Raw genomic sequence first — 144,179 nt, forward strand, 5'->3', positions numbered from 1 at the left:
ATTGTACAAAGGCAGCATAACAACACAAGGTTTGCCAAGATCTGATCTAAATCCCTGAAGCTGCTCTCCTGGGTCTTCTCTCTTGTCACCACTACAAAATATGTTACATGGAAAACATGCTGGTATGCCTCAGTGTAACTAAGTAAACATGTTGAGGTTTACGTGTCTCTGATACCTGTACTAAAACAATTTATCTTCCTCTCCAAAAATTAGTTGGGCTTTGCATGTGCTCTGAACAGATTTGGGCCACTTTGGACCAAATGGGAAGAAAAATCCAGTCAAAGGCAGCACCCTTCTTTATAAAACCAGGAGAATTTAAGCATATCTACCAATAACAACAAGGAGAAAGATATGCAAGTTATAATCCTTTTAGGCTTATGGGTTAAAACCAATAGCTGAGCTCCACCCAACATAGTCAGTGCAGATCCTGATGCAGTGCTGTAATGTGCACATGGCAAGACGTGCCACATTGCACTGATGTGGAATTTGCAACACATTTGTTGTTTCTGGATATGAGGGACAAGAATATATAAATCAGGTTGCATGATCTTATCCAGACTAATTCATCTCCAGTCAATTTTTCAGTAGGTTCTTTTTTGAGGGATTTGGATAACCAAAGATGTAGTATAGCAGCCACATGGAAGAATAAGAACAGCAGGGGGTATTACCTGGCAATTACAAGTTGGTTTTTGCAAGCAAGATTGTGGCTCTTTAGACCGAGATGCCGTTAGTTGCTTACAACTACATGGAAAAACAATATATGTAACCCGGGTGGTACTCCAAGAGGTACCCCCTTTCCAATTGAAGGGATCAAAGCAGGTGCACAAGCGCTGTGGGAGGTGTAGGAACTCTCCTCCCCTACAGAGTAGAACCAGACCACCAATGGTGACTTAACCATATACCTTTTAATACTGGGAACATAACAGGCATAAATCATATGGTATAGTGGACACCACAATGCCCCAAGGGGGCAGGATTCAACAAAAGTTAGATACTTACAATCATCGACAAAACTGGGTTAACAAAATATAAAACTTAAACAGCAGAACAAACAATATGGGTTGGTGACATACACAAAGGGCACAAAATGCAAAATGTCAAACGACAAGGAAACATAGGTCTTGATACCTGGAGAGGGAGAACACAATGGTCCCCTTCCACTGCAAGAAGATTTGCTTCTTGTTATCTCACTCATCCAAGTCACCTCAGCTGGGACTTGAACCCAGATCTCCCACATGGTAGGCAGGAATGCTGCCACACAGTTACCACTGGTGGTATTGCTCCAGCCTGCTAGGGGTCTTGACCTTCCCGGAGCCCGACCTCACATTGAGCTGCCTGGCCTCCAATTCGAAGAGCTGGAAGCAGAGCTGGGAACCTCTCAGGTCACTGCTCAGATCCTTCCTGGAGCTGGGGAGCCTCTCCTGCTGGCTGCAGCCTCTCCTAGGGGATTCTGGAGCCCAGTAGAGGCCTCTCCTGCCGGCTGCACGCTGCGCTGCTGAGGGTCCCACTGCTGCCTGCAGGTCCTGCTCTTTCAGGTTCTTCTGGGGCACTGCTCCTGCCCCGCTGGCTCAGCTCTTCCAGCTCTGTGAAGCTCCTTCCTTGTTGTTCCTTGCTGGTCTGTCTCCTGAGTCAGCCCAAGCTGACCCCCTCCAGGTGACCCAAGGGGCATGAGTCTCTGGGCCCTGATTGGTGCGGAAAGGGAATCCCAAGTCCTCCAATCATCTTTTGCCCTTTCAAAACCCCTGGGCCAGGTCACTGCTAGCCAGCCCATCACATACACAGTAATTTGGAGCAATAGTTGTTTTTCTAATTTTGACAGATCAAATCCAGAAAAAATATGTGGATTAGGAGATGGTCCCAGGTACAAAGTGCTAATGATCTTCCATCTAGTCCCATGGCTACAGCAACACAGTGTTCACAAAGTGAACATATATAGGCAGTGACAACAATGCCTGTACAATTTTACACATACACACACCACACTCCTTTTCTGTTTGCTATAGATTGAAGAATTGTGTGTGGCTGGTGAACTCAGACTGTGGGGGTGGGTGGAGCGGCATTGGGGGATGGGGAGAGGGATGCAGCCAGCGAGAAGCAGGGTGGGGTTTCCAGCAGCTGGGAGGACCTTCAGCCCTGCCCCACTCCCAGCCAGATACAAACCACACCCAGCTCCCGGCTGGCTGCAATTCCCCACCTCCCCACCCTGCTCCCATGTGTTGCTTCACCCACCCCACCAGTCTGAGTTCACCAGTTGTGGAAGCTACAGTTTAATTGATCTATCTCATAGATGTGTATAATTTACAGAGTATTAAATAGGTGGTATGCCTTTTACAGACAAATGTGAGCATTTGGGGTATAATCCTGTGCAGTCACGGAAGCCAGTGACAAAATTCCCATTGATTTAAATGGGACAGGATTTCACTCATGGTCTTGACTTGAAGGGTTTCTACTTAAGTCTCTTAATGTCACAGTAAACTAATCCTTTAGATGTTTCAAGAGCAGGGATATTCATGCAGCATTAAGCACGATTAAATATTTCATGTTTTTATTTTGGGATAAAATGAGATATAGAAAGGCCAGCTATCTTAAAAGGAGCTTTTAAGGTGTTTGCCACATTAGAAGCGACTCTTCCATGTGTTGCTTTTTAATAAGGTCAAGTGGCTTCTAATTATAGTATAGTTAAAGTGTTGTCTGACTTGTAAAAACTTATAAAATTTCCTTTTGGGAAGTATAATTGCTTTGCTTTCTGATGATTAAAACTCATGATGTGCTTTTTTCAGTAACCTTTCCAAAACATGGCTCTGTTTATCTTCCCTTAATAAAGCTAGGGGTGAAGCTTGGGAGGTACCAATGGGTGGATTTAGGATTTTTAAAAGAGGTAGTCATATCATGTGATGCATCATGACATATAACACAACACAGTTTTATCAAGGTAAAAATAAAACTAGAAGTGGGGGTTATATTATTCAGTTTAAGATCAGAACAAAAACAAAGACAAATGTATTAGAATGGGAAAGGCAAAATACAGCACATGGGCTGGATCTGGTCCACCAGGCCGTTCTCTGTCTCATGGACTCCTAAAAATGTAGAAAATTAATATTTATCTGCCCCTGGCAGCCTGTCAAAGCTGACAGGAGCCAGGGGGAGTAGGACCCAGGGGAAGCCTCAGCAGGACTGAACAGCCCAGCCCCACCCACCCCTGGCCATTTCATTCCCTTCCTGCCCCCACCCTGCTCCAGCACCACATGGCTGCTGGCTGCATTGTCGGACCAGAGAGCATGGGGCCACTCTGGTATGCAGACGGGGCAGGCAGGGACAGTGTGTGTGTGTGGGCTGAGTCCCACATGGACACCCCACCATACACATGCACCCACACACCCCCTTGCACTACCATACATGCAGGCCCCCCACATCCCCTCACGCACCCCAGCCCCTGACAAACCCCATATCCACCCACACCACATATACACACACCCACTTACATGCTCTCTCACCCGATACCTACAGATCCACAGCCCCCCATAAATCTATACCCACCCACCCACCTCATGACCCCCACAATATACAAGAGTAAGCCTTTATTTTAAGCTATTGTGCAATCACCTCTATGTACACTACACAAACGCATGTAAATCAGGACAAAAATATTTTTTGGAATAAACTTAATGTTGTAGATGTTTACTTTTTAGAACATAATTTGGTATTTTTCTGGTTCCAAGATGGTAAAACCCCTTGTTGGAAGGAGTACTTCCAGGGGCAAGGGGAGGGACTTCTGGTGGCAAAGGTCAGAGGTTAGGGAGTGGGACTTCTGGTCAGAAGGTGGCAACCAGGGGGCGGGGCACCTGTCAAGGGGCGGGGCTACCAATGCAGCCCTCAACAGCTTGCCAAAACTCAGTAAGCTGCCCTCCACCTGAAATAATTGCCCACACCTGTATTAGAACATGCATTAATTTACTATATCATATTTTGTATAAAAACACCAAAAAAAAAAAAAATAGTAGAAATATGTTGTTCCACTACTTCTGCAGTCATCAGAATTAAATAGGCACCTCTTTCAAATTCATAAAACAAAATCTAGCTTTCTTGAGCATACTGACAATGCAGCCAATGCTTCTCTGAAAGTTATTTCCATACCTGAGTTAATGTTTTTGGCTACAGTTAAAAACAGCCTGCAGGGCTGTGACATAGGAGCTCTATTACCAGGAGCAGCTAACAGATAAAAGAAAATGCAGACAAAAGGTTAGTTTGTTTAATTGAACATCAACAAATTTAAAAGGAGAGAGGGTCATTAACACTTGTAGAATGAAATTTAGAAAGAATCAGATAGTTCACACTAAGCCATGAAATCAATTGGTTCCATCAGTGCTGCCTGAATAAAAATGCTGCTTCCACTGCAGTTGATTATAAATTTTAAGTGGACCAGGAATCAAAGGGTGGGGGGTGTGCAACTGCACCCTCCCTGGAGGTACCTCTGCTATGCACTATTAATCAGTCTTGCATCACTCACTGCATTAAGTCCTTGGACTATCCCATACCACAACAAAACTCTCACTGACTGAAGCAGGTTTGCCTGAGTACAAACAATAGAATTTAGTCTTAAGTGAACACTAATTCTTAGACTGCTGCAGAGAATAATTACTGAACATCCTAGTAAAACAACTCTGACTTACATTTCAGCCTTACATAAAATAAAGCCAACTCTGACTTACATTTCAGCCTTCAGTGTAGCATTAATTGAAAATCAGCTTAGCTGTTGCCAGTGAATGGACCGATCCTTTAAGAGCCTGACAATTTAACTTAGTTTCTTTCCTCTCTCTATATCCTGACCAGACCCAGATATAACAAATTAAGGCAGACCAGTCACAGAATTTCAACTCAGTAAATTAAGGCCATCTTCAGGTTCTGGAGGGGCAGGTGGCAGAGCTCCAGGCTGAGGTGAGCAGGCTGTGGGGGATTCGGGCGGCAGAGGATTAAATTGATATGTATTTTCGTTCTCTGCAGGGCCAGGAATCCATGGGAGACCCCTGGTACAAAACGTCCAACTAAACAATGGCAGCAGGTTCCTGTCAAATCTGGGGCCAAGGTGGCTCATACTATTGCTGTGCCTCAGACCCTCCCTTGTGAACAGGTATGCAGCCCTGGGCACCCTGAAAGAGAGGGTAGAAGAACATATCCCCAGAGTCACTGAGGCTGCTCCACCTTGAAAGGTGGAGGTTTATTGTACTTACGCTACCGATGGTCGCAGCGTAGGCAGGATAGCTGACTTGTTCAGTTACAGTGCATAAAACAGAACGGTCTAAAGGGGTCTGTTGGTTCATGGGGTTCCTGAGCCGAGCCCTTGCTTTCTAACCCGGAGGCTAGGTGTGGCTGCCCAACTCAATAGTCCCAGAACTGGTCAACAGCTCATGCACAGGGAAAAACTATAATGCACTTTCAATCAGTAAACTTCCGAGAGCTCTTTGACGAGAAGGACAGATGAACCGGTGAGAAACGAATACGCCAAAATGAAGGTCGGTGACAGGAAGATGTCTACAGGTGGCCAATCTGCTGACTGTGTCTCCTTGGTGTGCTCGGAGTTCTCCGCTTAATGGTAGGAATCTGCTCTTAGTTATAGTCAGCAGTGACCAATCACTTCATGCCAATTGTGAATATTTACTGACCGCCAATTACGTTCTTACACAGTGACCTAGATACATATTCATCTGACCTAGATACCTATTCATTTGACCTAGATACATTATTCATCTGGTTGCCCTCAGTGGGTTCAAAAGGTCAACCTTGTGATTGGCACCTGCAATACTTATCATTACAGGCAACAAGCTCCTTAAGTGTGGGGAACAAACTTTTAACAAACTCCAACTGCAATGCTTCTTTTAGCAAAGAAATAAAGGCTACTAGTGCTGAGGGGTCTTTATGGTTTGCGATCCTACTAGATCTTTTGGTTTTTTGCTTTGCTGGCATTGGCACTCTAACCGACAGGTAAAACTCAGACATGACACACCTAAGTCACAGGTGGTGAAGAGGCAGCCCCCAAGGAAGAAGAGACGCAGAGTTCTGGTCATCAGGGACTCCATCCCTAGGGGAACTGATGGCCCAATCTGTCGCTCCGACCCCTTGTCGTGGGAGGCCTGCTGCATACCTGGCGCAAGGATTCAGGATGTCACAGAGACCATCCCAAAGATCATTAAGCCCTTGTACTATTACTCTGTAGTTGTGGTCCATGTGAGGACTAATGATGCATCTAAGGGTAAGACTGACTCCATCATGGAAGACTACAAGGCCGTGGGTCTACTCAAGAAGATGACAGCCCAGGTGGTATTTTCTTCCATCCTCCCAGTAAGTGGACAGAGTAGATGCCACAAGGCCTGTATTGGTATAGTTAACTGGCATCGTCGGAGCTGGTGCTATGAGGTGGGCTTTGGATTTCTGGACAATGACCCATATTTCTGGGCTGAGGGCATGCTGGGGAGGGATGAACTACATCTCTCACTCAAAGATAAGCACATTTTTTCCTCTAGGTTGGCTGATCTCACTCAGTGGGCTTTAAACTAGCTTTGGAGGTGGAAGAGGCCACCTGAAGAGGAAGGGATGTTTCACCAACTAGCAAGGCGACAAGAGAAACAGAAACCCAGGGAAGCAACAATGGGCACAGCAGTCCTGGGAGCAGGGGGGAGGTATGTGCACTCTCAGGAGGCCTCACATGTCTGTACATAAATGCACGTAGTATGGGGGGAAAGCAGGAGGAACTTTGCCTTCTGATAGCAGGGATGAATCCAGACTTAGTGGAGCTCACAGAAACCTGGTGGGATCCTACCTATGACTGGGTGGTGGGCATTCAGGGATAAACACTACATAGACAGGACAGGACTGGGAGGAAAGGTGGGGGGGGTCACCCTCTATGTCAAAGAGCAATTCACATCATCAAGAATTAGCTTTGGGGCAGAGGAAGTTCAGGCAGAGGCACTGTGGGTCAAACTTCAAGGGGGGCAAGGCGAAAGGGATCTTACAGTGGGTGTCTACTATAGACTACCCTGCCAAGGGGTTGAGTTGGACCAAAATTTGTTAGTACAGCTTATGGAGGCAGTTAGGTCTAGGGATGTCATTGGCATGGGGGACCTAAACTACCCAGACATCTGCTGGGAGGAGCAGTCAGCCAGGTCTGACCATTCACATAGGTTTCTAGCTGAAATACAGGACCTCCACCTTATCCAGGAGGTGCACAGCCCCACTAGGGGAGACGCCTTGCTGGACCTGGTCTTGGCCACTGCGGATGACCTGATGAGGGGACTGCAGGTCCTTGACTATCTGGGTGACAGTGATCATCGCCTGCTGAAATTCACCATCCAGCACAGGGTGTTGAGGGCTTATACCAAGACTAAAGCCTCTGACTTCAGAAGGGCCAACTTCAACAAACTTAAGAGATTAGTGGAGGAGGCATTGAGAGCCCAAAAGGGGATATGGGAGTCCATGAGAGATGGTCGTACCTTAAAGGGACGATCCTCCAGGCTCTGAGTGTGACAGTCCTTGAGAGAAAGAAGGGGGTAAGAGTCCTCTGAAACCGCCATGGCTCAGCAAAGGCATTTGAGAATGCCTGAGGGCCAAAAGGGAGGTGTACACCTGGTGGAAGGGAGGGGCTATCACCAAGGAGGAAGACGACTCCTTGGCTCATGAGTGTAGGAGGGCTATCAGGAAGGCCAAGGCGGGGGTGGAGCTCAGTCTAGTGACCAGGATTAAGGACAACAAAAAGTCCTTCTTCAAATACATTGGGAGTAAGAAGATGGCACCGGGTAATGTAGGGCCCCTGCTAGACTCAAATGGTAATCTTGTGGCTACGCTAGACGAGAAAGCCAAAATTTTTAACAAGTTCTTTGCCTCTGTTTTCTTGAACAGGGACCAGGACAGCTCTCCCACCACAGGTAGGGGCATTCTTGGGGATAGCACTGCCAGGCCTCCAGTCTGCGCAGATGTAGTTAGGGATCTTCTGGAAGAGCTGGATTTTTTAAATCTGTGGGCCCTGATGCCCTCCACCCATGTGGCTTGAGAGAGTTGGCAGGGGTCATTGCTGTGCCCTTGGCCCGGCTGTACGAGTGATCATGGTCCACGGGCCAGGTGCCTGGAAATTGGAAACTAACTAATGTGGTCCCTATTTATAAGAAAGGGAGAAAGGAGGACCCAGGAAACTATAGGCCCATAAGCTTCACATTGGTCTTGGGGAAAATCCTTGAAAAAAATTATCAAGGATCACATCTGTTGGGGCCAGCAGGGGACATCATGCCCAGGGGAAATCAACATGGGTTCATCAAAGGCAGGTCCTGCCAGACCAACCTGATGGCCTTTTATAACCAGGTAACTAAATCCCTGGATGATGGTGTCGCCATAGACGTAGTCTTTCTGGACTTTAAGAAGGCCTTTGATACCATCTCTCACCCCATTCTCATTAATAAATTGAGTGACTGTGGCATTGATGCCTACACAGTTGGATGGGTCAAAAATTGGCTGATGGGGCGCACCCAGAGAGTGGTGGTGGATGGGTCGTACTCGACCTGGCGGGATGTGAATAGCGGGGTCCCCCAGGGCTCAGTCCTCAGGCCTACATTGTTCAACATCTTCATCAGCAATTTGGGCGAGGGGGTGGAAAACCCGTTGTCCAAGTTTGCTGATGACACCAAGATGTGGGGAGAGGTAGGCACGCTCAAAGGGAGAGAAAGACTGCAATTAGATTTAGACTACAGAAGTGGGCGGATGGTAAAAGGATGGGGTTCAATGTAGATAAATGCAGGGTGCTGCACCTGGGGAGAAGGAATCCACAGCATACATACAAGCTGGGGAGCTCCCCCTTTGTGAGCACAGAGGCGGAAAGGGATTTTGGAGTCATTATTGACTCCAAGATGAACATGAGCCGCCAATGCGAGACTGCAGCCAGCAAAGCCAACCACACCTTGTCGTGCATCCAAAGATGCATCTCAAGCTGGTCCAGCGAGGTGATACTCCCCCTCTATGCGACATTGGTGAGGCCACAATTGGAGTACTGCATCTAGTTCTGGGCACCGCACTTCAAGAAGGATGTGGCCTGCCTTGAGAAGGGCCACCCACTTGGTTGGAGGGCAACAGGGCAGGCCGTATAAGGAGAGGCTGAGAGACCTGAACCTGTTCAGCCTCAGCAAGCAGAGGCTGAGGGGGTTTTAGTGGCTGCCTACAAACCCATTAGGGGAGATCAGCAGCAAATAGGAAGGGCCCTATTCCCCCCAGCACCACCTGGGGTGACAAGGAACAATGGCCAGAAGCTGCTGGAGAATAGCTTCAGGTTAGAGATTAGGAGGCAATATTTCACTGTTTGGGTGGCTAGGATCTGGAACCAACTTCCTAGGGAAGTGGTCCTTGCTCCTACCTTGGGTAAATTCAAAAAAAGTTTGGACGAACACCTGTCTGGGGCCATGTGATCCCAGCGTGTGCTCCTGCCAGTGGAGGGGGGTCAGACTAGATGATCTGTTCTGGTCCCTTCTGACCCCAAACTACTATGAAACTATGAAGGCCACATCGATCACTGTTCTATAAAAGACAGAGCAGAGCGAGTGCAGGATACCATAAAGAGTGGGATTATCTGGGAAACAAAGCTGGTGAAACTTGTAGGTAGGACAACGTTCTAGGGAACAAGACTCCTTAAAGGCAGGGAGTGTAGATTCTTTCTTCAGAACCACATATGAGAGATTGCTCTTGATAAAGTCTTTCCTCAGTGAGCAACTTCTTAACCCACAGTAGGCCTAGGATAGAAAAATTGCTGCGCGTAGGCAGATTAACGGACAGGCCAGCTGGACCCAGGCTCAAAGGCCACTACCAATTTGGGGACCCCAGGATCCTTATCAGCAGGGAATGAAAGTTGCGGTTTTAAATTTGGCATGGTTTTTGTCTTCTTATTGGGAGACAAAAACAGCGCCAAGTTTAAAACTGCAGCTTTCATATTTACTTCCCTGCAAGCCAGGAGCAGGGCCCCTCCACCAATGGGACTGGAAGGGCATAGCTGGGACCAGGAGCACCTTGCCATGCCATGCCTGGTGGGGAGGGGGTGGCTTGGGCTGAGCCAGGCCAGGAGTGCTGTGCTATACCTCTGTGGGGGGGCAGGGAGTGGCTATGGCCACTCCAAAATTAATCTTAGCCTCCCCTAAGCCACCCCTCCCAGCACCACCACCCGCCCACTGAGGCTCAGCATGGCACTTCTGGCCCAACCCTGTGCATCTGCATGGCCTCACGGGACACAGGCAGGCAGCAGCTCCCTGCAGGTAAATCTATTAGAGGATGGGGCAGGGAGCTGGACGGAGCTGCAGACAGCTCATAGCAGGGGTGGGGGGGCTGCCTCATAGTGATCGTGAGTGGGAGAGGGGTGAGTTCCTGTGAGGGGAAAGTGTGTGTGTGTGTGTGTGTGTGCACGCGTGCGTGCACATGCCTGTCTGTGTTCAAGGCAGGGAGTGCATTTGTCTTTGTATGTCTATGTGCAGAGAGTGAGTGAGAGTAGAGTGTGTGCCCATCTGTGTGCGCCTATATGTGTACATGTGCGTGTGTGTATGTTTGGTCATGGTGGGGGAGAGGGGGAGCAGGGTGCAGGGAGAAAAGGTAAGCATATGCACTCCCCCACCCCCAGCCCAGAGTGGTCCACCCAGGCTCTCCTTGCCAGCACCATGAGGGGAAGGGGCCCTTCTACCCCCCCCTGCAGGCCAGCTCCCATAGCGGGAGGAGGGCTCCAATGTTGGTGTTTGCCTAGGGCCCCAATACACCTTAATCCACCATTGGTGCTGTGGTATATCAAAGCAGAGAGGGGAAAGGCTAATTTTAACAAAGCATATCAAAACTCAAAATCATCCTTTCAGCTGAATCTGGAGAGTTTCAGATTTTGATGAATTCACTTTTAAAAAATCTTGAGACAGCATCTTAATACTTTATGGAATGAGCTGAAGTGTGGCATTATAAGAAAATATTAGGCTGTCAGCTGCAAACAGTTTAACAATTTATTTGTTTTGCTTGATGGTAATTCTGTAAATTCAGGACAGACTGTAAAGTTCACCAGTGATCTGAGAAAGTCCAAGTTAGCACCAAGCAGGGGTTGAATTACAGGACAGCTTGGGGGACTAAGATCCCCTCCCACCTATAAGAGATGAGAGCTCTCCGTAAGATTTGAAAACCTTAACCTGAGAGGGCCTCTGACTCTTGGCCAGGGGGGAGGGAGGGAAGGGGGTTCTGCAAAAAAAAAAAAATTGGGCTGCCCTTCACAATGACCTAATAAAATCAAAGTATTACTCGTATCCTGGTGCCAAGTCAAGTCTCGACAGACTTGAGACCTCTCCAACTCACTTAGCTCCATATGCACACAGTAATATGGAACTTGGCTCCCTCAGGCTTACACATTATATTCCCATACACAGAATGTGGCCAAACCCAGAAAGGAGTCCAAGTGGTATAACTCGCATACTAAGAAGGGGAGTTTGTGCTGAAAACAGACAAGATGAAAATTTTGGGAAAGTGAAGGAAGAAAAAAGACGGGGAAAAAAAATTCTCATTTTATGCAGCCTGTTTAATAAGGCCTCTGGAATCATACGGCTCTGCTTTGCATAGCTAGCAGAGACAGGTCTTGCCCAGACTCCAGCTCAGTCTTTTTGTGGTGTTCCCAAGACTGCTGTGAGAGGGGCCTGTCACCAGGAAGCAGTTCCCTCATTTCTCTATAGAGCCAGACTGGGACAAAGCACTTAACTATATACAAATTTATTGCTATACAAAAATAAAATATGAATATGACATATTAAATATTTACAGTAAAGTGGTATGCAAAACCATATACAATGACCTGCAATCAACATGTTGCACCATTTCAAGGGACTGCAAAACATAGAACAGGTAACTGAGAACTCAGTGCAAGTGATCCATGTGCAGGCAATAATTAACCTCCCTGCACAGATTAATATGAACACCCTGGAACAGGTAAGTCAAGGCATCAACACCACACTGGGCAGCAGGTAGTGCGGGGGAAGCTGCAGCTGGGCAGCTCCTACCCCAGTGCACAGGGCTCCAGTTACAACTCTCAGCTGCTTTCCACCAATTCCCTCTCTGACACCGACCCCACCCCCAACAGTTCCCCCCATACTATATACAAGAGTAAGACTTTATTTTGAGCTATTATGCAATTGCCTCTATATATACACATTACTCAAAAAAACCAAATCAGGACAAAAATATTTTTTACATAAAATGAAAATGTTCTAATAGATGTTTGATTTTTAGTTTATGAGTTGTTTAACTATAATTTGTTAAAATGTTGTTTTCTGAATTTGTGTGCGCGGCCCTTGAAAGTTCACCCAAACTCATTAAGTGGCCCACCAGCCTAAGTAATTGCCCACCCCTGCATTAGAACAACAATAAATGGTCTGCCAGTGCAAGAGTTACTTGGTGAGAATGCTAGCTAGCGCTTTCATCAAGCATCCTGACCCTCCCCGACTTGTCTTCCCCTGCTGCCTGTCCCATGCCTGTGTTCCCCTGCAGTTCTGGATCTAATTCCAGCCCAGGGCACAGAGAACATGCTGGTTCTGGACCCTGCTTGGCTGGGCAGCAGTGGTTGCAGTGGCAGCGCTGACAGCTCTGGCCCTGGCTCTGGAGCAGAGTTGAGGCTGGAGCTCCATGTCTTAGGCCGGAGCCACAAGTCAGGGTAGGCAGCAGGGGCAAGTGCTTAGGGTAGGAGGAAGACAGGAAGTGGGGGTGAGGCAGAGACAGTGCGAGGCAGAGGTGGCTGCAGGGAGGTGGGGGGCAGGTTGACAGCAGACAGGAGGGACAGGGCAGCAGCTAAGGTTCCAATGCCTGAACCAGAGCCACAGCATCTGCCTGACCCCTCCCTCTCCCCTGTACTCAGATCATAGATGAGGGGCTTTCTTGACCTCCCCTCCCTGCAGGTTGAATGGGAGGGGGAAAAAACCCACAAAAAAGGTAGTCTTGGATTCACATAAATATGATATCTGAATGGTCAGGTGGGCAGTAAACAGGCTGGGAAAAGATTAAACGTACTTTTAAGATATTCTAAGAGTGGAAGTCTGGTTAAGAGACCAGTGTGTCAGTATCTGGTCCCAACAAACATCAGAGAAATACCCAGCCTAGTAAAGAGCTGACAAAGCCAACAAGTGCATACTGGTAAGAGAATGTGATGCATGTGCATATTGAGGACACCTAGTGGTTAATGTGCAAAAAATAGAAGTAACTCAGGTGGCAAGAGGCAGAGAGGTTTTCTTTCCTCCTCTGTTCTTGAAAAGCAGCATGTGATAAGAGTTTAATAGTTGTAAGTATTCAGACAGGTAAATGTTTATAAGTTATTAGAGGTTAAGCTTACATATTCCCGATTTTAATGTAAACTTCTAGTGGCTCATTATGGACTCTTTAAATCAATTGTTATGCATGTAAAAAACAAAATATTCTGTCAACTTCTCTTTAAAAAGGAATTTTCTACAAACCGGTGATTTTTTTAAAAATTTCCAATGAAGCAAAATTCAACTGTGCAGGGGGCAGCAAAACTAGGAAAAACATACAGCTTTGAATTCTCAAAAGAAAAAAGGTAATATTCTGGCTATTCTTATGAGTTGCTTGTAACACAAACAGATGAAAGATTTTCAGGTTTATGCTGTTCCTTTAAGAGAGGCTTACATACCTTTCTCAGCATCTGTAGGCTGATTATAGATCCTATTGGAGGGCTAATGTTTTTTTGTTAAGTCTATAGTGCTGCTGGATCTCCTTACCTCTCATCTCACAGCTTCCAGAAACTCCAGTAACTTCAGAGTGGACAGCGAGCATGCCCATGGCTTCCTCCGCCACAAGATCCTCTCCGAGGGGCATTACAGCTATCTTTTCCCTGGAAGCAGGATCTTCAGTGCCATGTGAATTTCTCTCTCGGTTTGGTCTGCTGCCAATTGGCTGGGTAGGTTAGTAGTGTAGTAACTGACCATGTTAAGCTGTTTGTTTGGGTTAGGACTCCAGCTGAAAATATTGAGACATAAAATAGTTTGAAACCTAAAAACCACAAGAAAGGCATCAGGAGAACTTGAAGAGATTCAGTTTCTAAAGCAGACACATTATGAGCGCTTCAGAGAGTGCCAAGGATTTTTAGTTTGTTTAGCAAATGTGAAAAAGTTTAGTGTAACATAGCAAGTTCTTAGAGTGCTGCTTGGTAACGTTACCCGAAATAGCCTGCACTCCTACTGGCTGGTCTTTGTAAGTGGAGAATTAATCCTTCCAGGTGCACGTCTGTATAAAAATCTCTGGAGTGCAGGAGGATGACAGGAAACTTCACACTCACTCAGCTAAAGAAGGTAAATTATGCAGTTGTTCAACTAACAGCGGTTGCGTTTTATTTGAATGCTTTTCTCAACTAACAACATAGTTTTATATTTATCTAATGATTTCTTAAATTTGGAATAGTCTGGGTTATTAGTCAGAGGAATTAAATTTACCCAACTTCTGACAAATGCATCATTGTTTCATGGCTTACTTTTCACTGCATGAATAATCATCGAATGTCATTTTTTCAGCATGCATCTGCATCCCTCCCACCATGCTCTCAAGTACCAACTGGGTGGTTTTCTGAAAGCAAATTTTCCCAAGATTTGAGACTAGGACTTCTCTCTCTCCGAATGTTATTCATTTTAATTTAATGCAAGACAATTTAGTGAAATTACATGGCCTTAAAAAAAAAAATTATTTTAAAAAGGGATACATCAAGGATTGACAACCCCTGGCACACGTGCCAGAGCGTGTCGTGCAAAGGCATTTTGCTAGGCATACGTGCCTCAGGGCGGACAGCAAGGAAACGGCCATGGCTGTGCTGCTACAAAAAGGATCAGGCCCCTCACAGCTCCTCTGATGTCCACCCGGAGGCACACATGCATCCGCTACTAGCAATGAGCCCGGACAAGGCTCCAGAGACCTCGGTGCAGCAGCTTGCAGCCCCCCTGCTGTCTGCTGTGAGCATCCTGGGCTCCTTGGTGGGTGGGTGGGGCCTGTCCAGAGCCTGGGCTGACTATGGCAGGCAACTGGGAGGCTGCAAGCTGCTGAACTGAGGTCTGCGGAGCCCCGGCCCAGCTCGTTGCTGCCAGCAGGTACATGTGCACCTCCAGGCAGATGGCCCGGAAGGGACTCGGGCTGTGCTGCCACAACAAAGATTGGGCCCCTTTCCTCTTCCCCACCCTGCCTGGCATACCAACATTTTCCAAGTTGAGTCTGGGGTGTTTTGGCACTTTGCCAAAAACACTGCCAACCCCATTTTCGAGGAAGACTAAAACAATCAAATTACCAATAAAGCAGATGAAAATGGGTTTTGCTTAATAATGCAAATCAAAGCGTCTGTTGTTAAGCATCTCACATTAAAGTTCAGATAAAAAACAAAAACAAAAACCAGCAGTTGCATTTACAACTAAACACCACGCACAATGTAGTCTTGCTCATTGACTTACATTAACCGCCTATTTTTTTCCCCCTACAGACCTGGATGAGCAGCTTTTTCCCTTCTCATTCAAGCAAACACTGCACTTTGAAAAGATTAAGGGGCAGATTCTATTCCATCTGTTCACCATTAAATTGGATTTAGGTAGCTGAGCACAATTCTGTTCCACCTTGTTCAAGTGCCTAAAAAAATCCATATTTCATTTACATTTAACATATCACCCTTAGGATCAAGTCACAAAAAAGCAGGGAACAGGACAACCATTCACCTTGTATATTAGCAGTTTCTCTCAGGGATTTAAGCAGGAATTTGTACTTAGGCACCTAAGTCCACTTACACACCCAGTATGTAGAACAGAATCTGGCTTTTGGTAACCAAACTATTACTTTAAAAATGTATTCTCCTCAAATATATTCCCTAATAATTACAGTATTTCAGTACTCTGTAATGATTTTGGCCCTAGTTGTGCAAATATTCCCATAATAATTTGATGGACTAGGGGTGTCAAATGTTCTCACAAGCTAGACAACCTGTCACTGCAGGCCACCACCCAGGTTAATGCAACTGCTGATTGCCCTCTCTTACCTGCCACTGAATTTCTGACTGCTGTTTGCAACAGGAAAAGGGGGGCATGAGGGGTACAAATAGTGGCAGTGTTAATCCCCCCCCTCGGTGCTGGTCACACTAAAAACAGCAGGTCCGTCAGCTGCAGAGAAGCCCTGCTGTACAGAACTGAAGGTGGGTTTTCTGGCCTGTGAGAAATCCTGCCGGCCAGATTATCCATGCCTTGGGTTTGGGCTTGGGTTTACCCCTTGGCTGCTGGCAGAGAATGTAGCCTGCCAGCTTGAGTTTAACATCCCTATCATAAAGGGGGGTGTCTATCAACTAATACTGAGCTTGAAACCTCAAGCACTGACATATGATTTTATAAAAGTTTGGTAAAGTTACAAAAGATGTAGTTAAAAGCTTGCTTTGATCACCACAGTTTAAGGTTTTTAATGGATAATTAGAAGGGCCCTTGTAAAATGTTTTAAATACACAGAACATATAAGTTTAAGTAATGATTTTGCTTTTGGATCTCTCTGCAGAAGATGCTTGCATGCATATAGCTGATCCAAAAAAACCCCAAACTGATGGAAGTTTTCTATTGGACAACTTTAATTTGATGCCATTGATGTGTTTTATAGATGCATGTCCATTTCACTGACATTCGACAGGAAATTAGCTTAATATTTTGGCAGCATATTACAGTTAAGAACATAAAAAGTTAAAATGGTGAAGTCAAAGTGTTTCAATAAGGTTGAAATCAAATACTAGCACTTCACAAAAACAGAATTTCAAAATTATATGTTAAATTCCTTTTTAAATGTGGATGGGGAAAATGTACAAGGAAGCTGCATGTGATTAAACATGATCAGTAGAACATTCAAATGAATGTATTATGTGTTTTGCAATTAATTAAGCTAAAAAGCCAAGTCTGCAGTCTCACAGTATAAACATGCAGTCTCACCTGAACATTTAAAAACACTGACTTGCAATTAAATGAACATACTGAAGCCTATTTTGTTCTGTTCTCTTATGCCTTTTATAAAATCCAACAAAAAGACAAGGGAAGTAAATGCAGAAGTGACAGCACAAATGTGATTTTATATGCAAAAAAAAGTTTTAAAATTCAGTTACGCCTTCACAGTAATTGCAATTGATGCATATGGCACATACAGTATAAACAGTAACAGTAGATGCTACACATCTGCAATTGAGCTTTACTACTGGTAATTCCTGCAACTAGGAACTACTTGCGTCTTGTGTTTATAGTCACTGCCACAATTTTGAAATAGTGGCATTAAGTCGAGGCTACTAAAACACTTACAGCTCTCCAAATATAAAAATCGAGTCCTTTGTGTCATTTGTAACTGAAGAAGAATAACTAAACCCATTTTTGGGTTCAGAACATAAATCATACTGAAAGTCATTGGGACTTACAGAGATAGATTTAGTTGTTTGTGGTTTTTAAGACTTTGTAGGAAGGTTCAGGATCAAAAGATTCAACTGATGTTATCATGTTACATGTATTATTGCAGGGCCTAGAAGCCTTCATTATGGAGCAGGTCCCCCATTGTGCAAGGGCCTGTACCAAGACAATAAAAACAAAAAAACAAAACATTATTTCCTGCTCCAAAAGAGTTTATAATCTAAGATGAGAGAACAGATGGAGACAGACAGGGGAGTGCAAGGAAACAGCATTGGTCTGCATAACGGGCATTGGCTCTGTCACACCAGCAGCCTCTCATCATACTATGATGCCTACAAAATGCTTAAGGGTTTTAAAAAGGGAGATGAAGAACAATTAAGTGTCTACGGATCTGTAGAAAGCTCCTCTCAAGCACAAGGTGGCATGGGAGAAAGCATGAAAGTGCTGATTTTACAAGTTAACAAGCAGCTGACAGTCTGTCATCTGGGGCTGACTAGCACTGGCATTTTCTCTCTCCATGGAGAATGTGTTGATAGGCAAGAAGGAACAGGTCTTACCACCTTGACCATAAAACAGCTGGGAATTCGCATTTTGACATCTTACAGTAAATACCTTGCTACACTATCCAAGTGTTTGAGAGCAGATGAGATGGGTAGATGATTATCAAAACTAGTTTCATGAGTACTATATGATTTTCATTGGTTCACATGGTCAAATGGGATTTTTGGCCTGTTGCAGCAAGAATATATTTAGATAATGAAATGAATGCAATAAAGGTAACTTACTAGCAATGCTGCCAAGTTTTACAGCATGTGGCGTCCAGTTCTGGGCACCGCACTTCAGGAAGGATGTGAAGCTTGAGAGTCCGAAGGAGGGCCATGCACATGATTAAAGGTCTGGAGAGCAGGTCATATGAGGAGAGGCTGAAAGACTTGGGACTGTATAGCCTGGAGAAGAGAAGATTTAGAGGGGACTTGGTGGCAGCCTATAAGTATATAAGGGGGGTACATTAGGACCTGGGGGAGCATCTGTTCACCAAGGCACCCCAGGGAAGACAAGAACCAATGGTCACAAACTGCTTGAAGATTGCTTCAGATTGGACATAAGGTGAAACTTCTTTATGATTTGAGTGCCTACGGTCTGAAACAGACTCCCCTCAGAGGTAGTACAATCACCTATCCTTAAGATCTTTAAAAAAAAATGTCTTGACACGCACCTTGCTGCGGTCATCTGACCCCAGCAGTCTTTCCTACTCAAGTGCAGCGGGCTGGGCCCAGTGATCTCGTGAATCCCTTCCAGCCCCTAACATCTATGAAACAGCTATAAATGGAAGTGCATAATTATATTAAATACATTCAGTTCCATATACTGATAGATGTTCTACCACACTTGCTTAGTTTCTGTGCTCTAAAGTGCCTTCTCTTACTACTATAATTTCCATTAAGTTAAATAGTTCAAACTTTCACATAGGAGGGCAGTGAATGCTTATGGTCCCAATCACCACCTTAATGATCAGTATACACCCAAACATGGTTGTCTACATAACTAAAAATGCAATATCCAGAATATGGGAATTTTTCTTCTAACCATAATGCTAGACCTACAAGTAGTGGTCACCAATTTATGCTTATGAGAAATGAAAATTGCACTCCTCCCTCCCTACCTTTGCACAGTGCAAGGGTTAGCACTCTTTCATAGTCCCTTTAACACTTACTTAAGCATAAAAGATGCAATTACTCTTTCAGGAGGGATGAATGCAAATACTATTACTTTCATCATTCTAGTTCTGGATGGGCAGAAAACAATTTTTTGAAAACTTTTTACACTTGTCTGATATATTTTTCTAAAATAGGGACCAGCAGTAGTCTGTCTTTTCTCACTATTGAGAGGCAGGATACTCAGGCACAGGATGCTATGAATGTGCATGCATGCATAGAGGCACACAAGGGAGAGGGATTCTAATCAGCAGCAGTATAATCAGCACATTTGCAATCCTCTCACTTTTGACTTTAAGTAGTGCAAGGCCAGACCCAGTTAGCAGCTGGATGAGGAACTTCTGAGGAAACCTTAGATAAACTATTCCAAATCAGTATAAAACTATTGCCAAAATGTACCACATAGGATGAGTGCTGTTGCCCAAGGGTTTAAACAGAAGCCATGCCTCTGCCCTCTGGCTGAGAACTTTTAGTTTTTCATAGGAAAAAGATGTTAGTTCATCTCTTGGTTTACTGTACTCAGCTGCCTCAATTCTTTCTGTAGTACATTGGAAGAGATTCATCAGTCTGCTGGATTTCAGGGTATAATTCAGCTGCTGGCCAAAAACCAAGAGCCACACAGATAATCTGAAAAGTACTTGGTGAAAGAAGGTGAAGAAGCAGCTGCAGGACTAATGGTAGCCATGGAGAGGTCTGTGTCTATCAGAACTTCTGTCATTTTTTTCCCTTTCCAGGATTCCTGCCATGATTTCTGCACCACACCTGCCACACCTCAATGAAAGGCAAAGAATGGAGTGCCAAAGGGAGGAGGAGCTCTGTGAACACCAGTGTGAACCTGAACATTGCTCAAACTGCTCTGATTGTTTGACAACAGCATCACAGTCCAACTCAGGTTGCTACTTGCATATAAATAAACACACACACACGCACACACAAATACTATGGTATGTTAACAACATGCAGAACACTGAATTATCTCAGATACACAAATGAAAAAAGCAACTCCAAATTTTCTTTTATACTTTTTTGTATTATGCTCCTTTGACATTTTTCTTACAAAACCAGATTTACAGAAAAACTCAGCGTGCTCATTCGAGGCACATTTTCAAAAGACCTCTGCTGTTCATTAGACACAGGGGAGTAGGTCTACACTGCAGTAAATCAGAGATGGGCATATCTGAGTGAATATCAGCTTGACTAGCTCAGGTACCAACAGCAGCATAGCTGCAGCAGCACAAATTTCAGCTGAGGCTATCTGCCCGAGTACACACCATGGCACTCACCCAGACTTGTACAGCATGTATGTAAGTCCCTACTGCTAGAGTTAAACTATGGCTTGTCCCCAAGTTAATTAAATCAAAGCTCAGTTACACCCACAGATGCTGCAGTCATATCTCTGATGACAGAGTAGTCACCACCCTGAACGAAGGGGCTGTATTTTCCACTTAGAATAATGAGAGTGGTCAGGTCTGAGCACCTTTGGAAATCTGACCTACAGCCTAGCACCAGATTGCTCTTTATCCTTTAATCCCACTTCAAAATCTAGATCCAAAGTTCAAACTTCAACATATGACCTGGTGGATGGAAAGCAGGCGCATGTATTTTTCCCTGTTTTATAGTAGTGTTAAATGAAAAACCCTATTGTATGAAGGTCTGGCCAAAATACACAATGAGAGCGCCAAACTCTGGTCAAGACAGTTGCCTTGGATAGAAAGGAACATCCTGCACTCATGTTTTCTATTTTTAACAAGACTAACACAGGTTTAAGTTTCAGACCTTGCTCTTGCTGTCCTTTGCCATTATCAGAGATAAAGAATATCATGTTTAATACTTGGGAAAGGATACCATATAACGGGTAATCTATCTGCCATCTACAGCTATTCTACATCGAGCTAATAGCGCTGTGTGAAGCTTTGGTCACCGATTTGATTTGGCAGAGATTTGACCCAATTTGGTGGCCACACCTCCAAATCCGAATCGAATCAGAGGACCCTTTAATCTCTCCAAATTGAATCAGAACCCTCTGAATTGATGTGGAGAGATTTGGAGATAGAGACAGCTTTAAAAGTTTTTTCTATATCCCTTGAGGTAGCAGGCACGTCTTGTGATTGCTGCAATGCTGGGGTGCATGGAGTGTCCCACAGACGCATGGGGGACTCCCCAGTTCGCTCAGCAGCAGACCTGAGAAGTGGACCAGAAGCAATTCCAGTCCACTTCTGGGTCTGCTAGGGAGCATGCTTCCCCCCTCCCCCCCACCCCAGCTCAGTGACTGGTGCCTCCTGTGTCTGGGTAGGGGGCACCTGGGGTTCCCCCGTGGCCGATTGCCGAGTCGGAGGGGGCACAGGGGGGGCGCGCCCTAGCGTGCTCCCTGGCAGACCCGGAAGTGGACCAGAAGTACTTCCAGTCCACTTCTGGGTTTGCCGCTGAGAGTATGGAGGGCCCGGCCCCCGTGGGATGCTCCATGTGCCCGAGCATCGCAACGATCACAAGCCATGCCTGCTTCGTCAAGGTTTGTAGAAAAAACTTTTAAAGCCATCTCTTTCTCCAAACTGCTGATTCTCTGAATCAGCATTGAATCTTCAGATCTGTATTTGGCCAAATTGAATTGGGGACAGTGATCCAAATCAACAAATTGAATCAATGTTTCTGAATCGGGCTGAATTCGAATTGAATAGGGCCTGCTTCGCACACCCCTATGAGCTACAGTCCTGCTAGATCTCACTAGCCATGCTTCTAATGCCAAGTTTGGACAGGAAAATCCAGGAAGTAAAATTTCAGATTCAGAGGGCAATGCTGTCTTCTACACCCTAACCTGAAGCAGTGTCACAACCTGGTGCAAGGAAATTCCATGCTCCTGGAAGTCTGGATTTCTGGCGAGATACAAAATCTAGGTGCGAACCATCTGTGATTAAATAACCTAAGGATTTTTTTTATGCCTGAACCAATGGTAGCCTGTGATCTTTGCCCAAGATATGCAATCAAATAAGCAACCCAGAAGTCTTGAGGATTTGCAACCCATGTCCTAGGGTACCAAAGTCTCTATAAAGCAATCAATTGTTATTTCAAAAGAGAAGGTCAAATTCCCCACCAAGCAAATTGTCACTCCATGACTGGTGGGAAAGCAGGAGAGAAAGTATTCCACTCTGACACCAGGACTACCCATTCACTTGAGACTACCCGTTTTTACACATGCTCAGGTAGGGGGAGGGAGGGCTGCTTTAATTAGAGCAGCTCTGAGAGCCACTCAAATTAAAGCACCCGGTGTGTCTCATATATGTGTCCCTGCACTTCAAAATGGCAGTGGGGCGCTTTAGCTAGAGCTCATTGAACAAGCCTTAGTTAAAGCACCCATTTTGAAGTGTAGGGGTGCTGATACATGAGATGCGGAGGCTGGCTGGAGCGTGGTAACTTCCAGGTTCCAGCAGACTGGATTAAATGAGTCTGGCGCAAAGTTCTATAATCAGAACATGTCGGAGCAGCCTCCTGGCTCGTGTACGTGCACCTAAAGTCCGGCAACCCAAATTAACTGTGAACTGTGGGTTGCTCTTATTCAGCTTCCACCTGAGACCAAGAACACAAGCATTTTTCCCAGCCAGCCTGCATATCCTGTGACTGCAGGCAAATTTCCTTTCACCATCACAATGTGTTTGTATGCACTTCTGAGCACCAGCTAACACTAATTTGATCTTTTCTCCCACAGATTCGCCAATAACCCTTAAAATACTTCAGAAGTGGGTTCCTACAATATCCCCCTATTTCGATAAAGAGCATTACTGTTACGTAGGCCAGCAGATCACTATTCAAGAATCAATAGACTACTTTGGAGCTATAGTTTGGCCTGGTGTAAGTTTTTACTTTTCTACTATTATAAAGTGTCCAGCTAGTTAAACTTGTTGTAAAATAAAATGCAAGCCACTGTGATGCCAGGAGTGAAGTAGCGTGACAATGTTTTCATGAATGTCACTATCGAGGCTTCCATCCCAGTGCAGAATGGTAGCAGCAAGTAGTGTTTTGGCAAGGAGCACCTCACCCACTTAGCATTTTGTGCCAGGAATGACAAATGAACGAACTGTAAATCCTTTTTAAATCTCTACCCCTCTCCCTGTAGTGACTGCAGAGAATAACTGCTGCCGTCAGTTGACTACAGACATTTCTAGGTGCACATACTTAAACAAAGGAAAAAAAGCAAGCTTGAAAGCAGCATTCAGTCCTCTCATGTCTTCAGGAAGTTCCTGGAGAAATAAGCAATCAGCAAAACAAAGGGAGACTAGAGAAACAAATACATTTTGAAAAATCTAAACATAAAGCATTCATATTTAAAAAAAAAAAACCTTAAAAAAAAAAAAAAAAAAAAGAACAGAATATAGCAACTTAACCTCAAACTGATTTACGGATCTTGCCTCTGAGGCCCTACCCCTTCTCTCCCCCCTCACCCCAGTAATAGCAGCAGGATGATACAGGTGCTCCCAAGTTACTATTTCAAATAGTACCGTTTATGATCCTTGCCTGCAGCGTTTCATCCACCACATTAAGATGTAACTCAGAGTATTTAACTCCTTTACAATTTTACCGGAAGGCAGTGAACTATTGAAAAAAATAACTTTCTACCCTGCGCAGTTCATTTGACAGAAAATCTCCAGGGTTTATTCTATGGCATATTTCCTCTTAGGTACTGCATTTAGGATTGGAAAAACCTGCCACATTCTAAGGAAACTGTGAACAGTTTCTCATACACAGAGGTAGTGGCATCTGTACTTTGTCAGTGAATTTCAGAGGAATTTCTGCAAGAAAGACAACTCTAACTTTTCCTACAGCTACTGCAAGTTGCACTAGTCATGAAGCAAGCACTTACTAAGTTAAGTAAGGGATAAAAGCTTACAGAGGCACAGTGGGAATATAAAATTCAAGCTTGGCTATCTAGGACACCTTTAGGATTCTGCCAACATGGAAGTAAGATGCTAGGAAGGAGTTAGTGCACATATGTGAACTGTATATGAATCTGACACTTGTGTTGATCCTTCAAAGGCATCTTGAGGAAAAAGCAATCTTCGTGGGATACTAGGGCTGGTTCAGTGCTCTAACCATACATTAACAGATATTTTCTTCTGGATCCTGACACATGCCCTGAAGATAAATAATTTAGAACTATAATAGTATCAAAATGAACCCTTAGGAAAAAGAAAACTTTCATTGGTTAGGATTTTCCATTGACCACAGCTGGCCTCTCTTCTGGGATCTGGATACACAATAGTGAGTAGATTCAAATCAACATCAGAATAATAGATCTAACCAAAAACAAATTCCTTAGTCTTTAATAAGTTATGAGAACTTACAATTACCTTTTTGTCTGTTCCTTTTTCAGAACTGTTCTATTACAAATGAGGGCAGAAATGCAGTTCGACTATAGTACAGAAGAAACTCTAACAACAGTCATCCATTTCAGTTTGAAACTAGGAAAACTAGCGATCATAGAATCATAGAAACGGTTTTCCCAATATTTAATCTAAATTTCCCTTGCTGCAACTTGAAACCATTGCTCTGTGTGTTCTGTCGTCTGCCACCACTGAGAACAGTTCTCTTTGAAACCACTCTTCAAGTAGCTGAAGGCTGCTATTAAATCCCCATTTTTTTCCAGACTAAGTAAGCCCAGTTCCCTCAGCACCTCCCCAGAAGGCATGTGCTCCAACCCCCTAACCATTTTTGTTGCCTCCTGCTGGACTCTTCCAATTTGTCCACATCTTTTCTGTAGTGGGGGGCCCAATTGGCCACTGTATTCCAGATGTGGCCTCACCTGTGCCAAATAGAGGGGAACAATCACTTTCCTTGATCTGCTGGCAACTCTTCTACTAATGCTGCCCCATATGCCATTAGCTTTCTCCACAGCCTGGGCACACTGGGCTCATATTCAGCTCACTGTCTCCTGTAATCCTGAGGTCTTTTTGTGCAGAGCTGCCGCTTAGCCAGTCGGTCCCCAGTCTGTACCAGTGCATGGGATTGTTCCATCTTAGCTGCAAGACTTTACACTTATACTTATTGAACCTCATGCAATTTCTTTTGGTCCAATCCTCCAATTTATCAGTGTTTCTGAATCCTAGCCCTACCCTCCAGCATATCTACTACTCCCACCAGCTTGGTGTCATCCACAAACTTGCTGAGGGTGCACACTATGCCATCTTCCAGCTCACTGATGAAAACATTGAACAAAACTTGATACCAGCTGCCAACTAGACATCAAATCACTGACTACAACCTTCCAAGCCCAATGATCCAGACAGTTTTTTATCCACTTCAATCCATTCATTTAACCCATACTTCCTTAGTTTGCTTGTGAGAATGTTGAGGGAGACCATATCAAAAGCCTTGCTAAAGTCAAGGTGTATCATGTTCACTGTTCTCCTGATATCCACAGAGCCAGTCATATCATAGAAAGCAATAAGATTGGTTAATCATGACTTGACCTTGGTGAATTCATTCGGACTGTTCCTAATCACTGTTTTCTCCTCCAAGTGCTTAGAAATGGATTCCTTGAGCACCAGCTCCATGATTTTTTCCAGGGACTGAGACAAAGTTAACCGGTCTTAGTTCCCTGGATCCTCCTTCTACTCTTTCTTAAAGATGGGCACTATGTTTGCCCTTTTCCAATCATCCAGGATCTCTCCCGATTGCCATAAGCTTTCTAAGAAGATGGCCAATAGCTTTGCAAACACACTAGCCAAGTCCTTCAGCACCCTTCCATGCATCCTGTCCCTTCCCATGGACTTGTACACATCTAGTTTTTCTAAATAGTCCCTAACCTGTTCTTTTGCCACTGTTGGCTGCTCACCTACCTCCTCCCCAAATTGTGCTGCCAGGTGCAGTAGTCTGAAAGCTGACCTTGCCTGTCAAGGTCAAGGTGAAAAAGGCACTAAGTACTTTAGCCTTTTCTGTTACTAGGTTGCCACCCCCATTTAATAAAGGACCCACACTCTCCCTGATCCTCTTGTTGCTGACATACTTGTAGAAAAACCCTTGTTACCCTTTATGTCCCTTGTTATCTGCAACTCCAATTGTGCTTTGGCTTTCTTTACTTCCTCCCTGCATGCCCAAGCAATACTCTTATAGTCTCCCCCAATTGTTTGTCCAAATTTCCACTTCTTGTAAGCTTCTTTTTTGTGATTTAGCTTACTGAAGAGATCCCTGCTAAACTAAGCTGTCTTCTGCTGTACTTACTAGTCTTTCTACACATTGGGATGTGCCTCAATAATGTTCCTGTGCCCCCAATAAGGTTTTTTTTTTTTTTTTTTTTTTTAAAGTACAGCTAACACTCCTGGACTCCTCTCAGACTGGCCTCCCAGGGGATCCTGCCCACAAGTTCCCTAAGGGAACTGAAGTCTGCAGCAGCCGCCACGTGCGAGCTCTCCACTGTCCTTCCCATGCCTGGCTGGCCAGGTGGCACTTGTGCTGGCCGCAGAGGGGCACCGCTGCCCTCGCTCCCCGGCCCTGCTCCTGGGAGGCGGTGGTAGTGTGGGGTGGTGGTGGTCCATCGACACTAGGTGGTGGTGGTGGTGGTCCATACCCCCTAGGAGTATGGGTTTCCAAGTACCCCTAAGGGTATGCATACACTTGGTTGACAACTCCTGCACTACTACATGCCCCACCAATTCCTCCCTTGATGGAACTATAGGAAAATCTGCTATGAAAAGAACACTTTTTTGAGGGTATTATCTGCTAATAGACACCTTGGATATATTTCAGTTATTGGAAACTGGGGATGTGATTATTTTTGGGCCTGTATTTTCATTGTTTTCTGTAAGTGAGAGAAAGGTGGTGTTACTTGCCCTCATTTGCTAAATACAAACTGGCTATCCTGTAGAGACTTGATCTTGCTCATTTGATTCTGGGTACCGACTCCTAGGCAATCTCTCTCATCTGAATAGGATAGTGATCTCTGAATCTAAATAAAGAAATTTAAATTTAGCAATTTAAATTAAGAAGTTAATGAAAAATCATCTTTAGATTTCTCTTCAGAACCGAAAGTATGGGAAGAGATGCATAGATTTAGTATTTTTAAAGACTGTACTTGCAGAAGCCTTGCTTGGCCCTTGGCTTCTCTTATGCCAAGATTTTAAAAAGTACAGTGCAACCTCATCATAACAATTCTCCATTAGACTGGGGAAAAGGTGCATTAAAAAGAGGATGTTCACTGCAGCATTAGTCAATTTGCTGCATCAATTACATAAAAACAAATTTCTGCCACTTGGATTGTTTGAAATATGGGCTTATTATAAACAGAGCTCATTAATAATGATAGTACTAGACTTTGGAAAGCAGCCTTCACGAGAGGGGGGAGGTTCAGAACTGATGGAGAAATGATAAACATTTCAAACTCATTTACATAATTTACAGCAAAGATGGACAAGAATTGGCATTCTGTTCAGGAATCTGATCCATCTAGTGATCATAACAGATCACAGGAAGCATCAGGTTTCATTTCAAAACAGTATAAAAAAGGAAAACTATGTGCCTTCAACCTCATGAACTGAACCTTGCTGGATCTTGCAATAAATCAGATATCCACATATGGATGAGAACTCCCAAGAAAATCTAGATGATGTATACATAGCACAGGGGATAATCCTAGTTAGAAAGTTAACGTGGGCCCAGATAGATGATCTAAAAGGTACTGTTTGGTCTTGCAGATCTAAATTTTAGCATCTCCTGAGATTGCTAAGAAAGCAGTTCTTAAATACTGTACTGAAAAGGTGTCATAGGTTACTGCCCTTCCTTCTGTACTGCAACACAAATTACCTAACTAGGTTCATCTCATCTCTGATTGATGAAGGTCAAGTTTAGCTCAGAATCTCTAGAGCAGCCATAGTTTCATAAATGTTCCTCTGCAGCACGTTTGATTGCCAATTAGAACTTTTTTTTGCAACTCAAAGCCTTGCTTTACCTTCAAAACAAAAAACAATTTATCTTCACAAGGTTGCTTTTGTACTTAGAAAGAAAACTCTCCTTGCCCAGACTGAGTGCATTCAGTTCTAAGATTACTTAGAAGTTAAATGAAGGCAAAAAAGACATGTATATTTTAAAGGGAAACAGCTTTCCTTTTGGTGGAGGTTAAGTTTTTTTTAACAAAAATATTTTTACTTGTTTAATGAACTACTAACTTAGTTATTAACTAATTAATGTATTTTATGGGTGTTAACTGTCTTTAGGCATTGGCTTTATCTCAATACCTGGAATCACATCAACACGAGATCAACCTCAGAGACAAAAAAGTTCTTGAAATTGGTGCTGGAACAGGCCTGGTTTCCATTGTGGCCAGTATACTAGGTCAGTAAATTCTGATCAGTTCAATATTTCCCGCGTGAGTTGGTGGCTAAGTTAGTTCTATGATGCTGTAGTTTAAACACTGTCACTGCAAATACTTTTAAGGAAAGTCCTTTAAGGAGTACGTCCCCCATTGTGGGGATTGTGGGGGAGATTGTTAGCTGGGTGACTAATGACCAATTAATGTAAATTAAGGGAAGGTTATAGGGGGTTAAAAACATACGTACACAATCACACATGCACTGAAGATTTTCATATTCTCTTTAGGAGCTTATGTTACAGCTACTGATTTGCCTGAAGTTCTTGAAAATCTCAATTTTAATATTTCAAGAAATACACAAAACTTGAATGTACACAAGCCTGAAGTGAGAAAACTGGTGTGGGGAGAAGACCTCAATGAAGATTTTCCTAGATCAACTTACCATTATGATTTGATTTTGGCAAGTGATGTTGTTTATCACCACGCAGCTCTAGAGCCACTGCTTACAACAATGGTGTATTTTTGTCAGCCAGGGACAGTGTTATTATGGGCAAACAAATTCAGATTCAGCGCTGATTATGAATTTTTGGAAAAGGTTAGCAATATATTTAACGTAAAACTACTAGCAGAATTTCCAGAATCAACCATCAAGCTGTTTAAAGTTACAGCAAGAGAGAATTAGAGAGGAAACAATGAAGGGAATAACTGCATTGATTCAACAGTAGCACTTCAAGGTTTAGAACAATCTTAGCTGTGTATTAATCCTTAAAACTTACAGTTCTGTATTTTGCATTGCAATATATGTAAAAAAGTCAGGTTGTAGAACAAAAGTTATACATGCTGGAACTCAACATCTGATTTCTCATAAATGTATATGCATCATCTACTCAAACAGATTAACTTCATTTTAGCAGTGGGTCGTAACAAACCACAATCAGATATTTACTTTAAAACTTTGTATGAACTATTAGATATAGCTACAGTTTTTAAATGTTTGCATATTTCTATATTGTTTTCAAAGCTGTTCTCTCACAAGTTTCATTTATGTACTCTTGCAGAAACCAAGACAATTTTCAGCGTTGTCATTTTATTTTTATTAATTATAAAAATTCCTTTAAAGCATCAGAGTGCACATGGTGTTTTTTGATCTTCAATTCTGCACATTTATTCTGTTGTGTTTTACATTTTTAACATTATTAAACATATATGTATAGCTTTACAATACCTGATTAAGATTCAACTGTCTGGCACTTTTATACAATTATCAGTCCATCCAGATATTCAACTTAATACGGATTTTTGAAAGTTTGCCTGAAATTACTCCAAGATGAAGATTTACAAGAGCACCTCTGCATCAGCAATTCTGAGATAAACACTGTGACAGTTTGAAAGGTTTTTTTTAAAAAAAAAATCAAATGTAAACTTTTATAAACAATACCAGTTAATGATGTTTCGTTATTTTTATCTAATAAATAAAAATTTAGCTACTCTTGATGTAGCTTTAAGGCCTTCATAAAATGAAAATGAAATTAAGATTAAACATGTTAAAACCCTGTCCACTGTAAAAAATACAGAACTTTTACAGGTTTGCAGTTAAAATTAACCGTTAAGAATTTAACATGCATGCAAAAAAAGCCTTTTCCAATCATTTTCCAAATCCTTGGCGCTGGCACTTCTAGTACACCCATTGCCAGCAATAGGATGCACGCAAAGGAAACTCCCTGATGTCAGAAGTCTGGTTAACAGGTATTAAGCCACACTGGGGTGCCTTTACTGACAGACACACAATTTAATAATCAGCATTCAGTAATGAATGAAAACATGCGTTCTAATAACAAACTCATCTTCCTATATTCTGTCGATATAAAATCATTTCTTATGTTTACAACAATTGGTATTTCAGAACACACAATAATCAGGTGGATACATGACAGGAAGCCAGTTTTCAGTAAAAGATGCACAATGGGTCCATCCAAGTAGCTTCATTAGCTAAAAAAGAAAAAAGCAGAAAAATTAGGATTCTTTCCTCACTTTGTCATTTATTCCCATTTCATTTTTTCCTAATTCAACTCTTTAAACTAGAAAATGGACCAATGGTAACAGTGTCAAAGGGAGCCACTACCAGAAGTGCAAAACTTTTATATCAAGTTCTAGAATCAGTGAAAGGTTGTTGGTTGTAGCCACGCTGATCTAACGACACAGACAGAATCACTGAAATATATAATACAGAATGCTTGTAAAGTCTGTTTTAGATTTGGGGCACAAAACAAATATCAGGTTTACTGCTGTCCAAATGAACTCTGGGTTTAATTTCCTGTTTACAGGAACAGAAATAGAATTGGTATATAACTCCCAAGGACTCCAAAGTTCTTTGAGCATATATTATTTTCTAAGGCCACTGAGATGTTAAAATAATGCCATGATGGAACTGATCCCTGATCCCAACCATTATGCACCCTGCCAAGCCACATATGCATGCTAGGATACATGGCTGTTGAGACTGGGGACTGATCTCATTTGCACTATTATCTGAAAGGGAAGCTTGAAACTCAGTTGGGAGTTAGGAAGGTTCCCACCCAGGTGAGCCTAAGGTACCTCCCCACTCCCTGGGGAGTTTGCTCCCCTCCCCACTACCAAGCCCAGTTGCCCAACTGGGCACAGGCAAGCCTGGCTGGTTGGCTGTCTGACCATGGAAAGCAAGGCACATTCAGATGCCAGGTCACAGTGAACCCCATGGCTCACCCCAACCCAGCACAGTGCTCACTTTGCCTTGCAGCTCTTGAGAGATGCACAGGAGTTGTGGGGCAAGGCACGCACCGCACTGAGTTGCAGGGAGCCCCGTGGCTTGCTACAACTCAGCACCCTTGCCCAGCTGATGCTCAGCATGCTGAAAACAGTGGTGCAATTCCATGCAGGAATGCACCATGTGGCTGTCAGGCTGCTAACATGAGGGAGCCCATCAGCTGATGGGCTCCCAGGGCCAGAGGGCCTACCTGCCCTTGGTACAATTTAAGGAACAATGGGAAGCAGCCACAAAAATGTTCCACATATTAATAGAACATTTGTAGCTGATTTATTTTGTCATGCTAACAACTCCCTGGATGTGTGACAGAATGCATGTATTTATGGCACGATTAACAGGTCTTAAGTGTAATAATCAGGGCCGTAAGTTTTTCAGTGTTAATTATACTGAGTTCACGTGCAGCTTTAAAGAATCATTTTTTAAACCTACATATGAGCTTGCTGCGTTTCTGAATAGCAGTTTATTACAAGCTAATCTACAGATAGTGGGAAATGGCACAAATTGCTTAAAACATGAATGCTCAACCCCTAGCCTGTAGGTCATATTTGGCCAATGGGATTCCCCATAGGTCTGAAAACTGGGGGGCAGGGAAGTGGTGGCATTGCTCCACTGCTGTCAAATTTCTAGGCCTGTGGGGAGCCTGATGAGCTACACTATGTGACCTAGCATGCTGCACTTGGCAAGCAGTGGGGTGCAGGGCCCAATCCAGTCTGCAGATGAGCCCTGCATCTCTTATCTGGCTCATCTGGCTGAGCACCACCGACTTAAAAAACATGAATCCCATTTCTTAAAATTGAGAGAAAAAGTACTGTATGTGCTAGCCATACCTAGGCACAGAAATATTATTTAGGCATTTAAATTCAAAGCTGCCTGACTTCTTAAGACAGTGAACACCTGCAACTCACAATGTATAGCTCTAACAATTTTTGCCTTTAAGATCACTGGCAGACACTCAGTTAAAGGTGTGATGGGATCTCAACCAAAAAATTCACTTCTTGTCATGCCACACATGCCAGGCTGGGCATACAATTTTGGGATCGGGGATTAGATCCCAATCATGATTAACCTGCCAGTGCACAGAGAACCAGCAAGTTGAAAACAGGGTGCCCAACAACTAGCTCACTGTGAAATCTGCGACTTGAGCTGCATACTTGATTTCTACAAGTCTAGAGCATGGCAATCCAAGATTTAGGCTGCCATTCTTCTTCATCGAGTCTCCAATCCAACCTTTCTATATGGTCCCTTTGCAATTTTCTGCACAGGCCACTGCTTGTAGTGTTGGTGTTGCCAGATTTTGTGGGAAGCACTGTGGTGCTACATGTGGTACTAGGCTGCCATAACCTAATCCCAGGCCCCCTGAACACCCAGATGAGGAAAAACTGGGTGTGCAGCTCAGATGGTTCGTGCACATGGTTTAAACAGGTCTCCAGGATCTGGGAACCTCTCCCCAATCCTGTGGCTCCATCACGCTGACTGACACCATTAAAAGCTGGGCTGCACATGTGGTTTTTTGACATCCCTGGTACACCTGAACAGGACAGCTCAGGATTAGGAAGAGATGCCTTGATTTAAGGTTCCCCAGGCAACAGGTGTGTCAGAAAACCATGTGCAAGTCAGCTGGGTTGGGAGGAGGCACAAGGTCCAGGAACTGGTTCTCGCTCAGCCTAGCTGAGCAGTGTCCCAGACCATGGAGCTACCCCAAGCCAGATCCCGACACTGAGTTGAGCACTGGGATCTGCTATGAGGCAACATGCCATGCATTCAATTTAAGACGTGGCATAAATGAGCCACAGAGGTGTTGCACATTATATATGGAATAATTTTGTGGTTCATTTACTTTTATATCACACCATATATTGACTTGAATGCATGACCAGGTTACTATTTAGAGGTATGACTAACAGGATAATAGTGTCTTAAAATATAACATGTCAGGAACCCAGGAGCTTTGCCAAGTAGTGGAATGAAGTCAGACATTCTAATCCCTTTTCCAAGGAGCAACCTGACTCTTAAGGAGGAACTGCATGCTACTGCTAGGAAAACCCTTCTGAAGAGGCAGCAGTGAAATTGTTAACTGCAAGCTCTGTGTCCCCGTCCAAGAACTAACAGAAGGTGATTATTTCAGAATGAGTGAGTGAAGTGAAGACAATTTTCCCCCTTTCAGCACCTGAACGGGAGAACTGAGAGACCGATACAGAAGACCAGAGCTCCCATGAGAAGTCAGAAAGTGTATGCAGGTAAAAATCCTAGCAGATGCCTTCTCAGGACCTCATATATTCTCCCACCCAAATTTCTCTGAGATCTCTGAGATAGTGGATTAATCTACCTGGCTAGTAGGTGGCAAATTAATTCAATAAGCCCAATTAGAATTTGAAATGCAAATTGTATTGAATCCAGGGAAGGATTTCAGATTTGAATACTTTTGGATTAAACATCTATCAGCAGCTACTGGATCCAGAATCTAAATGAATTTTCTCCAACTTAATAGTTTAAAAGCATCAAGAATTCAAGCGTCTTAAGAAGTTTTTTTTTTTCAGAACCATCTATTTAACAAAGAATTACTGAATTTCTCTTACCTGTATGCAGTTTTTCAAATTTTCTTTAGTTGGCTTTTCTTCTGCAAGTTTAGTTGCAAATTTAAGACCTCTCCCATACATTTTATTGACCAATGCATGCTTATATGCAAATGTTAAAACCTACAGTATGCAAGCAAATAAAAGAAAGTTAGAAATCTATGTTACTGCAATATTTAAGTCTTATTAAGGCTTACCATATAATAATAGCACTGTTAAGATGATAAACAATTTGAAAAAGTCAAAATGAAATGTTTGTGTGATTGGCATGCATTCATCTTTCTAACAAACAGATGAATGAAAGCAGTTACTGAACTTGTATTAAAGCTCTAAAATGAAAGCAACTGTTTCTTGACACCATCATGAATACATTTGACTTCAAAACAATTTAGATTCCAAAAATCTCAACTACTTAAACTGTAGCAGCAATCACATGTTCAACTGAACTGCAACTGCACTCCATATGAAAATCACGAACAATCTACATTTTTTATCCCACAGAAACAGAAGTGATATCCGTCTGTGGGACATATATCCCAGTAAATCACAATGTCACTTCACAACAAAACATGAACAAAAAGACAGTGGATGGTATGTACACATACAGTAATGTACATATAAGTTTAACAAGCAATGAAGACAAGTAAGCATGTTTTTGCTTAATTCATTAATCCTGAGAATTTGTTTGTTAATATTTAGAACCACACTTGTTGCTGATTATTAGAGTTAAAATATATTTAGAACGACGAGCTTACAATACCATTAGCCACACTGTGACTAAACTATGCAGATGAGCACATTTCTCTACCCCAGAGATGCCAGTGAAATAAATGTGGTTCCTTAGCAGCCTAACCATGAACCTCTGCTGAAGGTTTTGGAAGGTTCTTTATGCCATTTTAATAGTCACAGCAATTAGTATGAGTGCTAAACTAATACATTTCATCTCTGGTACAGTCCTCTAAAAGCCACAGTTGATATCCTATTTTTTATTTCTTGTGAAAACAAGACACTGGCAAAAAATAGGGGAATATGTCCAAAAGGCTCAAATTATTATTTTTAAAAGGTAATACAAACCCTTGATACTTCAAATTATACTGCAAGTTCTAGCCCCTCTTCCAGAGCAATATTTTTCTTCCCTCTTTGCAATCGCTAATCAAATCGAATTTTCACAACTAAGACAACTTATATGAACGTATGTTTAAGTACAGCTAACAAAAATATCCAAACAATATTTTGCTCCACTATCAGAAATGAATAAAGAATAACCCCCACCCCCCGCAAAAGTCTCTTTGAACACTCATTCTCCCATACCCTTCAAAGATAAGAGCTTGCCTAAGTTGAGCTCCATGCAGAGTCCAAATGAAACAAATGTACACAGGTCTTTGCAGGATTAGCCCTTAAGTGACTGAACTGAAATAACAGCCTGAAAGGCTGAGTAAACAAGAACATAAAGATAAAACTCTAAAGTCTGGAGCACTGTCTTGTAATTCTATTCAGCAAACATTCAAGAGAGTCATTTGGACTATACTTCAATGACCAAATAACTAGTTATTTTTCTGTGGAAGTACTCACTTAAGACATCATAGGCTCTAAATGCTTTAAGTATACACCAATATGCAACAAGGAGCATACAGCACCATTCACAGACAGATTTTCCAAATATTGCCACTGGAAAAAATGTTGTTGTATGCTGCATTTTCAATCCAAGGTTGGATATTTTTCTAAAGCAAAAACACATTAGCAAACACTCCTGAACAACTGTTCGGTTGTTCTGTCATTTGATTAAACTTAAAAAAAAATAATTGTATGATCCCTTTTGGAAAAGATGACAAAACCACAAACAAAAGTATAAAATGGAAGATGTATTTGAGCTCTCAGCAAATATAAACATACTGGAAGCTACCTAGCAATGTCACTGCTCTATTAAGAAAACTCTTACCTGACCCTGCAAGTTTTGAATGGCTATTGAACATCAGTGATTAAGGCAGGAGGAAAGCCACTTGACAGCATTTCTTTCGTAACTGGGCTTCCTAGAGTTTTTGTGGCAAAAAAACAAAGCATTTTACGAAACACCTTCGCTCTGGCCAAATAAAAATGTTGGGACTTCCTAAGAGATTAGGTTAGGTTTTTCCAGTGGATATAAAGTTAAAACGATGTGCCACTCACTATTGGTAGAAGGGAAATGTCTGCCTTGCCTTTGGGAACATTAACAATAGAACAAAGGTTAAATAAAGCTAATAAATCAATAAGCACTTCAGAAACTATTAGAATGTGAAGTACTAGACAAAAGTACAAGCTAAGAAATTTTAGGTTAGCATAAAGAAACCTCATGCTTTAGAATATGCACATGTATGTGTCAAATTAAGTCTTATGGAAAAATTGTAACGTAATAAGCATTTTAATCATGACATGACAGAAGAGTAAAATACTAAACTGTTTTCCAGTATTAACTAACATTAAATTAGAAACTGCATCTGGACTAGGATGCGACAAAGCAGGTTAGCAAACTTAATGGTTTGCTTCAGATTATTATATTATTGAATGATGGGCATGCAGCTGTGATGTTACTGGGTTTTACTTAAGTGTTTTGCATAGCCTCAAAATGTTAATAACAATGTAAAATAACTTGACTTGGATAGCTATAGTAATATAGATTAAGAATTGCCTGAAGAACTTCAAAAAAATATAATAAACAATTATGTAATTAAGGGAGGTAATTCCAGGAGATAGTGTTGTGTCTCATATTCCATAATAGTGAGTGAACGAGAAAACTACAGTTATTGCTACCAAAGAGTTGGAACATATTTTAAAAGCCTGTAAAGTCTATTTCAAAAGTGACAACTGATATCAAGTAAGCCACTTGACATAATACCTTCAGTACTAATTGGTGAACATCCTTAAATCACCAGTCTCAGATAGATAGATTAAATAACACTGAACATGATGACGTGACTTTATGTTTCCTATCAAGAACACTTAAAATATCAGGTTATGGGTTTGTCAATACTGTAGCCTATTAGTGACTTTACTCCACCTACTGGTAGAATAATTTATTGCATACATTTTTATAAATTAATTGCAAGTAGATCTCTATTTCAGACCTGATATTTGAAGCATTCAGAAAGCTTGGATGGTTATTCAAAGTGTATGGGGCCTCTCCCCCTTCTAAAGCAAATCAAGTATTTTTGAATTTAACATCTTTACCTCAAATCAATTTCAGCATAGATATTTCTGCACGGTCCTTCTTTCAGTAAAACTAATTCTCTTTCTTATCTCAAATGCAACCAACTTGCCCAAAACAGCATCTCTACTGGCTATCAGGCTGCCATAATCTTCCAATCCAACTTTGCTATGCTAATGCATACTGTCCTTGTGAACTATTTGTGCCGGCCTCTGACATTACCCAAACCGTTACCAGAGCAAAAAAGGTTTAGATAAAATTCTGATGGACTTTATATTGAACAGATTGGTAGGGAGTTATTGAAAGCATATGGGTTTGGCAGCTGTTTCTGGCAGACCTGGTTAATTCTATCAGATGGAGGGGAGGGGAAGAGGGGGAATTTGACACCATGAACAACATCAGCGCAGACACAAGTTACAGAAGACACTCTGTTTTGAAACATCTTCATCTGACTCCTCATGCAATAAGGGTTCAGATTTTCTTCTGATCAGCCATTTTTAACTGGTCTGCAGCTGTGCACTTGTTTGATCATGGCTATAGGCTTTTTTCTGTGGCTAGATTGAAAATAGCCTGGTATCAGTAGCCACAAAACTCACAATGCACCCACATTTATTATAAGCTTGCATTGTGAATGGCAAAGTTCCCTAGACCTCTACACTAACGCTTCTAAACATTTGCAGAAGTAATTCAGGCTGTAAGAGCTGTGATGCACCTACTCCTAACTGCTGTTAAAGTTCTGTTACATTTGAAACGGTTCCTAGAAAACATGTAAATTCTGAAAGTTCCCTAGAGACGCCTCCATATGTAGGGAGAAAGAAAAAAACTCACACCTCAAAGCTAAAAGGGCCAGGAAGACCTACAAGAAACACAACACACAAACCATTTCTAGAGATGCATACATGGGACAGACATCTTGCTGCTGTCCTATAAAAGGAGCTGCAATTTAAAGCCTGTGAACCATACATAGAAGTTTTACATTAAAATCCTGTTAAATTGTGCCATCATTTATGTTCCATTAAAAAAATCCAAGCATACCATAACCAAGTGCAAGGATACTGGCATAAAAGCTCTTAAATACAACTGCAGTCTGCCGTAATTCTCCTTCAAGTGTTAAATCTGAAATAATCTTTCAGGGACAAAGGTTTATTATCCCAGTGATTTTCAACATATTCAGACTCAAGGCACTCCTCAATAGATTCAAGTACCTCTTTTTAGACTCAGGACATCTCTTGGAACATTCTAGTTCAGAGGTGGGCAATTATTTGGGCGGAGGGCCGCTTACCCAGTTTTGGCAGGTTGTTGAGGGCCACATGGGTAGCCCCACCCCTTGACAGGTGCCCTGCCCCTTGGTCACCATCTTGGGACCAATGTCTTAATGTCTTGGGACCAATGGCCCAAGGCCAGCACCAGTGGGGCCCAGAGCAGGGCACAGGGTGGCAGGGTCTGCGGAGCCAGGCTGGGCTGCACCAGCAGGGAAGGGGGAGCTCATGGACTGGATCTGGCCCGCAGGCTGTATTTTGCCCACCCTGTTCTAGTGCTTAGTTTTCGCTTGTATTCTTTGACTACATAAAATAAAGCAGTTCTTGTGTTGCAAAGAACACCAAAAGATGACAACAAGCCAGAACTTTTTAATACTATGATTTCCTATTTGAAACTCCTGAGTTTATTTTGCAAATCATGTTTGCACACATAACGATGCTAATATGGCACCATGCAGCGCCCTTGAAGGATCTCAAGACATCCTGTGGCACACTAGTTGAGAATCAATGGTTGAACTAGAAGATCTGAAATACTACTGAAGATGTCTACTACCTTGGTCAACACATACCACTCCAGATAATGCTACAACAGATGATGGCAATGAGTGATGCTTCAATGGAACATGGACTCAAATATGTTCTACAGCAACAGAGATGTTGCAAAAGCAATAGAGGGGTGACAAACAATGGTAAACCCAATTTAGTAACGTATTTAGAAACTGATTCACATAAAAGAGAAAAAATAGTGTAGTTCATTGATCCATCGCTACACACACTGCTCTGGAAAACTGAGAACCCAAAACATGCTTGGTTCTGGTTTAAAAGAAAGAAAAATCTAGGCTTCATTAATAATGGCTGACACTCTAAACCTATTTTGAGAAGCTACAGTACCTTAAAGAGTTAAAAAATAAATACATATTAGCTAAGCAACTCTCCAAGCCTATATACATATTTGGTATGTATTCAATACATCTTTAAAAATAAAATCTAAACACTTACTGCTTTCAGCACAGTATCTGCAAGCCAAGACCTTTATAGTATGCTCACATATAAATGCACATATACATTCTCTTTAGTTTGAAAAAGAGAAAGCTGAAAGGTAATATGATAGGAGGTCTCTAAAATCATGAAGGATGTGGACAAACTGAACAGGGAACTGTTATTCCCCAAGTCCCAGAATAGTATAACTAGTGAGCATCTAATGAAATTGATGAAAATGAAACTGTCTAGCATACTGGGCTACATGGACTACTGGTCTAACCCAGTATGGCACTTCTTAGGGTCCTCTGTTGCATTACAGTTGCTCTGAACTACTCAAGCAATGCAAACCCACCCTGCAGAATTCTTAGATATCGTATCTGTTGGGAACACTCCTATTCCTCCTGCTTCCTAAATGCAGGGAAGATGTCCTAAGTAAGGACATATGGCCATTTGCTTTGGCTTTTCCCAACTGCCAGAAAATGCCACTGGAGTCAGAGATCTAGGCCACTGCTGATCAAACTCCAGGGTCCTAGCATCAAAGTTTTCTTTCATACCATGCTGAGCTTATGTGGAGCATGGCGCTCAGCTGGACTCAAAGGGCACACTGTTCTCCCTCCCATCGTCTCAGTAAAAAGGCACAAATACTAAGTAACACACATTTTGTTTTGTAAAATAATCCTAAAAGCTTTACACAAATCAAGCTAAGGTTATGTCTTAAGTAAACATATTTTCTTTTTAAAACAACATGGTCAGTAGGGATTTTTTAAATGTTCAAACCTTCAGCCGTTTCTCTTTCAAAGGCATTTTCTTAATGTGTTTGTATGGTGCAGTACAAAGGCTTTACATGTTTTTAAAAGAAAAAAAAGTAAGAAAAAACGGTTTTGAAAAACACCACAACGATCATGCATGCATTTCCAAAGGGATAGATGTTGATATTATTTCTGAAAAGCTAGACAACTGAACTTGTTTCATGGAACTTTTCAAGGCTGACTTGGCCACATCACGGTGAGTGCATTTAATGTATTTTCTTGTTTGTCTGCCCATAAAGATGAACATAAACAACTTCTACCTTAAGAGTTTTCTTGTCAGTCTGTTCCTAAAAGTACAGCAATGATCATTTATAGGGACCTACTTAAACTGTGGCTAGACAGAGTTTTTTGTGATGTGCAGAGTTGATTTCATAGGCATTTCACAGAGGCCCTGTCCCTTGCTGTTGGCTGGCCAAGCCGCAAAAAAATCAGGCCCCCTACCATGCCCCTTCCTTCCCCCCACACCAGACTTACCAGCCTAACACTGATCTCTCCAAGCTGCTCAGCTGCATACCAGAATTGGATGGTTATCGGCCGATACGGCTGCTTCCTTAAAAGTCAGCCACTGGTATCAGCCCAACAAGTATCTATCGGTGCACCCTATTAGAAATACTAAATAATGCTAACCTTGATAAAAAGTATTCATGTTAGTTGTTAAATGCAGCATTCAGCAGCATTACAGTTGACAACCTCTGTCTCCGCAGTGTTAACACCTATCTGTACACAGAGATCACATGTTTTGCACCCACTGAACTAACTGGAATTGTACAGCAGCATTTTGCCAAGTTGTAGAGACGTGGAAACCAATCAGAAACAGAAGCCTGCGAAATCACAAAGGCATCTGGTACTCTTTGACAAAGTTCACATAAGGAGCATGTTCATTATCATGCTCTTTCTGCCATCCACATGTTGATTTCAGTAGCTGAGGGTCAAAACTCAGAAAAGGCAACTCATTTGGGTCAAAAAATGGGAACAGCCCTAAAAGAGGCAGCTGGTTGTTTAAACCAAAGTGGTAATAACCAATCATACTTGTAGTACTGATTCAACTGATTCGCCGATGACACCAAACTTTGGGGCAAAGCATCCATGCCAGAGGACAGGGGGGTGATCCAAGCTGACCTGGACAAGCTCAGCAAATGGGCAGACGAGAACCTGATGGTGTTCAACACCGAAAAATGCAAGGTTCTCCACCTTGGGAGGAAAAACCTGCAGCACCCTTATAGGCTTGGCAGTGCTACGTTGGTTAGCACTACAGAAGAAAGAGACTTGGGGGTCATCATTGACCACAAGATGAACATGAGCCTGCAACGCGATGCTGCGGCTAGTAAAGCGACCAAAACGCTGGCTTGCATCCATAGATGCTTCTCGAGCAAATCCCGGGACATCATTCTCCCCTTGTACTCGGCCTTGCTGAGGCCGCAGCTGGAGTACTGCGTCCAGTTTTGGGCTCCACAATTCAAAAAGGATGTGGAGAAGCTTGAGAGAGTCCAGAGGAGAGCCACGTGCATGATCAGAGGTCAGGAAAACAGATCTTACGATGACAGGCTGAGAGCCATGGGACTCTTTAGCCTGGAAAAGCGTAGGCTCAGGGGTGATCTGATAGCCACCTATAAATTTATCAAGGGTGACCACCAGGATCTGGGAGAACATTAGTTCACCAGAGCGCCCCAAGGGATGATGAGGTCGAATGGTCACAAACTCCTGCAAGACCGTTTCAGGCTGGGCATAAGGAAGAATTTCTTTACTGTCCGAGCCCCCAAGGTCTGGAACAGTCTGCCAGCGGAGGTGGTTCAAGCACTTACACTGAACACCTTCAAGAGCAAATTGGATGCTTATCTTGCTGGGATCCTATGACCCCAGCTGACTTCTTGCCCTTTGGGCAGGGGGCTGGACTCGATGGTCTCCCGAGGTCCCTTCCAGCCCTAATGTCTATGAAATCTATGAAACTTCACAGCTATGGTCTAGAACAGTTCTCACAGTGACAGTTTGAAAGTTGTTGTGATGCCAGGTCTTTGATCCAATTTAACAAATCCATCAACTTGTTGTGCGAATCAAAGCCTGTTGACTTTCAAACTATGTTAGAAGCTCCATGAATCAGATGGCATTTTCAGCCACACACTTAGCCTGATCTTCAGTGTCACCCTTTCTTAAGAGATTGTGTAGTTTAAGTGTACGCTGGGTTCCCAGTGTGATTTCAATCTCATCAAGCATGAATTTTTGGAAGTATTTACCATTATTTGCATGGTAACAAACTATATTATACAAAGAATTTCACCTTGTAAGCACTGGTTCTGGTGGAAGTGACAGTTGCATTTAGATCCCCGTTTTGATTGGTGATGGACTCCAAATCAAAGCTAACGGCTTGGGCAATGTTTGAATGCTTTCCTAAAAGAGGAAATCAGTCTAATCACATCAGGAAAACATGTGCACCAGATGCAACTCACTAAAGAAGGCATCTATGTATTGCTGGTAGCATGAATTACATTGGGCATCATTCCATGGCACACACTATAGATTTCATAGACACTAGGGGCTGGAAGGGACCTCACAACATTGAGTCCAACCCCCTGTCATAGGCAGGAAGTCTGCTGGGGCCAAATGATCCCAGCAAGATATGCATCCAAATGCCTTTTGAATGAGTCCAGAGAAAGTGCTTGCACCACCTCTGGGGGGAGTCTGTTCCAGACCCAGGACACTGACTGTAAAGGAGTTTTTCCCCTTTGTCCAGTCTAAATCAGTATTCCAGAAGTTTGTGGCCATTAGATCTTGTTATCCCACGGGGAGCCCTGGTGAACAACTGTTCTCCCAGATTTTGGTACACTCCCTTATATACTTATAGGCTGCCACTAGGAGCTCCCCCAACCAAAGGAAGCTTTGCATACATTGCATTATCAGACAGAAATGTTAAAATTATGTTAAATTCTAAGCCACAGTTTACAACAGCCCTCATTACAGCTTGTGCTACAGTTGAAAAATAAAACAGAGCTGGTTCAACTCATATTTATAAGAAAAACAGGTAGGTCACAGTCTGTCCAGCTCAAGTACAAATACAAGTTATGCTGGGCATCTGTTGCTTTGTCTGCTACGCTCAAAATGGATTCGCATTCCGCCAATGAAGATTTTGTAGACTGAACATGCGAAGCAATTACCTCTGGCAGATAATCCTGGCAAGCTTGTTTGCACAAGGCAAACTGCAAGCATTTGGCCTGTGCTTCTTCAAGCAGTCCCTTGATTTTAGGTTATCAATTTTCTCCAAGGGTATGTTGACAGCCATGAATGCCTCCACTAATGCAAGTGTAGCTTCTCTTCTTGTTAGACTGCTTTCAGTAGAAGCCTTTCATTTTGTATGCAATTCAGACTCTAAAATGCTGATCAGTGCTGTTTTTTCTCAACATGTGCAGAGTCATGTTACAAGGTGAACAAAACAATTTACTGCCATCTGAACATGGAACTGTGTTACACAATTCTTAACTGAAAAGTATTTTGCTTTTTTGGATTTCTTTTCACTCATCTTCAGACTGTACCACTGCATTTAGTTTCTTAAATGATGGTGCTAAAACACTTTTGCTTTCCTGATTGGTACCTTCACTTAATCTATGTCACTAGCTCAGCCTCTCAGCAGCTCTCACTCAAATCATGTACTCTATGGCTGCAGCAATTGCCACAATTTCTTTGTATTCCAGTTAGCATTTTTAGGGGGTTGATTTGCAGGAAATCGTAGCTAACACCATTTTCCGCAGCAGTCGCTATTTCTTGCAGTTGAAAAAAGAAAAAAAAAATCACTAAACCATGATTTAAGTAGGCCCCTAATCATTTAACTTACACTACTTGTCAGGAATTGCTACTGGGAATAGCAGGGGATACATAACTTAACATGACAGCCAGTGTTATACTCAAATACAAAAGTTACAATACTTGAAAAATAGATTAAATCTAAGAACCAGTTAACATAAAAGAAACACCTTGTACTTTTATACATCTTGGTTTAGAAAAGAGTTGCAAGCAACAAAGTTTTTATATAAATGTTCACACTACAAAACAACTTGTGGTTTAAAGGCAAACGTATATGGAAAGGCCATTTGAAGTTTATACCCATTATAATGGAACTGAGACAACAGACTAACGAGATCACTGGTTATACATTTATACTCAATGGTTATGTATTTCCTTTAACAAAAGGAAATCATGGCTATAGTAATTAAATTCCAACTGATCTTCAGCACTACCCATCACAAGGTCTAAGAACAACATACCCAACAACAACTTCACTTCAGAACTGAAAAAGAAAATGCTGATAATCAAAACTGAGGATTTAAAAATATAACTATGAGCTGAAACAAAGTACTAAAAAAATTCTGGACAAATGTGAAATTTGGTACCAATAGCAGACATACAAACACCATGCCCATCCCATGTTATGCCTAGTAGTACATATCTAGGAAGGCATTTGTTAGAATACCTTCAACTCCTAGCCCTTCCTTCTCTAAACTCACCAACGGGGGAACTCAACTACATACAATAGCATTATTATTTTACTAAAAACCAAGATGCTGCCCCAGTGAGAAACCAAGGAGAAGTGAAATGGGAGACAGCTAAGTGGCTTCAGTCTACTGTGACAAGTTTGCCACCTACCTTGCAAGGGGGAAGCAAAAAAACCTGTATTCAACACAGCTTACAAGTTCACTACTTTTGCTGTAGTCAGAGTTGTGGGTTGAGGAATCAGTCTTTGTCCTGTTTGTAGGGACTGTTTTAAATCACTACCCACTGCATCCACTGATGCAAAGGATATGCCTATATGGGGGAAAAGGGGATGAGGATAACCAGTTGAACTGAACCCTTGTCTGTCCTTGCTTGTTAAAGCGAACTGGGGGACACTGGGGTTACTGTTGACAAAGGGCATCACATGCTTGCCTTCAAGAGGGCAGGGTGCCAGATGTTAAGAGTCTCTGGCCCCTACTCAAGAAACCATCACTTGATGCTAACTCTCCATCTGGTTATTGCCCTATCTGCAGTCTCCCTGTTTTGGGGAAGGTTACTGAAGTAGCAGTTACCCAACAGCTTTAGCCATAGCTGGATGCCATTGGTTTCCAGGACCCTTTTCTCCTAGATAACACAAATAACATGTTCAGAGTCTTGACAGATGATGTTTGCCTGGAGACTGAGTGGAGACTGTGCCCTCTTAATCTTTTAACAACCTTTGAAACAGTTGACCATGAGGTGCTGATAAAGGGTTTACATGACCTGGTGGGTATTCTTGGAATTGTAACTGGTTGTACTCTTTCCTACCAGAGAGGTCCCAGAGTGGCGAGGGGCAAGTGCTCATCATCCCTTCAGGTCCCCAGGGCTTCATCTCATCACCTCTCTTGTCCAGTGCATGTATAAGGCTACTAGGTAAGATTGTGTGGAGACCTGGAGTAAGGTGCTGTATGCTTATGACAGCCAACTCCGCCTCTGTCTCATCTGACCCAAGCCCTGCAATCTCACCAGGCCTATCTGTAGTCAGGCACTGGATATGGGTGAAACAACTGAAACTCAATGCACACAAGACAAATGTGGTTGTGGTGGGCAGGTTTAGCTGCAACTCCAGCTACTGCCGACAATGAAGGAATAGAGGCTTTCTCTTAGTAAATCCATAATCAGAACAAAGGAACGCAGAACATCCCGGGTGAAAAGCTAGAACAGTGCTGTGCAAATTGTAGCGTTCCTTTGAAAAGAATGGTAAGAAGCAATGCAAAAGCAAGCAATTAAAAAAACCCACACAAACAAACTAGAACAGTCTGAGATGTTTCCTTTGGCATTCTAAACCAATGATAGTGGATTCTGGGGTGGGGTGGGGTGGGGTGCAGCGTATGCGCAGGGGGTTGATCACTCCAGATATACCTGGTTCAATACTCTCCCTCTAAAGCATTTACTTCTACCACTGTTGGGGATGGGATACTGGGCTAGATGGACCAGTCTGAGCCCATATGGCACTTCCTATATTCTTAAAAACTGAAATCTGAACTGGAACTTTTATCATCCTTGATATGCATGCACTTTGTGTGCCACAGGTTTAAAAGATTTGGAATGGTCTCACTTGCCAAGAAAAATTATGAGGGAGATGGGCACAATACTAAAGGGGACCACTAAGGAGAGGTGTTGAGCTCAGACAAAAGATGATATGCAACTGCACATCAAGAGACTAGGAGGAAAAAATAATGCAAAAATAAATCTGCTTTTTTCTTTTACCTTAGTGTCGAAAAGATCAGTCCATTTTGTTGTTTCCCAGAAAGTCTCTGACAGAGCATCCAAACAGCTGTCATGCTCATCATCTTTAGCTTCTGTCTCACTTGAAACAGCCCCATCTTGGGCTTGTAGATGCAAGAGTTGATCTGCCAGTGCACTTCCCTTTCGGCAAAGGGCATCTACTAAGGTAGATTTCTGTTTTTCCATTTCACTATATTAAAAAAACCCGAATAAATACAAGGAACATATTGGGGTTCTATAAATAAAATAAATCAAAGGATTCTTAAAAAGCTCAAAAACGTTGCGAGTAAACCTGAACTGTTTCTGGTATCCAAACAGAACTACAACTCAAATACTTAAGATTTCAGGAGAAGTCAGGATCTTGAAATATATTTTAATAGTTCTTTGTAGCAGGAATAGAGATGGACAAATCCTTTACTAGAGTAAGCTACAACTCTGCTGACTTCAAAGGAATTGCACTCACTTAAACCAACAATTTATTTGGTTTCATTTGTAAGTATTAGCTTCAACCATGAGGAATTATGCTGAGAACTAACGCAACTGAATTAAAAAAAGGGCAAGCCAGCAATGTAAGGACGCCATACAGAATACTTCAAAACAATAGCCTAATTATAGCATTCATTATGGGAAATTATCTTAAATGACTTGTATATTCTTCCCACTTTCAGGTCCCATAATTTTAGATCTGTTTTTCTCATTTGTGAATGGAATAGCACAATAAAACAAGCTTCTGAAATTAGGAAGTCTTATCCTTCCAGAAGTACTGTCCTTCTACTGAAAACACTGGTATTTGAATATTTTAATACCTAAAAACTTCTGATAAGAATTGAGAAGAGAACTACCACTTTCTTCCTCAACTTAGTGTATATACATAATGTACATATGCACTTCATACTGGCTTTTTCAAATGTGCTTCAACTAACCAACATTTTGGAAGCACCTTAATACTGAGTTTGAATGTTTCACACCGTCAAGCAAAACCCTACAGTCCTTTTCCCAAGAGCTTTTTCCTTTACAAATAGCAGTAGTATGGTTATTATGACATCTTAAACTCAAATTTATAAACAAACACAAGCTTTCCTTTATAGATTTGCTCATGTACCTGAATTTTGACCTAAAAGCCATTCTTAATTGGACTTTTCTCCTGAGCAGAAGTAATTCTAAGTTTCAGAGTTTTTCTGTATTCTAGAAAAGTATATGGAACCCTAACTGTACACATCCCAAAGCCCTTTTCCACCTATAAGCAATTCTGATTCCAAGTTTCAAAACATTATCTGTTTTAAAAAAAACCTAATTAGAATACACATATGCAGAGTAGGTAACTATGTCTACAGACTACAGAAATAGGATGGATGCAAGAAAAAAAATATTTACTGGGTAGGTACTTTTTTATAGTAGTTGCATCAGGTCTGGGATCAGTCTTCATGGCAAAATACACTGCCAAGGCTGTTTGATCAATGTGAGAAATAACAATATTTGCAGCTTCAACAATTTCATCAAGTCTTTTCATTCGCTCCTAGATAATAATTATAAAAAAAAAAACAGTTTAGTAAAACAAAGTCACCCCTACTTAATACAGGACTTTATTAATATGAATGCGGTAACAAGGAGATTGCAACATTATCATTAGTTTATTGAACTGGTTATTTTTGTTAACATTTCAATAAACAAATAATAAAGGCCCTATTAAGCTAATATGGTTCATACATGCCAAGATGAAGATGCTACTTCATGAGGCCTTCAATCTAAGTGGACAGGACCAATAATGCAAGTATTAATTCTCATTTTACATGCAAAGTGTCTCAAAAGGTCATACAGTCTGGGGACCAGTTCAACATACCCCAAATAGTAGCCTAACCAGAAGCCAAATATGAAAAGTGGGGGATACTGACAATACACGACACAGTCATGATTTAAGATGAGCCAGATCTTGCTATAAATTCAGAGATCATGTTTAGAGAAGTGACCTACAAGAAAAAGATGGGCACCCCAAATATGAGCCTTGAATCATGCATTAAAAATCTGTGCAATCCGAAAAAAATAAGAAAACAACAGCCTGGCAAGGCATAGGGATGGAATGTTAGCACCACACATACCTTGGTTAAGATAACAGATTAGAAAGGAGTTGGTGCAACAGTAGTGTGACCATATGTCCCAGTTTGGCTGGGACAGTCCTGGATTTCGTACGCCTGTCATACTGGATGCAAAACACTCTTCTCTCAGTAATATTTTTTACAAATACTAAAAAGCAACCAATGATAAGCAATCAAGCTGTTTCTCTTCTGAGCTAGGAACAACCCTTGCTACCCCCCAAAAAAGAAAAACAACTAACTACAGTAGTCTGGTATGTATACTCATTTAGAAAAACTGGTACAGAAACATGCATCTCTACAATAGTGTAAACTTTATTATTAAGTCTCGACCCTACACAGTTTACTGCAGGCAGAGCAGCCATTTAAAGATAAAGCATCTGTGAAGAACGGTGAAGGAGGAACCTCCAGATTTGATCCATTATGCCAACTAGGTAGTTAAAAACCTTAAAATTAAAAAAAAATAAACCAAACCATATTTATTTGAATCCAGCACTACACCCCACACACACACACACCCCTTCAACATGGGGGTGAGGGGATAAAAAGAGTCTTTGTCTGTCTTGGATACAAGTCTTGGATTAGAATACACAGTCGATATGGCTCTGGTTCCAGCTCTGGCCCCAAAAGGGGTCCAGGGCTGGAGCTGTGACCTGCAACACACCAGGGTAGGAGCTGCTGCTGCCTCCTGGAGTCAGCTGCAGCATGTCTGGGTCTGAGTTTGGGGCCAGCAGCACAGGTTGGAGATGAGGCAGTAGTGCAGGTTGAGGATCAGGCAGGCCAGGTCTGGTGCCCAAACCCAGGCCCCTGCAGAGGGTAAAAAGGCAGTGTGCAGGGGAGAAGGGGAAGGTGGTAGGGTGGAAGGCCAAGGGAGAGGGTTGCAAGGAGGGGCAGTGGGGAGGGCAAGAGGCTGAGGCATTCGGGCCAGGCTTCCCGCCCCTCCCTACTGCTCCCCTCTCCACTCTTCCCCTTGCCTTCCCACCACCGCTTTCCCTGCTGCAGCAGTGCAGGAGACTAAATTAAGATGCCCCTCCAATACTTAGATACTATACAAAAGTTATAAATGTATTTTTAAATGTATAGAATCTATTACTGAAGGGCTGTCTTAAAATTGAAGTCATCTTATATTCAGATGAATACCGTAGAACTCACCTTTTCAGAATCCAGCTGGTGAAGTCTTGCAACATACAATGGAAGATGGTTAGGGAAGGCTTCTTTCAGTTCATTGTACATGTCAGGGGTATCCAGCCTAGCCAAAAAGAAAAAAAAAAGAGAGGTAATGAAAATATGTCTGCATTTTCTAGTCAAGAGGCAGTATTAGCAGTGATTAGACACTGCTTCTTCAATGTCACAAATGCAATTATAACCTAGCATTACATTTTCATTTGTTCTATAAAATTTGTGATTAACAATATAAAATTTAAAAAGCAATATGAACAAGGACATACTTGGTCATCCATTGTATCTTCAGGTCTCTTAAAGCTTCAGCAAATTCTTCCTTTACATCTTTTTCTTTTTCTGGTTCCCTTTCTTTCTCCTTGTTGCCGTTCTTAGTTTTTGCTGGTGACGGTATCAGATGATAATGAACAGTCAGTATGTCCTAGGAGTGGGGAAAAAAAAATAACAACCCTCTGTGCTTTTTTCCACTAAAAAACATCGCTAGTGATCTAACTTACAAAGAACTAAATGAAAGTGAACAGCTACACTGAGCTAAAATATGCTTTTGATGAAAACAGATCCTGAGAGCAAAGCATTAATGTTAAGAAACTTAACATTAATTTTCAAACATTAATTTTCAAACTTAATTTTCTTCAAAATGCATATTTAAAATGTGTATGTTTTTCCTAGTCTCTCTCAATTTACAGGTTAGGATCTGTACGGTGTTTAGATTATAAATCTAAACATTATATGGGCTTATGTGCTTTGTAGGTTTCTTTAGAGGTGACTAAAATTAGTATTTTAGTCACAAAAAGTAGAGTTATAGATATGGCTCAAGAAAGTAGACAAATTAGGAAAATAAAAGGATCAGGTGGAGATCCCATCTTCTAAAACGTAGGAACAACATGCAAGAATGAAAGAAATACTCAGGTATGTTAAGAAAATCCATTAAGATAAAACATCAATAAACCCATAATATACAAAAGTGTTCCCCTCCAGGGCCTTTGCAGTACTCATCAAGCACATGATTGGTTAAACCTTGGATGAACTAGCTATCTAAGCTGCTGCTACCAAGATTTTCAGCACTGCTTATACTGATTTACACTCAGATACTACAACCCAAACAGCAGTAAATCTTTCAAGAGAATTTTTGAAATTTAGATAACTAAAATAATGTGCTTTCATAGGCCTGCATCAGAAGTCCCATATCCAAACCAGTTTATGTAGTCAAAAGATGAAAATAATCTAAATTGTTCAAGAAGCAATTATTCCTTAAACACATTTTTATATAATTTAAAAGTTAGCTCTGCTAATAAAAACAGTAAAACAGCTTTCAAACCATGCCTAATAACTGTTAGTACCATTCTAATTTTTCCTTTAACAACGTTGCTGTTATTCATTTCAACCAGGCTGCAAAAAGGAACAAATCTGAGTGTACAGCCCAAATACATTTCACTATGTAAAGGTTGTGTAGTAAAGATCACTTGGAGTACAGAATCTTTAACCTCAAAGTTTATTTATGGTATTCTGTGAACTATGTTGTCCATTTATTTTTAGTTTTGAAAACTAAACATTTACATAAATAGAAATAAAGAATATTTTCACAGAAATAAATTCCCTAATCACACAACCACATGTTGCAGGACCAGGGGAAGAACAGTTTTGTGACTGAAGCCAGAAAACATTAAGCCCTCAAAACAGGGACAAACTTCACACCTTGTGAGTAAAAAGATAACTACTGGAAACTGCTAAACATGCTACAGGTCTTTTACACCAATTCAAATGAATCACTTGCTAAAAGTCCTTTAGTATCAATGATATAGCAGCTCGACACTGGACTTTCAACACAGCTTGCTAGATCAGTGTAACAAGACAGAACCCACTGAAGTGGATCAGCTGTGCTAGAATGTCAACACAGCTGATCCACTTCACTGGGCGAAATATTTACCTATTGTCCTGCAAAATCAATGGGTGATGTGTCCCCTGCTTACACAGACACACCAAGGAGATTGCAGAGGGTGTGCCTCTGGAAGCAGGGAAAGCCAGACAGGTGTGAGAGGTCTGATCCTGAACAGGATATCCTGGGGCAAACAGGATTGGGCCCCTCAAACCCAGGGAATCGCTGCCTGGTAGGAGAGCACAGGCAGTTCCAGTTAGGCATCCATAACTTCTGTTGCGTCACAAACTAGACTTGACAAAAAGGTATTAATTGTGCTGTTTTATTGTGGCAGATGTCTGTTTATGTTATAGCAGAAGAAGATGGGTATCTGCTGTTGCCACTGTCAAAACTTTTACAGCAGCATGAAGGCAATGTCCGTTTCTACTCAGAGTCCCTTGTAGTTCCATACTGATGTGAAACAGTATGGAACTACAACATTGAGCTATGGAGACATGCAATACCAAAGAATGATACTTATTACTGCTGAAAATAAAACTAAAATTCATTTAGGAATATAAATATAGGATGAACCTTTTGCAACACCTAGCCAGAGTATGATGAATGAACAAACCCATGGAAGAACAGATACAGTAACTGGGACACTGGTACAAGGTTTAGCAAGATGCCATATTTACTCAAATATAAGACTACCCCAAGTACAATTAGATTCTATATGCAGAAAATTTATAAATTAGTTATAATTTTCCAGGTATGCTATCTAATTATTGGAGGTTTAACTTGATTTTGTCCCCCTCCTACTGCTGTAGTAGAAAAAATAAATCTGCCGGCGGGGGGGGGGAGGGGGAAGGGAAGGTAGGTTAGAAAACCCTCTTCCCTTTGCTCCTTCGCCTTCCCCTCCAGCTTCTTCCCCTTGCAGCCCCCTCCCCGCTCATTAGGACCCTTAGTTCATCCAGAATTAAATATTTTACCTTTTTTGAAACTGCTGCAAGTTTTAGCACAGGTATTCCATAAACACACTTTTAAGCAGTACTTTTGTAGCATCTTACACAGGGTACAAAGCATGCATGATATTAGTCCAAAGCCAAAAGGCTCATTATTTACTCTATAGTTTACTGGGCTGGGCCCAGTAAAGCCAACAGTGTTTTAAGCCATGATGACCCCACAGCTCAGCACTACTCAGTATGCGCATGTACTCCAGATACCATCTACCTGTCCCCGCACCAAGGATCTCTGCTAATCAGCCCCCCACTCATGGCTGGAACCGCATGTTCTTGGATGTTCCAAAAATGTATATGCAGATGATGTGCAGGGCAACCTGGTCTGGCACCACCTTGCAGAGGGTGGGGCCACATTAATCATATGCAACAAGCTGAGAGAGGGGGCAATAGAGATTCTGGGTGAGCTGTTTGGGGACCTGTTTGGTGCCGTTTAAGGCCAGTGAAGAAACAGGACTCACTGGAAGTTGGAAAGAAAGGCACAGCTCAGCTATGGGAGTAAAGAGGAAGTTAAAATGTACTCAGTGTAGTGCCTCCTCATGAGCAGAGTTGGTGCTGAGGGGAACTGTGTGCAATGAGCACTACTATGCATCGTACTGAGATGGGCTACACTAATCCATCCTTGTGGTAGGTTCCCATGACTTTGTTTGCCCAATATGGGCCACATGTTTTATGGTCATGCTCAGTGTTGACTGCAATTAATCAACTTCACAGTTGGCTTCCATTACTGAGCACATGCTGCTTTTGGCAGCAGTTTAATGGTAGACAATGTATTTAATGAGGTCTCCTTGTATGCAAGTGTAAGGCAAGGGGCCCCCACCATGCTGACAGGGGGGGAGTGGGGAGGAACCTCATCTTGTACTCAAGTAAATACGGTAATTGGAGTCAAATGAGCACAAAAAAAAGAAACAAAACAACCAATTTAAAAAAAAAAGTCTGAAAAAAGAGAGTATGAAAACACTTTAAATAAGTCAAATAAAAACAAAAAACAGATTTTTATGCCTTCCTGAAAAAAATAAAACTATCCTTTTTTCTATACAGTTTTATTCATGTTTCTGGACAGTTTTGTTCGAAGTCCTCTCAGGTCTTGCTTGGTAATGTCCACAGGACTCCCTATGTTTAGGGTTTAAGAAGTCTGAATGGCTCGTCTACATCAGAAGGTTGTATCAATATGAACATCGCAAGTAGGGATCTACTTAATTCCTGCTGAGGCGAGGGAAAAAAAGGGTCATGGGCTGCTTGTTGCATATGGTGCCATTTTTGCAGTCTTTTCATGCTGGCCTGCCCAAGTGGTCTGCCAATGAGCAGCCCTGCCCCTTGCCAATTGGCAGAGAGGAGAGAGGCCACACAACAGGCAGCCCTCTCAGCCAGATCAGCAGTGAGGGGCAGGGAAGTTCGGCTCACCTTTTATGTTGGCAGCTCCCCCTGCCCCCAGCAGGCTGCAAGGCTGGGCCACAAGTGGCCCTGAGGACCACTGGCATTTAGTGGGGAGCCAACATTTTATTTTCAGTAAGTTCTACCCCCTGCTCCACCCAGCAATTCCATGCCAAAATTGTGGGGGAAAAAAATCGCCATTTTCATGAGGTTCATGGAAACTGCTTTCATTCATAAGTTTCCACAAATTTTCTTTGGATTTGTCTACATCATAGCAACTGAACTGCATACAATTGAGAAATTAATACGTTGCTTTCCACAGGAAAAAATGACGACAGACAGACAGACAGACCAACCTTCTGTAGTACCTGCTCTCAGACCTAAACATTACAGCTACCCTCTATTTATTCTTTAACAAGCTAAGCTCTAATACAACACATGAAATGATTTATGTTTCACAAAACATCCTATTTTTATAGAACTACAAACTAAATATGTGGAAGATCACTTAATTTGCCACAAAAATTAAACCAGTTTCAGGAATTTAACCATCAATTACTTATTTCCATGTGTAATTCCACCTTTTGTATCTGAAGGGTATTTAGTAAAGTTAAAAAAAAAAAATGCTCTGAAGAGTCAAGAGAAACAAAATGTTAAAGCATTTTTCTATAATTATAGTATAGCACAGGGGTATCAAAAATGCAACCAGCAGGCTGGATCAGGCCCATGGAGTCCTATCATCTGGCCTCTGGGTCTTAAGAGTGAACCCACATATAGTGCCCCTCCAGTTGGTCCAGATGCCATGGGTTCCAGACTGGCCGAAGCAGGCACCCTGCTTCTAGGACCTTCCTGGGAGAGTAATGTGTCCATGTCCCAGACTGAACACTTCATACACTGGATCCTATATGGGGGTGGGCGGAGGGCAAAAGGTGCATGGGGGCCTAATCTAGCCCTAGGACCTGGCTCACAACACTCACCTGGTTTGCAGTGCCAAATTAGTTTGATAACCCTGCTAAAGTATAAAGCATACTCCTGATCCGATATCAGTCTGAGGATACAGATCTGTAACATCTTTAAACAAGGATTAAGGGGGAGGGAGAGTGTATAAAAAACCAACCATTTTAATCATGGCTACACAATTCACACTGAACCATCAGCCCTACTCCATCCATACATACTCAAAAAGTGGAGCTTATTTTTATGAGTGATGTTCGCAGTTCATCTCTTCACTTCATCTAGTTAGACTACAGCAGGGGTGGACAAATACAGCGTGAAGGCCAAATCTGGCCCAACTGACTGGATCCAGTTTGCAGTTGCCCCCAGGGAGCTCTGCATGGGTCCAAGCCCTACCTGCTCCCACTGAGGCAGCCCGCACCACGCTCTCACCAGCGCCAGCCCAGGCCGGCCAGCACGCAGCTTCTGGGGGGTGCTGTTTCCAATCTGGCTGGAGCTGGCCAGGTGCCTCTCTGCTTCCCTTGCCTTCAGGGGGAGCTGCCTGGCTGAAGCGTCCCGCTTGCTCGGCCAGCAGAGCACAGCAGGAGTGGGAGGAGGTGCCACTGCTGGGGGCCCACGCCAGTGGGGCTGTTCTGCTTCCCTTTCCTCCAGCTGTGGTTTCTCCTCCCCATGCCCCCAGGTCATGCAGGGAACAGATCATGCCCATCCTGCTCCCGAGCACTGCTTTGCACCTGCACAAAGCAACACAGGGAGTTTTGGCAAGCTGTTGGGGTAGGGGGGCATGATGACCTGGCCTGTGACAGCTTGTCAAAATACCCTATGTGGCCCTTAGGCCCAAATAATTGCTTACTCCTGGACAACACTCTTTATAGCAGGGTACTTGTTCATTCCCGCAGTGAGAGAGATTTAAATTTTATGGAATATTTGCTGAAGGTTTTCTATCATTTCATGCAGCTGAATTTTCATATGAAATACAGGCATACCTCATTTTATTGCACTTCGCTTTATTGCACTTCACAGATATTGCGTTTTTTACAAATTGAAGGTTTGTGGCAACCCTGCGTTGAGCAAGTCTATCGGCGCCATTTTTCCAACAGCATTTTTTTAGCAATAAAGTATTTTTTAATTAAGGTATGTACATTGTTTTTTTAGACATAATGCTATTGCACACTTAATAGACTACAGTATAGTGTAAACATAACTTTTATACGCACTGGGAAACCAAAAAATTCGTGTGACTTGCTTTATTGCGATACTCGCTTTATTGTGGTGGTCTGGAACCGAACCCGCAATATCTCCGAGGTATGCCTGTATAATAAACACTCAAAAACACATACAGCTGAATGTTCCTTAAGGCAGCTCCTACCTACTTTAAATATTTAAAGCAACTTATTTAACACTGCATCTCTCTAAGGTACAGGACCATTAGGTCAACTGAATTTATACAGTTTCTTAAAGACACTTCCTAAATTAGCACAAAATGAAAATGGCTCAGCAAATGAAAAATACAAGTGCTATATAAACTAACAACTTTTCCTATTTTTGAAATACTTTAGAAACGAAAAAGGTAGAGAACATCCAGGCTAGGTCAAACCTCCAATAGATGAAGGTCTCCGCATATATATTTTCCTAGGAATCTCAGTTTACTCAGATGTCCACTACTGTCCCCCTTACTTTCAGATAACACAGACTAAGAGAGGGGGTGACCAAACTACCTAGCCCTTCCAGCTGTAAACCAAAATCTTGACAATGCCAAGTCATAGGACAAAACTTTTGAAATGCATATGCCCCACAGTCAATGATTTGTGCACAGCACCCTTAGCTGAGAGAGTGATTTGGTTTTTAAAGCACACTTTTCACTCTGCAGTGCTACTCACTGTGTTTTTTATTTTCTTCAGTTGTTATTTTCCTAATAAGTAATTTAACTACTCCTTTTTCTTCCAGAGTCTTTTTTAAAAGTTGCTTAGGAGCCATATGCAATTCAAAAGGCACAGTTTGGCTCTCTCTGGACTACTAAGCAGCTCCCACTTCCTGGCTTAGATAGTGTAGGTAATGTTCAGTCACTAAACACTGCTGCTCAGAAACCCTACAACAAACTGTTTAAAACAAAACCAAAACTTATTTCTCAGAGTCCACAGGATGAGTCGGTGAGCTTTTTTCATTCCAATTCCTTGAAGTGCATGCAGACTACTGCTACTAGATCCTATAGGACAATGGGGGGCCGACCTTTTTGGCAGGGGTTCCACAAAATAACTGCACTCTCCCTGAGGACCATTCCAATCTTTGTCAGCTGCTGATCTGTTGCTCTGTTTTCTCCTCTGTACCCTATCTGTCTGTCCCCTCCCTGATCTGCTCTATGCAGATTTGCCATGCCACATGTTATTGAATATTTTCTGTTGTTCAGGTTATGACAAATAAAAGATTATATGGAAAGTAGTTTGTTCCTCAGTTGTTTGGCATAACCTCTCAGCTAGGGTCTGTTGGTGAAAGTATAACTTTACAATCAAGGCATGCTGTAACTGTTGATCTCTGCTCAAGCTTGAGTCTTCTCCAAGGAAGAGCCCCTGTTGAATCAAGTCTTGGAGCCACCAAAAAGAAAAACTTTCAGTCCAAATACAGTGATAAGAAAGACATGAAAACTCTGAATGGGAATCCATTTGTTGAGAAGCTACCTACAGTTAGAATGCCCATGCTCAGGGGAGAATACTGCATTTTGTGTTTAGGGCTGACTATCATCTCTCAAACTAGCATTTGAGGAAGGAGTTGCTGTACTAAGTTTACCACCTTTATTTCTCTCTCTAAGGGACAAACCTCTGCTTTTACATAGAAGAGGTCATCTCTTGCCAATTTCTGTTCTCTAGATATACATGAATAAACAATCACTTCTACAAAAGGTTGGCTGCTCTAGCCACCATAATTCTGGCTTAAACCCTGGGTTACTGTGAGGCCAAATAAAAGTATTTTCAACTGGCAGTGAGTGATCAGGATCAAACAACCCAAGGGACTTAGAGCAAGTCAGACAAATAGAAATAAGATGCAGGAAGCAGTTTTACAGGTTCAAGGGATGGGGATTCCCACAGACTGGCCACTGATCACAGAGCAAAGGGTCTACCCATAAATATGGATAAGACAAAGGAAGAATTTTCTGGTCCTAAGACAGGTGGCTAAACTGTTGGAGGGAAGCAGATTTCTTCAGAATACACTCTTTCAAGGAAAATTGCTGAATGATCCAAAATGGCTTATTTAAATAGCTTCTGAAGTTGAAGAAAGAATTCTACAATGGCTCAGTAAAAACTTAATGAAATACCCTAAAAAGAAAAAGTTTATGATCTACCTACTAGAAACACTGGAGGTTAAGTATATCTCGAACCTTGAGGCACTCCACAGATGGAGTAGTTATAGATCACCAATATTTCAAAGATGTTTCTGAAGCATAGCAAGTTTATTCAAAAGCTGCCAGGAGACTGATGCAACTTTTGTGCTGAAGCAGCCAGAAAAGACATCACACAATGGCTTAAAAAATGGGAATCCTCTAAGAAGTTGGGAATAGTTGTTATGATGTCACTTAGACTACCATTAAAGAAGAAGCGTTAAGGACAATCAATGCAGTATTGGAGGCAAAGAGTCTCTGGACCAGGCCAATAGCTACAGAATGATATTTGAATAAAAAGAATTGATGCTGGGCCAATAAATTCATTCAAAGAATATGAATAAGGACTATATCAATTCCCTTACTGTAAATTAACAATTAGTGGAATACAACACCAGCAGGCAAGAGATACCATTTTTATGGAAATTGTTAGTATTCTTTCTAGAATGAGCTATCATTTCCAGAAATAGCATAAGTGTGAAAAAAGGAAAAATAGCAACATGAAAAAGTTTTATTATAGTAAGTTATCTTTTTTCCATAATGGTCTGAAAGTGAGTGTGGGCTCACAAAAGCTTATGCCATACACTGCTTTATTTAGTCTAAAAGGTGGAAGTATACCCCGCTTTCTGTCTTTCACAGACAGAAAGCTATTAGGTCTTTAATCAAGAGCAATGGTAGAATTGGTTGTAAGAGGCTAATGATTTCATGGCTCCACAGCTCCCTCCTCCTTTCTAAGGAAAACTGATCATCAGGTTAATAAAAAAGGGCAGGATCTTCTTCCAAGGCCTGAGGCAGACTCTTCCAAGAGCAAATTAGAAGTTAAATATGCATGAAACATTAAAAAAAGGCAGGAGAAAGGATGAAATACTAAAGTCAATCAGACAGACAACCTACAGTTGCTGGGAAAGGAAAGAACAGGAGTGATTATACAACTCAGTCCTTCCCTCCTCCCACCCCCTAAAAAACCCAGCCCCTCTCCCCCCTAAAAATACTGAATACAACCATAGAAAGTTAAGGTTGGAAGGGACCTCAGGAGGTCATCTCGTCCAACCCTCTGCTCAAAGAAGGACCATCCCCAATTAGGTCATCCCAGCCAAAGCTTTGTTTAGCTGGGTTTTGAAGACCTCCAAGAATGGAGCTTCCATCACCTCTCTGGGTAACCTGTTCCAGTGTTTTACTAAACTCCTAGCAAGTGACACTGGATTCTATCTGCTGGAAGAATATTTAATACTTAATGAAGAGATGATTAAAATGGTTATTGTATGAAAATAGCTATACATTCACAAGCAGGCTACATTTGCCCTAAAAATTAATTTAATCTGCACTGAGCAAGGGCCATGATTTTCAATTTTATCCAAGAAGCCAGAATGGAAAAAGCTTAGTAGGTCATTTAGTTCTCTCCTCCTATAAAAATAATACTGACTGCTGAAGAAGAATTTATAGAGCTCTCTGTAGTCTAGATTTCAGTACATCTGAGTCTAGAAGAAATATGTTCAGGTGGTAGTGAGGAGGAAATCAAATACCTCTATATCAAGCATTAAAGTTCAATTTGCAATGGATTCATTAGCTGACAAAATGGAATAGGTGATGCATTTGTGATGAAAAATCCTTACCACAAGCACTTGAAAGAATTACTGTGGGGGGTGGTATTTATATAAGGTAGAAAAAAGAGAGTCACAGCAGTTTGCAGTTGCATGTACCTCTCAGAAGTATCTTTGTATGTTTTCACATGCCACTAAATGGAGTCTAGCATTACCATAATGTTTTGTTCTACAAGTAGGCATTGCTAAAGGCACCTGAAGGTAACTCAGGACTAAGGAGGCAGCCGAGAGAGAAAATAAAAAGTATAATACTGAAAAAAAAAAATGTTTAAGAGTTTAAGAATACAAAGACTTAAGTATATCTTTTTCAAAAACTGACATTCAGTACCTTTTTAAATTTTCCTTGTCGTTTTGCTGCAGACTGCCCCTGGGAGTTAGAACAACATACTGTAAGAAAACATGCAGACACTACACAGGACGGAGACACCTTCTCTGAACTATTACTATGTTTATACTTTTAACCTACAAAGTTCAAATAGTTGAAGTGCCAAGTGTATGATCAAAACATGCTCTTAAAGCATAACAATATTTTAAATTTCTTTTAAATTAAAAACACAATGCATTTTGGTGTAGACAGTTTATTGTTCCTATTAATACAAGCAAGTGTTGTTAACCACTCAATGAAATAGCAAACTGAATTATAGAATACAACCACAGTTATACTTCATATTAAAAGTTAAATTTAGTCATTTTGTTCCATTGTTTGTGGGGAGAATTAACCTTTTTTTCCATCTGTCTTGTCAACTCACACGTTACTTAGTGGACTAGAAACAAATACTAATGCTTACCCCCTTCTATCTCCTAGTTCATAGTACTTTTTGTTGATGGCAGCCTCCCAACAAATCATACCTATACAACATGATAAACTAGAATATGATTGTGAGACAAATGTGAAGTGAAAAGATCAATACCGCAGTTCTCTCCAACCACTAACAAGAACACCAACTTCATAAATAAAAGCTACTACATTCAGTACTTCCAGTTTCAGAAGTTATTATACATAATTATTACTAAACTGATAAAAAACCAACTTGTTAACTCAAATTCATCAGTTGATTGAAGTGAACCTAGCTGACAATTATAATGGTTTTAACACTAGTTTTCATCGAGGTATTTTCTAACCTTACTGTACACATAAGTATATAATGTTATAAGCCAATGTTAGAAATATAAAACTCTCAGGCTAGGGACAGAAGATGCACATAAACTGGTTTAAGTGATCAAAAACTGATTTAAGCCTGTAACAGAACAGAAGTTCAGTACATATAAACTGCTTTCAAAATTACCATAATCAGTTTAAGATAAACCAGATGGAAGTAATATCAGACTTAACCGATTTAGGTCAAACAGGTTTAAGGAACATCTGTCCCAGATCTCTTCCTGGTTCAACTTAAAGCATCCTGTCATGCTGGGGGACTGAGTTACAGCCCTGGCTATGCTACCTGCTCCAGTGGAACAGGAACTGGCTTGCCTCTCTGCTCCTTAGCCTGCTTCCTGCCTGTGCGTCAGCCCACAGGGATGGGGAGGGCAAGGGAGAAGACCCGCAGCTCCCCTAGCCAGGGTCTACACAGCACATGCAAGGGAGAGAAAGCCCTTGTGCTGTGGGCTTTTCAGACCCTGGCCACCCTCTCTCCCGTTGCTAATTGTTTCAGTAGCTGCCACAGAAGGGAGGGAGAAGGAGTCCTCTCAGCTGGGTGCCTGCCCCTGCAGGGCAGCATGGGGGGGGTACCAGGGAGCTCCTGCTTTGGGGGGCTTCCTTCCTGGCCCAGGGAAGCCCCAGGCTGCTGAGGGGATTCTTCCCCTCCCCAAGCTTTCTGTAGAGCCTTGCCTCAGTCCCTAGGAGTCTCAGGCAGCATTAGGGAGCAGAGAGAAATTCTCCTGCTCCTTCACAGCTGTTTTTTTGCCTTAGCTGCTTTGAGGCCAAGGCAAAAATAATGCTAGAGAGCAAAGAACTTTCCCTCTGCTCCCCAGGTGACCCCTGAGACTCCAGCAGCTGAGGCAAGGGGGTGGAGCTGGGAAGAAGTCACTTCAGCTCTCTGAGGCTGCGCAGGGCTGGGGGACTCTGCAAGGCAGGGGTTCCCCAGTGCCCCCATGCTGGGCTGCATGGGCAGGCACCTGGCCAGGAGGACTCCTCCTTCCTCACTCCTGTGGCAGCAGCTGAAGCAGTCAGCAGTTGGGAAGGTGGAAGGCCTGTGTTGGGGAAAACGTCCTGAGGGGAGGCTCCCCCAAGGTTGGCCAGCACCCGGACAAGGAGCTCCCGAATCCCATGGGGGGACAGCAGAGATTTGGGGGACACTTGGCTGGGCTGGTAATGGCCAGCAGGCTGGGAGATATGTTCTAGTGCTCCCCTGCCTACTGGCCCAGGTCAGTGCAGACCTCCCCACTGCCTTTCCCAATTAAAAACTGAATGTTAGTTCAGGTGGTTATCAGTTCAGCCTACACAGTTTAGAGGAAGCTGCCTAGTTTGAACCAATTCAGCCTTAGGCTTTTTGACTGTCTGTACTGAGCTCCAATCTCTGTAGTTTCATCTCATAACTCTGACTTACTAAGTCCAACTGTATGCATTTAATTTTCTTATTTAGTGTTACCTAGCCTGCAGTATCATATCCAGCTACATTTAGATCATTTTGCTTTTCCTAACAACACAACCAAATACATTTAATCTAATTTTCCTGAACTCATTCTGTGGTCTGTTCAGTAAGATCTTATGTACTGCACTAATGTATGCTTATCACTGTACAACAAGAATTGCTGTGGGAATAAAGCTCTCTGGTGGTGACAAGGAATTCAGTTGTTTTTAGGGATTTAGAATAGCTTATATGGAATCTAATTCTGTTAATATTGAAATGTCAGTATTTACCAATGCTGATTCATTCCCAACCTGAATCAATTAAAATATTACAGGAGCTAACAGAATCGTTAATTAGCACTAAAGGCTTTTTTTTAAAGACAGGAAGACTGATTTGACTATTATAGATAGTTACTAAAAGTTCATTCAAGTCAGGATCTAGGTCTCACTACACTGAACAGTGAGGTACAGCTTCTTCCCCACTATGACACAAAGATCTGACACCATTATATTGCTGCAGACAGTTGTATTCGTGGTTGACAACATAAGGTGGTATCAGGTAAGAAAGCCTGCCCCAGCTTTACAGTAAAAAAAACAGAGGCCTCCTAGGTTTTAAAAGTAAATGTGATATAGATGTTGAAGAACATATTTATCTTGTGTTTTTGCTGAAAGCAGCATGCATGCATTCAAGTAAGGAATGGTACCACATTACCAGGGAAGCCACATGCAAAAAACCAAAGTGCATTAAATACTGTGCATTTATAAAAGGTGTAAACCTTATTCCAAGTTTGTAATAACAGTGAAAAAAGTTGCTTCTCTAAACATCCAAAAATTTTTCACTGAAGATAATTTTTGGAGATTCATGATTGACATGCTTCAATTTCAAACTAAATTGCCAAATGAAGAGCTGAATAGTTAAAAATACTTTAAAGGCAGTATTAGATCAGATGCTTTTAAAAATATATTCAGGTTACTACAATAAATAAGAAAATTAAGACACCTTAAGCACAATGATTAGTAGTAAAACAGAATTTTCCATTTTTATATAAATTAGGTCCTCACTCATTTCAAGTACTCACAGCTTTCTTTCCAAGGTCAGTTTTAGATAATGTCAAAGCTCCTGCCAGGTAACACCCAGGTCCTGCTCCTTTAGGTATTCTATTAGAAGAAAGAAAAGAAACTTGAAGTCAGAATATAAACGAATGATAATTAAATGTAGACTAGAAGAAAAAGAATGGCAATATGTGAGCCACAATTTGGAATTACAGATTCTTGAAAGGTGTGTAGTCTTGCTATATATCATCCAACTTGATGCAGAGACAAATAAGTAAAACTAGATGAGAAAATAAGGTGTCAGTAACTTACTTGTCATCAGGGAGAGATGCAACAAAGAAGGGCTGATTATGTTTTGGTGGTAATGTTAAACTGTTTGATTTCTTCTTTCCTAAGAGAGCGTGGTTATGGTTTTCATAAATGTCTAAGCTTAAGGTATTAGATAGCCTGTGAGAAACAATAAATGGAAGGTCTTTGATACGATCCAGTTCACTGTTCTGCTCATGACGGACTTGTAACCGAATAGTGTAATCTCCTTTCTCCAGTTTTACCGAATACTGAAAGAAAGAGGTTCAATGAAAGCCAATAATTAGAAGGTTTTGCAAAGGTTGCACAAATTTTGAATCTCATATTCCCAAGAATATAAAGTTCTGACTGCTTAGAAGAAAATCTTATTCACCTACATTTATGATAAGATAGAAGATTAATGGCCATTCTCTTGCCTTCAGTAGCACTGCCACCTCAGTGCCTATAGAAGCATAAGCCAGATGCTAAAGATTAACTGCCTCAGTTTGTATTAACTTTAGTCAGTCTATAACGTATTCTCTAATATTCCCTAGAATGCTTTGGTACTGGGGCTGAGGTGATGCCTTCTGCCAAGGGCATGTCCTCTCTCCCCTCCCCTTGTAACTCCAGGTAGTCCCACTGCCTCTGTAGCTGCCTGGCTACCTGCCACCAAAAGCCCCCTGGCTCCTAGGCCAGATAAAAAAGCCCTGTGAACCAGATTCAAGCCATGAACTAGAGGAAGCTTGAGAAGACCCAAAAAGGACTCTATTTTTACATTATATAGAATATATGCATAATCATGGTTACTATATCCCTCTGTACCTGATGTGGATAGGCATCACCTGAGCCCATCTGCCTCTTGTTCTGGTCAAATATAATCCACAGTTGACTGTCAAATTCAGATTCATATAGCAATTCACAAAGCAATGGACAGCTTGGAGTCACTTCTCCACTCTTCGGCTATAAAGAAGTAAAAGCATTAAGTATTGACTAACCAATTCTGAATTCGTGACTGAACACAGTAAATGAAAAAAGTTCAAAATTATGGTTGTGACACTCCAGGGTGCACTCACACCTTCAAGGGTGCCCTTTAGCCTGAAACTCCTTTCCTGCAGTTTTGTGCTTGACCACTAAGAAAAAGTTTAGATGTGCTACGGGCCAAGTCGTTGGCACAGGATGCCTCAGCTTCCTGTCTCACATGGGCCTTGACAGCTCTTAACAGAGATCTTGCGATCTTAAGGAATCATACCCTTTTGTGCTAGAAATTGCTGATTTTTTTCTTTGCAGAAAAAACCCACCTGTATTGCCAAATGTTCTGGTATCACAATTACCTCTGACAATAAGTTGAAATAAGTAACAAAATAAGTTATTATAAAAACAAGAGAAATCGTAAGAATCAGTAACCTTAGGCTGAGATAGGTTTTTCATATATTTCTGTTCCTATCAGAATATTTGATCTTACCCCTGCATCTTACCCTAAAAATGCTGCTTCTACTTCTGACTAAGCTGAAGGCCCTGATAGACTGTCAATTTGCACTCCCCAGCCAAACCAGCTGGGGAACTGGCATCATCCCAAAGCCCTGCAACTCTTTAGCCATGATTTGCCTCTCAGTACAAATTTGGTCATTTGTATACTCCTTCCTTTTAATTCTTGGGAAGCATATGCTACGTATGTAACTTCCTGCCCCCATATGTGCATCTGTTTATCAGGTGAGGTAACTTTCCTGATCCCATTATATTTAGGGGAATATTTACATCCTTTCAGACACTGATTGCCAGTTCAATAACTTAGAGCAGGGGTATCAAACTGATTTGCCCCCGCAATTTGGATCAGAGCCACAGATTGCCACACCTCATTCCATGCCATGCCAGTTAGTGTTAACACCAAGACATGTGCCATATCTGGTACCTATGCTGCATGCAGTGTCTGCTGCAGATTGTCCAGAACAGGTGCCACATGCAACATGCATCTTGAACCAACCAAAGTAGCTACTAGATCTGGCAGGCAGGGGTGGAGACAGTCCCAGTCTGGCTCCGTGTGGCTGCTGCATGTAGTGCAGGCCCTGAAGCAGGCACTATATGCTGTGGGTACTAAGCCCTGCGCACACATCTTATTTGGCACATACAGCAATGATAAGGCTACATGGGCCAGACCTGGCCAACAGGCCAAACTTCAGCACCCCTGTTCTATGGGCACAGCCTCTTATTTCTTATCAAAGACTATCTGGACAGCAAACTAATTTAACACCTCTTCCCTTTGAAATGTAATAGCCTAACTCAGGCCTCAGCCCGTCTGCCCAGTCTCATCCACCTATCCATATCCAATATGCAGTTATGGCAAGGGCAAATTTTTTGTATTTCATTCTTAGTGCTCTTTTTGGTTTTGATCTCTGTAGATGGAAACTCATTTACTACCATATAACTTCATCCCAGGTGCATTATAAAACACAAATTAATTCATATGAAATACCGTAAACCACACAGACAAAAGAATTAATAGGATTAAACACAGTTTACCATTAGCTACAGACAGACAGCAAAGTTTAGTCATAACCAAAGACTATACTGTATTAGCAGGCATGGCTCATGAAGCCATTTATATATGATACTCCACAAAACCCCCAAATATTGAAAGTTTGCAATAAAGGTTAACGAAAATCCTGATCCTGACATAATCACTACATTGTGTGATCTAGTACATCTTAGCGCGCTATTTGTTTTTGCTAAGGAACTAGTTAGAAACATTATGTTGTTAAAATTTAAGACAGTATGAAACAGTAATTGATATCGGTCAATTAAAACTTACTTGATGAAAGTTGTATGTCAAAATCAGCTCATACAGTTGTCGATTATTTGGCAAAATATCTCGGGATCCTAAAGGTTTTATTTTAGCACTCACAGGTCTGCAGTTAAAAACACAACAGGAAATATGAAGAATCATTTAGAATATTCTTTTTCTACACCAATATTCAAATTGCCTATGCAGAAATACACCAAAAAGCATCCAGTTGCAGTATTTTACAGCATTCCTGAAGAGATTATACCCTAGTTATGTAAAATACAAAGTGAAAAACCTCCTTCTATTAAAACAATGACACCTCAAAGGGCAACGCTCAGCGAGACAGCTGTCAAAAGTAAACACCATCCAGGCTTAGGAATGACTGAAATATCATGCTCAAATTATAGGTCAGCAGAAAGAGGAAACACTGAAGTAATTCACCTCCCCTGTCCAAGGGACAACTAGCATATTTGTTCTTTAGAAGCTCTTAGACAGAAAGAGTAATACCAGAAAATACTGTGGCTCAACTGGGAGGTATTCCATATAAAAAAGGACCTTTCTGGACTAGAAAAGTATGCAAGAGTGCTTTCAAAAATGGAAAAACTATATAGCTACTTGCTTCAGGGAAGTGGGAGTCCTGATCTACACTATCTATCTGGGAGCTCAGATGCAAAGTTCAGCAACAAATTCAGAAGGGAAAAAAACTATTTACTTTATTTCCTTTGTGCAGTACGTTAAAATAACATTAAAGGCTAATAAAAAAAGAGGGGGAAAAAAGAATGACAACCAGGCAACCTTAATTTGTCTCCCTCATGCATATGTACTGGAATAGTTTCTAGTTACATGATCACATGCAATTTTTTCCACATGAAAAATGTCTTAATCCAAGTAAAATGGTGCCTACTGAATAGCAGCTATTTAATATTTGTTTTCTTTGTACTGTTCAGCACTAACAGACCATAAAAAAAAATTCACCAGAGTTGACAGCATCCTCATTTTACAAATAGTGTGCTAAGGCACACAGAAATCAAGATCAAAGTAGCCACTCAATTCGGGTGCCCACCTTGAGATGTCTAAGGCCAAGGGTTTCAGAATATTTGAAATCAGCAGGCTGCAATTTGTATATTCTAATCATAGTTCTGCTGGACTGCAGAAGTACCTGTGGTTGCTCAGCACTTCTGCAGAACAAACCCCCATGTCTCAGTTCAAGCACTCCAAAAATAAGGAATGCACCAGTTAGTGACAATATATGAAGTTTAGTTTAAGTGACTTATATAGCATGGTACTAGAATACAATGGCACAGGCAAGGTTGGACTTCAACTCCCAGACCAACATTCTCCAACCAACTCCCAAACCAACATCCAAGTCCTGCTCCCCATACAGCCCATGGGACAGATCTGGCCCACAGAGATGGGTCAAGCAGTCCATGGGGCTTCTGGCTCCAGCTGCCAGCAATGCAGGAATTAATGCTGCCACTGCTCAACCTCCATATGCCATGACAGCCATGCTGACCCAGCAGCTCTGGCAAACACAAGGAGTGACTATCACCAGTGACTTCAATATTCTTGATCATCACTGGCAACTAAAGTTGGTAGCAGTTGGTGATGGAGGGGGTTGAGTGGTGGCAGAGGATGGAATCTTTCAAGACTTCAACTTTTGTACACTCCAAGGACTTAGCAAAATTAATTTAAGATATTTTTCAAAGAGTTATAAACTTGGCCAAATCTGGGACGATGTTCACAGGACCAGCAAAAGTTCAAGCCCCTGATCCAGAGTATGAGGAGACCAACAGGTTCTTTAAAGGGAAAAAAGATTAACCAGATTCTTACCCCTGACCTCACCACTGAAAAACATTTCCTCTTCATTGCCAAAAATAGCTGAAACATTTGGCTGAACCTTTCCCCAAGACAGCCCAATACAGGCAATCAGCATAAAATTTTCAGGCCTAAATGTCAACATTATAAGCAACATAAAAGGGTTGTGTAATTGGAAATGATGGGCAGCCTTAAGCCGTGCCAACAGTTCAGTGCCACCTACAAGAGTTAACTAGAAATAACAACTAATTGATGCTCCTGGCCCTGATTTTCACTTCTGCTCTTAATTAATGAAAATTAGCATGAACTAGTTTAGCTACCTGCTAGGTAAAGCAAGCTTTCAAATGGACAATGCTTCTCCTTCCAATCTCTACCTTCCCCCTTTAAAAAAAGGAAGAAGAAAAATAAAAGTACCTGAGTGTTTGAACCCAGTTCTTCAAATTTATGCATGGAGCAAGATCTTCATACTTCAATGGAGACTGAACATCAAAACGAACAATGCCTTCTGAAGCATGCTAAGGGTAAGTAATAACAGTTACATGTGTTCAATTACAAGGATGTCAATTCCAATTAATTTTTCACCTTCCTCAAAAATACTGTGGAAATACAACATGCATAAAAACAAATAATACATTTAAACATGAAGCCCAGTTGGGTAATAAAGTTTTAAAAAAAATCTATCTGTATTTTATGCACATGGATGCATACCCCACCCCACTCCATTCAGCTGAATAATTTGAGTTAATAATTGGCAACTGCATGCATGCAATTTAAATGGGAATTCACAGAGTCTTATTTTACATTACAAGCAAAATACTAAACTGGTCTAACCCAACAGCACCTGACCTGGCAGAAAAACTGGTTACAAAAGTACAGAAAGTACTTTATAACTATTTTAACCATAGCCGCATGTTATATTTGTTCTGCTGGTCTGTAAAAACAAAAAACCCATGACACAGTAACAGTGATATGGGTCTAGAATTCTACAGTGAACTTCTTAAAGCAAGGGTAGGGGTGTCAGACATCTGGCCTGTGGGTTACTGATGAGCTACTGTAAGTTGTGGGGCCTGCTACTGACTCCTGGCATGCTTGGCACCACTGGGAATGGCCATCAGCTCTCCGCTAGATCCCAGTGCTGACACCAGATCCCTCACTGCCACAATGGTGGCCACTAAAACAGCCCTCATGCCCCAGGTTGGAATCAGCCTGCAAGCAGCCCTGCAGTCCAGATTTGGCCCAGGGCCCCAGGTGAGTTCAAAACTCTAGTTTTAAAGTATAGTGCTTTGACTTCTGTTCACACCAGGGGTGGGCAATTATTTGGACCTCAGGGTCACATAGGGAGTTTTGATGAGCTGTCAGGGGCCAAGTCAGCACCCTCCACCTCCTGCGTAACAACTCACCAAAACTACCTATAAGACTTCGGGTGGGCAGGGAGCAGTGTTCAGAAGTGGGATGTGTGGGTGAGGCTGGGTTCATGGGGCTGGGTCATGGGGATAACTTGGGGCTGGGGCCCAGGCCAAGCCACAATCCACTCCCTCATGCCCTGCCCTGTAAGACATAGGTGTATACCTTGAGGTACCAGGCATGGCTTGTGAATGTTACAATGGTAGGGCAGATGGAGCTTCTCACAAAAGTGCGCGGGGGCCCCCCACCCCGCTTGCTTGGTGATGGACCTGGAAGTGGACCAAAACTACTTCCAGTCCACGTCCGGGTCCTCCACTGAGTGCACAGGGACCACCCCCCCAAGCTCATATCTCCCTTGAACATGTAGGCTTATCTTCCAAAAATGTACTAAGCTTGAATAAAAGTGATTTTTATTCCAAAGAGTATCTAAAGAGCTTTTTATTATTTGTCACCAGATTATTAGATTAGTAACAAAAGGAAATATGAAACACTTACTATGTTTAGCTGAGGGGTAGTACAAACAACACCACGGAAGGAAATTGTGTAATCAATGCTAACATCACTAAGGCTTGCCCACCAACGAGCAATACAAAATTCAAGTGTTTTTCCACCCTGGATAAGAGAGAAAAAGTGTTAGATCTATATCCCCAGTCTTCCAGTCAATTCTCATTTTTCCTAATACTATCATCTTAAAAGCCAGTTTGAGAAGATACTTTCAGGTCAAGGCTAAGACATGTTGAACAGATGGCATATGACTGTCTGTGATGGACTCTGAATTAACCACTTGTTTATAATTAACTCAGGTCAGGGGTAATTAACATGTATTAAATGCATGCCCAAACTGAAGACATTAAATTCAATTAAACTGAATAAAAAGGATTAAAATAAAATATGAAACAGAAGTAAAGGAAATTACTGTACACTAAAGACAGTGCACTAAATTTGGCTATGTATTTAGAACTAATTCAGGGTTCTAAATAAATCCCGATGCCTTTTATTCAAACTCTTCACGACACGTTCATAAAACAGTTCCTCTTTATATTTTACTGGGTTTTTTTCTGTGATAGCATTTAAATTCAGAGCAACTTACTAGAACAGGAAATGCTTCAATCACTGATCCCTTTTCTGGTAGCGATGAAAATTTGTAGAATTCATGACTTCTATAAGCTTTTTGCTTCACTAGTTGAACAGCATGAAGCACAAACTTGGCAGATACATCAGATGAACACGAACATGCTGTAACTTCTACATTAAAAGAAAAAGTTCGAATAGCCAAGAAATTCATGAGAATGGAAAATTACCTCTAGAGTAGACTTTAAAAGAGCATTAGGCTTGGATTTTAATTTTAAAGTTATTAATCACACAAATGACTAAATGTGTAAAACAAATATCAAGTAATTTATTGTATTATTCTGATTATGTGTTCCCCTACAAAAAAAACCATTTTAAAGTCGCACAAAACTTGTCCACACATTTAACTCTTTGGGTCCTTTCATCCCGATTATTAGATTCTCATGTGAGCTTCTGCAAGCAAAACAGCAGAACATGGTCTGTAGTTATTAATATTCAAAGGAAAATGCTTTTTTTCCTCCTAATATGTGAACCTGAAAAAATGTAGCATCAAACTATATGCAGAGTCAACATATAGTTTGAACAACAGAATACGTACAGACAGGACCTTCTCAAATGGAGAAAAACTAGTAAGACTACATTAAGAGTGTAAAGAAGCTATGTGATTATTTATTTAATAGTGAAAAAACTGTTGACCAAGCAATATGGATGCTTATTTTAAAATCATGCAAGCTGATTCTGGATTTCAACTGGCTCTCTATGAAGAGTTTTATCATCAACTCAATCCAGGGAAAAGATTCAGAGTTGCATCTGGTATTACAGATAACAGCAGATATGTTGGTCTTTATCAACACTCTAGTGAATTGCCCATCAAAAATAATTTGTATACGTAATGGTAACTAAATACTCATGAGAGGTCTTATACATGCTGAGCATCATAAACAGTACTAGTATGCTAATGTAAATATATAGTTTTACATTTTTAGCAAACTTGGAAAGCTAAATGAATGTTTCTGTTATGACACCTATAAGCAATCTATTAAGCTGTAAAAAAAAAAAAACACACCACAACAAAAAACCTACTGAAAGAACCACAAAGCTACAAAATCAAGCACTCAATAGTTACCAGAGACAAGAACTAAGGTTAAGAAATCTTAAGTCCCTTTTGTCATCTCCATTATGATAGCATGATACAATTTCTACAAGACACTTCAGTGCAAAGAAGAGACCTGCTCTAGGGATTAAGACTGTATACTTAAACAGAAGTATTGTAGGCAAGTCACCTGCCTTTCTAGTTTAGCAAATTGGAAGCTGTAGGCTGAGAGAGTAGATTTAAAAAGACGATCTCCATCTTAAGACAACTGAATGCTGTCCTTAAGAACTAGATTCTATTATTTTTCCTGCCAGAGCTTGTTTGATGCAAGAGGAGTTATTTCAGCCCTACTTTCTGTATGTGGTCACTAACTGGATATTCCTCATTTTCTGGGCACCTGCACCTTAGAGTCTGTCAAGTGGTAAGCGCTCACTTTCCAACTGATATTAGCATATACTATGCTTTGAATCATGTGCTACATAATCTTGCACCTCAGTCTGTGGGTCAGATCTCCTTGTAAAAACAGAGTTTGAATTACCTCTGTTTCACCAACCCATTGCGAAAATAAATCCATGAATGCTTTTGAAGCACTCCTACCAGACAGAATACCAGAGGAAAGCCCATGAGGAACTACACAAGCTGGTCTTTGGCAGAAGCTTTGAAGTATGCAGTAAATGACATACGGAGCTACACAGTGAACAAGGTACAAAACACCACAAAATTGCTGTTCAATTAGGGAGCACCAGATCCTATCCTGCCTTCTGCTACAGGAAAAAAAAAAAAAAAAAAAAAAGCTGTGTCAAACACTATGTAATCACATAATTAAAGATTACTATAATACATATGTGCAACTAAGCTAAACAGAGGTTGCATGTCATCTTAATACCAGCACTTCCTAACATTTCAGTGCTTAATTTCCAAAATAGAACCATTTATTTTTTTAACAGATTTGATGCAGCCAATTTGACGTTTTTGGAGAAACAAAACAAAAAAGAGAAATAGTCTCAATATGTATCATCTTATCATCACAACTCACTTGGATCATTTACAGTGCCCAAAGGCACATTTGAATTTAAAAGAAAAAGCAGCAGGTGCCAGTATGACAGAATTCTGCGTTGGAATAATGCTTTTTTACTGATCACGAAAATGTGTTCAGGCACCTGAATAAACCTGGGGGGGCACCACGGCACCACATTGGGAACAGCTGATCTAAAGGATATGAGCCTTCCGATCAAGTACACAGACCTCTGCCACTAAAGTTAACACAATAACTGAAAGCAGCATTTGAGAAAGAAAGATATTTTGCCAGAAGGTTTCTACAAATATCCTTTGATAGCAAAGGAATGAGAATGCTCTGGAAACTCAGGTTATTTCAAGCTCTGGAAGAGAGTTTGCTCTGCAACTCATGCTAGGTGAGTGACCTTGCTGATGGATGAATTGAGTAAAAGGCAAAAAACTCAACCACCACTTCTTTCATCTGTCCTCTTGCAGTTTTATGAACTGAAATCAAGTCCAGTCCTTCATTTCCATTCCTTTGCTTTTGTTAACTTGTCCCCAATGTGTTTTGGATTTTCAGTTTGACCACTGAACAAAACTAAACAGTGCTGCTTCCTACTCAGTTAACGCTCATACCTGCAACAGCCTATACCAATCAAATGGAGGTGGCAGGAAGACTTCTCTGGGACATTCAGTGCAGCTGAATTTTTCAGGTCATTTAAAAGCAAAGCACCAGCAAATCTAACGAGAATGCCTGAACCAATCTTCCAGGAGTATGTAACTTGGAGTATATTCAGATGTACTTTAAAAAGGAAATGGGAGGAGGATAGAGTTGGGCAGCTACTCAGCAGTGCACATTTTATATGTCTGCATGATTGTGCAGCAATACAAGTTAGTCGTATACCCACCCTACAGCAGCTTTGGAATCTTAACTAGTTTACAAAATGATAATTACCGCGCAGAGAAAAAGGTAGCTAAGTTCTAAACAATTTTGTATCATTCTTAATGTCTATTAGATTCCCAAAAGGTTTATTTTTTTGCTGAATGCACTTTTTCTCTTTGATATATGTGCATTTTTCAGTGGGAAGACAGCCTACTCCCCTTTAACTTCAGGTTCCTACACTTTTAAAAATCAGGCCAATCAGGGCAAAATCCAGCATTTCTCAAAAATGTATGCGATATTCTCAGTGTTCATTGGTGACACATGGGGGGGGGTACACATGGGTCCATACGCACCCCCAGAGCTTGGTGGTGCCCTCCCTGCAAAAAGCACCATGGACACTGCCAGTGGCACCGTGGGCAATTACTGCTCATCACCCCCGTCACCAGCCATGTCTGCAGGCGGTCCCCAATCATCACTGCCAAATGCGGGTGTCGCCTGCCACTCGTTGGGGCTCACCACTCCCCACATGGCCGCCTGCAGGAGCTCACCACTCACCGCCACGCTGCCGGTCACCTCAGCATACCCCTCCAGCTTCTGCAGCATTCATGGAGTGATGCACCCAATTATTTAGAATTTTCCCCTACAGTATACAGAGGACTAGCCAGAATAAGATGGTTTCCAAACACATCATTCTTCCAAACACAGCTTACACCAAAATATTCCCAACGCACCTCACTTTCCTTCCAGAACCCAAAAAACAAAAACATTATGACCCCCAAACAAAAAGGAAAATACAATTTATAAGTATGTCCCATTGTTGGCTTAGAATAAAAACAACAACAACAAAAGATAAAACCCTGGAGTACTTACTTTGGAAAAAATACAACTACTTTCAAAGAGAGTTACTGGAATATTTGAACAATATAACATTTAAGTTTGCACATTTGTTTTTCTTACCAGTCCATGTAGCTCCCTGAGGAACTTCAATAAAGTGCCTTCGGATTTGACCAGGCTTAAAATGCACATCAGTATATGAAAGGTCATAGCCTGAGGATTCATTTACTCTGTGGGTATAAATTTAAAAATGTATTAACTACACAAAATGTCAAACTGAATTTTATTTAGAAGTCTTAAAGTCTTGCTGGGTGTTTAAATACCCATGGCCTGACAAAGCTAGATAGGAACAAGTGACATTTATCGATTTGGATTATGACTACACTTTGTTTGCTCTCACTGGCTATTTCAAGAGAAATAATGCTTCACAGAAGAATGAGCTTCATGATTTTTGTTATATAGCAAATAGTGTCTTTACAAGGACCTGCTCATAAAGTTATACCTAGATTCTTTTCACAGGTCAACATGTTTCTCATGATGATACGTGACACCCTGTAGACCCAATATGTCTCTCATGGAAGATGGAATGACCCAAATTATTATGACTTTAGGACTGAATGTTCAACCTCCCCTGCCAAGCTCTTGTATGGTATTTGCATCTTCAGGAAGTATCACTGAGCGATAAGAATTATATCAAATCAACAGCCACCTCCATATCTAGGATAGGAGGATCAACATTTTCTAATTTCACATACAGGCCTCTGCCTGTAGGAATAGAAGATTGGAAATATTGTGAAATGTTTGAACAGCTGAAAAAAATCAGGTCAAAACATTATGTTCTGGTATATTTTGTATTCAGCAAAATGAGAAAAGCAATAAAAATGGACTAAAACAATAACAATCAAATCAAATTAAATTAAAAATAAGTCAAAGCTACTGACCTTGTTGGTATAACAACAGTTATTGGAACTCTGAACAAAGGGCCTGCATTAGGCATTGCTATATCATAACCACAAACCTGGAAAAGTAATTTTTTTTTAAGTATTACCAAAGCAATCAAAGGCATGTTTAGAAGCAAATCTAAAGTGATATATTATATGTTGCAGTACAGTAACTGCAAAGCATTGCTAATCTTTACAACTACCATTCATTAAATTTACAGAAGCTGTAAAACTTGCTTAAATATCTTTCTGACACTTCAGAAAGTAAGTTTAAAATAAAGAATTAAAATAATGAAAAAGATCATTAAATGAAATTGCATATTCAACATCCACCCAATTTTGCAGCCGTCTCCACATGACAGGCTTAATTAACTGAATAGAAACTAATTTCAGTTTAAATCTTGCCCCACATCACTGATGAATCTGTTACTATCACCACCAAAAGGTAATCACTCTTTCAATACCTAATCTTTGCCCACAAAAGGCAGGGAAACAAACATTTGCAAAAAATCAGGAGAGGTAAACAATGTATAGTTTGTGTCCTGCGTAAAACCACTACATGTTAACATTTTCTTTTTTAAAAACAAATATGACATTGGTCAACTTTTACAGGAAAATACAACAGGTATAAATAGAACTTCGGGTGCTATTTATTAAAAATGGTTTCCAAAAGTCTGAAGAAAAGGACAAGAAAGGGCGAATAGGAATATTCTTTTGTCTAAAAGTACCTCCGTATAGTGTAGTCCTTCCCTCAGGCCACGAGGATCCACCCTTATGTTTATATGCCTGCACTGATTCATGAGCTCTAAGTGGCTGGGACACTGAACCCAGGATGCATCTGAAGTTAAAGCTAAATGGAGCTGGAGAGATATTCTTTCAGAGTTTTCTGCAACAAAATGAATTTTTTAAACTGTTAGCAATCCAAATTAATGTTTACACACTATTAATAATAATACCATACTCACTCAAAAATGGACCTTATTATTGAGATGAACACAATTATTCACAAAGTGAATGCTCCAAAATAAAAGTTTCAGCAGGAAGTCTCTTTCTATCACCTATCATGAGATTTTTCTAATAGCTATTAAGTAAAAACAACATACTTTTTCCTTTTTTAAATGACTCCAAGGGAGCCATCTGAACGCCCAACAGGAACAGGTAATGTTGTAACTGTCCCTAGCAGTCAAAAATTACAGATTCTGATAGTCAAAGAATTTTTCCCTCCCTTGCTGCAATGTAAAACTTATAATTTACGATGCTGATGAATCAGATGCACCATAAAGCAAAGAACTAATTACAGCTAACGTTCACCTTAAAACATTTAAACCTTTATACCCAAAATGTGTAAAAATTATTTTTGAAAACACTGATATTTAAGCTCCTGAAGAAAACAGTTTGACAGATATCAAACAGCATCTTCAAATGATGAAAGAACAACATTAGGAAGAAAAATGCTTATTTATGCTCCTGATTAGATACATGGCAGATACTCAACATTTATCCTAAAAACAAAGCAGAAGCCAATGTTTTACCTTTGGCAAAATAAATAAAAGGTTATGGCCAAATTTTGAAAACCATCCTCTCAGAAGCAAAGGAGGAAAAATTCAGGAAGTCCATCCAATAAACTGGATTAGGATAGTTCAGCAAGCTAGTACCTCTTAGAGGCCGTTACTTACGCTCCAGCTCCATAAAGCTTTGTGTACCATAGAAAAGTTACAAAGGGTTAATTAAATTGGATTTTAAAATTTGCGCTGCTGAATTGCTAGAAAAAAGAAACCAACTGAAGTGAAGCTTCAATTAGCTTTAATAGATTTTTAAGGTAAGTATGAATGACTAATCATTTAGTGACTCCTATGCTGTGCAGTTCTGGGCTCCTTGTTTTTAAAAGGATGTGGAGAAACCAGAGAAGGTATTGAGGCAGGCAACAAAGGTGATAAAGGCCTTGAAAGGCAAGCCATATGAAGACTTACTGAAAGAAACAGGCATGCACAGCTTTAGGAAAAGGCAATTAGGAGACGACATGATGATAGTCTTCAAATATAAGAACCTAAGTGCCATACTGGATCAGACCAATGGTTCATCTAGCCCAGCGTCCTTGCTCCAACAGTGGCAGAAGCATATGCTATATATGGAAAGCAGTGACCCAGATCTCTCTAGAGCAGGGGTGCTCAACTCCTGGTCCACAGGCCCACATCATCTAGCCCATGGAACTCTGCATGGGTTCAGAAATTTGGCAGCAGAAGAACGGTGGCACCACTGCCAAGTTTCCAGAGCCATGCGGAGCCCAGATCCTCATGCACTGGATCCAGCATCTGATCCCAGGACGCAGGGCCACGTGGACGGAGGGAAGTCGCTGGGCCCTAGGCCCCAATCCTGGAGTATAGGGCTCGATAAATATTGGTTAGGGGTGACCTAAGAATAGCCATGCTTAAAGTAACAGCTGGAAGCCCAGAAGCGTCCCCCTCCCTCAGCTCTCCATGTGGATCGCTAGGAGATGACAAGAACTCTGCATCCCAGAGCAGATGATATTGAAGAACTTTGTTCATCATCAGGAGAGTACAGGATTGCTCCAGAGCTGGCTTAATTATGAGCGAAAAATAAAAGGAGCTCAACTAAGTTTATGGAGGGAACAGAATTACAGAGAGTGGAGTTCTAGTTCTCCAGCAAGGGCATGTGATGCGTGGATTTGTTTGCTCTATAATCTGAGGACAGCTAAATAGAGGGCGTTTTATTTTTCCCATGTTTCTCAGATTTGTTTGTCACATGGGGTTGGAAAGAATTTTTTCCCTTACTGTTCCTACAGAGTCAAGGATCTTTTTCTCCTCCTTGGAAGCACTGTGTTAGCTGCAGCCAAGCCTGAAGATTTTGACCGGGTATACCAATGCTCCAGCTGGTACAAAAATTCAGAGGTTTCCAACTAGAGGGCCTTGTCCTACTGCTCAGGGTCAGATTGATCGCATGTGAAATTAGAAATGAATTTTAACCGCAGTCAGATTAGCACAGGCCATGAGGGGTTGTTACTTCCCCCATAACAGGGGGCATGGCCCTCTTCCTTGGGCCATTTTAATGTATTTTAACAGCAATGGGACACTGACAGTGCTCCTCACCTGCCACAGGGGCTTTGCCTATGAAAGGTGAGGGTGTTCATGGTGTCACTGGGCAAGAAGCAAGCAGCAGGACTGTTCTGTAGTTTGAAAAACAGTTGTATGGGATGGTTTGGATAAAAATAATCTTGCCTTGAGTAGGGGCTGGACAAGATGACCTCTGGAGGTCTATTCCAGTCTTACACTTCTATGATTCTCTAACACAGGAAATAAGTGTTCCCTGAATTAATTCACACTTCAAATTCAAAAGAAGTGGATGATCTACACTGTCTTGATTATAAACGTTTTCAGTGGTGCAACATACACCACAGCCCATCCCTGCACAAGCATCCTTTCTGCTTTTGTGACATTTAATAGCCACTGGATAAAAATAAATGCAGCACTGGGATACCTTCTGCCATACTCGGGGCAGAAGAAAGAACCGAGAGCTCCTTCCATTCCAAGGCAATGCCCATCTTACTATGCCACAGAACATCAGTATCTCTAGCTTATTCGCTCCCAGCCAGTGTACCAGCTTTAACATGAGCTGCGAGAGAGGCTCTTGGTATTGCCTTCCTGTAGGTTTAAACCTTCTATCACTGGGGCCAGAGGGAGGGTGGCCATACAACCTGCTTCTCATTTTCTGGATATGTGCTCTAACTACTAGGCTACTGAGATGAAAGGTAGGAGGGGATATTTCCCCTCTTTCTAATAATCAGTCACATTTATTCCCCACCCCGACTACCATTTCAGAGATTTAGGATTTACACACTTTTCCAGACAGAACAAGACTGCAACAGAACATAAATGGCTACAGTGGATTTGTTGTCAGCGTGATCAGAAGGACTTGTTCATTTGTACTTTGGGCACAGGATTCAAAAACCACTAAGTCAACTGAAATCCCAATTTTCAGATAAGTGTTATCTAAAGGGGAGTTGGATTTGGTTAATCAAGTCACCCTTTAACCTTCTTTTTGATAAGCTATATATTGTGAGGGGTTAAAGGAGCTCATTCTAAGGATGCCAACCCTTTAATCATTCCTATGGCTCTGAACTCCCTCCAGTTTATCACCATTCTTCCTGAACTGTCATCACCGAACTGGACAAAATACTCTAATTGCTGCTGTAGTACCAGAATTTCACTCCCCTCTTCTCCCCACATAATCACCCATCTACTTATACTCAAAATTTCCCCAGTTGGTTTAGCCAAGAATTTCACTAGCTTTTCTAGCCACAACATCACAAATCTCCAGATTATATCCAGATTCCGAAAGGTCTAAAATCAGCCATGAGTGCCAAGCCAAATTAATCATAATTTAATGTACTACAAGCCCCAGGAACACTACCTATCCTAAACCTGCCGTAAGGTATATACAAGTAGCTTCAAGGAAAAAAAAAAGTGGAAAGCTTAAAGTTTCAGAAATCATCATAAGACATTTCCAACAAGTGATTACAAAATTACTTCAGCTGTTAGAAGTGCAAGTTCTATTTAACCTCATCCCTGGAAGTTTGTGGCCATAAAAAAAAAGTCTAGGAATTATTTCTCAACTAAATTTTTTCATACTTGGAACAGCATGCATTCCCAAATAAGGGCTACAAGAGGAAAAACAGTTTTGAAGTCTCACTAGGCTAGTCCACATATGCAATTAAACACAGAGCAACAGACTCCAGTTCATCTCGCACGGGAGTTCATTGCGCCTGGGTGTTGCGTTTGAACATATACCTGGGACTACAGCATTTTGAGCTGGCTCAGAGCAGCCCCAGGTGGCAGGGAGCCCCAGGGGAGGAAGGTCAGTCTGCCAGCCCAGAGCTGCTGTGACCTGCTCACCCTATTGCAGAGGGTCTGGCTGGGATATGAGGGTGCTTCCGTGTGGAGTTGGCCAACAGGCATCCCCTGCACTAGAGCACCTTCATGCCCCAGTCAGCTGTGTCAGCGTCTACATGTGTATTGCTGTGCAAAGAAGAACTCTATCATAGGACAGTACTTGTATTACAAGTACCAACTTGCAGCAAAATTAATTAGTTTCCTAATAGGGCCGCATGTGTAGATACTGAGATTTTACAGCAGAGCTAATTAGGCAGTTCTGCAGTAAAAGTCTCATGTAGATGCATTCACTATCAAAGTTGGAGAAAATTTTTCAACCCTTCCATGCTCTCACAAAACAGCTATTTTGGCTTATTTGTTGAAAATTCCCTGAAATGAAGAGACACTCTTGCTTGGTTCGGGAATAAGAATGAAGCATTTAGTCTTAAAATGAAAGAGAGAAGCCCAAGAATAAATACAGGAGATGAGAAAGGAAAAGCCATTTTGATTTTATAATGGTATCACTGTTCCAGCTTTATGATCAAAACCTATAACTTTTATTTATTTTAATAACAGATGCATGCAAAGAACTCGCTGCATTCAAATGTTTTAAAATATGAACTTTAGGCTTATTTGTGTGAATCTTATTTTTGCAAGTTCAACAGGGGTAAGTCTTCACCAGGTATACAGAATGATTATGTATTTCCCAAATTCTCTCTCTTTTTTTTTTTTTTTTTTAAAAAACCAGTCTGTTTCCTACCTGTATTTTCAGGAAAGGTTGGTTCTATGCCAACCCCATGGTCAGAAGGTGCAGCTATCTGGACAGGATCTCTGAGGTAGATTCCACGGTTGTTTCCAACAGTAACAGTAAAACCTATGTTGTTTGTAAATGATGAATTCTGAATGAGGTAGTCATAGGCTTTATCAACCTAATAGAAAGGACAACATTATTCCACACTTTCCAATTTAAAGCCAGAATAGATATAAAAAGCTATACTTCAAGCATGAAGTTTTTAGCAAGCATAACTACTAGAAATAGTGCAGAACATGAGATCGCATTTGAGTCTCAATGGCTATCTATTATTTTCTGTCAGCAGGTACTAGCAGTATAGCAACACAAAATATGCGCCATGGCTAAAGATGCCATACAAGTAGAGAAAGGAAGAGCACTCCTTCCCCAAAAGTAGATAAAATAGTCGAAAGGTGCATGGTAAAGTGTCCAAAAACGAAATCAAAATCGACTTTTCAAAACTGACCTAGAACCCTCCAAGAGCCAAAAGTGTTTGATCTTAAAATTTGGCTAATACCATTTTGGATCTGGCCCTAAAAGTTTAATTTTCGTTTGAAAAAAAAGGGACCTAAAATATGAAGGACAATGTTATTTGTTCAGTATTAGAATAAGCAGTATAGAAAAAACAGGCAGAAACTATTCATTATTGCTCCTTCCCACATTCCAAAATGTCTTGGTTAGGGTTTTAATATGCAACTTTTTAGAAGTTCTGACAAAGAGCTGGGCTCCTATGAAATTCCTCGCTAGGTGTCTGATGAGAGGCGAGGGGAGCAGAAAAGCTGCAAGCATAGGAGCAAAGAACTGGAGAGCCATCATTTTCACTTGCAGCTTTTTATCTTATAAAGTACAGTAATTCTTTGAAAACTTTGCAAACATTGTAAAAATATATGAGATTTCTCAGTAAGAATATTTTTGGAGCCAGTTGGCAACAGATAACTGGAACAAACAGAAAAGAGCAAACTCATATATGAAAAACGAGAGCTTGAGGGGATTATGAAGCATCTGAAACAATTTCTCCAACTGGCTCAAATTCAAATTGACCTTTTGAAGTAGAAAGTTTCCATTCATTTTTGCTGTCGGGTACCTGGATAATACCATGTCCTTGTGCAAACACTTCTATATTTTCAGCCTTTACAGCAGTATTTTCCAAAGCTCTTCTGACAGAATGAACTGTGTAACGAACATTGTTAGCTTTGAGCCCTAAAATTTAAAAGACAAATAAACAAAACATCAGAGGCTGTATGAGTAGAAAATAGAATATGCAAGTTACTACAGTATTGCTGGATTTAATGTTATAAAACAGAACTGTACTGAAAAACAAATTTATTTTTAAGACAAAAAGAACAGAACACATTACCTGACAGAACTAAAGCAATGCCTCCACATGCATTTGGAGAAGACATAGATGTGCCATTCATAAGCTGAGTTCCTCGTAAAGTCCAGTTAGGGACAGAAGCAATAGCACCTCCTGGTGCACTGATGCTTACTCCAAGGGCTCCGTCAGTACTGTAGTTAAAAACATTAAAATCCAGATATTCTTATCTGTGTTATGTAAGTCACAGACATACATCTGCCCACCCTTTATAGTAAATCTTTCATACTATATTTAAAACAGGTACCTTTAAATTCTGACTTCAGTTTGCCTTCCCCAACACATGCACACCACAACATTCAAAGTAGTATAACCACAAGCAACACAACTTTCCTTGCAGCATGCCATACTACTGTGTTTTCTCACACAACCCACATCTTTCTTCATGAAAACAAGAGGCTAAAAATCTGGGTATGCACTGTGTATGAGGAAACATGGTAACGCCATTTAGTCACCAGCCCAGGCAGAGAGCAGGGTACTAGCCCTGGGCATTCCTGGGCAGACTGAACCATGGGGCTGCTGCAGAGAGGCTGTCTGGAGGTGGAGTTGCACACAGTTTACAACACCCCATCTGTCTCTAGCAGTGCTGCCACTAGCTCACAGCAGCTTGAGTCAGAGAGCAGAAAGCCCCAGCTGAAGCAGATAAGACTCTTTCCTCCTCACACCCACTCCAGCTCTCTCATGATGCCCCGCTCTGCCCAGTGCAACAGATGAAGTTGCTTTATCTCGGATAGCCTCCCACCCCTGTTCCGGCCCTTTTACTTAAGGAGCTAGTCCTACTGTCAGGCAAAGCTTGCCTTGAGTTTGGAGCAGCAGCAGCTACAGCATTAATGCAGCAGTAATGGTCCCTAGCCCCTTCGCAGCTGCCAGGGTTTCACTGATGGTTACAGTAGGCTTGGCTTCTGCTGTAGACATGTTGCACTATCACAATGAGGGATGTGAGGTACACAGAAAGCCAGTGTGTGGTTTTTTTGCATTTTGTAACTTCTTGTATTCATTACTTAAGGGTATTTTCAAAGAAAAAAATATCTTCTTCTTTCCCAAGGGCACATGTTATATATGCAGGCATGTTACAGGCAAGAAAATATACTAACCAGCCACATTACTGAAGGTTGGCAACTTAACTCTAAAAGCTTTGCTTAGGAGATACGATTAGTCCTTACAACATGCATATTTGTCATTTTTAAATTAGCAAGTTTTTACAGCTCTATCACAGACTCCAGTTTAGAAGCATAATATCTGGCATCTAAGTTAGGAAATACAGGCAACCAGAAAATTTATGCTAGGGGTCTTGAACGTATGCCCCTGTGAGCCAGATCTGGACCGCTGGTCTTCTCGCAGGCTGTGAATGGCAGCATTAACCCCAGGGTTAATCCCAGGATTCCAGTTACAGGGATTAATACAGCAACTACTTGCCCCCTCACTTTCCTCCTCCTGCTGATTTTAGTCTTCAATGGCAACTAAACCCTGTCCCCCATTCATAGCACTGGGTTCCAGAGCCACACTGCCTGCTGCCAACTGGCAGTGATGCTCCTGCTCTATGCCTAACATCTGAGTGCCCCAGAGTTTAAGATCATCCTCACAGTAATTATTTTCCCGTATTAACTTCCAACAAAGATAATAAAGAAAAATAAGGGGGAACTGAAAACTCAGATCTTACACTGTTTGATGTCACTCCCACAGCTAACTAAAATTTTAAAGACTATGATCTGTGATAAATTCACAACACAGCACAGCACAGGGAGAGGCAATCCCTGTCCTGGACGGGTTCATGGAGTACAACTGCCTCTTGGGTACCTGTGGTCCTATCTCTGTAATATGAGCTCCACCCCCACACTTCCTGCTCTATGGGTAGCAGCTGTCCGCATACAACTGCTGCAGTGCTACAAGCCATGGCATCCTCCTCCCATTCTAACCCTGCCCCAGCATGATCATATTCTTAGCCATAGAATTAGGCCTCGGGGAGGCAACCAGATACCCCTTTCTGTACTTTGATCACTTTTGGAGCATGATCAACAACCATGATTTCAAGACTGCTTTTGCCTGCTCTAAAAGCAGTGCTCAAACTACTGCAAACCTGCAGCTTCATGCCAGCTTTAAAAAACAAGCAAAAAAATAGATAAAAATAAACTCAAGAAAGTGGCAAATGAAAACATCCCCCCCAAAAATGTCAGTTTCAAATTCTTTTAGCTGTAAAATGAAATATTGTCTTCAAGGCAGAAATAAAACGCAAACGGTGGATACAAAGCTATCTTCCACTAACCACAAAAATGAAGAAATCGGTAATGGAGGGTGGTGGTGTTCCACATTTTCTTGAAGTAAGAGACTAATGATTTGTGGAAAGGTAGTTTGTTACTTTTTCCTTTAAAAGCTTAAAATGTCCTGAGCATAAAGAGGTTCAGCAAATGGGACTCCCATGCAGGTCACTTCTCACTGCAAAGTTGCATTTTCTTTCTATTAATTGAGCAATATTATGATTAAACTAATCATGGAACAAAAGAACTTACAATTTATATAAAACATACCTAGGTCCTCTAGATGACCACGTATACTGATTTGCTGGTAATTTCTCTCTCAAGGAATATTCAGCAACCATCATATCAGGCGACACATATGCACCAACACCTATAAAAGGAAATATTTCAGTATTCACAATTTTATATTAATGAGGTATTACAAATAATTTAAGTAATATACCAAAATAACAGAGTACATCTTTTGCCTATTTTACTATGGAAAATTATATTTTTCTGTAGTTTACAATAAAAGTTGAGAAATACGTACGTTTTTCTTCCTTGACAAAGCTGTTTGCTCTTTAGAGACTAAATGTGAATGCTAAGCAGCTACTAAGTACAGGAGAAACAATGATGTACTGGGAGCCCATTTCAGTCTACAATCAATTAAGAAATGCTTTAATCCAATGGAGATGGTTGGGGGGAGGCAATAACAACCCTTCTGGCAGGCTTGCCACAATTTAGCCCTATACCCTCACCAAGTGCCACTCTAATCTGCTTTCCCTGCTCAATCCGCTGCTCTGGTTTCTGCTCCCCGTTTGATCTCCTGTTCTCCTTTCTGATTCCTGGTCTATCTGCCACCGTGCTGCCTGTCCCTTCTCAAGTCTGCCGCATGCCACACCCAGAGGTTGCCCATGCCACTTGTGTGGCACAGCTATATATTAAAATATATTTTATTCATTTGGAAAGAGTACATATTCACATTCCAAGTGTTGAACTGTAACATAATAAAGTCTAAGTTTTGTAAAACACTACAAATAGATCTGAAATATTTACTCTCAGCCTTTAGGTCACCCTAAATCAGCCTGAGACATGAGATATGACCTTCCTTGTCTATATTATACTTCCCAAAGTGGAACCCTTATAGGAGTCATCCGTAAACTACTAATCTCTTTTTTCTGCATTTAACCTATACTTAAATCGGTAGCAGCAGAGAAAGAAGTACATCATAGAAGTGCTGGAAATAAGGAATCGGTGGATTGCTAAGATTGATGTCAGCAAGCCAGGAAAGTTGCAATACATTAGAGAAAAGAAAAAGGTCTCAAGACAAGCAGGCCAAAGTTACACCTGGAAGCGCACCAGTTTCCAGGCTTAGGTTGGACTACAGGTAGAAGCTGAATTTAAGACTGACTCCCCACCCAATATAAATTCTGCTATTGTCTTGATACAATTAGAATACATGCAAAGTCAAGTCTATAAAGTTCCGGGTCACATGCTATAGTGAAATAAGCATCTGAATGAGTGACAGCCAAATAATTTAAAATATCAGTTTATAACATAGTTATGAAAACTATTCTCTCTTCAGGGTCTTTAGAACAGGCATCCTTAACAGTGTTTTTCTCTGATTTTTTGACATCTTTTCAGTCACAAATCTCCAATTTTTATTAGGTCATTATATCAATATTTCCTCATTTAAAAACAAGTATCCCTACATTTGTCCAGCTAGAATTTGCTCTCCTGCCCTGGCCATTCAACCTGTCAGAAAGTCTGTTTTACAGAAACAACACATCAGAACCTAGTCACTCTGTTACATACAACCTCCTTCATAAAACTAATTTGATGAATAAACTTAAAGTTTCACATGACAAAGGCTTGTAGTTACTGCAACAGTCAGCCTACCTGAAGTGAGATGAGAGTAGGCTACCCTGAAAAACAACTGAACTACACAGAGTCACTTAATTAGTAGCACAGCAATTGGTTTAGGAGTGGATAAGTGCCTGCAGGTTGCAGCAATATTCCCATTGCATCAGCACTGAAAATTCAACTTCTACCCACTAACAAATCAGCTAGTTTAAATTTAAAACACCAGTTAACAAAAGCTGGAGATGGTGTGTTAACTCATTCTCTGTCTCTCACAAGATGACAATGAAACAGTTGTAAAATTCTTAACAGAACCCATAAATTTTGACTCTAGATTCCTACAATACTTAGATGAAAAAAAAAAACCAGTCATCTTCTAGAACCAAAAAGTTTAAATTGATTAGTGATGTTAACTTTTTGTAAGCCTAAGGTCTGTGTGTAAGAATTCTTGGCTGAAATGTACTGCAGCAAGTGGTTTCAATAGCACTTGTTACAATAGTGATAAGTATTATATTGAGAAAAACCAGAGATGCATCATTCCATTGAAAAGTGGCTGAGGAAAAAGTAAAAGGGTTTTTTTTAAAAATTATAGGTTAAATATCTTCATTAAAGATTACAGTATTAGATATATAGTGACAACAGGAAAACAAATTCTGATTCTAGGAATAGCAAGTTGGTACGTGTGGTAGGTTTTTAAAAAACAGATACTCTATTATAACTGTATGGCTTCATAGATTCATAGATGCTAGGGTCGGAAGGGACCTCAATAGATCATCGAGTCCGACCCCCTGCATAAGCAGGAAAGAGTGCTGGGCCTACATTACCCCAGCTAGATACACATCCAACCTTCTTTTGAAAACCCCCAGGGTAGGGGAGAGCACCACCTCCCTTGGGAGCCCGTTCCAGACCTTGGCCACTCGAACTGTGAAGAAGTTCCTCCTAATATCCAATCTAAATCTGCTCTCTTCTAGCTTGTGGCCATTATTTCCTGTAACCCCCGGGGGCGCCTTGGTGAATAAATACTCACCAATTCCCTTCTGTGCCCCCCTGACCAACTTATAGGCAGCCACCAGGTCGCCTCTCAACCTTCTCTTGCGGAGGCTGAAAAGGTCCAGTTTCTCTAATCTCTCCTCGTAGGGCTTGGCCTGCAGGCCCTTAACCATACGAGTGGCCCTTCTCTGGACCCTCTCCAGGTTATCTGCATCCTTCGTGAAGTGCGGCACCCAGAATTGCACGCAGTACTCCAGCTGCGGTCTGACCAGCGCCCGATAGAGGGGAAGTATCACCTCCTTGGACCTATTTGTCATGCATCTGCTGATGCACGATAAAGTGCCATTGGCTTTTCTGATGGTTTCGTCACACTGCCGACTCATGTTCATCTTGGAGTCCACTAGGACTCCAAGATCCCTTTCCACTTCCGTGCCACCCAGCAGGTCATTTCCTAGGCTGTAGGTGTGCTGGACATTTTTCCTCCCTAGATGCAGCACTTTGCATTTCTCCTTGTTGAACTGCATTCTGTTGTTTTCTGCCCACTTGTCTAACCTGTCCAGGTCTGCTTGCAGCTGTTCCCTGCCCTCCGGCGTGTCCACTTCGCCCCATAGCTTAGTGTCATCTGCAAACCTGGACAGAGTACATTTCACCCCCTCGTCCAAGTCGCTGATGAAGACATTAAAGAGTATCGGTCTAAGCACCGAGCCCTGCGGGACCCCACTGCCCACACTCTTCCAGGTCGAAACCGACCCATCCACCACGACTCTCTGGGTGCGACCCTCCAGCCAATTCTCCACCCACCGGACTGTGCAGTCATCCAAGTCACAGCCCCTCAACTTGTTCACCAGTATGGGGTGGGATACCGTATCAAAGGCCTTCCTGAAGTCCAAGTATACGACATCCACCCCTCCTCCTGCGTCGAGGCGTTTTGTGACCTGGTCATAAAAAGAGACTAGATTGGTCAGGCACGATCTGCCTGCCACGAACCCGTGCTGGTTTCCCCTCAGCATAATTTGTCCTGCCGGGCTCTCACAAATGTGAGCCTTGATGATTTTTTCAAAGATTTTGCCAAGGATGGAGGTGAGACTGACTGGCCTATAGTTACCTGGGTCCTCCTTCCTCCCCTTCTTGAAAATGGGAACCACATTGGCCCTTTTCCAGTCCTCCGGGACTTGACCCGTGCGCCACGAGCGTTCAAATATTCCCGCCAGTGGCTCTGCAATGATGTCGGCCAGTGCCTTCAGTACCCTCGGATGGAGCTCATCCGGGCCTGCCGACTTAAAGGTATCCAGTTCTTCCAAGTGACCCTGCACCACCTCAGGGTCCACGCATGGAAGTCTGGTGCCTATTAGTCCCAGCAAGGACCTCTCTTGATAAATGCCACAGAATTATTTTAGACCCTAATCACAAAGCTGGGCCTTCATTAGGGTTGAAAAGAGGAAGTGTATAAGGGTACCTGGCCATACAAGGAAGATCTTTTTTGAAACAGTGTTTCAGAATGTTCAGTGTCTGTTCCAAGTCTAATCAAGACACTTTGTATAAGATAAATTAGGATGAAAGTCAACTTTGTTTCTACAAGCTACATTTTAAAAGAAACAACCAAAACACTGAGTGAAGTTATGCCTTTTAAAGACAGCTGCACTTACGACACACTTAACAGACTTCTTTTAATAAATTTTGACCATCTGCAAGGCTTTCCTTCCCTGGGTATATTAAAGGTTGTGTCAAATCCAAACAACTTAGAAAGCACCCTGTATTTTTTTGGATACACAGCAGTCTAGTTACTTATGGTATAAATCCTGCCAAAGGTGACTGAAGAAAAAGTTCCTCATTACAAGTAAACAGCATACTGCCCACTCAGATTAGATATCAGGTCCTAATTGATAACAAAAACCAAATAATCATTTGCCATACAAATACATGGATAAATGCAATAATTATGTGACTTGTTCAAAGACCTCCATCTACATGTATATAAAAAGATTTGGAACCCAGAAGTTTAAACTTAACCTGGTTCAGTCAATGCACGATATAAACCAGTTAACCAGGTGATTCAAATATAGAGTTTAAAAGGACAGCTATTTGGGTATTCCTCTGAGTACAGTATAACAGGCCATGTTTATAACCAACATATTACTCCTGGCTTTCAACAATCCCAAAAGCAGAATCTGTTTTCATTTGTTTATTTGTTTTTTTTAATAACGATGATGATGCAGCATACAAATTCTCTTTAAAAAGAACTTTTCTCCCAGTTCTATGGGGGTTCATTACAATAAGGACATATCACAGACATCTTTTAAAAAACTATTTACCTATTACACTAGATGTAGTTCCACCTGGGCATCCTACTGTAGAAAGGCAAGGACCATTATTTCCTGCACTTGAAACATATATGACATTGTGTTTCCATACAGCTTCATTAATCACTTCACAAATTCTCCTAAAATAAGCATAGAAAACAAGTCATTTAAACAACAAAACACAATTTCCTTCCTATGGCTTTAATCCAGACCCCCATGCTATCAATTACTACATTACTATTTATTTTAACAGGGCCAATATTTCATATTAATCTTTTCTTTCCATAAATTACAAATTTTGCTTAGCCTAGCAACCAAACCTGGAAGGGTAAGCAAATGTAGGGTAGAAATTGACCAAAAACTATAACTTTTCCAATTTTAAAGAAGGCCATGAATTAGCCAGCAAAATGAAACTTTATTCTCAAGGCAAAAGATTCTGTAGGCACTCCATTTTGTAAAAAGATAAAATTGCAGAGACTTTTTTTCCCCAAAGAGACTCAGAGTCTTAAAATACTACCAGCTAGAGATGCACTGATACACCAGTCCATATTGTATTGGCACTGATAAAAGGGAAACTGATATTATTGGCAATCAGCTTTTCTTGGCTGATGTGACTGATGTCACTGATACATGCCACATACGCAGGCACAGTTGCAGCATGCACATGGCCAGGAATGCAGCCTGGCAGCTTGGAGAGCAGCATCCAGCCGGTTAGTTTGTGGGGGAGAAGAGGCAGGGGGGAAGGAAGGCAGATTGAGGCCTCCACAGTGAGGGAGGAAGTGGGGCTGGGACTGCCCAGCTGGGGTGGGGCACAGAATGGGGCAGCTCCCACCATTGTGCGCACCCCTAGGGAAGGTATGTGCCCTTGGATCCGTATGCAGGGCAAAGGCGGGCTGCCACTGCAGGCTGGGGATTTGGGGGCAATACCAGGCTCTTCATGGTGGGGGGGGGGGCCAGGGCCCAGGTCAAGGCTGTGCTCAGAGTGGGCTGAGGCGATGCTGGAAAGGGTGGCTACAGGGTGGGTTACAGCCACCCTAAAATTCACCATGGCTCCCCCTGTAATCTTGTCCCAGTGCCACTGCTGCCGCCTATCCTGTTCCACCCAGCCCAGCCCCCCACACCAAGAAAAGCCTGCCATTGCCCCCCAGACCCAGCACACAGCAACAACCTGCCTTCACCCTGTGTGAAGATCCAGGGGGGCACATGCTCCTGCCTCCACTGGAGATGCATGCAACAGCGGGAGCTCCCCCCTTCCCCTTGTCCCCCCACAAGCCTCTTGCAGCTCTGTCCTGTGCTCCACTCTGCCCCTGCTGGGCAGCGCCTGCCTCTGCTCCACTCCCTCTCTCACTATGGGGGCCTTGATTTGATTCCCACCCCCCTGGATGGTCCTTCCTTCCTCCACAATAGACTTACCAGGCTTGCATATCAGTAATTGGATCAGTATCAGCCTATATGGCTTGTTAACAAATCGACCATCAGTATCAGCACAAAACCCCCCCAAAAAACCCCTATCAGTGCACCTACTACTAGCACTGGTAATTTGAATAAGTTGACTTAGCTGACTAATCATCCACGTGTAGATGGACAACCCCGCTCCACCCAAAGAGGACCCCCACGATGATACTCTATTATAGACTGAGACACTTTCTTTGAACCACTTCCTCCACCATTGCAGACCGCTGTAACGGGTTTGTGTGCATCTATCTCCTTTCTCTCTCAGCATCGCAAACTCCCTCCCTCACCTTTCCCCTTCCCCTGGGCTTAGTTGGCCAACATTGTATCTCCTGTAACCTAGTTGCGTTCCCCTCCTCACCCCCATCCCTCTATTGTTAGTCCCTCGCTTAGGCAATCTGTATTTCCCTACCGGCTTTGTCATCCTTTTTGGATTCACAATTCTAAATATCTACTACTGCTGATCATGCTACTACCCAAGTGAAATGCTATCTGTAATCAGGTTCAACATGAAGAAAACTGGAATTCTATATTAAAATTACTGCACTTACCCAGAATTTGGCCAGTGAGTGGCTTCTCCATAGCTGTAGTTGACGAGATCACATTTATATTTTATTGCTTCTATCATCTGTTAAAAACAGAGTTTAAACTGATGAAAGATAATAATTTATAGGGTGGCAGAGGTCATCTGCTTACCCATGACAACTATTTATTTCACCTCATTAATCTTTAAACAAAACCATTAGCATTAAGGTAATTTAAAACTGAAGTGCAAGTCTACCTAAATATTTTTTCTCTGTAGCCAGTAAACACACTTGAAGCCCTATACTCTCATAATGGACCAACTTCTAAATTATATGATCTAGAGAAAGGATTCACAAAATGTGGTACAAGTACCCCTAGGGGTACACAAGTCATCTCTGGGGACTACGTGGGGGAAATTGTAACGGCAGATTTGTTTTCTAGTAAAATAATTTATATTTATCATGGTAAGGGTACACAGGCAACTGATAAATCATATGCTGGTGGGTGTACATAGGCAGTTGGTAGATCTGGAAGGGGGTATGCAATAGGAAAAAGTTGGGAACCTCTGATATAGAGCACAAGAATACAGATGTTTTGGGGCCATTAAGTGCTTGCAACTAGCACTGCTCAATTTTCCCTTTGCTTTGTGATCCAATTACTCAAGTGAAATGACCCTTTACTGACATCTAAATAGCAGGCTGAGAGAGAATTTTATAGAACATCCACATGGTATTTTTATTTCTATCCACCTCCCTTTCTCTTTTTCCACCACAGATATCTCCTAGCCATCTAAGTAATGATGGAGAGCTTTAAACTAGATTCACTAGTGAATGGAGACAAAAACCCAGAGGTAAGTAAATAGTCTGAGACCTGGATAAGAACTTAGTGATGGGAAGCAATAACAGAAGCCTGAGCAGTGTTCTCAGGGAAAGGATGGAACAGGTCAATACCCAAAATGTTTTATACACAAATGAGAAGTGTGGGGAAGAGACAGAATTGGCAGTCCTAGTACAAAAACAGCATTAACTGGGGTTAATGAGACATGACTGGAATACTCTCATGGATGGATATAGCTGGTTCAGGAAGGACAGGCAGGAGGAATAAAGGAAGACGTGTTGACTTGTATATACAAAAGGTGAGGTAACACATGTTCCAAGATGCAGTACAAAGTGGAAGGTAGGCCAGTTGAAGGCTTCTGGGTAAACGTCAGAGGGAAGAGCAGGTGGGGGATATCACTGTGGGCATCTGCTACAGGCCACCAAATGAGGATGAGAAGGGGGATGATGAGGCCTTCTTTAAAACAAAGATATAGAAACTTAAAAAAAAAAATAAAAAAATCACAGGACTTGATTCTCATGGGGGACTTTAATTATCAGGGTATCTGCTGGGATGGAAATATAGCCATGCACAAGCAGTATAGCAAATATCCTGTCAAGGATAACTTTTTGATACAGATAAGAGGTACCAAGTAGGAGGGAAGCTCTTCTCGACTTACTGATCAGAACGTAAAAGGTAGAAGGTAACAAGTTCAAGATCCTAAGGGAAGGAAGGAAGGAAGGAAGGAAGGAAGGAAGGAAGGAAGGAAGGAGAGCAGAACAATAAGGACACTGGATTTCAGAAAAGCAGACTTTAACAAATTCAGGGAACTGGTGGGAAGGCTCTGCTGGGAGGCAAGTTTGAGAGGATAAGAATTTCAAGGGAGCTGGTTGTACTTTAAGGAGGCCCTCTTAGGAACACAGGAACAAACGATTCCAATTAAATAGAACAAAGGGAAGTACAACAGGAGGCCAGCCTGGCTAGACAGTAATCTCTTCCACGAGATGAAACTCAAAAAAAGCAGAAACTTACTTATAGTACTAGGAAAAACATTGCATGGGTGTGCAAAAAGAAAATCAGGAAGGCCAAGGCACAATTTCAGACACAGCCAGCAAGGGACATAAGGAGATAAAGTGATCCTACAAATACGTCAAAAGTAAAGGACCTACAATTTCTATGGTCTTCCTCTTACAAAAATGGAAAAAGGAAATCTAGTTATGACGTTGCAGATAAGACTGAAGTATTTAATCCCATTTTTACTTCAGCTTTCACAAATAGGAACAGCTATCAGATGATGGGTGCAGTTGGCAGCAAAGCTAGGGAAAGAGACAAACATCCTGGAGCAATAGAAGAACATATAGAAAGGCTAGGTGCTTTCAAGTCAGCAGGCCCAGATGGGATGCATGCTAGCGTACAGATTAAATTACCTGAGTCAGTTTGAGTCATTGAGTCTTTGAAAACTCTGGAAGTCAAGTAAGATCCTGGATGACTGGAAAAGGGGAGGATCTGGAAAATTACCCCAGTCAGCCTGACCTCTCTACACATGGAAAGATCATGGAGTAGGTCCTCAAGGAATCTGTTGTAAAGCACTTGGAGAACAAGGTGATCAGGAAGCATGGCTTCAACAAGAGCAAGTGACACCTGACCCACCTGCTTTCCTCCCATGATAAAATGACAGGCCCTGTGGATTAAGAAGAGTGGGGAGAGGAAAAGCAGTGAATACCTTGAGTTTAGCATGGCTTTTGACACAGGTCTCCCATGACATTCCCATTAACCAGGTATGGAAATGCAGAACTTTCATTTAGACTGTAGGGTGGGATACATAGCTACTTGTTGAGTACAATGATCTAATGAGTTATCAATGGTTCAATGTCTATTTGGAAAAAATTAAGTGGAGTTCCTGAGAAGGTTGTCCTGGGTCTGGTATTGTTCATTATCTTCATTAATGATTTAAAGATGAGATCAAGTGCACATGTTGCAAGTTTGTGGAAAAGATCAAGCTGGGTGGAGTTGCAGATGCTTTATAGAGTTAGGATTGACCAGGATTCAGAATGACCTGAGTAGGCTGGAAAAATGGTCAAATCCTGTTTTGACTCCTATTCCACAGTGCAGTAGTTGTAGCATTACCATTCAGGCAGCTAAGGGAATCCGTTGACTTCATGACTCGTTGCTCTTCAACTGTACAGGCATTAATAACATTTCCTTTTTAGTGGTCTTGATGTTCCACTAATCAAGCTAACCTTTCCAAAGGCGACTTTGCTGCCTGTTACCTGCTTCTGGTTTCTCTTCTTCTATTTCAAAGCCCCTGAAACTCTAGCTTTTTTCAAAATCACAGATCCACCCATGGAGATTAGTCTTTAGCAGCACCTAGGGTTTCAGTTGTAGTTGAGGGTAGAAGCCAAAAATTAGACTCTGTCCCTACTCTATACACCCTGACTCAGAGGGGGTAGGGGGAAAATCTTTCTTCATTCTGCCTCTCAAAAATAAGGTGTGTATTATATTCTAGGTTATATAGTACACAAGAAAATAATAACCCATAATAAGCCTATAAACCCTCACATGAAAATGACACAATATTAATTAATTTAGCAATGTCCAGGTACATCTCAACTTATATTTGTACTAACCATCCAGAAGATATATTATACATGCTTAGCTAAAGGAGGCAACATAATTGTCTGTTAATAAAAGACCTACAGCTCTTATTAAGCCTGTGCCAGTTTCCATTGTGCTTAGCCTTGTATCACCAATCTTGATGGCAAGAATCTGAGCTCCAGGAGCCACTCCATTTCTTTCTGGTTCTTCTGGAAAGTATCCAGCAGCAATACTAGCTACATGTGTCCCATGTGCTCCTAGACAGATTAAAGATAAAACAGTGTTGCATGTGCTAAACAGAGTCCAATAGAAACATCACTTAACTTACAATTCAAATCAGTTTCATTTGCTTAGCCATTTAAATATAAACAAAGTAAATGATTTATGCTGAAGCTACCAGGATGGGAAAAATCCTGCATTAATCCTCATTTTAATCTGGACATCTGTGTTTGCAAGTCCATCCACACATCATGCTTAACTTTGCTGGTACTATTTACTATTTCTTCATGTAGGTGTGCACCAAATATTTTTTCCTTATAAAAAGTACCGTTTTTGAAATGTGTGGTATTGCAGTCTAACTATTGATGGAAGATACTGATAATGTGTTTGGAAGATAAGTAGAAAAAATAGCACAAAGGCTGGAACCAGAGCTACAACATTTCAGACCTCTGCCTTTCAACCCCTCCTGCACCTGATGCACACCATGGGCTTATCCAGAGGAGAGAGATAATGTTACTGCCTCACTAGCAAATGGTCCACTGGAACTGCACTACATCAGCACATTTGTCAGACTACCTGTGTCACCCCACTGTTAGGCTGGATCAGCTGGCTTTAGGCCTCCAAAACAACTTTCTCCCCTTCTGACACACTTATTGCCATCATGGCTAGGCTCCACAAGCGAATCAAGTCTCTACCATTTTATTTACCTGTTGAGCTATTACAGTGCCATCTTCCACTAATCAACCCACCTTGGAATTGTACAAGTCATTATCTTTAAAGTATCTTCATACTGCTCTGAAAATAGTATTTTACTTGGATTTGCTCTATTTGATAGAAGTTATGGCAAAATATCATAAAACATGTTTATTAAAACTAAAGGTCTGTTCCTGTGATATTAACCTTAATAGAAAAACTAACAGCAATGCGATTAACCTCTTTTTAAACAAGTTTTGTTATACAAGGGAAAACCTGTAGAATGTTTTATCATTATAACGTGTTAAGTTTACACTGAAATCACAAAAAGTGGTGCATTAGATGAACGTGGGATAAAAAGTGTTAAGAACACAAGCAACTTTTTAGGCAAGCTTTCTTGAATTATGACAATGTAATGTTACTAATTATATTCTGCACCAAAATGAGGTTAGGGTTGAAGCTGTAATAGTAGTGTCCCAACTGTCACTATACGAAAATGTGAACACTGGATTCACGATGTCTAAACATAAATCAAAACAACAGCCAAGTTACATATATACACAGGTAAACTCATTTAGATGTTGCCTTTCAATGGAAGCTGTTCTTTAAATTCTCTTGCAGGCTGGAAGGGAAAACAACCAAATTACCCTCTGGAGAAAGCCATGAAGGAACAACTACGTTAAAAAAAAGCTGAAAAAGAGGACCATAAATTCTTACACTCATTCACATGAAGAGTGAGGAAAAACTGCATTAAAATGAATGGTTATACACATATGGTCCCTAGCAGACACTGCATTTATCAGATGATTAGCATTAAATGTGTGATAAATTGTAAAGTGTAATGTGGTCAGGCAATATGTGGCATGGTAAAATGGCAAACCAGTGATGAAGATGTTCCCAATTTAATGAGGAACACTGTTGCTGCTAGTTTGTATTGCACTTAAAATTTGAATATACGGCATGGAGCCCAGCACTAAGCTGCACATTGTGACTTTAACTGTCCTTGCACAAGTAGCCAAGGGGTTGCGCTTCAAAATGTGCAGCATGGGCAGCAAGCAATTAAGGAGCTCCTTGGTTCCCAGATACCCGTGCATCACTTCACATGGTGTGGGCAGCTGGAGACCAGGTAACTCTTGCATGCAGAGCTCTCCACACACTTGGGCCTGTCCCGGGGTGGGGTGAATCGGGGCCCCGTGGAGCCAGCCAGAGCACCTGCAGCAACTGCACACTGCCGATGGCTTCATGTCCTGCCTCTTGGCACAACCCCCCCACTGCTGAATCCACCATCAGCTTCCTCATGTCCAGGGGTGGGGCCCTGGACAGGATGATTTGCCCTGGGCCCGCACCCTGATTGGGTCTTCTCTGCAGACACTGGTACATGTATAAATTAGCACTCAAATAAGCAACAGAACACAAAACTGTACAAAGAACATCACCAAGGAAGTAGAAACAAGAGAAATATTATCTCAGTTTAGGCTGAAGCTTCGTTATTTGAGTAGGACTTAGTTAGCAAGGCTAAGCCTACTGACTTCAAAAGTCACACAGGTATTAGTTTTGGAGCTTCGCCTGGTGTGTATATATAAACAGTTCACGACAACTATTAAATGTACTGAAAAGCTAACTTCTCATTTCTTAAAAAACAAAACCATTTTATTTTGAATTGATGCAAATAGATCTTTATAAAATTTCAGCCCAATGCTCAAAAACACAAACACAAACAACAAAAACAAAACTCCAACCCAAAACATAACAGACAACAAAAAAAAAGATAAAACCTCTCATACAAATGCTTAATGTTACATGCAGAAATAGTTTTCATAACTTGCTAGTTTCCAGTCATAATAGTAATTTCAAAAATTTATGTTTTGCTTAAGGTTATGTAAAATTTAAATACATGACATATCAAGAACAATATTTTAACACATGTATGAGGGGTCAATAGCATGCATTTTCATTTTAATTTCACACAACTACATTGATTTCAATTTATGATTTTTTAGAGATTTTAAGCGCCTTGACTTAAATTGTTCCTCCCCCATAAGGAGCAATCTAACAGATGTTTTGCTAATTAAATGAAAAAAAAATGGGTGGGCATATTTTGATATAGGATATTTGGAAAATGAAGCCTATCTTACTTTGTGGGGAAAGAAAAAAAGTGATACTATTTCTGCTTACTGATATACTGAGAATTTTTTCTTTTTACCAATTAAAAATTACCTCCACTTGTCACAATAGAAAGTAGGTTTCCTTCTTCATATATATTAATAGAGTAGTTTAACATCTCTGATGTTCCAAAAGATCCATATTCTTGTGACTCTCTGTAGGTCCTCAACACAGTGCAGTTTGTTAGGTCCCCACATTCACTTGAATCTATGCAGGCTCTGGCAATACAGAAGAGTGTCAAAATATACAAGATAAATCTGTGCACAGCAAGACTTCAATTGTTTCCTTTCCATTTAAAATTACAGAAGCTAGTAGAAGGGCTTTTTAGTTGCATATTTGTTTATAAGTGACTATAGTTAGAATTTTCAAACCTGGATGCTCAAGGTAAAGCTTCTAAATCATGAAGGCATCTAGAGTAACAGTTTAATTTTCCATAAGTGCTGCATCCAGTTGACTTAAGGATTTGTATTTTTTACTCAGCAGCCCAGGGAGAAAAAGTCAAGTCACTTCACTCACATGGCCTAATACTGATTTAAGATCCTAACTTCAAACACTTGTAGTGCTGGTCATTGTGGAAAATACATTACCTACAAAAGAAGTGTTGAATGAACAGTCTTCACAAATTCCAATGCGTGTCACTAATGGGTAATTACCAGGGATCTGGGTTTTCCTTTTCTCACAGAAAAACACAAATTTTCCCTTTTCACTGAGAAAAATATGGATTTCTCATTTTAGCAGAGAAACACTCAGATCTTCCACTTTTACAAAGAGCTCTCTGCAGGCTGGCAGAGTTCCAGCCTGCAAAAGAACAGGTGGAAGCAGAAGGAGAGCCGCCAGGCACATATCCATGCACACGGCTGCCGGGCACCCTGGAAAACACCTCCCTGGGGAAAGGGGGAGGGAAAAGAGGAGGAAATTGAGGCCCCCATAGGGAGGGAGGGAGCTGGGCAGGGCTGGAACTGTTGATCAGCTGGGCAGCGCATGGGGGCTTGGGGCCAAGGGTCAGAATGCGTGGCCGCAGGGCCCCAACAGAGAGCAGGACAGGGCTGCGGGTGGCTTGTTCAGGGGGCAAAGAGGGTGGGGCTGGCTCTTGCTTTTGCATGCACTCCTGGAGGGACCATGGGGGGCATGTGCCCCCTCCCAGATCTGTGCGTGGGGTGGGTGTGGTCTGTCCATTGCAGGCTCACACTGCTGCCTTCCCTTTGGGGCCTCCACAGCCCAGCAAGCAAGACCCAGAATAGAGGGCAGAGCAAGGCCAGGCAGGAAAGCGTCTCGGCACTGCAACCCTGCGCCACTTTGTCAAAGTGCCTCCTACCTGCCTGACAGCAGCAGGGGTAGCGCTGCGGGCTTGGGCCCCTCACAGCTGCCAGGTGAGCAGCGGCTGCTTTGCCAGGGCAGCATGGGGCTTGCAGTAGCAAGGAGCTTCTCCACCTGACCCTACTCTGACTTGCCATGCCAGGTCCCACCCTCTGGGCTGTGGAAGGTCTGCGGGAAGGACAGCAGGGCATGAAGCTTGATCCTGCAGCAGGCAGCCTGCATCCATCTCTCCCATAGGCTCCACTCCAGCTGTGCCACCTGTGGGAGAAGGGGAGCCGGACTCCACACTCTGCTGCCCGCTTGGGCCACAGCAGCTGTTATCTCCCATGGGGGGAAGCCAGGACTCAGGCGCTGTGCAGGGATAGAGGGCTGCGGACCTGGGTCCCTGGCCCTGTAGCCTTGGCGGCTAGGGGGGGAAGGTAGTTGTGGCTTGGGAGTGAGGAGCCTGGGACCCTAGTGAGTGAAGGGGGAGTGAGAGCTCTGATTTTCCATGTTAAAAAGTGCAAAATCAAATACCAACATTTACAGGTATTTAGAATTTATTGATCGAGACACTGGCAGGCTTCCAAAGTTGCTTTAAAATTGTAAATATATCAGTAACACGTTGTGCTCGATTGATTATACTGTACTATACTATAATATGGCATTTAATTTTAATTGTCCATTTAGGGGGTTTTAATCAGAGAATCTGTGATGTTTAAACAGAGAAAACCAGGATCCCCAATAATTACATACAAATAACTAGCAATTTATACACCCAAGAACAGCAAGACAAGACACTTTAATGCATTCTTGGGCAATAGAAGAACATTAAACTACTACTGAAACTGCACTTACTTTGGTCCAAATACTTCACCAGAACTCTGCACAGGCCTGATGACCAAATTACAAGATCATGATGCAGGATCAGAACCTACATAATGGCTACATTAGCAAGCTTTTCTATGATCCTCTTTACAAGCTTGTTTTGGAAGTGTTCTTTAAAAAAATGACATATAATAAGTTCCTCTATTTTCCAGCAATCCAAAACTCAGAGATTCAGTGATTTATATGCACAAGCAAGTTATTTTATAATGGAGCAAAATCTTGAGCATTTACCTCCAGGTATCACCATCATGCCACACTAAGCAGTCATAGACAGGACCAGGATCACTGTATTTTTTCTCAAAAGAATTCAACAGTTCTATGTGACTTTGAAGCTCCTCCTTCTGTAGTTTATTTACCTGGAAAAAGAAGAGAAAGCATAACATATCATTATTTTTATTTTTTTAAGTAACATGAACCACATATTTTCACAAGGTGAAAGGCTTATCATTTTAGCGCTGTTTATTAGTTAATTCAATTACTGGGAACGCTCCTGTCTCCTGACACATGGATGTATTTAAAAAAGGTGCTACTAATATTATTCTTCAGTAGATCATATGCTGTTATATTCATGCTAAATATATTCTTCTAACAAAGCCAATATACCCATTTCTGTTGACATAATTATTGTACAGTACCTTGGCTGGATCTAAGAACAAAAGAGACCAATTTGCAGTAACTATTTTATATTATTTTATAGGAACTCAGGATGCAGGCACAATTTACAAACCACTGAAAATTGTTAAGTCTAGTTTTTAGCCCAGATTACCAGTTTTAATAGTGTCTTACTTTTAAAGAGGTCTTTAGAGCAAATTTAAAGTAAGAAAGATGACAGTACTTGTATCACCGCTTCTTAAGGAACTTATAAGTATTATAAAAGATATGAACAAGTAATGTTTGAAAGCTTAGGGTACACTGTCTTCAGTAGTGACTACCCATATTTCTAGGGTAGTCTGAGGACAGGGCAGGCAGTGTAAAGTAGAAATGCATTTACTTAAGTTATTTTATTCATGCTTGTGAATCAATTTAGGGATATAAAAAAAGGTAACAAACCATTCAGAGTCGTCATTAACAAAGATGATTCACAAGTGCTCCAAAGAGCTCAGAGCACTCAGGGCTGAGGATAACTTTCAGAAACTTTAATAAATCCAAAAAATTGGGCATTCTCCATGAAGTTTAAAAGAGGCAGTCCTCTTGCTCACTGTGACCTGGCCTTACAGCCTGTGGGGCGGGAGGGGGGGCCAACTGGTGTAAAGGCTGAACCACCCCCAACTGGCTGAGGGCTGCCCAGCGCATGACCTGGCCCCTCTTCGTCAATCAGTGGAGAGGCGTGGGACTGCATAACAGACAGCCCACTCAACAATCAGCAGTGTGGAGCGGGCTCAATTCAAAAAGGCTGTAAAATTGGTTTTGCTAGCAGCAACTTAAGTAGACCCCAACTACTAAGGGGAAAAAGAGCTGCCACTCAAGACTACATTCCAGTTGTAACAGTTAAACTGCTATGAAAGCATACAGTGTAAGTAACCCCTGAAAATGTAATTCTGAATAAGAGAGTTAAAGCTAAAACAGTGTCTCTACAGCAGCAGAGGGATTTAGCTATTATACTTTAACAACTGAAATCAATAAAGTATAGGACTGTTACAACAGTTTAAACCAGTGGCTCCCAACGTTTTTTTTTGCTGCGATCCTAAATCTGGGTCACAACCCCTGCCTCCACTTCACTGAAGCCTGGCAGCACTAGCAGACCCCAGGCCAGGCCAGGATTGTGGAAGGCAGTAGCAACGAGAGCCATGTGGACCATGCACCAGGGACAGCCCTGCAGGTGAGAGGGGCAGACCTCCCCACGACCCTGATTTTGGTCATAACCTGAGGTTGGGAGCCACTGGTCTAAACCCTTAGTGAACTGCCTGTCACTTTACGATAACATGCAGCTTTCATGAAAGGAAAATATTTTCAATTTTTTCTACTGAAATCATCACAGATCACAAAATCTATCAGGAGACAATACAGAAAATGAAACCACTTTACTGGAAAAAGTGATATAGAACAAAGTGAGAGTATTCAAAGCCACAGAAGTATTTATATATATTTTCTACTACCCAACAAAAGAATAAAAATATAAAAATAAAATTGTGTACTAGAATAATCTTACTAGGTCTCTTATTCTTCATTTGCAAACTATGAACCATGACAGTTTTTAAAATAAATAGTACAAACTTGTGAAGGAGAGCTATGAACAGCATCAAATTCATCTAGTTTTCTACAAGCTTCTGCTAGAAGTAGTCTGTGAAAAGGATCCCAGAGTTTTTCCTTGCGTTCTTTCTGTAAAAGAAAAAAAGCTAAGATTTTTTCACTAAAATATAACAATATTAGTACTTTGCACATGCAGAGTTGCCAAATGATTCATAGATGATTTAGTACATAAAGAACTACATACAAAACAAATCATGTTACATAAGTTGTTTAAAGCCATAATTTAAAAAAATAAAATAAAAAAATAAAAAAGGTTTTATTATAAAAGGGAATAAATCAATAAAATATGAATACATACAACAGAAACAAAAGGGTAACATTACCTGAATCCTCTCCTTAAGAGCTTTAGGGTAGACATCATAGCCATTTTTCATGCCAATGTGGTACTTGCCTGAAGGATTTATCCAGCTTGTTGGAATCTAGAGCAAACAAATAAGTCTCCAAAATAAAGACAGGCTCACTAAATATAAATATATAGTCAAACTCAAAAAGCAATGCTAAATGTCTACCAAATGCTAAAGTATTATATAAAATGACACAGCTAAATATATTTGTAATGGTTCGGATCCGTCACTGTATTCAAGTGGCAATAACCAACAGGTTTTGCGAGATTAGGTGGCAATCATAATCCCATTCCAAGGAAATGAGTATTAATACATGTGGCACCATATTGAAAACCTCTATACAGGAGTTTTATGGTGGTAGAAACTGAACTATCATTTTACAGAGCTGGCCACTTGTACCAGCTCTAGAATACATTGCCGAAGCAGTATTTTGTTCTGGTTTCTTTTAATCATTATTGTAGGCAATTCTACTTCCTATATTAGATGCTGACATGCCTGAGGTAAAAGTAGAGCTTTACCTTCTGCTATTGCTGGGCTTTCAGACCAAGTTTGCTGACCCTGTATCTATCAGATCAATTAGGACAGAGGACTATATTCTCGCATATACAATCATAAAAAGACTGACACCATGGAGGAGTTCAAATATTGTAAAAAGGTAAAGTTAGAACTTCCATCTCATTAACCTGTCAAAAATCAGTCCTCATAAAGACTATTAATAACAAAAGCAATAGTTGTTCACAAGACTTACCACCTCAGCTGTCTTCTAAACCAGTGGTATCCACCCTTTTTGGGAAGCATGCCACAAAATAAGTCCCATGACCTATTCCAATCCATTTCCCCTGTCACAGGCAGAAGCTACCCATGCAACCTGTGGCACTCATACCACAGGTTGGTCACCTGTTCTAAACCATTTTCAGACCTTTGGGGTCTTAACAGCAAGAAAATGCAATTTTTGTAACTAGAACCATCAGTTACCTAATCAGACTCTTGTCTCCGGATGTCAAGTTTTAATCTGATATATTTTATAAAGCTAGTCTCCACAAATATTAGTATATTTCACATGATCGCACATATTTTGGGATATTTCTAAAGGTATCATGATGTTCTGCTGATCCGTCTTTCAAAACTAAGTTTAAAATATTGGATTTGTCATTTTAAAAATTCCTAAAGGACCAATCAAATAACCAACATTAAGTGTGTTTTAATACTGAAAACACCCAGTGATCAGCAGCCTCTGACCCACAGAACTTAAAGCATAAATAGACAAGATAAACATAACATACAAGCAAAATCAACACCATAATGGTCAGCAAATGTTATGTTAGTTAACACAATGGTCAGCAAATGCTATACTAGTTTGGGGTGGGGCTTAGAAGGTGATACCTGATGCAGAAAAACAAAAAGGATGGAAGAGGGACGTTGAATCCAGCAACAGTAAAGAAAACCCCATACAATGATACTATAGAAACCTTTACCTTTAGAGTTCTTCCAGAAAGACCTACAATTTCCCCATCTTTGGGTTCTACTACCGTGGAAGTGTTTACATCACCACTGCCTGTTGTATCAATAATGTCAGCTATCTTGGGTTTCCCATCAGTTGTAATCTGAAAACAAACAAATAATCACTTGAAATTGAAGATAACCAGATTCTGTCAGTGACACTTCCAACAGCAAACCTGACACCTTCATTGTTATACTTTTTTTTAAAATACACTGACCTACACATTTTAGGCAAGCCTGCATTTTATTCACACACATACAAACAAAACAGCACAGAATTATGTTAACATTATGGTTGCAGATTCATGTGGAGATGAGGACTGCATTTCAATGCTGTTAGCCATGTATAAAAATTATCTGATTTCTGAAAAACAATGTCTAAGAGGCAAGAAAAAGGAAAGATTACATTAATAATGCTCACAGGCCTAAAATCAATGCAGGATCAAAATTTTACATGTTTTTTAACTACCTAAAAAACACCACTTGTATTTCTGAGGAATATCTTCACCTGGCTAAGCCACCCTTTTCCTTCCAAACTTTAAAAAACTAACAGAGAAAAAAAACAAAATAGAATAGTACACATTACATTCCATACTACTGTTCCTCCCTCATCTTGCAGCAGTACAGGAATCATCCCCGGGAAAACAATAAAGGACACAAAATGAAATGAAAAGGAACAAATACAAATCATTAAGGGAGAAGGATAACCTGGGATTTACATCCCAAGCAGTATGCAGTTACAAGCTTGATTTCTTTATGTTTCAAAAATAAATGAGAATATGAATATCCTGTCACATTCAACTGCTGTTAAGAAGTTGTTTATATTGTTAGAAACCCACTAAATAAACACTATGGAAGGAGTGAATTCTTTCCAAGGCAGGAGGCAAACTCACTGGCTGAACAGAGCATTCATACTTTCCCATGTTCCCACCTCAAACTACATGAAAAGCAACCAACTTTACCAGGCTTTACAGGTTGTCACTTCCAACCCTCCACGAAAAAAGATGTGTTGCATAACTTTAGGGAGAAGGTTAGAAAGGTAAAGGAGATACTAGAAACCTTCAAAAGAAAAGTGATAAGGTTGAACCTAAAAAAAATAAATACAATAAAAAGATACCACAGATATCCAGATAGAATTAGATTATGGCATATATTATATAAATTATGGCATATATTATATAATACAGTCAGCCAAATTTCTAAGCCATTTCCAGCACAAGAATACTGGCATAACCATGAGCCTCAGAACACAAAACTTAAGATTAATGTGCCCCAGAGTCAAGATAGGCACATCATCCTCTAGCTTAAATAATAATCTGTGGTTGAATGACTTTGTTCTGCAGTTGTGTTTAAGCTGCCATGGAACTGCATGTGGCTTGCAAACCATGGTTTGGTCACCCCATTATATGGCAATATAGCAAGGTTTCTTCTATGATCCAAAGATATAAGAATGGAAAGAACAGCTCAGCAAAACAATGGACTGAATTAAAAACAGAATTTATCAAAACACTCTTAGGGCATGTCCAGATGAGCACACATGCGCCTGCTGCAGCATCTCAAAGGCACACTGGGAACAAAAAAGTGTTCCTTGCAGTGCATATTTGCAGCATGGGATCTAAATTTGCCAGCTAGAAACCCAAGTATCAAACAAAAATGTGCAGAAAAAGGTAGGGCAAGGCATGCATCTGGCCAGAGTGTCTCTATGGCTACCCCAGCACATTATCACAGCATTCTGGGGGCAAATAGGAGTGGGGCAAGGCTGCAGCATGACCTGGTCCCAGACACTGTCCTAGCTAAGTAGGAATGTGGGGGTGGGGGAGGATTGTGGGTGTGGAAGAGGCTGTGTTTGGGTGTGGAGGAGCTCAGGGGAGGGGTCCTCCACCTGGCACTCAAAGGGCATACAGCCTCCCTGCAGCAGCATTGGCTGTCAAGCGCTCAGGGCCCACAGCTGGCAGAGTACCCCCCACACACGGCACAAACCCAGCCGTCTCAAACCCAGCACCGCCTGTGCTGCATATTGCTGGCCCAGCCTGGCCCAGGGCCATGCGCCTTCATGAAGCACCAGCCTGCTCTGGCTGTTAGCTGGGGTCCCGGCACAGCACGTAGAGGCTGTACATCAGGCTGTGTCCTGCCTCCATGGAGCCAACCCAGCCCAATGGTGTGTGGGTCACTTGGAGGCAGGACCCAGCCCAGCCCGATGCAAGGCCCGTGTGCAGTGCCAAGACCCCAAGTGACAGGCACAGTGGCCTGGTGCCATCCGAAGGCACATGACCCCAGGCCAGGCTGGGCTGGGCCTGCAATTATTCAGCACAGACAGCACTGGGTCTGAGGCGGCCAAGGCTCTACCAACAGCAGGTCTCAAGTGCTCCAAACAGCCGCTGCTGCAGGGGGCTGTACACCCTGTGGAGAGTAGGTGGGGGGACCCACCACTCCTGGGCAGCCCTCCACATACCCACACAGCCTCCCCCCCACCCACAAAATCTCCCACAATGCACCCATAAGCCCCACACCCTCAAACCACCCTGACAATGCCCTCACCCACATACCCAATGACAAAGACCAAACCCCTGCATAAGCCCTATACCCCCACCACAAGCATCACCCCCCCACAAACCCTATACCAATCACACAACCTGCACGTCCAGCTGGCCACATGGGAAGGGACAAGACCTGCTGGTGGGAGCTGTGGCTGCAGGGGCAACTGCCACCCTGTATCCCTGCCATATGCCTGCACCAGTGCTGGGACATGTGGCCCCAGCCTGTGGGGGGCTCCTGGTCCCAGAAGCCACTGGGGGGGAGGGCAGTAGCAGCATGGGAGAGATAGAAAGATTTGGGGGTTGGGGAGCACTCTAGGTAGGCACCAGAGCCAGGCTTAGAGGCCCTCTAGAATAGCCTCTCCAGGGGAAGGCTGCCTTGTAAGAGAAGGGCATTAAGTAGCCCAGTCCCTGAGCCCCAGCCGGTGAGACACAATATACATGAGTAAGAATGTATTTTAAGTTACTATGCAACTGCTTCTAGATACACAATGCAAACACACATAAAATCAGGAGAAAAATATTTTAATTTAAGAAAAATAAGTTATAGTAGATGTTTGATTTCTTTAGTATATGATTTGGGGTTTTTTTTTTTCCAGTTTCAAGATGGCAACCCTGCTCCCAAACGGAGTACTTCTGGGACAAGGGGAGGGACTTCCAGTGGCAAAGGTTAGGGGCAGGACTTCTAGTTCCAAAACGGCAACAAGGGGTGGGGCACCTGTCAAGGGGCAGGGCTACCCTTGTGGCCCTTGACACCTCACCAAAACTCATTAAGCAGTGCTCCAGCTGAAATAATTGCCCAGCCCTGTTACAAACAATCACTTCAACAGCTTCCAAACAAAAGGATACTTGTGCATTCTCATGCAATACTAAAGCTGAGAATTTTTATAGGTTACAGTAGTTCTATAAACATTTAATCAAGATTACACTGAAATACAACAAACATCTGTGACAAGTACCACAAAAAGTAACTCCCATTTAGCAGAAACTAACATATTTTACTTTGAAAAGGCTGCCTAAAGAACTGCTCCAAATGCTAAAGCTAACAGTAATATGTTTTGTTTCTACATAACAAATTTAATCTTCAACAGTTTTAGCAATTGAACATAACATTTACTGAACTGCAGCTATATAATGGCAAAAAATGGTTTTAAAAAATCATTATAAGCAGACTTCAACTCTCTGTTACTGTTTGGTATCTGCAATTAATGTTTACATGTGCAAGTTTTCACTCTCAGAAAAATCAACAAATGTTCCAAAACAGGTACAAGAGGTTTATGCTGAAGACAGGTTTCTATGAATAAATTGTTGGGAGGTGTGGTTGAAACTAGTGCAGATGCATGCAGATATAGCCAGGGAGCTAGTGGTTGGAGGAGCAGAGAGCGAGAGCTCTCGGGTTTGGGGCATTGTTTGAGGAATCCTGTCTGGAACTGTTTCTTTACTGTAAGCTGATCCGAGTTCTACCCTTCACTTGAGGATCCAATAAGTAAGGACCTGTAGTGTCTTTGAGCCAATGAACACCGGTCCAATATTGGATACAGAGTTCCATATCCAAAGATCCCAGATTTCGTCCCTTTTGTTTATGTCCCAGACAGATGCTTCACATTTCATAATTACGTGAAAAAGATTTTGGCTGGCACAAGCCAAGTATAATCAAGAACTTTAATTCTGAAAGCAACACCAACTAATCTAAATAATAAAACTTACTTTTATTATGGACTGTTTTAATATTGGATTACATAATATCTATTGATTGGTTTCAGAACTGATGTCAAAATAAATGTCAGTAATTTTGTTTATGGCAAAGTACTGAAATCCGAAACAATTTACTTGTGCTAAAACAAGAAGCAATTTGTGACATAGTTACAAGTATTTTGTGCCATTTTGGATTTAGAAGGAAAAACATCAGAATGACTATTTTTGTACTGTATTTAGACAATAGTAGTTTAGTAAAATTCAGATGAAATAAGCGACCAGCGGTGAGAAAGAAAAAAACTGTTGTTTATTATTTATTTTAAAGTTGCAACAGCATATATTTTTCAGATTAGCTGGGGCTTTTTGAAACTAATTTAAATAATTTTTATAAATTAATTTAAATCAAGGATTTAAAAATTACTCTGACATCAAGAAGTTCTGCATGTAACAGGAGTGGAGCTGGATAGTCTACTCTTAAATTATCTCAATCTGAAGTCTGATTTAAAGCATGACTGGACATACTCGTGTCAATCCATCGGGCTTGACTGATTTCAACAGAAAAAAAATATAGCTTAAGCTCTTTTATTACATCATAAAAGCTAAGACAATATTCAACAACAAAACTTTTTTGCATAGACTGTTTTATTTAAAAAGAAATCTGATCAAATTGACTACTTTGGCCAAATGCAGTTTCTAGTGGGAAAAACTGCAAGTTTATGAAGTGACAGCAGCTAAAAGCATACTTGACACTTTATAAAACAAACTTGCTAAATGGTATGGTCCTGCACTGAATGGTATGGTTTCTGCACTGAAACATAACAAAATAAGCAACCTAACAACAGAGAGAAGATGGGATAGAGAAGCAAAGGGCACAACAACAGAATTATGCGGTCACCCAATTTAAGTACCCACACATCCTGAAGTTTCAGTCAAGTGAATTGTTTTTGAATTATGGTTGATAAAAATGAGTATTTATCCAGAGTTGCCAATGAAAAAAACCCCACTGCTGCAAGGGAAGCAGACACACAGGACTTTAAAACGAGCAACAGCTGCAAAAGTGAAAGACAACATGATGAGATTAAGTCAAGCTTTGTTTCAGGAAACTTAATTCTTCACAACTAATAGGAAAAAATTAAACCCTTGTAAACCAAATAAAATATACTAGAATCAGACTCTCTTTTAGATGTAGCACAATATACATTGCCTGACATCCTTCAGTAGAACAAAAGAAATAATAATAATAATATTAAGCCCATTTAATTTTCCTGAGCATGCAGCCTAAACATTATATGGTTCTGGGCACCAAAAACATCTAGGAGCTTGCACATCTAACAGTGCTATACTATGCAGCACCCTACTTCATCCATAAAAGAATCTTGTGGCACCCTGGTTGAGAATCACTTCTTTAAAGGAAGGATATCAAAGGTACAGCCTATGGAACCCTATGACACAGCCTCTGGTATTACCCATGGGTCCTCAATTAGAATCATGTGTCATCAGATCAACCCCATGCACTGCACAGAGTCTGTAGACTGCTGGTCCAGGGCACATGCTACATCCAGACCTGGCCCAAGGACCAGCCAAAAACAACTCAAGCAGCCTGTAGGTTTGGATGACCTTCACACCCCTGCTTTAAAGTAGCTTCCTGTCAAATCACAGTCTCCACCCATCCTAATCCCTAGTCTGTTTTTAACACGGTTACACCATCCTTCTTAATATCCCACCCTTCTCCCCCCTCCGTTTTCTCTGTGTGGTCATTCTTTCAGTTCTTTTTTTGGTCTGTTCTCACATCTACTCCATGAAGTTCCCAAAGCACTGCAACCTTTGCCCAGTCCTTTTTTCTTATTATACCCTTTCTTTCTCTAATTAGATCTGCTCACAATTTCATGCATCACATTTAGACATTTCTATTCCTGACCAACTTGTCAATAGCTCCAGGACAGTTCCTCCCTGAATTTACCACCGCCTTCATAAAAAGACATAATGAGTCTTTCCTCCAAAACTCCCTACTACTTTGCTCTGCCATTAAAAGAACCAAATCTCCACACTGTGCACATTTGTAACCTGAGATTCAACTTATAACTCCTACAGACCCTCACAAACTTTGTTTTGACTATACCAAACTCTTTCTTTCTGGTTTTCCTGAAACCCAGACTGTCAGTGAGTCCTGAACATCTCTCACCCCTTTTTGAAGTTCCGGAGTTCCTACACTCCTCTGCATAGGTACACTGATCCCAGAAGCAGTTCAGACTGAATAACTACAATTAGCATGCAAGAAGCAGATTGCAAGGGAGTGTTTCAAGAAAGTTGAATTGCATAGTGCAATGCTAATAAGGCAACCCTAGGAAAGAACAATGGTCACAGGCCATGACTCAGTTTCCCTGCTCCCTACTGAAGTGGCCAAGAGATCTTTATCTCAGAGGAATGGGCAGGAACACAGAAATCTGAACCTGAACTGTATAAAACTCCCCCATACAAAGGCAGAGGGGTGGGAATGTAGAACTTGCCTCAAACCCTGAGGATTGATTCTGAGGACCCTGAGACCTCACCCCCATCAGTAAGTATGTTTGTATTCTCTGCTGTATGTAGCTGCTCTTGTTGCCTGATCTCCAACATCCCAATAAATCAGCATGTAGTTTGGAGGAACCTGCTTTGGCTTTTCTTGCACTTTAGGTAAAACAAAAGCCTGTGTAACAAGACAACATTCCCTTTCACTTCATTCCAAACAGACACATTCTGACCATCTACTCCTTCACCACTGGCCTGCTTTGCCCCATTTCAAGAGGTTCAAACTTTTTCAGGCCCCTCCAAACCTCTGCACTGCTCTATCTACAGCAGGGGTTGGCAAAATATGGCCCACAACAGGTCTCTTGGTCTGGCCCAAGTGCTGTCTGGCCAATAGTGCATCCCACCACCCCCTGGGCTTGCGATAGCTCCACAGCTGGACTGCCTTTCTAGACAGCCCAGGCAGCGCTCCTCTGCACTGCCACTGCTGCCCTGCTAGGCAGCCCAGAGGCAGCTGTGACGGTGGGGGAGAGGAGTCATTGGGCAACCTGGACACAGGCTTCAGACACTGCAGCAAGAAGGGCCTAACAGCGGCAAAGGGAGAGATGACCACTTCCCCCCGATGCCGAGCAGCAGCTTCTGCCCAGCCGCTGCCACTGCTCAGCATGGGCAGGCAGTCCAGACCAGGTGCAGGGCAGGCTAGGGCCACAGGGACTCTGGGCTGTTGCATGGGGCGGGGCAGGGAGAGGGTACTGACTGGCCTACGGCAGCTCCCCAGAACAGCCTATGTGGCATGCAGACCCAAATAATTGCTGCCCCTCAGCTACAGTCCCATCTTCTCCTATAGCAGCCCCCCCCCTTTTGATATGCTACTGACATTAGCTTGTCCACTTCTCATCCAAGCATCCTTGCCACAGTTAACTATACTCTCCTTTAACCTTCCTGTAAAACCGCTGCCTTTCTCCAAACTCCTTCTCAGCGTCCATCACACCTGCTGCCGGATCCAGCTAGAGATGCACACTGCATCCAGTCGCTACTCAGCATGTGTGCGCATACATGCACAGACGTATGAGCAAGCACACACACACACAAAACCCACTCGCCTTGCATCCCCACACCCATCTCTATTTGAAAAAACCCAGCTGCACTGCATCCACACACTGTATGTGAGTGTGCACAAATCACAGATGAACAGATAGGCAGACAGGCATGCACACACAGACACGTGCGCAAGAAAGCAAGTTAGAAACTGAAGGCTGCAGAGGGAAGTGCTCAGAAGGCGCCAAGCCCTAGAGCTCAGGGCCAGGCTCAAAGCACTCAGAGCAGGAACTCTCAGGCCAGGATAACTACAAACAAAACCAAGTGGAGCAAGGAATGCTTGAAAGTCTATTGTGCCCATCCATCCAGCCATCCCCCTGCCCCTTTGTCACATCTTAGTCTAATAAAAGACATCACATCTACCTGAAGACCCTCGCTTGCCTGCCTGCCTTAAGCACTCAGGTAATCCCCCCAACCTGTCCGCTCTAGGCGCAGGCGCCACCGAAGCAGCTTGCCCCGGCAAGGAGGGAATGAATCAGAGGTTAACCCCCCCCCGCCGCCGCCTCCCCACGCCGAGGGGTTGAGGTGGGAAGAGATGCAAGGCGCCTGCTGGGAGCTCCCCGTGGACACCCGAGCCAGCCCCTCCCCGCCGCGAGACGCTTCCCTCACACACACGGCAGGCCCAGCCGCCCCCGCCGTTGCCCACCTGCATGCCCGGGGCGCCCGGGTCGACGCCGGTGTCGAGCACAGCCAGCAGCACGCCGCGCCCGTCGTACTCCGGGTAGCGGCAGAGGAAGGAGGCGGCGCCAGTCTCCTTCTTGGGCAGCAGCCCATGGAAAGGAAACGGCTCTTCGGCGGCAGCCGCCATGATGCAAGCGGAGGGGAGGAGAACAAACGAGCGCAGCGCGCGGCCGGCGGCGACTCCTTGCCCGAAACCCAGCGGTGCAGAGCGCAGGCACCGGCTCGGCCAATCACAGGACACTACAAACCCCAACTTGCCAGCCGGCTGGGAAGGGCTGGCTAGAAGGAGGGGGGAACGGAAGGGACCAATAGGAAGGCGGGACGCAATTCTGCCCGCGACGGAGGTGGAGAGCGCATGCGCGCACCTCTTCTTTTCCCCCCCATCGGGCAGAAGGAGTCAAGACCGCTTGGCTTAGTGATGCAGCCGCTACCCTTTCAAGGCTACTTTTAAAGGGACCGCCTGCCCGGTCCTTCCCATATTAGTGCTATGACTTGATTCAACCGCTTTGGGCTGCGGAGCCCTCCACAGACGACCCGAAGGCACCGCCCACGTGGCTTAGACCGTCGCGGCGCATGAGCCAGGCGTGGGGGAGGAGAGAGAAGGGTTGGGCCAATCAGAACCTCCCGCTGTGACGTTGCAGAGGGTGGGGCTAACCCCCTCCCCCATGGGGGTCTTGTGCTCCAGAGGGTTGGGGGTTGTCCTCAGTATAACATGACAAGGCGTTTTTCTGTGGGGAGGGGACAGTGCTGCAGTATTCAGACTACGGTAGGAAAAGAATAAAACCTTATTGAGCTGGGCCTTCGTTGCTGGATCACTTACTGCAGGGGTGTCCAACCTTTTTGATGTGGGACGGGATCACAAACTTTATTACCCAGTGGGCCAGAGCCATATTTAAAGATCTCACAGGAAGAGGTATTACATCAGAAAGTGATGTCACGTTACCTTTGACATCAATGAAGTTATAGGAAGTGACAATGAACTGTATCAGGAAATGTGGTTTAAAATCCAAAATAAAAACAATTTGGTCTGGTAGCACTATATTTTAAACAACCCCCTAGCAGTGCTGGAGAGGAGCGTACCACCCTGCTGCACCCTTAATTCCCTGCCTTTGTCCACATGGAAAGCCACAATTTGCAGAGGGGTAAAAATCATTTTTGAGTGCAAAACCTCTGTTGACATTGTGCTGTATTTACTCCAGAGAATTGTTGCAGGGATGTTTTTTCCAAAGGTTAGCAGAGCTGTCTATTACCATAGTTTCATACCTCCAAGTTTTCAAATACTTGGTTGAAATGCATCACAGATCTTTAATTTCTTTCTTGCAGGCACTCTGTCAGGGCAACATCCAGCGGGGGGTGGGCTGGGGGCACAGGGGTCAAGGGGTGCCGCCTGACCCCATCATGTCCTCCCTGCCACCTGGGTGGCCTTGAGGATGCTCCCACATCTGTGTGCCTGGGCTCAACAGCCAGGGGGAGGTGCGGGGACCCTATAGGGGGGTGCGGGATGTGCAGGGACACCCCCCTGCTCCCTCTTCCCTGGGGCAGCCTAAGCCCAAGCCAGACTGGTGGGGCTCCCTCCCTCCCCAGGACCCATGAGTCATCACCCCCAGCATGATGTCTGCGGGTGTGGGCAGATGCGGGGAGGTAGGAACAGCGCCAGCTTCCTGCCGCCACAGCCACAGCGGCAGCAGCATCTCCCGCGGGCCTAGCCACAGCATCCCTCTGGGCTGGCATTTATGGCCCCCGTGCCTGTCCGCTTGCTGCCACTGCGACCTGCTCCAGCCCATGCAGCCGGGCACGGGGCGGGGCCGGCATGCAGATGGAGAAGGGAGGGGTGGGGCTAGGAAGGGAAACCCTGCAATGACGGAGAGGGGAGAAGCTGGCCTGCAAATGAGGAAGGGAGGGGCAGGGCTAGGAAGGGACACCTTGAAATGAGGTGGGAGGGGAGGAGTTGGACCACGTTGGCAACGTCAAGTTGACACGGTGTGTGTGGGAACCTTGTCCCTTCCCCAGCCCTTCAGCAGCCATTAGGAAGCTGCTGAGTGGCTGGGGGTGAGACAAGGGGTGGGAATGAAAGTAAACTGTTAACTTTCATTTCCCATTGTAGCACCTGGGGCTTCAGAAAATGGCTTGCGGGCTGCCATGCTGCCTGCCAAGCTGTATATTGGACAAGCCTATCCTATTGGGTGTAAAACCACCATACAAGTGCCCTCTTATTAGGCAGAGCTGTAGGTTGTAGCCATGTTGGTCTAAGGACACAGGCAGACAAGGTTCTTTGGGTAAATCTGATATCTTTTATTAGATCAATTAAATAGTTGGAAAAATTCTTTGCGAGCTTTCAGGCACAAATACCCTTCATCAGGCTGATGAATTAGGCACTTTCATTAGTCAGTTTCATTTTAGTTAAAATTTCATTTTAGTCAAGCCTTTCATTAGGCAAATTTCTCACAAGACAGCCACTCTCTTTCCAATCTCTCAGTTCGAGTCCTCAAAGGGAATTTACAAAACACCTTTCCCAGACGAGCCTACGGATTTAACTTCATCAGCCTACTGAATATAAAAATAATCATGGCCTAATATAGACAGTGGATTTATGGCACATTATAACCTGCCTAACATCTGATACTCTAGATAACCTCGCTACTATTTACCAGCTATATCTTATCATCAGGGATCCTGGTTTTCTCTGATTTAAAAAAGTCCCCAATTGTCAGTTTAAAAAAAGTAACCCAAATCCACATTATTCTGTGATTAGAATGAAACACCAATTGTGTGTGTGTAGTGATGTTTCATTTTAATCACAGAAAAACGTGGATTTGGATTTACTTTTTTTAACTGAAAATTGGGGATTTTTTTTTTAATCAGAGAAAAGTAGGATCACCAGCTCTATATTCCCCTTGTGGCAGAAAGCCACCTTGTTTCTCCCCAAAATCTCTGCCCTGTGACACTGTGACTAAAATCTCTGAGCAGCAACCATTTGATTAGGGTGGGTCAGCACGGAGGGGACCACACCCTGGCCGGTCTCTTTAGGTAACTTGAACTGGCTGCAGTCCTGAGGGAGGGGGGAAACCTGCTTCCTCTGCCTACCTCCTGACTTGCATCAATTACCTGGGTGGGGGGTTTCTACCTGGGGAGCTGGAATCTGCCTGGTAACAGGTGATGTATTTCGAATTGGTTGGCTGACAGCCAACTGGGGCTGACCTCCATTGGACCAGGTGAATGAGGTCACAGGGGCTATATAGGTTGGGAGGGGGAGGAAGCTTACTCTTCTCTCTCCGGCCATGAGGTGAAGCAGCAGCAAAGCAGAGGAGCCTTGCCATCGGGACCTAGTTCTCTCTCTCACCCCAAGACTCCAGAGGGGAAACGGAAGAACTCTGGAAAATGCTTGTGAGTAAGCTACTCAATCTGATTAGATATCTAGCTGGCAGTAACACAGATGCGTAATCAAAAGGCTACCACAGCCACACTGTTTGCTCTTTAGGATTTCTAAGATATTACTCAAGCCTGTACCCTAGTTTACCCTACCCGCTGTAATCAATAAAGTTCTCCTTTTTGACTGGTGTGGGAGACTTATTGAGGGGTGGGTCTAAATTACGCCTAAGAGACCCCCGTAAGTCTGCGGACTAAGGGAGACTTTACTTTTTGCCCCCTTGACTTGGGGAAGTGCCCCAAGTGCCTGTACCGGGTCAAGTACCCGTCGGACTATTAGGCCTGTGTTTCCCCAAGGACACAGGGCCAAGTCAGTCCCTTCTCGGGGTGGTGGCGGCACGTTACCCCCAGACTAGTGAGTGTGCTCCGGGAGAGGGGTCGGCCAAGCATAAGGCGCCCCCAGGGAGGCACTTGGAGTCTGGAAGGTGGTTGGGCGCAGGGAGGTGGGCGGCTCAATGCAGGAGCGCCCCCTACTGGCCCATCACACCCCTCTCCCCCACATCTGTTTCTCCCCCATTGACTGCCTCAGTTTGCTTTTTCACTGACCGGCTTTCTCGCATACTGGCCCTGGCTTCTTTTCTATTCCATCCAGGAAGAGCACAGACCAACTGCAGACTTCCTCAGCTTGAAGAAGGGTGTTTGTACCCAAAAGCTTGCAGTGAAGAATTTTTCCAACTATTTTAGTTGGTCTAATAAAATATATCAGATTTACTTAAAGAAACTCGCCTGCCTTTCATTAGTCCTGTGCTCATTAGTGTGAAATGGACATCTCTTTCTTGTGTCAGATTCATCACATCCTTCCTGAGCACCTTGACAGAGCTTCCACTGGTTCCCTGGAAGTACTTTCTACACCTGAGTTCATGTTCTCCTGAGCTCACATTGCCACACCTGAGCTGATGTTTCCAGCTAGAGTTAAAACCAGTCTGTGGGGCTGTGAAATAGGAGCTAGACTACCAGGAGCTGCTAACACAGAATTGCAGAAGAAAGGATGGCTTGATTAGTGGGGCCATTAAAAAAGACAGGTAGTATAAGAGTGGTACTGTAGCTGGGCTGGTCCAGAAATTATATGAGGGGCAAGCATTTCTTAAGGTGATCTCTTTTATTGGACCAACTGTGTAGCTGGGATAAAGTTAAACAAGCTTTTGAATGCAAGATATAATTTGAAGGAGAGAGGGTCATTAACAGCTGCCGAGTGAAGAGTTTAGAAGGATGATAAGCCAGGAAGTCAGCTGACTCCCTCATTGCTACCTGAATAGAAATGCTGCTGCCACTCCCAGGCAGTTAGTTTAAAGTTTGGTTGGGGGGGTACAACTACAACACTGCACCCCCCTGGATCTGCTGCTGAGAAGGGTGTCTGTATTGACACCTCGTGATTTCGATGTATTTGTGGACCTAGCAAGTAGGGCTCCATGCCCCTGCATGGCTGTCCCCTTGGCTGGTGGTTTTTTGTAAGCCATGCACAGCAATCTGTGCATGAAGAAATTGGGGAGCTCCACAGGGGTGTAATGGGAATCCACATCTTCTCCTACCTGCTGCCCAAGATAACATGGGTTTACAGGTAGTCCCACCAGGAAGTGGCAGGGCATCAGGAAATACTCGGCGCTGCCGGGTATGACTAATGCAAGCCAAAGCAGAGTACTATTGTACAGAGTGGAGGGGTGGGGGGGCGCAAAGTCACATAGACTGCTCTATCTCTTACTGCTATTGCCAAGGGTCAGAAAAACTGTTCCTGTAAGCAGAGGCGGATTAAGATTCATTGGGGCCCTAGGCTTGGGAGCCCCCTCCCACAACCCAGAGGCCTGCCCCCCTACCTCCTGAGCCCTCCCCAACCCATGCCCTGCCCCACAGCTATAGGCTCTGTCCCTGGCAGGCGTAGCAGGAGCAGCAGCCACAGCCACAGCAAGTCGTGCTGCCCCCCAGGCCCAAGGGAAGAGCTGCAGCCACCCCCGCCTGCAGCTCCACACTGGAACTGAAGCCTGGGATCACTTGCGCAGGACCCTGCACAACATCACCCTGTGGCCAGGCAATGCTAGGAGTATAGAGCCGCTGGGTGTATGCAGCACGGCCTGAGCTCTGGGGGCAGCCCCTCACCCTGCTGCAGCTCAGTCCGGCTGCAGCAGCACCTGACAAACATGCAGGATCATGGCCAGGATGGGAGTTGGCTGTATGAGCAGGTCCCAGCCATGCACTGCGCCTGGCTCTGCTCCCTGCCAGCAGCAGCTCTGGCTACTCCTAGGGCTCCAGCATGGTCCCACCCAATGCCCCACCTAGTCCATAGCAGCCACTGCCTGCCACATCATACATGCCCGGCCCGGCCCAGCTGCCAATTTCCTCTGAGCCGAGCTGCCCCCGCTCCCTCTCATGCCCGCAATCCAGGCATCTGGGGGCCTGTTTGGCAGGATCCCCTGAACCTGGGCTCAGTTGGCCCACATGTTAATCTGCGTATGCCTATAAGGTAGCAGGAGTCAGGGTTGGATCACCATTTTTAACAGAAAGTGTGAAACACAAATGACAAAGAATGATGGCCTCAGGAGGAATGTTTTGCAGTCAAAAGCTTGTCTAATGTTATCCCAACCATACAGTTGGTCCAATAAAAGATACCACTTACAGAATTTCTTGCCTCTTGCATAATTCCTGGACCATCATGGTCGCAACATTACTCTAACACTACCTTGAACACAAATAAAATAGTAAAAATCACTCACATTGCTACAGCCAGCAACTACATGTGACGAGAATAGAGGTTAGGGGAGAAGACCTTTACAATGGATGACAGGTCTGCCTTGTATTAGGTCTCAGGCAGAAGCAAGTGTCACTGACCTGCCAGATAGTTTTCTGACTACATAGCCATTACTTGACTTCTCCTGGTCAAAGGCCTGATGTGCTGCTGAAGTATGTCCTCTTATTGGGCCTATGTCCTCTTATTGGGCCTATGTTTTGCTGGGCTTTTGTTGTAAGACACTGGTGGCTGTTGGCACACATGAACACTTTCATTTACATTAGGAAAGCCCTTACAAAACAAATACCAGTGTCCTGGTTTGGTCTAAGTACCTCTTATTCCCATTTATGGGTGACTACCGAAGTATATTTATATTTAGCTTGGATGCTGATGGCATTCAGAGGCTTAATGCAGATTAATGGTTTTTGACCTTAACAGGTTGCTAACCAATAAGCTCAATGTTGTCTTCAACTTTATAATGAAGTAACTATTTGATATTTTCAGTTTTTTCTTCTGTTTTGGTATTCTGGCCTTTAGCTCTTTTGAAACTATTGAAGGGTTAATCTGACTGAAAAACCTTTTAGATGTTGGCACCCATGTTTTTGTCCTGCTTCCCATAAAGCTTAGTAAAGCAACGTGAGGAATATTAAATTCAATGCTAAGTATGGATTTCCTGAATACACAGTTTTAAAGTATGTCCTATATGCATTTTCTGCTAATGGGTTTGATTGTATATAAAAAACACATTGTGTGATGGGGTGGAACGGATTTATTAAATTGAGAATTCTTGAAATGAGTCATTAACAATGAGTCATTGTTAATTTTGAACTATTATATGTTATTCACTCGCATAGAATTTGACTGGGAGTAAGCTACAATTTATAAGGTACAATGTACAAAGCTACATTTAAGTTCAATGTGTTGTGTAACAGCTACCTTAAAAAAGAAATAGTAATAGTACTGTTGACAGCATGCATTACACATATCAGGTTATTTGGTGCTTTTCCTTTGACATGTCTACACAACAAAATTACTGTGCTGGCAGACACTCCAAACAGCTCTGTACAGATTTGCTCCCAAACTGGAAGCACATTCATATGGCACTGGGGACAGATTAATTTGCACCATTAAAGAATAAGGTCACTTCCTGGGAAGTGGCATTGGGAAGCTTATCCAGGGCCAGCCCACAATTTTTGGGGCCCCCTGCAAGATATAGCGTTGGGGCCCCCGATCCATCAAAAAATCAAAATTGTGGTTAATTGCAGTATAAACTCACTGAAATAAAATAGTCGGGGCTGGGCTGTGCACATGTGGACTACACTGTGGGGTGAAGGCAGCATGTGCTGGGGATGCCTGGGTTCCCTCCCCAGGGCTGAGGTGGAAGCAGAGCTGGAAACTCCTCCTCTGCTCGACCAGGAAGGGGGTCCCTGCCTGAATCAAGCCCTTTAAACATGGCATGGGCAACAGGGGGAAGTGGGGCATGTCCTCTTGGCTGCAGGCCCACCATGTGGCCACAGGTTCCACAGGATAGGATGAGCTGGCCCTGAGCTCACCCACGTACAGCAGCACGACACATTTAAGGATGCCACCACTACAAATGGCAAGCTTGCTATATAGATATAACCTTGAAGTTTGAACACCTGGGGTCAAATAATTATGGGAGAAACTTAACTTTCCGAGACCTGAGTTTCCTCTTCTTTCCTTTTGTCTCTTTTTTTTCTTTAAGTTTCTGGCTTCATGGTTGTTGGGAAAAAAAACATGAAAATATAAGCTGGCTGTACTCTCAAGGTTCATAAAGCAGAAGGTAAAGAAAAAGTACCTATTTTTAAATGCAAAGATTTTAAAACTAAACTGATATGGGGCTGGGGAGGAAGGAAGCTAAATTATGCACAATCGAAACTGAAAATGAAGAAGTCTCCTGTTGATAATTTCAGTGCCCATCTGTACTCTCCTCAGGCAGCCTTTTAAGCAGACAGAACACTGACACAAATTAGAGATGAATGATATTAATGTGCTCATCACTCTGTAAGGCACTTGGGGGGGTTTGCTATTTTGGAGATTTTTTCTTTGCATAAGTGTTTCCATATTTGTTGGGTCCAATCAAATTTTCTTTATTACTGAACATGTGTCAGACACAATTCATCTTCATCCAGCCAAATCTGGCATCTGCTCCTTTTAAATACAACATTCTTTTCTCTGGCACACAGTGGAACCTAACGTAGTTTTTTGTTTTATTGGTTGCCATTTTCTTCCTAAATGAACAGATCATCGATAATTACTTCCAACGCATCCAGATACTCAAAAGTTTGAGGCATGATGCTTTGTTGCATTTCTGATCCTGTGGTAAACCTGAAAGGAAGTCATGTAAAACATACCAACCAGAAGGGAAATTGAAGGTGCAGTGTCACACCTACATCCATCCTTGGTTTGCATATGTAACCCGGGCGGTACCCCCTCTCCAATTGAAGGGATCAAAGCATATGCACAAGCGCTGTGGGGGGTGTAGGGACTCTTCTCCCACTACAGAGCAGAGCCAGACCACCAATGGGGACTTAACCATATACCTTTTAATGAGGGAACAATACTGGGAACATAACCAGTATAAACCAGGGGATATAGGGGACACTACAATGCCCCGAAGGGGCAGGATTCAACAAAGATTACCACTTACAATCATAGTCATATTCATCCATTTGGCAAAAGTCAGGGTTAACCAAACTGTAAAACACAAACAGCAGAACAAACAATACTGCTTGGCATTACTGGAAATACAAAAGGCACAAAACACAAAATGTCAAATTACAAAGAATATAGGGCCTAGGTACCTGGAGGGGGAGAAAGAGGGAAAACACAACGGCCCCTTTTCACTGCAAGAAGAATTTCTCCCTGTTAGCTCACTCACCCCAAGTCACCAAAGCTGGGACTTTAACTTGGATCTTCCACAGGGTAGGCAGAAACGCTACTACACTGCCACCAATGCTGGCACTGCTCTAGCCTGCTAGGGGTCTTGACCTTCCAGGAGCCTCGGCCTCACCTCGAGCTGCCTGGCCTCTGATTGAAGGAGCTGGAAGCAGAGCTGGGAACCTCTCAGGTCGCTGCTCAGATCCTTGCTGGAGTGAGAGGAGCCTCTCCTGCTGGCTGTAGCCTCTCCTTGGGGATCGTGGAGCTCAGTGGGGAGCCTCTCCTGCTGGCCGCATGCTGCGCTGCTGAGGGTCCCAGTTTTGCCTACAGGTCCCACTCCCTCAGGCTCTTCTGGGGCAACTGCTCCTGCCCTGTTGGCTCAGCTCTTTGAATCTACTTCCCTGTGGTCCCTCACTGGTCTCTCTTGAGTCAGCCACGCTGCCCCTTTTATTCCCCTCCAGGTGACCCAAGGGGCCAATTAGGGGACATGGAGGGTGAGTCTCTGGGGCTGGATTGGTGAGGAAAGGGAATCCCAAGTCCTCTAATCATCTTTTGCCCCTTCAAAACCCCTGGGCTAAGTCACTGCCAGCTAGCCCGTAACATATATAACAGTGAAAATAATTATTAAATGCTAAAGTCTAGACATGACCTCCTCAACAGTTGCAGGGTAGTGGTGGTTTGTGATGACTTCATTCAGATATTTTAGAATAACACAAAATACTTGTCCCATTTGCATTCTGTGCTGAGGGCATCTTCATTTGTTCAGTAGCATCTGATTTTACTTTCCAGTCAAGTTGAGTTTCCACTTTATCTTTCTATGCTAATAAAACTAAGTTGGACCTGTATCAGTTTGATGTATAATTTTTAATATATCTCAGGAGTTCAGAGTTCCTCAGTCTCTTTAATAGCACTTTTAGTATCGTGTTCAGTGAAAAGATACATTTTAATTTGGGAACTTCAGTTTTCACTAAACCTGTACACATCTACTCTTTATTTGTTGCTTTGATGTCAAGTCAGACCACAGCCTCTAATTACCCTGACTGTTAGCCATTCATATTCTTACAACTTCACTGATATGTGTTTTCACCTGGGAGTGTGGGGTTCTGCAACAAGGGCTGGAGAAATTGGTAAGAATAGAGCAAGGTACTTAACTGCCCTGTAGTGACACCATGAAAGAGAGAGAGAAGAAAGTATTTTATATCTTTAAAAATTGGCTTCTCACAATTGACTTTGGAACTATAAAATTTAACACACATGTACCACACACACAAAATGTATAAGCATTTTGTACTGCAAAGTATTCTAGTTTTATATTGTTTTAGTTTGAATATTACTGGGTCTAATATGTGTTTTCTTTGCTGTATCTTGTCTGTTTCTTAATCTGAAATAAATGTGTCAGCACGTAGGCAGGATAGACCTTTTGTCTAGAACTGATCCATCTGTTTACTATAAACAAGAAAACTTGGTTTCTTGTCACTAAAGCGGGTGGAGGAGGTTGGAAACAGACCCCTACCCTAATTGGCTAACTGGGCAGTGTTCTTTTTTCAAATTAATTGGCTACGAGAAAAAAAAAAACTAGAAGCCTGGTGACCACTGATTGGGTACTTGGGGTAACATCACCCCAGGTACATAAGAAGAGGGAGCTGAGGGGGGAGGCTCCAGATGGAGAAACCAAGGTGAAAGGGAACTTTCAGGTACAGGGGAGTGAGAGTCTCTGAGTCTGGGACTCCTTTCCTCTCCCTTTCTTTGTCTCCTCTTTTTTCCAGGATTTTGAAATAATACTGTGGGGGGTGTTCATTCCTAGAGCAAAACACCAGGATTAGAGTCTGGTTAAGGATTTGGAGCCTACTCCCTGCTGTGACTGTAGCAGTTCTTGGGCCTCTGTACACACCACAAAACTGGCCTTTAAAGCGGCTTAAATGCCTTTTGCACCACTTTAATGGCATTGTTGTTTGCATGCTTGGCAACGTATTCTACTTTAAATGATTTTGTAACGTAGCAAGATAAAACACCTCAAGGTGTTCTAGTTTGCCAGCTAACAAAATGCAACAGTGCACAGGGTGCTGGAAGCTGATGTGCTTGGGGAAGTTCGGGCTTGGCAGGTTTCCAGCACCTCATGCACCACCCCTGCCACCTTCTCCTGCTGCCAGCATACCCAGCCGCCCTCCTGCCACCTTGCCTCTCTGCCTCAAAGGCAAGTCATCCTTTCCTGGGCAGTCCCACGCAGCAGGAAGGTGTTGGGAATGGTACAGGGGTGATGGAGCTTACCTGCATCTCCCGCAGCAGGGGAAGAGGGGGAGGGGGGATTGCGCAGCCCCTCAGCTGCGGGGGGCCCTGATGCTTTCCTCTATGGCAGTGGCACCTCCCAGGTGGCACCCGCCCACTGGCACCTGGCCTGGGTGGTACCTGGAGGTGCCACAGCTGCAGAGGGAAGAACCCCATGCAGTTCAGAGGGTGTGCAACCCAGTGGCAGCCCATGCAGGCAGGTTCAAAAAAGAAAAGAAAAGGGTCAAGGAGCCTGATTGATTTTTTTTTTCTCTCAGAATCTACCTGTCTGCCTGAGATGTACGGGGGCCCGGTGCTTCCTTCCACAGCTGCGGGGTGGAGTTGCACTTCCCTCTGCGGCTGCAGTTCCCCCCGGGATCACCTGGGCCAGCGGGGGATAAGGGGGCGCCGCCTGGGGGGTGCTGCCACCGCAGAGGGAAGCCACCATTCAATTTAGGGAGAACTAAACTGAATTAAACCCCCACTGTGTGTACAACCACCCCTATTTTAGCCTAGCTAGGTAGCTGAGCCTATATGTAGTTCAGGACCAGAAACCAATATAGGCCTGGCTCCCCATCTGTTGAGTTCTTTTGCAGTTTTTTCCCCAGCTGGAGCTGTGGGGTTTGGACTAGGAATTTTGGAGTGCAGTCACCTTCCCAAAGCCACCACATGAAAGTGGAGATTGCTGCTCTATGGCTTCCCAGGGAACAATGAGCGGCTCTGCAGAAGGACCCATGCTCACTAGCAGCTCCCTGTGATGCAGTGAAACTCAAGGAGCAGCTTATAGGACTCTCCTGCTGAGTAGTAGGTATAGGAGCACCGGCCCTCCAGGACTAACCCTTGGGTAAGCCCCCATGTTTCACACTGCCAGGGCATGAGTGGAGTCTCCCTCAAAAGGGGTGCAAACTAGAGCCTGTAGTTGGTAGTGTTTAAAATTGTATTTGGTGTTTTCTTTGCCTTTATTTTTTGTAATAAATCTATCCTTGTGTTTACACTGCTTGCAAGGAGGGAGTTTTGTTTATGACACCACAGCCAAATTCAGTGATCCCAGATTTCTGGGCTGGGGCTCGAGCCACAGTAAAAACATATTGGATACCCTGAAATTTGAACCCAGCCCTTGTTGCTGCACACTGGTGCTGGGCAGAAGAGTTACATACATAATTATAGGGTTATCGTAGGGTATCAATATTGAGTCAACACTCATTCTGTTCAGGGAGGTGGCAGGAAGTGGAAGGTGTTATTATTTGTTACTGTTCTGCGTAGTTCATGCAGTGACTCCTAAAAACACTTTACTGTTACAGAGCAGTTTGATGCTTGTCCTACATAAAGACAACTGCCACTTCTTGCCCTACATAAACACAACTGCTTATTGGAGGTGAGAAGTCAGGAGAGAAAGGTATGTGGGTCTTTGCACCTATCTGTATTGAGATGACAAGGCAAGCATATTGGAAAATAAGAGTCTTCAGTGAGATCTTCAAAAGTGCTCTGTACTTTTGAAAATCAGCCTCTCTGTTGGGGTACCAGCAGTTTGCTGCCTCATGTTGGCCAATTCCCCTGGTTCACTTGCAAGTAACTGAAGTGGCTTTTGGGCTGGCTTAGATGTGAATTTATTTAAACACTGCAGGCCCAGAGGAACCTCTATTCATTTAAGTCCTGAGAGAGGTTAAATTATTTTCATGATTAATTATTAAAACATTTATGCAACACAGTAATTTAATAGTGCTTTACAAAACTAAGGTTACATTGTGCAAAGACATTTTAGGCAAAACTCCTAATTGATTTTAGTGGGAACTTATGCTTAACACTGTCTGAAATTTACAATATATGAGGCTCACTTTGCACTTAGTTATGCTGATGCAAATATGGAACAGACTCATTCAATTAGTACGTACATCTGGAACAGAAGTAGGCCTTGATAATAATTCATAATTCAGAAATTCCCATTTAAAATCTGTTGTAAAATAAAGTCAAGGTTGAGAAGATAAAATGCATTAAAGAATTCTTGTAATTGTTCCCAGACCATGCAGTATATCCCATTTCCTTGCTAAGTACCCTAGCACTAAGCTGCTGGGAAAAGGTGGGCACATCCTCCTCCTTGCACCAAAGTCAGAGCTGCTTTCAGTTAGATGTTTTGTCACTGCTTGCTCTGGATCCAGATATGACAGGATCTTATTAGGCTGCCCATTGAGAAAATAGGACAGATCTGTACCATCCCAGAGTAAAATAAAATCATTGTCCTGAGGCAAGACACATATTTTCTGGGAAGCAGCTATTAAGTGTACTTAACAATGGAATAGCATCTGGGCCCTATTTTTCCAGTTTCAAAGTTCACTTGACACTTACAGATCATGGTCAGAAATGCCCAGATCTCAACAGTGAAGATCAGCCAGGTGCCTAGCTTATGCTTTAGGTTTTGTCAGGATCCATGTCTCTTTAATCTTCAGCGCCCAATTGAACAGGTATTCTTAAAACACCCCTACCCTGTTCAGGCCTTACACAAAACAAAGTTGGGGGAAACACAGTCCCTTTCTAACAATATCGCCATTTTTAGACTCTCAACAAAGAAGTGGAAAACTCTTGCTCAAGTCATTCCTCTGCCTGAGAGGCATGAACTTTCTTTTCCTACCTGCGTCTCCCAGCAGGCTATTCTGCAGAGGGACTCTCAGTCTCACTTGTTTAAGCTAATCCATTTTGCATGAAATTCTTTGGGTCAGAGAAAGAAAGAGAGTGAACATGACTCAAAATTAGTTAGTGCATTCATCTGGAAGTGAGGAAGTGGAGCAGATCCCTGTCTCTGCTCCAATGAATATTTATTTCATATTAAATATTCATTGGAATCAGGACTAGAGCTCAGTTCTCCTCGTCACTGTTCAGGTGAGTGCCCTAATCACTAATATATAAAGCCATGGTCATTCATCCATCCACAGTCTCTCAGTCTCTGACCCAATGCATATTTAATTATTTCCTGTACAGTGAAACAGTTACAGGGATCAGGGATTCTGAGATTCCCACTCCAGATCCAGAATACTCTATAGGTCTGCTGGTTGGAAAATTCACCGAGATACAGATTTAAATTCCTTTAGACAGGGGAAAGACTTGAATGTAGGGGCGCTTGTACACACTATGGGTTTTAATCCTAATTAAATTAAGTAGGTTTATAACATTTGAACTTGTTTATTTTGGAGTGTTGCATCTGTGTTTGCACACACTAGGTTTTTGAATGAATTAAGCCTTGGAGCATTGCATCTGGGTTTACATGCACTAGGTTTTTGAACAAATTAAGCCTGGTCCCCAGCTGGTGCCACAGGATAGCAGGACTGTTGAGCATTGCCCCCATGGCCTGGGGCCCCCTACCACACCTTCCATGCAGCTGTGGAAGCAGGGAGTCAGCAAACTGCACAAGAGAAAAAAAACCAGAACCAATTCAAAAGCAAAAGCAGTTCAAAGGAATGAACTACAAAAAAGTCACAGTACCATCTGGGGGACAAAGAGGTTCATTACATGTCTTTGAGTTCCTTTGTGTTTGTACACAATGAATCCATGGATGCAACACCAGTGAGCCAAACTAAACTACGTCTCAGGAATTTTAGTTTTAAGTGCTGGAAACACTTTCAAAGTGTCCGGAAAACCCACTTGTGCAAACAGTCATGCAGTTGCAGTGCAAGAAAGGGCAAAAACCGTGGTGTGTACAAAGGCCCTAGATATCCCATTACCTGGGTGGGTGCAACAGCCACTGGACTCCCATGTAAAAAGATACTTTTTCCATCTATCCCACTCCTAATACTAGAAGAAGATTCAGGATTGTGAACTGGAGATTGCACTGGAGGTCACATACAGTATGGTTGGGTCTTAAGACATACCCGTTCTTTTTACCATTTTCTGTTGGCTAACATAGGTGGCTCACTGTTCTGTATGCTGGATTTTGTGGATCCCATTCTCTGTTTCCTAGCTCATTCCAGATGTTGTTTGTTTTACACTGGGTTCTAGATTTCACTTTGGAAGCCAGGCAACAAAAAGATCTGGATTTAGCTCCAGGTGTGTGACACAGCTGTGGCTTCTACAACCTAAACGTGCCTACATCCTTAGAATAATGGAATTATGGAAAACTAGGGCTGAAAGAAACCTTAGCAGACCATTGAGCCTTATCTATATATGGATCTAGTCCTCTAGGATTTTTTTGAAAGGGACTAATGTATTTATTCTGTGAATATGACAATTGCATTCAGCAAAGGTGTAAGGTACCCCACAAGATAATGAAGGTCAATTAGCCATCAGAGATTGTTTCTTAAATGAGAATACATATGATTTTTTATTTTTGACAATGCTGTTTTTCTTTTAAGTAGAATATAGTCTTATCCTCTCTCTCTCCATTAAGTTATTCATCTGGGAATACATTTCTTTCCAGATTCATCCCTCACTAAATATGCTTAGTCAGTTGTTTTTATTACTGTCCCACATAAATATGTTTCAAATATGCCTTTGGGAGTTATCTGAGGCTTAGGTCATTAATTCATGTCATTCTCTTTTCAAAGCCTCATGAAGCCCAGCTCATGGTGTTAGGTTACATCCTTGTTTTACTAAATTGTCAGAAACAGTCAAAGACTATACTCATATCCAGGACTTTTCATAATTCAGTTTAACAATTTTTTTTGTAATGCCAGTTAAAAGTAAATCTTGCTGAACTATTAAAGAAGGTCACTGGAGAAAGTTAACATGGCTGGGATGAATGACTGAACCAGGGACTAGATACAGCTGGAATGATCTGACTCACTATCTAAAATATCAAACTTATGCCCATTGTAACTGAAAGAGATACTGGGGATCTCTTCTGAATGAAATTGTAAACTTTCATTTGAAAAAACAATCTTGTATCTTGAAGGCATGATGTTGTGAAAAGACCTACAGAGATTGCAGGTGTAGCCAAAACCTGCCCATGTCTCCTGTTTCTAGGTATAATGGGAAACCAGCAAAATGTACACGTTATCAGCCAATAGCCAATGTTAAAAAAAATTATAGTCTGACATTAGACCAGAATATTGAACAGAAACAGCTGATGGATGACTGCTGGTCATGACACAGCCAGACAGATGCAGAGGGCTCACTGGGCTGGGCTGGACATGCTATGTCTCTGTGGGTGGGCAGCAGCACTGGGAGGGGTGGCTGGGGGGGGGGGGGGCTAAGATTAATTTTGGGGGGCTATAGCCCCCAGGGCCCTCCCAGTGCCGCTGCCCACAAAGGCACAGCAAAGCACAGTGCTCCTGGCCCAGCCCAGCCCCAACTGCCTCCCCCGCTAGGTGGGACATGACTCTCCCAGCCTGGCTCAGCCCCCTGCCTCCCAGATGCAGCACCACCTGGCCCGCCCCCCTCCCTCAGGCACAGTGCGGCTCTCTCAGCCCAACCCCAGCCCTGCGGGCCCCTCCCTGCAGCCGCATTGGTGGAGGGGCCCCACTTCCAGATCCCTAGGAAGGAAATGTGAAAGCCACAGTTTTAAACTTGGCACCAAAGATGGGCGTGGAGTTTAAAACCAAGGCTTTCACTTCCTTGCTGATTAGGATCCCAGCTGGCCCAGGCATTAATCCACCTATGCATGTTACCCAGGTCATGTGACAGTAAGGTAGGGCTGCTCTGCAGACATAAGGTGACCAAGGATGCAACCCTACACAACCAGTGCCTCTGAATGGTTGACTTACAGGAGAGCAGGGTTGGGGTGAACCCAGCCAGCTCTGAGCTGCAGTGAGGCAAAGAGCGCCCCAGTGGAGCTCTTTCAGTGGAGCCTTCCCTTCCACCCCGCCTCCCCACCCCTGTGTCTGCAGACCCTGGCTGAAGCGGGGTGCCAGGCGAGGGGAGGGGGTGTTCCCACCCCCTCCCCTTCTGCTTCTCTGAGGCAAACAGCTGAGCAGGTGGCAGTGCTAAGGCAATCCCAGCCCAGCTCCAGGCTTCATGGGAGCACAAAGCTCCCCAGTGTGGATTTTGTACCGCACCCCAGCTGGGGGGGCTGGTGTCAGGTGGGGGATGCATTCTCAGAGGTAGGCCCTGGGGAGTAGCTGGGGGCTGGGAGGCGATTGTCTGCTGGCTCTACACGCCCTGCTGCCGATAGCAGGTTTGTATCCAGCAGCCAGCCAGGCCTGCACTGCCATTGAGCTGGGTTCAGCAGCCTTAGGCAGCGTGGCCATGAGGGGTGGTGCACACGAGCACCTCCAGGCTCCTGGCCTGGGTCTGTGCAGGCTTCTTCCTGTCTTGGCCACTTGAACACTGTGCGTCAGTTCAGTTTGTTATTGATTCACTATATGCATCTTAGGAAAACTTGTTCAGATTGAATCAATTTTGCCAAGGGCTTTTTGAACCTCTGTACTTAGAGCTTAGAGCAGTCATGTATTGGCTATCTAACATTAACACTGCTCAATATTATGCACCACTTAGTGTAGCCAAAGGGTAACGTGTAACAAGACCCTAAGAAACTTCTAATACTGCTTGAATAGGAGACTGAGTCTCATCATTGTGGATTATAATTTGGCCAAGCTATGTAAGTCTGCCATCTCCTGTTTGGATTGTAGAAGTACAATTTGTTTGGGTGGCATCAGTCCTAAAAACACTGCAGCTGTGGCAGAATACAGTAGAACTGTCCTTCAGTTGCCCAGGTTACTCTTAGAAGATCACTGCAATGCTCTGGTTTTTCCACTAGTTCTGCCTACAAAAATAACATTTAATAAAAGGCATTCATCCTTACGTGTCATGTTCTGGGCCCAGGAAAAAAGACCTCATAACCCTCTTGGATTTTGGCTACAATCTGCATACTTGATCCTTAGGAACAACTGTATCATCTACCAGAAAATATAAACTTTTTTGTGCAGCATACAAGAGTTTCTTGGGAGCTGGCAGCTGCCAGCAGAAAAATCCATTTCAGGAACTAAGAGCTCCCACAGACCTCATTACACTGTGTAGAGAATGCAAAGCACATTTCTATCTTCAACTTTTTCTGCCCTAAAGACAAGTCATTAAACTGTACATGCAATTTTGCCTTAAAGCTAGCAAATGAGACTCAGATTTTCAAAGAAATGATTCTGTGGAGTTAACTCCTTTAGGCTTCTTTGAAAATCTCAGTCAGAACAAAGAGGAAACCTCAGGTGACAGATGTTAGTTTCTATATCCAGTTTTCTACTGGATCTTGCTCAGGGGAGGTGCACCTAGGCCAAGGGTCAGGGAGGATCTAGTCAGGGAACTTCTGGAGGGAGAGGATGTATTCAAATCAGCTGGTCCGGACGATCTCCACCCCTGAGTGCTGAGGAAATTAGCAGAGGTCATTGTGGGACCCCTGGCACGGCTTTACAAGCACTCGTGGTGCTCTGGTGTGGTGCCAGAGGACTGGAAGAGGGCCAGTGTGGTTCCCGTTTTCAAAAAAGGGAGGAAGGAGGACCCAGGAAACTATGAGCCTGTTAGTCTTACCTCGATCCTCGGTAAGCTTTTTGAGAGCATTATCATAGCACATGTCCACGAGGAACCAGCAGGTGAGCTTATGCTTAGGGGCAACCAACACAGGTTCATTAGAGGCAGGTCCTGTCAGACCAACCTGGTGGCCTTCTACGACCAGGTCACCAAATCCTTAGATGCAGGGGTAGCAGTGGACATAGTCTTTCTGGACTTTAGGAAGGCCTTTGACACGGTCTCTCATCCCATTTTCATTAAAAAACTGGGGGACTGTGGTGTCAACACCTACACAGTCAAATGGGTCGCCAACTGGCTGGAGGCTGCACCTACAGAGTGGTGGTGGTGGACACGTCATTTTTGACCTGGAGGGATGTGGGCAGCAGGGTCCCCCAGGGCTCAGTCCTCGGGCCTGCACTTTTCAACATCTTCACCAGTGACTTGGACGAGAGGGTAAAAAGCACCCTGTTCAAATTTGTAGACGACACTAAGATGTGAGGGGAAGTGGGCACACTGGAAGGGAGGAATAGGTTGCAATCAGACCTAGACAGGTTACAGGGGTGGGCGGATGATAACAGGATGGGATTCAACACTGACAAGTGCAAGGTGATGCACCTGGGGAGGAAGAACCAGCAGCATACCTACAGGCTGGGGAACGCCCTTCTCATCAGTGCAGAGGCAAAAAAGGATCTTGGAGTCACTATTGATGCCAAGATGAACATGTGCTGGCAGATGCAGTCAGGAAGGCCAACTGCACCTTGTCATGCATCCACAGATGAATCTCAAGCAGGTCCAAGGAGGTGATCCTCCCCCTCTATGCGGCACTGGTCAGGCTGCAGGTGGAGTACTGCGTCCAGTTCTGGGCACCGCGCTTCAAGAGGGAAGTGGTCAGCATCAAGAGGGTCCAGAGGAGGGCCACTCGCATGATCAGGGGGCAGCAGGGCAGGCCTTACGAGGAGAGGCTACGGGACCTGAACCTGTTCAGCCTCCACAAGAGAAGGCTGAGGGGGGACCTAGATGCCTGTTATAAACTAGTCAGGGGGGACCAGCAGGCATTGGGGGAGTCCCTGTTCCCCCGAGCACTGCCAGGAGTGACCAGGAATAACAGTCACAAGCTGGCAGAGGGTAGATTTAGGCTAGATATCAGGAGGCGCTACTTCACGGTCAGGGCGGCTAGGATCTGGAACCAACTTCCAAGAGAAGTGGTGCTGGTTCCTACCCTGGGGGTCTTTAAGAGGAGGCTAGATAAGCACCTTGCTTGGCTCGTTTGACCCCAGTACTTTTTCCTGCCATGGCAGGGGGTCGGACTTGATGATCTGCTCAGGTCCCTTCTGACTCTACAAACTATGAAACTATGAACTTTAAGATACAATAGTGATGTGTGCCATTTAAGAATGTACATGAGGATGGAAGAAAGACTGGCTATAAAGATATCATAGTCCCATGAAAGGAGGTCAAATGAAAGCTGCTCCATTGGTATGTTGGCTGAACTTAGCATTTAGGCAAATAAAGTCACCAGCCAACTGGTAGTTCAGTGGGTGAGGGTTAATGAGCACAGTCCAAGCTCCAGCATCTATCAGCTAGATCAGCAGTTCCCAACCCTGGGTCACGACCCAAACGAGGGTTGTGAGGGGAATGCCAGCGGCACCACACAGAAAAGATGAGCCATGCCGTGTGCTGGGAGCTCCTCCACCCCTGCCCCCAGGCTGCACCTGCGACCGCCACTGCATTCTGCTCCCAGCAGTAAGGCACGGAAAAAAATGTTGGGAACCACTGAACTAGGTGCTCAGATCACTCTGGAAAGAACCCAGATATAATTAGACAACACACTTCTGAAACACGAATTTAAAACTGGAACGAATGAAGACAGTTTATTAAGCACAATACTAACAAGTGGAAAACTACAAGATCTATTACACTGTTTTAAACAACTGATCAAACTATGACAGTACTTTAATTTCTATTATTTACATTATTATATGCAGGGGTACATGCAAGACTTGCAGACATATAACAATAAAAGGGAGGAAGGAGTTATATTTACCTCAGAAGACTACAAGCTAGTGCAACTGGGGATAAGATAGGATGAACCAGGACTAATCTTGAGTAATCTCCTGCCACAACTCCTGTCACAACTGTCTCTCACCCTGTTCTCATCAAGAAACATTGGGGACTGTGGTGTCGATGCCCACACAGTCAATTGGGTCGCCAGCTGGCTGGAGGGCCGCACCCAGAGGGTGGTAGTGGATGGGTCCTTCTCAACCTGGAAGGACGTGGGCAGTGGGGTTCCTCAGGGCTCGGTCCTCGGGCCCGCACTGTTCAACATGCGGGGGAATGCATGCTCAGGGGCAACCAACATGGGTTTATCAGTGGCAGGTCTTGTCAGACCAACCTGGTGGCCTTTTACGATCAGGTCACCAAATCATTAGACGCAGGGGTTGCTGTGGATGTAGTCTTTTTGGACTTCCGGAAGGCTTTCGACACTGTCTCTCACCCTGTCCTCATCAAAAAGCTGAGAGACTGTGGTGTCGATGCCCACACGGTCAAATGGGTCGCCAACTGGTTGGAGGGCCGCACCCAGAGGGTGGTAGTGGATGGGTTCTTCTCGACCTGGAAGGACGTGGGCAGTGGGGTTCCGCAGGGCTCGGTCCTCGGGCCTGCACTGTTCAACATCTTCATCAGTGACTTGGATGAGGGGGTAGAAAGCACCCTGTTCAAGTTTGCTGATGACACTAAGATGTGGGGGGATGTGGGTGCACTAGAAGGGTGCAATAGGCTACAAGCTGACCTTGACAGGTTGCAACGGTGGGCGGATGAGAATAGGATGGGGTTTAACACTGATAAGTGCAAGGTGTTGCACATGGGGAGGAAGAACCGGCACCACACTTACAGGTTGGGGAACTCTCCTCTTGCCAGCACGGAGACGGAAAAGGATCTTGGAGTCGTCATTGACTCCACGATGAACATGGGCCGGCAGTGTGGGGAGGCAGTCAAGAAGGCCAATCGTACCCTATCATGCATCCACAGATGCATCTCGAGCAGGTCCAGGGAGGTGATCCTCCCCCTCTATGCGGCACTGGTCAGGCCGCAGCTGGAGTACTGCGTCCAGTTCTGGGCGCCACACTTCAAGAGGGACGTGGACAATATGGAAAGAGTCCAGAGGAGGGCCACTCGTATGATCAGGGGTCAGCAGGGCAGGCCTTATGAGGATAGGCTACGGGACCTGAACCTGTTTAGCCTCCACAAGAGAAGGCTAAGGGGGGACCTTGTGGCCTGCTACAAACTGGTTAGGGGGGATCAGCAGGTATTGGGGGAGTCCCTGTTCCCCCGTGCGCTGCCAGGAGTGACCAGGAATAACGGTCACAAACTGGCGGAGGGTAAGTTTAGATTAGATATTAGGAGGCGCTACTTCACAGTCAGGGTGGCTAGGGCCTGGAACCAGCTTCCAGGGGAAGTGGTGCAGGCTCCTAGCCTGGGGATTTTTAAAAGGAAGTTAGATGAGCACCTTGCCGGGGTCATCTGACCCCGGTGCTCTTTCCTGCTAAGGCAGGGGGTCGGACTAGATGATCTACCTAGGTCCCTTCCGACTCTAGCTACTATGAAACTATGAAACTATGAAACATCTTCATCAGTGACTTGGATGAGGAGGTAAAAAGCACCCTGTTCAAATTTGCTGATGACACTAAGATGTTGGGGGATGTGGGCACACTAGAAGGTAGCATCAGGCTTCAATCAGACCTAGACAGGCTACAAGGGTGGGCAGATGTGAATAGAATGGGATTCAACAGACAAGTGCAAGGTGATGCACCTGGGGAGGAACAACCGGCACCATACCTACAGGTTGGGGAACTCCCTTCTTGTCAGCACGGAGGCGGAAAAGGATCTTGGAGTCATCACTGACTCCAAGATGAACATGGGCCGGCAGTGTGGGGAGGCAGTCAGGAAGGCCAACCGTACCTTGTCATGCATCCACAGATGCATCTCGAGCAGGTCCAAAGAGATGATCCTCCCCCACTATGCGGCACTGGTCCGGCCACAGTTGGAGTACTGCGTCCAGTTCTGGGCGCCGCACTTCAAGAGGGATGTGGACAGCATCAAGAGGGTCCAGAGGAGGGCCACTCGCATGATTGGGGGCAGCAGGGCAGGCCCTACGAGGAGAGGCTACGGGACCTGAACCTGTTCAGCCTCCAAAAGAGAAGGCTGAGGGGGGATCTAGTGGCCTGTTATAAACTAGTCAGGGGGGATCAGCAGGCATTGGGGGAGTCCCTGTTCCCTCGAGCACTGGCAGGAGTGACCAGGAATAACGGTCACAAGCTGGCAGAGGGCAGGTTTAGGCTAGATATCAGGAGGCACTACTTCATGGTCAGGGCGGCTAGGATCTGGAACCAACTTCCAAGAGAGGTGGTCTTGGCTCCTATCCTGGGGGTTTTTAAGAGGAGGTTGGATGAACATCTTGTTGGGGTTGTTTGACCCCAGTATTGTTTCCTGCCATGGCGGGGGGTCGGACTAGATGATCTACTCAGGTCCCTTCCGACCCTATAAACTATGAAACTATGAAACTATCAACGATGCAGTAGTGTCAACCGAACCTTTTATACCTAGGCTGCACACGGCCTTCAGGTGGGAATGTTCTTTTTGGGCATGGCACTCGGGTAACGCAGGGCACTCAGGTGATCTTCACATGGCACTCTAGGTGTTCACACGGCCCACTACTTTCCACTACTTTCTGGCCACAGGATCACCAAAAGTTCAAACTATATATATATGTATGTGTGTATATATATTTATATATATGTGTGTGTGTGTGTATATATATATATATATATGTTGATATCATATGTTGATATCCTCATGTATATACTTATATACATACACACACACAGAGCCTTACAAGGTACATCATGAACATTTCTCTGGAAGTGAACAGAAAGATCACGGTAGACAGTTTTGGTCTGATGACAACCTACGCCCAGTGTGCAGGTGATCCAGCTTTCCCTGTTTCTTCTAATCTTGAAACAATGAGTCAAGCCTTTGTGTCAGACATGGATTCTTCTATGATAGGACACTGCTCTATTAATGGATCACCAGTCCAGTTAATATACCCTGGATCGTCTATATTGTCAGATGAGATGTATATCATTTTTATACTTGTGTAGCTTGAATACAAGAATCTTGTGAAAGTTAAGTCCTCAAACACTTAATAGGTGCAAGTATAGCAAATCTAATTTAGTTGTATTAGACCCTTGAATAGATGCTTATAGAAAGGATTCCAGACAATTCCTGACTGTCACTCAAGCTCTAGAGCAACTGTTTTGATTAGGTTGGATACAGAAAAACATAAATATTTCCCAATTCTAATTTCAGGATTATCTGTTAAGACTGTAATATTTTGGCTTTTGAAATGCCTCATGTACCATATTTACTTGAATAGAAGAGGTCCCTGATTATAGGGCAACTTCTTAGTGAGATTCTCTATATGGAAAAATTATAAGTTTGTTCTGATTTTCTAGGTATAGAATTCAATTATTGGAGCAAAGGCCTCCAATGGTCTCTGATCAACAGTTGTGATGAAGGGCTGTTTGGCTTTAGACTCATACAAAGTTAGGGTTGGAAGGGACCTCAGCAGGTCATAGTTCAAAGCAGGACCATCCCAAACCAGATCATCCCAACCAAAGCTTTGTCCAGCTGGGTCCTGAAACCCTTCAGGGATGGAGATTCCACCACTTCTCTGGGTAATCAGTATTTTACCACCCTCCTAGTAAGAAAATTATTCCTAATATCTAACCTAAACTTCCTCTGCTGCAACTTGAGACTGCTGTTCTTTGTTCTGTCATCTGCCACCACTGAGAACAGTCCAGCTCCATTCTCTTTTGAACCCCGCTTCAGGTAGTTGAAGGCTGCTATTAAGTCCCCTCTCAGTCTCCTCTTCTCTTGACTAAATAAGCCCAGTTCCCTCAGCCTTTCCTCAGAAGTCATGTCCCCCAACCCTCTCACCATTTTTGTCGCCCTCTGCTGGACTCTCTCCAATTTGTCCACATCCTTTCTGTAGCAGAGGGCCTAAAACTGCCCAGTATTCCAGATGTGGTCTCACCAATGCTGAATAGAGGAGAATAATCACTTCCCTTGATACGCTGGCAACACTCCTACCAGTATGCTGCCCAGCATGCCTTTAGCCTTCTTGGCAACAAGGTCACACAGCTGCCTCATATTGAGCTTATGAGTATGCTTATTGTCTACTGTAACTTCCCAGGCCCTTTTCTGCAGAGCTGCTGCCCAGCCAGTCATCCCCCAGCCTGTACTCATGCATGGGCTTATTCTGTCCTAAATGCAGGACTTTGCACTTGTCCTTGTTTCATCTCCTGAGATTGCTTTTGGCCCAATCCCCCAATTTGTCTAGGTCACGCTGAGTCTTAGCCCTACCATCTTGCATATCTACTACTCCATCTGCAAGCTTTCTGAGGGTATACTCTATGCCATCTTCTAGGTTGCTGATGAAGGCATTGAACAAAACCGGCTCCAGAACCAACCCCTGGGGCACTTTACTTGATACCAGCTGCCAACTAGACATGGAACCATTGATTACTACTCTCTGAGCCTGATGCTCCAGACAATTTTCTATCCACCTTACAGTCCATTTATCCAGCCCATACTTCCTTAGCTTGCCTGCAAGAATGTTGTGGGAGACCATATCAAAAGCCTTGCTAAAATCAAGGTATACCACATCCACCAGTCTCCCTGCATCCACAGAGCTAGCCATCTCATCATAGAAGGCAATCAGGTTGGTCAGCCATGACTTGCTCCTGGTGGATCCATGCTGACTGTTCCTAATTGCCTTTTTCTCCTCCAAGTGCTTAGAAATGGATTCCTTGAGGATGTACTCCATGATTTTTCCAGGGACTGAAGTGAGGCTGACTGGTCTGTTGTTCCCTGGAGTTTTCACCTTTTCTTAAATATGGGCACTACGTTTGCCCTTTTCCAGTCATCCAGGATCTCCCTGATCACCATGAGTTTTTAAAGATGATGGTTCTGCAATCACATCAGCCAACTCCCTTAGCATCCCATCTGACCCCTTGGACTTGTACACCAGCTTTTCTAGGTAATCTCTTCTCTAAATAAAAAATACCTTGGGGCTTCTTTAATAATAACAATTGTGGTGGATTTAAGGGTTAAGCCTTTCAGGCATTGACTTTCAGCCTCACTCCACCTGAAGGCTGGAATAAACACACTACAACTCCAATAAGATCAAACACTGGAACGGTATTGAATAAAATATAACCACCAACAAACAATACCACCCAGCATGAACGATTACACAAAATAATGTACACACATATATACAGTCTGTGACATAAATCCAACAGGCAATTATGCTCTTTAAACCTCAGTGTCAGTATTACAGGTATAGGCCCTGTCAAAGTGAGACTGTTCGGTCATATCTCACTGGACTGATGAGGATTTCTAACCCTTTTCTCCACAGAATACTCAGGACCTCAAGACCAAGGAAGGACTATATATTACCCTCTCCAGACAGTACTGCAGGCAATGAAGAACTCTGGGCTTGATGTGGTTAGGAACCACTTCTGCAGGTGGCTTTACAGCACTATACTCTGACCTATTCGTATCTTCATGTGTAACACCAACGTATTTCACAACCATATATAGTTCAGCTGAGTACCTCCAATGCAAGCCTGTTAGTCATGATTCAATCAATCAGGAGTCTTCACACCCTAGAGGCTACTTGAAACTTTCCTGTCACAAGGTTATGTAACCTGTGGGTAACTGCTCATCCTCAATAAATGTATCTGGATCATAATATCATCAAGGGTCAATTGGCCACCCGTTCTAGGACCTTCAGCCCTCTAGTCATGACCACATGCTTGAGTTCTTATCCATTACATCAGAGGAGACAAGGCCAAAGGAGCATAGGGTCTGCAGGAGGTTTGCCTTGAATTCTTCCCCCTCCCACTACTATATCAAGCAAAATAAGTCAGAGGCTGGGAGGGGATCAGATAATCCCTTTGCTCTCTGATTCCCCCCAACTTTTTCCCCTGGCAGTCCCTTCCTCCTTTTATTATCAGACCCTGCTCTCACTGAGCACATAGAAGTGAAGAGCAAAACTGAAAAGAATAACCTTGGAAGTAAAGAGGGCTGTAGCAAGTTGCTTATGGTATCCATACAGTTAATTCATCCAGAATTGATGCACATTACCTTTGTTTTCCTTGGAAAATGCTGCAAGTTTTAGGTACTCTATAAACATACTTCTGTTCAGCACTTTGGTGCCTACTGTATGTGTCTACATGTGCATTAAGGCACTTTGTAATGCACATTGAATTTTGTACCTCCAATGTGAGGTACTAAAGAAATGCTCATTAAGCTGCCTTAATGCACAGTAACAAATGTGCATGGTTTTAAAGTGATGCTTAATGCACAGTAGCCTATTTTACTATGCATTAGTGTAATCCCATGGCTTTTTATGTGATGCTTTAATACACAGTAAAATAGACCACTGTTCATTAAAGCTCACATGTAGATGCATCCACATACATGTAGTACAAGTTATGCATATTAGTCCAAAGCCAAAGGATACTTCTCACAAAGGATCCATATAAACTTACACTTATATCCTGTATGAAACCTCCTTCTGAGTCAGATGACTCCATAATTAGCCCTGCCCCCACCTGCAGGCTGCTTCACAGGCTGCCTGACCTCTTAAAGTGACAGATGCCCTAAGCCTTCTCCCATAATGAGCTTTTTTCCCCATGCCAACTGGAGGGAAAAAACATCCTCTTGTATTTGAGTACATACGGTAATTAATAAGTAAAGATTTAATTGATTTCATGGACATTTCAGCTGAAAGGGACCCCGGAAGATCATTAAGTCCAGCCCAGGGGCAGGAAGTCAGCAGGGATCATAGGATCCCAGCAAAATAAGCATCCAAATGTGTCTTGAAGGCGTTCAAAGTGGGTGCTTGAACCACCTCTGGCGGCAGTCTATTCCAAATCTTGGGGGCTCGGACAGTGAAGAAGTTCTTTCTTATGTCCAGCCTGAACAGGTCACAGTGGACTTTGTGACTGTTTGATCTTGTCATCCCTTGCGGGGCTCTGGTGAACAGACGTTCCCCCAGATCCTGATGAGCACTCCTGATAAACTTATAGGTGGCCACCAGATCACCTCTGAGCCTGCACTTTTCCAGGCTGAATAGTCCCATAACTCTCAGCCTGTCATCATAAAGTCTGTTTTCCCGACCTCTCATCATGCACGTGGCTCTCCTCTGCACCCTTTCAAGCTTCTTTACATACTTTTTGAATTGTGGAGCCCAAAACTGGACACAGTACTCTAGCTGTGGCTTCACCAAGGCTGAGTGCAGCAGGATTAAGACGTCCTGGGATCTGCTTGAGAAGCCTCTATGGATGCAAGCCAGCATTTTGCTCACTTTACTAGCCATAACATCACACTGAAGGCTCATGTTCATCTTGTGGTTAACCATGACCCCCAAATCCCTTTCATTTGTAGTGCTAACCAGTGTAGCAGTACCGAGCCTATAAGCATGGTGCAGGTTTTTTCTCCCGAGGTGGAGAACCTTGCATTTTTCAGTGTTAAACACCATCAGGTTCTCGTCCGCCCATTTCATGAGTCTGTCCAGATCTGCCTGGATCATCCTCCTATCCTCAGGTGTGGATGCTTTACCCCAGAGTTTGGTGTTGTCGGTGAACTTGGCCAGTCTGCTTCTGACACCAATGTTCACATCACTGATGAAGATGTTAAACAGTGTAGCCCCTAGGATAGAGCCTTGCAGGACCCCACTGGTCACAGTGCACCAAGATGATTGGCTCCTGTCGACCACCACCTTTTGGGTCCTACCACGGAGCCAGTTCCCCAGGCAGTGGATCATGGTGACATCAAGGCTGCAGTTAGCCAGTTTAACCAAGAGGTGATCGTGGGGTACCAGATCGAAGGCTTTTTTAAAGTCAAGATATACAATGTCGATCTCTTCCCCCTTGTCCAGGTGATAAGTCACCTGGTCATAAAAGGAGATGATATTGATCAAGCAAGACCTACACACAACAAACCCATGCTGGGTATCCCTCAGGATATTGCCTTCAGCTAGTCTGTTAAGGATGGCTTCCTTGATAATCTTTTCTAAGACCTTCCCCAGGATAGAGGTCAGGCTGATGGGCCTGTAGTTTGCTGGATCTACTTTCCTCCCTTTCATGAAGATAGGCATGGCATTGGCCCTCTTCCAAACATCGGGCACTTCACCAGAGTGCCAAGAGCTCTCAAGATCCATGCCAGGGGCTGAGCTATGATGCTCGCCAGCTCCCTGAGTACCCTTGGGTGTAACCCATCAGGGCTGGCTGACTTGAAGGTATCCAGCCTCTCAAGGTGTTCCTTCATGAGGTCAGCTTTGATGGAGGGCAAGGAATCTCCCTCACCCGGACCTCCCTGACCCATAGTGGGCACGGCCGTCCCATGGAACTGGTGAAAAACTGATGCAAAGTACCCATTTAGCAAATTCGCTTTTTCCTGGGCGTCAGTTGTCAGTTGCCCCAGCTGGTTTAGCAGGGGTCCAATGTTGCCCTTGCTTTTCCTCTGTCTCCCCACATAACTAAAAACAGACTTTTTATTTTCCTTGATATTTATAGCTAGCTGGAGTTCCATCACAGCCTGATTTGCTCTCTGCAAGGCCGGACTAAAGCAGAGTATTCCTCCTTGATTGCAGTTCCAGTCCATTGTAGGTATTTCTTTTAAGACACAGGAGGTCTGCCAGTTCCCTGGAGAGCCAAGGGGGCTGCTGTGCCCTTTTGCTGCCTTTCCTCTGAGACGGGATAGATTTTGCTTGCGCATCCAGGATTGCTCTCTTGAGGAGCAACCACTCATCCTGAACTCCTCTCTCCATTGGGTTGTGGCCTTTTAGGCATCTTTACTTTTAAAGATACATTTAAAAGTAAAGATCTGAGATCTTGAAATTTTATATGCTCCTGGTAGAAGAATTCCATGGAAAGTTTTGTTTGCTTCCAGTTTTTCCTCAGGAGCAGGCTGCCTAACTTCTTCAAGCAATTCATTTAATGACAGAAAATGGAGGCGGCAAGAGATAAAGTGTGTAAAATTATCAAACATGAGCCTTGAACTTAACATGTTGAACATCTGAGGGCTATAAGGAGCTCTAACAATTGAAGAAGGTGGCTACTGAGTTTCACAATTGAATAACTAAATTTAATCTGAAGTAACTTGAATGAATTCCTGAACTTAGATCCTGAAAGTGATCAGAAGTATCTTCTGATACTAAGTTTTTAGTGAAGAAAAATGTAACAAACTGTATTCATGTGTCACAAAGGAGCTACAGAGCTGGGGGCTCAATAAGGATTCCACTGGAGGAGCTCTAGGAAATGTATTTGTAGAAAATATACCATGGCATTTGGGGTATGGTTTTGCTTAGTGCCTATTCAGCTAGATCAGGGGTGGGCAAAATATGGCCCGTGGGCCAGATTGAGCCCATGAGGCCATTCTATCTGGCCTGTGTGGCCCCTAAAAAAATGTGAAGATTGAAATGTATCTGTCATTGGTTCCTGTCAAAAACGATAGGAACCAGGAGCAGTAGGACCAGGGGAATCCTTGGCAGGCTCCCACCCAACCCCATTCCCCTCAGCTGGAAGTCCGAGCAGGGGCTTCTGGCCTGGGACTATGTGGCTGCCCCGGCGCAGGAACCTCAGGTAAGGGGTGGGGGGAAGGGCAGGGAAGGAACTGGTGCGGATTACAGGGAAAAGCGGCCCCTCGCCCACCCCATGGCTGGTGCTCCCTGCTGCAGCCACTCACAGCCCACGTGGGCCTGTCCTGAGCAGGCACAGATAGCCCCATGCAGGCTGCAAGCAGCTGCAGCGCAGGGTGATGGCTGCAGGGCAGGTGCAGGGCTACTTTTCCCCCATACTCAGCACCAGCTTGTACCCCACAGCCACTGCCAGCCTGCACAGCTCTGGGCTCACCTGTTGGGGTTGTGCCATGCTGGCAGCAGCTGTGGCTCCCCTGCTTGCCATGCTGGGCAGAGTTTGCTGCTGCTACCTGCCCAGAGCTCATGCTGTGGTAGGCTGCAATGAGGCTGCTGCCGCCACCTCTGTGCTGCCCAGCGTGCAAGCTCTGGGTAGGCAACCGCAGCAAACACTGCCCAGCATGGCAAGCAGGGCGCAGCCCCGACGGGTGTGCCTGGAGCCACATGGGGCCCAGTCTGGCAGTGGCTGCAGGGTACAAGCTGGTGCTGAGTGTGGGGGAAAAGTAGCCCTGTGCCCACCTTGTGGCTAATGCCCCA

At 43.0% G+C, this 144,179-nt stretch overlaps 2 protein-coding genes across 6 annotated transcripts; one reads left to right on the forward strand and one right to left on the reverse strand.

Moving 5' to 3' along the window:
* Window positions 1-13,802: 13,802 nt before the first annotated feature.
* METTL21C (methyltransferase 21C, AARS1 lysine) lies at window positions 13,803-29,564 on the forward strand. Of its 4 annotated transcripts, none has more exons than XM_090022574.1 (6): window positions 13,810-13,942; window positions 14,261-14,333; window positions 19,885-20,042; window positions 22,851-22,993; window positions 28,348-28,465; window positions 28,730-29,564. In XM_090022574.1, exons 3-6 carry the CDS (start codon window positions 19,895-19,897, stop codon window positions 29,122-29,124), a joined length of 804 nt encoding a protein of 267 aa, XP_089878700.1. In that variant the 5' UTR covers window positions 13,810-13,942; window positions 14,261-14,333; window positions 19,885-19,894; the 3' UTR covers window positions 29,125-29,564. The 4 variants fall into 4 exon arrangements, with proteins under 4 accessions (XP_089878691.1, XP_089878700.1, XP_089878715.1 ...); XM_090022580.1 differs by having other exon boundaries at window positions 13,812-13,946; XM_090022565.1 differs by having other exon boundaries at window positions 13,803-14,333.
* TPP2 (tripeptidyl peptidase 2) lies at window positions 29,161-113,610 on the reverse strand. 2 transcript variants are annotated; one of them, XM_090022549.1, is made up of 30 exons: window positions 113,111-113,610; window positions 104,608-104,736; window positions 103,112-103,207; window positions 102,753-102,857; window positions 100,770-100,894; window positions 98,409-98,572; window positions 95,382-95,536; window positions 91,895-91,971; window positions 89,904-90,031; window positions 85,033-85,132; window positions 82,493-82,641; window positions 82,220-82,335; window positions 81,106-81,274; window positions 76,188-76,345; window positions 75,460-75,536; window positions 74,642-74,748; window positions 70,732-70,886; window positions 70,137-70,253; window positions 68,652-68,752; window positions 66,450-66,546; window positions 64,466-64,603; window positions 63,671-63,915; window positions 63,385-63,463; window positions 60,065-60,103; window positions 49,833-49,984; window positions 49,537-49,633; window positions 47,680-47,810; window positions 46,277-46,484; window positions 33,822-33,941; window positions 29,161-30,431 (listed from the first exon to the last, which is right to left on the reverse strand). In XM_090022549.1, the coding sequence occupies exons 1-30, from the start codon at window positions 113,270-113,272 to the stop codon at window positions 30,342-30,344; spliced, it is 3,786 nt and encodes a 1,261-aa protein (XP_089878675.1). In that variant the 5' UTR covers window positions 113,273-113,610; the 3' UTR covers window positions 29,161-30,341. The 2 variants fall into 2 exon arrangements, with proteins under 2 accessions (XP_089878675.1, XP_089878682.1); XM_090022556.1 differs by lacking the exon at window positions 60,065-60,103 and having other exon boundaries at window positions 29,162-30,431; window positions 113,111-113,606.
* Window positions 113,611-144,179: the final 30,569 nt, after the last annotated feature.

This window comes from Crocodylus siamensis, chromosome 1 (genome assembly GCF_052110815.1).
Source record: "Crocodylus siamensis isolate JL-2025a chromosome 1, ASM5211081v1, whole genome shotgun sequence".
Lineage (NCBI taxonomy): Eukaryota > Metazoa > Chordata > Crocodylia > Crocodylidae > Crocodylus > Crocodylus siamensis.

Excerpts from the sequence above, each read along its gene's own strand:
- METTL21C (XM_090022565.1), top strand. The coding sequence starts at position 19,895 with ATGATTTCTGCACCACACCTGCCACACCTCAATGAAAGGCAAAGAATG. Across the intron at positions 22,994-28,347 it reads GAGCTATAGTTTGGCCTGGT|GCATTGGCTTTATCTCAATA; the intron begins GTAAGTTTTTAC and ends AACTGTCTTTAG. Across the intron at positions 28,466-28,729 it reads CATTGTGGCCAGTATACTAG|GAGCTTATGTTACAGCTACT; the intron begins GTCAGTAAATTC and ends TATTCTCTTTAG.
- TPP2 (XM_090022549.1), bottom strand. The coding sequence starts at position 113,272 with ATGGCGGCTGCCGCCGAAGAGCCGTTTCCTTTCCATGGGCTGCTGCCC. Across the intron at positions 70,887-74,641 it reads TCAGGGAGCTACATGGACTG|AAGTTACAGCATGTTCGTGT; the intron begins GTAAGAAAAACA and ends CTTTTAATGTAG. Across the intron at positions 60,104-63,384 it reads CTGACCTTGGAAAGAAAGCT|GGGCAGTCTGCAGCAAAACG; the intron begins GTGAGTACTTGA and ends TCTAACTCCCAG.